Source organism: Nicotiana tomentosiformis, chromosome 7 (genome assembly GCF_000390325.3).
Source record: "Nicotiana tomentosiformis chromosome 7, ASM39032v3, whole genome shotgun sequence".
NCBI lineage: Eukaryota > Viridiplantae > Streptophyta > Magnoliopsida > Solanales > Solanaceae > Nicotiana > Nicotiana tomentosiformis.
Window position 1 is genome coordinate 75529408 of NC_090818.1, and position 144179 is coordinate 75673586.

The following is a 144179-nucleotide window of genomic DNA, read 5'->3' on the forward strand; positions in this document are numbered from 1 at the left end:
GATATTCACGATACGAGTAGTCCTTAGCCTATTATACGCCTTGGTTTGCTATCATACTTCATTGATATCATGTTTTTCTCCATTTATGTGATTATGTGGGATATTATTCATGCTAGAAATCATGCCTAGGCTACCTTTTCAATTGTTTTAGACATGATAGGGCCATTTTTGCCATGTTGAGCTATTTTCCATAGCCTTAGTCACTGTACAGTCATGATAGTTATATCTGTATGTTATATCTTGGTCTCTATGCACTTTTGATATGCTGTCTCATATGTTATAGGTGTCCTTGTGCGTGACATGAGTTTGAACTATATTTGAGCCATATTGTGTTATTTTGCATTATATAATTAGATTGTGTTTCTGTGACATGTCTGCATATTGAGACTTGAGCGGATTGTTGACTGATGTTGTCCATAGAGCCGTATTGACATGGACATTTAGATCCGGTTGTACGTCGCAACAATTATATTAATATTGAGGTGACGCGCATGCCAGGACCCACATTGGGCTAACCTGTATTGATCTAAGGCTACGCATGCACCAGGCCCCACTATTTAGGCTATGTGATAATGATTAGCGCTTGGGTAAGATCCGCCCCTCCGATGTCTGACATGCCAGTAGTGGGCGCATACACAATGTTATATACACGTGCTCGATGATGTGAAGTTATGCCAGGCACCCGTACAATGCTAAGTGTGATTGTTTTTTATGGATCAACGGTGATAAAGAAGGGCATTTAAGTCAGGCACATGGAGTGTGCTAAGATTGTGTGTACTTAATGAGTTCACTATGAAATTGAGTTCTTGACATGTATATCAGACATGTAGGCATTAAGATGCATTTTCTTCATGCTAACTGGTAAATGAAAAACTTATCTGATGTTGTAAATTAGGAAAAATACAGTTCTTTTGGTAAACTCATGTTTAACTCATTTCAGTGGTAAGATTTAGACTTTGACCGTTATAGTTGAAAAACATGTCTACTTTTCCGTATTTATGAACGAGCTGAGCATTACATCTCCTGAGTTATATACCTTTACTATCTTCACTATACTGTTATGAACTATTATTGGCCATTGATGTTGGACACTGGTCTTCTTCCGAGCTTGTCACTACTTTCAACCTGAGGTTAGGTTTGTAACTTATTGAGTACATTGGGTCGGTTGTACTCATACTACACTTCTGCACCTTATGTGCAGATCATAGAGTTGATGCTGCTGTGTATGGCGGGGGCTGGCATTGAAGATGTACCTGCTTTCCGGATACAACTACCATTTGTCCTTGGTAGCTTTAGACTTGCAAATCTGATTATATATATTTCAAATAAATAATGTATTTGTTTTGTACCAGCTTTGTAAATTCTAAATCTTAGAAGCTCATAACTTGTACTGCCAGTCCTTGGTGATTGTATAAAAATTCAGTTATTTTACTCATTTACTCTTATTTTTCTCATATGAGTGGTGTTGAATGTTACTTGGCTTACCTAGCGGGTTGGGATATGTGCCATCATGACAAGTTGGATTTTGGGTCGTGACAAGTTGGGATTAGAGCCTTAGGTTCATAGGTTCCACGAGTCATAAGCAAGTATCTAGTAGAGTCTTGTGGATCGGTATGATGATGTCCATATCTATCTTCGAGAGGCTACATGGCATCTAGGATAAACTTCCCATCTTTCTTTACTTATCGTGCGACATTGATTCAACTTGAAGTGTATGTCTTTGAATTTCTTCCACTCACTCGTAAGTTATATGAGCGCTCGGTATCAGCTGTGCATCGACAGCTTGTGAATCCATGGATGAGGTGCGAGATGTGTTTTATGTGTTTTGGTGATGGGCCAGTATGGAGGACTTGAGTCCAAGTTTGGACCGCAACTTGGGCTTGATAGTTTCAGTTGTGTAAGAATGTGCTTTTGGACTTATATGTTTGGTAATGTCCCTATGAGTGAGATTTATGGATCGGTGATTGGTTGGATGGCTATATGATGAGTCCAATGTGACTGTGGAATGTGTTCAAATGACTTAGATGTGACGACAAGAATTTTGCCTGGGTTGTCAAAGGATGATGGAAGGTTGATTTCTGTTTTGTTATGCTATACAATCTTGAGATATGAGTGTGTTAGGGATCTTTTATGTTGTTTATTTATGGAGTGAAGTGGATTCTTATGTCTTGCTAACGAATTCAGACTCGGGAGGATTTAGCGATTGCATAGTGGTTGTGACCATGAAAGGGCATACAAAGATGCTAGTTTGGGGCTAAGCAGGTGGGTTATCTCCTGTGGGATGTTCTGAGGTTGTGGGATCCTTATGACGTTATGTGAAGAGTTTTATTTCTATTAATGGGTTTTATGTGTTGCAATTCGTGTTGGGATCGCTTGAGGAAGTTGCACGACTGTCACAAGGACGGGTATGTGTTTAGCGGGTGATTTGTGGTATCTTATGATTAGGGCTACATGAGTTCATGAAGGATTTAGTTAAATTATAGTATGAGATCATGGCAATTTTGGAGTAAGGGAATTGTTGGATATCAGATGCTATGTTCTATGGCATATAACCAAGTGGGGGAGTCTGCTATCGACAATCAAGTTGTATGGTTATGTGTTACATTAACTTCGACTTGAGGAATGATTGTGTATCGGTCGTGACTTGAAAAGGTTGGTTTTGAGGATGACTTGAGCAAGGAAATTTCTGAGTGCATGATCTATTAAATTTTATGTGCATATTGGAAATCTTGGAATGAATCAGGTTTGTTGTTCGTGGTGGAGATAGTGTGCAGGGAGTAGGGATTCACTAGGTTGTTTAGAAACATAGGTTACTTTTTATGGTATTTGTGTGCTAATGGAGCACAAGTCGTTCATCCCGTTTTTATGGTACATTAGAGATCTGAGCAGAGTGGATGACTCTCGAGAAAGTTCTAATGAGTTCATGATTCATATGTGGTATTTGAGGAATTTTTGGATTGCGAAAATGTCTAGGATTTGAGATTTATATTGGATAGTGTCGAGACTCGCGGTATTTCTATATCATTATAGATCTACATATCAGCATTAGAAAGGTAAAAGAAACAATTTTAGAATCACATAAGGCCGCTATAGAGTGGGTATCTCGGATGCGTTGTTTTTGGGCGCTTAAGAGGGAATACAATGGCTTATGAGTATTAGGACGATGTTGTTTCATGATAGCACCGCTTGTGGTGAGCTTTGGTTAAGGATCGTAGTATACTAGTAGAGAGAAGTGCTAACTTGAAGGCAATTCGAAAGGAACTCGGAGAAATATGACAACTTGGTAGTAAGTTGGATCAGTATGGCAATGGATATGATCGGTTCTTATGATGTGGTGAGGCTTTATAGGTGCTTTGTGGTAGTACTCTTGGGCGTAGCGACCTACGTGAGTTGGTTGAGTTCGAGGAATTGAGTTTTGATGGCTTGGTTATATGCAAATGGGTTTCGTAGAGTTCTCGATGATTTTAACCACGGCTTGAGATGGATGTCCTCCACAGGCACAGGAGAGTTTGTTGCGTGTTGTGATTTTATCCTGGAAGGGGTCAAGTGGATTATTTCTGGTTGATTGAGTATGTAACCTGATTGTCACTCAGAGTTGATAGTGGGATTCTCATGCTTTCATATGATTATATGTTTAAGGCAGTGCGTCGTGTGAGATTGAGATTAGTATGTGCAAGTATACGGTTCAGCTTCGAAAGGAAGGTCATGAGTCCTAGATAGCATGGACAGTTTTAGATATTTCAAAGAACGCTGGCACTATCCGGTATCACCTAAGAAGAGTGCGCATTTTAGAAGATGCCTTGTGTATTGACTTGCGGATTGTTCATTGGTATTACGGTACTCGTTTGGTTGATCGACTGTTGATGTTCAGATTTTGGTATGTGGCACGAAAGAATTATAGATGTATTTGTCGTGAGATGATTGCGTAAGAGGGAGGTATCATTTATTCGAGTGCTAGAGTTGGAATCAGATATGGTGATCCTGGTATTCTAGGGATTTGGAGTGTCACAACCCAACCTAGGGCCGTGGCGGATAACCGACACTAGCTACTATTCCTGCTTATGTTTTACACCATGCTTTGTGGACACCGTTATCTGATTTTATTTGTTAATTGTATCGAATGGGGCTAAGTTAAGGATTTTTAAGATTTCAAAGGTTTCAAGTTGAATTTCTTTATTTTGAAAAGAATTGAGGGATGTTGTGATTAATTTGATAAATTATATTTAACCACGTCGCAAGTATATTCCGCGAGCGGGGTGACTTTTTCACTACTCTCATGGGAGCGGGCCGTTCGCCTCGGCAGGTTAACAAATGCATCTATGGTTCGTGCCGTTCGACCCTCGACAGAGCACATAATTATGTATATGTATATTTGGAACGGGCCATACGTCCTCGGCAGAATTTGTGCATGATAATAGAACTGGAAGTCCCTTTCATATTTGATATTAATTCATTTGTTTGAGAGATTATTGTTTTAAATGAAGGAAATGATTCGGTTTTTAAATATGGTGAAAGGATTGTTCATTTATTTCTTATTTTGAGTTTTATTGTCATCTCCACATATCATGTTTGATTAGAATTTCATATTACTATATTGTTGGCCCTTAGTAAGTGTTGGAGTCGACCCCTCGTCACTACTTCTTTAAGATTAGACCAGATACTTACTGGGTACATGTTGTTTATGTACTCACGTTACACTTCTGCACTTAAATGTGCAGGATCTGAGACAGGTTCATCTGGATATCAGTCCGGCGTGCACGCTTAACTTACACTACGAGACTTCATGGTGAGCTGCCTTTCGAGCCGTCCAGCAGCAGCTGGAGTGTCATGCCCCAAAACCGAGAAGCGCGACCGGCGCTCAACCGAGTGAACCCAACCGAGCAAGCCTGTTAGATTCCTTCTGCCCAAACTCATTCATGAATAAAGAGAATATATGTTTTCCTTAATTAAACAATAAAGTAGTCATGTCTGCAATTACCAATTTCTTACCATAAGTTTCACCATTTGTAAAGTCTCAAATGGACAAGTAATACAACTACAACATAGCATAGTTTGTCTTTCCCATCACCAATATACAACCCACACTATATCTACAGAGCCTCTATAGATAAAGAAGAGTACAATGATATTGACGGCAACAAGGCCCTAGCTATACCTCAAACCGAATACACAAAGTACAAAAGATACATGACCCTGGAATGAAGTGGGGCTCACCAAGTCAGCTGGGAAGAAGGTGTACTGCTATCACTGATCGATATCTCCTGCTGTGGAACCACCTGCATCCATTGAAACATGCAGCGACCCCGACAAAAGGGACGTTAGTATTGTCGAATAGCACTAGTATGTATAACTAAACACCCTCTCAATAGAATAATAAATAATACTAACAAGATTATCATAATATCAATGAATGCCTTAATTAACATCAAACCTCAATTTAGGATCAAGATAGTGTTCAAATTAATTTCCATATCTCACGTTGGGAGATTTTTAGTATCGATATACCATTGTCCACAATACCAGTACCATTATTCACCATACCAATACCACTATTCACAATACCACTATTCACAAAACCAGTACCACCACACTCTTAGCACGCAGTCCGATCATGACCCGATCGGCTAGGCTATATCAGTAGAGACATCAACCACAATTTCTCTCAATATCAATACCATCGTCTTTAACACGGAGTCCGATCACGACCCGATCGGCTAGGCTATCCATTAGGGACATCGACCACAATCACAATTTCAATTATAATTTCCAGCATAATCACCACCATGTGTGCGGCATGGTGTCCGATCACGACCCGACCGGCTAGGCTATCTTATTTGAGACATCAACCTTTTTATATCAATTATCGCATTTCATATTACTTTCACATCTTTTCATTTTATTGGCACTAATGGCCATAATTATAAGGTCATTCTTGGCACGTTGGCCATATTCAATATTTCATGCTCACCTTATCAATTTCAAATATCATTATCATCATCAACAACAAATACAACTAAAATCAAGTTGTGTAGTACACATGTGAGCAATTTAGAGTCTAAGGCACATAGAGATATTTCACAAAATTTGGCATAATAGCCTTCATTTGAACTTGACTTAAAGTCGAAACATTATTAATGCACAACCTGTATTTTAACACATCCTCAATTGGTAACATAACATGATTAAAGCATTTAGAATGCTTGTTGAATATATATCTTTCAACCCAATCTTACTCGGAACGGCCAGTCTCATAATGAATCACTCGGGACTTACATAATTTATATGAATATCGTGGGATTCAATTCTAAGAGAAGATTTTAGCCAACATATCTCACTTGAGCTTCCTTACACTCTAAATGTTCCGGAATTCTTAGCAACTTCAATCTATTTTAGAAATATAACAAATTGAACCAAAATTAGGAAGATGATCATGGTTCTAGCTCATTTGAGCATTTTATCAAATACTAGATGTGCATTAAGGTTTCAAGGTCCTTTCATGGAGGATTCCATCATCTCACAACCCAACCTTTACCATTTTTAGCTCAACAATCTTTCTACACCCTTTGATAACAAATGCATGTAGAATAACCAACCCTCTTGCCCAGAAATTATCTTGCTTATTATCCATTTCTACACAAAATTCGAAATTGAGGGTTAGAGTGTAGAATCTTACCTCTAGGATGACGACCTAGTGAGTTTCCCTTCTCAATCTTCCAAAACTTGGGCAAGAATTGAAGAACAATTTTTGGAGAACACCTTCTCACTTTAGGGCACCCTCTCTCACTCTCAAATGTCAGATAATAGCTCAAAAATGACCCAAAGAGTGTATTTAATGAAATAGGGTCGGGTTTTAAAAACCCAAAAATGGAGCTCCGGAACAGGTTCTGCGGTCACATATGCGGCCGCATATCGGTCGCATAATTGGTTACAAAATAGCCAAAAACACTGCCTGTGTATGCGGTCACTATGTAGTCAACATAACTGTTATGCGATCGCATAATGCACCGCATAACAGTTATGCGGTCGCATAGTCGACCACATAGCTGCTTCCAGAATAGCCCTCTCCTGCTCACTTCTGCGGCCATTATGCGGCCCGCAGAGTGATTATGTGGTCGCATAATGGACAGCATAAACGTACTTTTCTGGAAAAAATTTCATTTACTTTTTTGTGCATCGTTCAACCCAAAAGTCCGAGCCGCGGCTATAATCCTCAAATACGTAAGCCTTGTCCGGCACCATGAAACATTATTTTCTTTGCAAAATTTACCAGGCCTTACACTTAAGTACTTCAAAATTTTCTAGGGTGTTACATTCTCCCCCGCTTAGGATCATTTGTCCTCGAATGAGGGTAAAAATCCGTCATTAGCATCTTATGCAACTCAGTTTATTTCATACCACTTTTGAGCAGTCCCAAATTTGACTAACTCCCAAAATTTCCAAAGATTTCGCTTGAGTTTTCCTTATAACTAGGCCTATCCACCTGTCAGAGAGCCCCAGAAACACATCCTAACAGCATATACATATTCCAACGACGTAACATAATACAAAACAACACCAAATGTGGTCTCATAAGCAATATATATCCACATAGGAACACCCTTAATGCAATTGTTCACATGATATAAAATTCATAAAAAGTAAGTCTCATAATAATTTTTTTTTCTAGACCACAATTTTAAATACATGGTCATTCAAACAAATAAGGATACTTTTTCTTCATTTCTCCCTCGGTCTCCCAAGTAGCCTCTTCAACCTATTGGTTTCGCCACAACACTTTCACGGAGGCAATTTCTTTATTTCTCAATTTTCGGACTTGCCGATCAATAATAGAAACCGGAATCTCTTCGTAAGTCAATTTCTCGTTTACCTCAATGGTCTCAACCGGAACAATGAGTGTCGGATCTCCAACTACTTTCTTCAACATAGACACATGAAATACCGGGAGTACTAATCACGTCTCAAGTGGTTGTTCAACCTTGTACGCCACCTCACCGATCAATTTTGTACGGTCCGACATACCTCAGACTCAATTTTTCCTTTCTTACCTAATTGCATTACCCCTTTCATGGGGGAAACTTTCAAGAATACTCAATCATCTTCTTTGAACTCCAAATCCCTACGGCGAACATCCGAATAGGATTTCTGACGACTCTGAGCAATCTTTAACCGCTCCTTAATTATTTTAACTTTTTCCATGGCCTGATGCACGAGGTCTGGCCCTATCAACTCTGCTTCCCTAATTTCAAATCACCCAATGGGAGATCTACATCTCCTACCATATAAAGCCTCGAACGGTGCCATTTGAATGCTAGCATGATAGCGATTGTTGTAGGCAAATTCTATGAGTGGTAAATGATCATCCCAACTACCTTTGAAGTCTAGAATGCAAGCATGCAACATATCCTCAAGTATCTGAATAGTCCGCTCTGCCTGCCCGTCAGTCTGCGGGTGAAAGGCTATACTAAGATTCACCTGAGTACCCAAACCTTGCTGAAATTTCATTCAAAAATTAGCAGTGAATTGTGCCCCCGATCCGAAATGATGGAAACTGGGGTGCCATGCAACCTGACTATTTCTTTGATATACAGCTGAGCATACTGCTCTGCTGTGTCGGTAGACTTAACTGGCAAAAAGTGTAATGACTTTGTGAGCCGATCCACAATCACCCAAATTGAGTCAAACTTGCACGAAGTGCGCGGTAATACTACCACAAAGTCCATATTAATCATTTCCCACTTCCACATTGGAATTTCTATGTTTTGTGCCAACCCATCAGGTCTTTGGTGTTCGATCTTTACTTGCTGACAATTCGGACATCTTGCCACAAAGTCCGCCACATTCCTCTTCATATCATTCCACCAATAGACTTCCTTAAGATCATGATATATTTTTGTAGAACCTGGATGTACAGAATACCTAGAAGTGTGAGATTCAGTCATAATTCTTCCTTGGAGACCATATACATTTGGAACACAGAGTCGCCCTTGGTACCTCAGTGTACCATCATTCATGCTAAGAGAAAAGGCCATGATCTTATGTTTATGAATCCCCTCTTTTAATTTCACCAACAATGGATCGTTATATTGCTTCTCTTTGACTTCCACAACAAGCGATGATTCAGCCCTATTTTGCACAATTACCCCTCCTTCACTAGAGTTCGCAAGACGAACTCCCAAACTAGCCAATCGGTGAACTTCTTTGGCCAATGGCCGTTGATATGCCTCCAAGTGTGCTAAGCTACCCATAGATTTCTGGGTAAGAGCATCTGCCACAACATTGGCTTCCCCGGATGATATAGAATATTGATATCGTAATCATTACGTAACTCATGACATCTTCTCTACCTTAGATTCAATTTCTTCTATTTGCAAATATATTGAAGGATCTTTTGGTCCATGAATATGTCCACCTGGACCCCATACAATTAATGACGTCAAACCTTTAATGTATAAATCACAGCCGCAAGTCCTAAGTCATGTGTTGGATTCTTTTTCTCATGATTCTTGAGTTGTCTAGAGGTATAAATGATCATCTTGACATATTTCATCATTAGTGGAACATCTATATCAGATTTCTCTTTCATATGACCTCCTAGAAATTGAGTTCTGCAAAAACTTCCTTGATACTGTTACGATCTTATTAGTACTTGCAACTTATTTTTTCCAAATTTCTCAACAAAAGACATTACTAGGCCAGTTTTCTTATGGGACCATCTGTTTCAAATGAATAACACCTACTAGCTTGCGCGCACACCCTGATAACATCAACCTGCATGGCATTGCCTCAATATGTGAAGTAACATCGTGCTCAGACCTTTCTTAGCCATCCTCTTTCCTCACTATAAGTCTTATAGGATTTTAAGAAACCATTATACTTCCATAGTAAACATTCTCACGATTCCTCTTTACTGCTAAACACTTCCCAAAACACATATCGATACCCTTCATATATATTTAACCAGAACAGGGCCTTTTCTGAAACTTGAGATCCTCCTAAATTCTTCAATGACGACTTCTTGTTTTCCTTATAAGTGTAGGATTTAGTCCACCTGATTCCATCCTCGATGAGTAACTCACCTTATTCCCCGTATTGTAGTTACCAATAGTGTTTCCTGGTATTGCAGCTTAAGAGCTATCATGTTAAACATGTTTGGTTCGTAACAAGTGTTCATCCTCTCTTAATCTGTTTCAAACATTTTCCCTTTGGTCTAGACAATATATTGATACTATATTTCCTTTGTGACTAGAGCATTCACTCGCATCCCATTTTGACCTTATTTCATAGTTGACAACCTTATTGTTCCACACACTTGTTTGCCTCCCATGAACTTGTAGTATCATTGTGTATGGTTTGTTGAGTTTATCACACCACCACTTCATCACCAGTAGTCTCACTTTCCAATGTAATATGTAGACATGAAATCCCTCTATATCTTTTAGTTGATATTCGGCGTCACTCAAGTCGGCTGCATTACAGTTGATCCTTTATATCTTCCATTAACACTAGTGCTCTAGGCGAGTCGACCATTCTGATACGAACTATTTTGCAATAACCATAACCATCTCAATTTATAGATTTTATTCCAATTTTGCTCTCCTCATTCTCCCTAGTTATTGAATAGCTATGCACCCTTCCATACGTTACGTGGTCTTTTCCCTTAGTTGGGAATTCATCATGCTTGCCTCTCGACACTTGTTGGGATATCCGTGGGAAAGTGTGTTCATCCATGTATCACTTAACACTTCCTTGCTTGTAAGATTCTTAAGAGACTATCCATCAAGTACCGATGCACTCTTGGGTTATTATAACATCACATTTATCTTTCCCACTGGTTCTGTCTTTCTTAAAGCCTTAGAGGTTTAGCTAAATCGCAGATCCATGATTAACTCATCCTAAAAACTCGCAACCTTTCACATTTGACCCATATTACTTCCTTGGGTTCCATTGTTCCTGACCCCCTAGCAAGTATAGAATCCCTTTGTAAACATACTCTTAGTTTCTAGGATCGTTGACCCTGTCATTCACATTGCCATGTATGAAGAATTTACCTTCCTTAACCTTCCACCTTTTTGGGGTACTAGTGGTCTATCATTAGCATATCCTTTCAGAGAATCATGCTACCCATTATCTCTTTTCTAGACTACACCTGTCTTCAACAAAATATTCAAACATCATAGCTACATGGTCTTACTCTTGTTTTATTGTATTTAAGTGGCCTCTCTATGGACTTTCTTCCCCCACTTGGGGTGAATGATTCACACTTTGACACAGGTCTTGAATTTATCAACTTCAGGGACATATGTCTCATGTCTCTATCCCTCATATATATGTTCGACTATTAGGGAGATTTAAGTCACCATGGTATTAACCTCACACGTTCTCTACTCTTATTCAGCCACATAGGCTTGGGATCCAACTCCCTCATGTCAATATCCTTTTTGGAGTGTAACACCACTTCACACATTCCTAGGATTCTTATAACGTTCATAGTGCTAGTGTCTTCTCATCGTGGGTTCAATCAACTCTCCTTTCATAACTTCTTGTCTCCCGTGAGAGACCTACACATTTATCATTACTCTCCAGGCCATGCCTTTCATATATCACGTGCCTATGTAACATGTTTACATCTTAGAATCATATACATGGTTCCCACACTATCCACATGTACTAGTTAAGCTTATGTCTCATTTATCACGTCACTGCCTCTTTCGAGGTGGGTAATCACTTCTAGAACTCATCTCATATAAAGTAAGCTCATGGTACGATATACTTATCTCATATGTCATATTATTCATTCAACATGATACGTGTGCCATCTGTTTAATATTCAAGCCTTTACCCTTTCGTCATGACACATGACAACATTACTTGGAATAAACCAAAAGAGCATTTAAACTTACCTTGAACCTCAACGTACAAGTTGGAGGAAGAACAGTTTCACACCCAGTTTCATCGCACGATTCAGAATATCAAAGAAGGATAATATTCCTAAATGCCCATGTAGCATCCTAATTATAGATGTGGTCTACACACCGATAATAAGGACTCTACTAGACACGGCTCCGAGACATCCTAGGACACTTTAAAACCTTAGGCTCTGATACCAAGTTTGTCACGCCTCAAAATCGAGGAGTGCGACCGGCGCTCAACCGAGTGAACCCAACCGAGCAAGCCTGTTAGATTCCTTCTACCCAAACTCATTCATGAATAAAGAGAATATATGTTTTCCTTAATTAAACAATAAAGTGGTCATGTCTGCAATAACCAATTTCTTACCATAAGTTTTACCATTTTTAAAGTCTCAAATGGACAAGTAATACAACCACAACATAGCATAGTTTGTCTTTCCCATCACCAATACACAACCCATACTATATCTACGGAGCCTCTATAGATAAAAAAGAGTACAATGATAATGCCGGCAACAAGGCCCCGGCTATACCTCAAACCGAATACACAAAGAACAAAAGATACATGACCCCGGAATGAAGTGGGGCTCACCAAGTCAGCTGGGAAGAAGGTGTACTGCTATCACTGATCAATATCTCCTGCTGTGGAACCACCTGCATCCATTGAAAGATGCAGCACCCCCGGCAAAAGGGACGTTAGTACTGTCGAATAGCACTAGTATGTATAACTAAACACCCTCTCAATAGAATAACAAATAATACTAACAAGATAATCATAATATCAATGAATGCCTTAATTAACATCAAACCTCAATTTAGGATCAAGACTATTCAAATTAATTTCCATATCTCACGTTGGGAGATTTTTAGTATCGATATACCATTATCCACAATACCAGTACCATTATTCACCATACTAATACCACTATTCACAAAACCAGTACCACCGCACTCTTAGCACGGAGTCCGATCACGATCCGATCGGCTAGGCTATCTCAGTAGAGACATCAACCACAATTTCTCTCAATATCAATACCACCGTCTTTAATACGGAGTTCGATCACGACCCGATTGGCTAGGCTATCCATTAGGGACATCGACCACAATCACAATTTCAATTACAATTTCCAGCACAATCACCACCATGTGTGCGGCATGGTGTCCGATCACGACCCGACCCACTAGGCTGTCTTATTTGAGACATCAACCTTTTTATATCAATCATCGCATTTCATATTACTTTCACATCTTTTCATTTCATTGACACTAATGGCCATAATTATAAGGTCATTCTTGGCACGTTGGCCATATTCAGTTTTTCATGCTCACCTTATCAATTTCAAATATCATTATCATTATCAACAACAAATACAACTCAAATCAAGGTGTGTAGTACACATGTAAGCAATTTAGAGTCTAAAGCACATAGAGATATTTCACAAAATTTGGCATAATAGCCTTCATTTGAACTTGACTTAAAGTCGAAACATTATTAATGCACAACCCGTATTTTAACACATCCTCAATTAGTAACATAACATGATTAAAGCATTTAGAATGCTTGTTGAATATATATCTTTCAACCCAATCTTACTCGGAATGGCCAGTCTCATAATGAATCACTCGGGACTTACATAATTTACATGAATATCGTGGGATTCAATTCTAAGAGAAGAGTTTAGCCAACATACCTCACTTGAGCTTCCTTACACTCTAAATGTTCCGGAATTCTTAGCAACTTCAATCTGTTTTAGAAATATAACAAATTGAACCAAAATTAGGAAGATGATCATGGTTCTAGCTCATTTGAGCATTTTATCAAACACTAGCATTAAGGTTTCAAGGTCCTTTCATGGAGGATTCCATCATCCCACAACCCAACCTTTACCATTTTTAGCTCAACAATCTTTCTACACCCTTTGATAACACATGCATGTAAAATAACCAACCCTCTTGCCCAGAAATTATCTTGCTTATTATCCATTTCTACACAAAATTCGTAATTGAGGGTTAGGGTGTAGAATCTTACCTATAGGATGAAGACCTAGTGAGTTTCCCTTCTCAATCTTCCAAAACTTGGGCAAGAATTGAACAATTTTTGGAGAACACCTTCTCACTTTAGGGCACCCTATCTCACTCTAAAATGTCAGATAATAGCTCAAAAATGACCCAAAGAGTGTATTTAACGAAATAGGGTCGTGTTTTAAAAACCCAAAAATGGAGCTCCGGAACAGGTTCTGCGGTCGCATATCGGTCGCATAATTGGTTACAAAATAGCCAAAAGCACTGCCTGTGTATGCGGTCACTTAACTGTTATGCGATCGCATAATGCACCGCATAACAGTTATGCGGTCGCATAGTCGACCGCATAGCTGCTTCCAGAATGGCCCTCTCCAGCTCACTTCTGCGGCCATTATGCGGCCCGCAGAGTGATTATGCGGTCGTATAATGGACCGCATAAACACACTTTTCCGGCAAAAAAATTCCTTTACTTTCCTGTGCATTGTTCAACCCAAAAGTCCGAGCCACGCTATAATCCTCAAACACGTGAGCCTAGTTCGGTACCATGAAACATTATTTTCTTTGCAAATTTTACCAGGCCTTACACTTAAGTACTTCGAAACTTTCTGGGGTGTTACATGGACTCTTCCTTTTGTTATATTTTCTGTCTATTTCCTTTCAGACAGTAGACTAGTGTTCTTTTGTATATTCTACTAGAATGCTCATATACTTGTGACACCAAGTCTTGGCACACACTAGTAAAGTTATGATTTTGGATTTATTTTTATGATTACGATTTGCACTTAGTTGCTTTCGTTTAATTATTTTACATTTTTAAATTCCTAAATCTTTTAACAATGAGGAATGTTATTCACTTAGCAAACTTATTAAAAATGGGAAACCACTAGATTGATCAGCATTGGCTTGCCTAACAACGATATTGGGCGCCATCATGGCCTGTAATGGAATTGGGTCGTGACACTACCGTTCCATGTTCTCTTGTATTTGAACTTGATAGGCTTCAACATATGTAGTGTACTCTCATTATGTGTATTTTAGCTTGAATGGATTCTGCCCTTCTTAAGTGCTACTTGACTTTCATATTAACTTTGAATTTTGCATAGTTTCATCTGCTATGAGTCCCTGTATCACCTTAGATTTCTTAAACCTTCTTGAGATGATCGATGTCTGCCTAGAATTCGAATGTGTTTGTCAATTTGGTCTATGCCCACTAGCCTGCCTGCTTTTTGAGTGTCAATTAGCTGTGATCATGCTTTCCCTATGTTTCATATACAAGCTGATAACTTTCCTTAAAATTAATCCATGATCGCACGAGTTCTTGCATGCTAGATTGTTTAAGTTTTCAGACCAAGCATGACCTATGTTTATACCTTTAGTGAACCCCAACAAAGTTTTATTTGTACTTTATAATCCTGTTATTATCCTACCATGCTAGTGTTAAATTTACTTGAGTCCAATCCCTTTGGGTAATCATGGATGCATAACTGAACTTGCCATACCTGATAAGCCTTCAGAATCTCTATTTTCTTTAGAATTAATTGAATACCTGCTAGGAATTGTGTCTATGATTGGTCTGTAGGACTAGTTTCAAGCATGTCTTATTTTAAATCCTCCTGGCAACCCCCCTATATGTGAACTCCTATTGAATCAGTTCTGTACCATGTTTGTCTTAAACCCCTATCTATTGAAACCTCTTTGAGAGTTTTGTTCTATTCTTATTCATGTGCTTATTTGGGATATCATGTTTAACAAGTCCAGTTTATTCATTATCTACAACACCTAATTATTCCATCGTGTACACATCTATGTCTGAAGTTATTTGAGTAATTAATTTGCATGGATTGTTATTTGTGGCATTTGTCATTGGCTAATGGGTAAGCAAGACAATTATCTTCGCATTTGGGCCTGGTTTGACGGGCCACATGTGTTGTTGGACCTGGGTACTGGATTCAGGTGCATGTTAATCATCCTTGTGAGCTTGGGATTTGGGCCCACTAGTAGTTCAGAGAGCAAGACAGTTGAAGGCCCAGAAAGTCGGAGGATTCCTTTGTGTTGGGATTATAGATGCCCTATTGGGCTTGTGACTGTTTATTCTGTTTATACTATTTATTTGGTCTGCAATAATTTGTAATAACGAATAATGGGGAGGTTAGTAAAAGGGACTGAGGTACACTAATACCCACATGAAAGGGTAGAAAACATGTCTATAGGGTCTACGTGTTCTATCTGCTATTATGTCTAGCATGCCCTATTTGTGCACACTAATAGGAACCATGTCTATAGGAATCACGCACACACTTTACTTAACTTGTCAAAATATGTTGGCTCAAGTAATTACTACACTTGTTTCCATGTCTACTACTCAATGTTTTTAGATAGCATGCCTCTAGGATACAATAATACATGCCTTTGCTAATCTAGATATCATGACTATAAGGTTTTAAATAATTGATCAGCTGCTTTTTGTTACTTTTATACTGTCTCACTTAGATGACATACCTATAGGGATAAAGTGTTATAAAACCATGTCTAATTGTCAATTATTACAAATCCTGCCTATAGGATGTTATGATTCGCATAAGAAACTGTTTATAAGATCGACGCTGCTAATCCTGGGTTTTCAAGATGCTTCACTGCCTCATTATGCAATTACTAGAAATCCTGCCTATAGGACACTGTCACTTGCCTAAGAAGCATATCTATAAAATCAACACTGGTAATTCAGAGTTTTGGGATCGTTTCACTGCCTCATTACGTAGATAATTAGAAATCATGCCTATAAGATTCGCAACGCTTCTAATCTGCCTATGAGTTAGTCTAAAAATAACGGTACCACTTGTATAAGACTTAATGATTCTGATGCTTCTGAAATTGTCTAGTGCATAACCTGAAATGTGTTTGCTTGCCTTTGTTGCTATGTATGGAGGATATTTTGAGCCACTTAATTGTCTTTATATGAAGTCCTATCTGTTTTGAATGTCGCCTAGTTTTAACATTTTGAGCAACCTAAGCTGAGTCTAGAACCACCTAATAGTAGGTCCAAAACCTCTTGGACCATAAACATGGGACGGGTAGTGCACACATAGGATGTGGTTTAAAATTGAACTAAAGCGTCTTTAAGTAATAACTTTAACATAGTAATTGGATATCAGGAGATGATAGTCTATGTCCGCTGAATAATATGAGCGACCCCTACTCTAAGGGAGTTGCGAAGTATTATTTATGTTGCATGGGGTGATCCTTTAGGCTAAAAAACTTAGGTCCCCCTTTCTTTATATACTTGTTATTCACACTTAGTCATTTAACATAGACCAATGCAGTTGTATTCTTGTAATCTTTAAGATTTGTACCGATAATATATGTGTTATAAATAAGTCTTCGACTTTTATACCTTTCTTCGCTTGTTTGATCACCTAGCTTAATAATCTAATCCACAAATTTAAATTTCTGCCGGGAACCACCGTTGTGGACCTCGAAGAGTGCCTAACCCCTTCTCTTTGAGGTAATTTGAGCCCTTACCCGATCTTTGGTGATGTAGACTAGTTAAACAGAGTTATTTGCAAATAGGTGCGCTAATACACTTTAAAAATCATTTGGTGGCGACTCTTCTCTTTTAATACCTCCCTTAAAAGAGTTGTCACACATCGAAACTCGCTTTCGCGAGAAAATGGGGCGCGACAACATGTCGACTCTGCTGGGGATTTACACTTAGGCTCTTACCATAATGAAGTTGACTTATGTGGATTAACAGATATATTTGATGACATGTACATCCCTTCCCTTATCTTCCTTTATTTGTTTAATTTTTTATGACATGTACATCCTTTCCTTTATCTTCCTTTATTTGTTTAATTTTTAATGACATGTACATCCTTTTCCCTTATCTTCCTTTATTTGTTTAATTTGCTATAACATGTACATCCCCTCTCTTATTTCCCTTTATTTTCTATGACATGTACGTTCTCTCCCCGTTTTCCTCATCTTGTCTAAGACTGCTATATCATGACTCTCCTATCCCTATTTCCCTATCTGCTTCATTACGTTCTCGCACATTTTCATGAGTTACACTGACTTCTCTCTTTTGCCTTTCTTTTCTTTTCTCTTCTTTTCCTTCTCCTATTCATCTTTACCATATTATTTACTGTTTTATGCACTTTTATCATGCAAATACTTGACAACATGTTACTATTTCTGCATAAAACATGCTCCACATCATACTCCACTCGTGGTTATTATCAACATAGCGACGCTTGATGAGTGTCCGCGCTTTCCTGAAAACACCCTTTTAAATCGGAAAGGCTTATTTGCGGTAGACTAGTCAATCAGCGGTGTAGTCGACGGTCCCGTGCCTTTCCCTCTCAAGTTGTCCACTTGCGAGTACCAGTCTAGACCTTCCTAGAAAACCACACTCCGATTTGAAATGTACATGCATCACGCTAAACCTAGTACGGATTGAGACGTCATTGACGTAACAACCCACTTAGATAAAACCTTGTCCAAAGTCCGACGGGATTTTCACAATCCCAATGGACGCTATCATATTATTTGCATCACTTAGAGAAAATGTGCCAACATGTTGATCATTATTACGTAAGTAGTCAAATCTGGAGGGGGAAAGGGCTAACCTTTGTTTGTTTTCAGAAAATGAAGCACGAAATCCCCAGGTTCGGTATGGTCCAGAACATCCCGCCTTTGCTAATTAATTGGTGGATTGACCTTGCACCTTGTGATAGAATTCATGTGAGGAGAGTACTTGGTGACCTGCCATCTTTGCTGAACATTCGACCAAATAGGGAATTAATCGAGGCCGCTACCATGTTCTGGGACGAGAAAATAGTTGTTTTTAGATTTGGCAACATAGAAATGACTCCTCTCGTGGAAGAAATAGGGGGTTTCGCCAAGTTACCATGGGATAGTACGGGACAGCTAGTGCCAAAAAATTGCACTCCATGTGGTTTTCTGAAAATGTTGGGTTTTAAGAAGAATGGTGAACTGCGCTGTCTAAAGAAATCATACGTCCCTTTTGAGTTTCTTTACGAGCATTATGGGCATAGAAAATCATATCGTCTTCATCATGATGAACTAGCCATTACTTCTTTAGGATGGGTGCATCGTCGGGTTTATGTTTTCATAGTTTGCTTCTTGGGGTTGTTGATCTTTCAAAGGATGGCATCGAAGGAAAAACTTATGCTATCATCCCAATGATCTTTGCTGAGATGTATCGTGCTCTAGATCGGTGCAAGCATAGGTTCGGACACTTTGAGGGTTGTAATCTATTGCTACGAGTTTGGCTGCTGGAACACTTTCAAAGGGGTGAGTATCATCAACAGCTTTTGCGAAGGCCACTAAATGACTACACATCGAATCATCACCCAAAGAAAATGACATTTATTCCAAACAGGTTTGCAAAGCTTGGAAATGCTATAGGTTAGGTGCGTTTCTTCAGCAATATGACAGACGGGCAATTGCATTGGATGTTTGAATGGTTTCCTAGTAGTGAGTTCATCATCAGATCTAAAGGGACTACTTACTTGGTACTGATTGGGCTACGAGGAATCTACCCTTACGCTCCTATAAGGGTAATGAGGCAAGCTGGAAGAAAACAAGTCATACCTCGGGTTTCCAACATGGTTCAGTACAAGGCAGACTTCAAGTGAGATGTCATCCCATTCAGGTTCGAAGCGCAACACATGTGGAACAAAAAGATCATTGTGGAAAGAGAAACTATTGAGCCAGACAGATATCACGCTGGCCATATGTACTACTATCTATCATGGCTGGAAGACGACGTAGCTGGGGACGTCAAACCAGGAGTCAATCTGAAGAATATGATCATAGATGAAGGCAAAAGGATGTTCGAGTCCGAAGCTAAACATCTAGAGCAACACAAAGTAAACATGGAAGCGATAAGGTAATGGAAGGAGATCGCCACTAAGATGACGGATAGATTAAAATATTTGGAGCAAGGAATGATGGATCTAGAAGGAAAGATGAGAAAGAGACTTTGGGATTGTCAAGGCATGGATGACGATGAAGGAGGAAAGCTGGCAAAAGCTTACCTATTGCTGGACATGCGCGATCTGGGGAACATGATTGATGGGGTCAAGAGAGCCAAGCATGGAGAAGGTCCTTCAGGGGCCAAGTAGATTAGGAGATGATGTTCTCTACTGCTTTCTAGTTAGATTAGATTTAGATGTAATAAGGCTTAATGCCATTAGTGATTTTATTGTTATTAGTGTCGATTTAGTAAAAGATTGTTTTGGCTTATTTTTGCACTAATGAAATGAAGCAAACTTTGGCATCGATTTTCTCCAAGTCTATATGTCGCTTAGGCCTACCTCAGGCACAATGAGGCCCCAAATTAGGACGCGAATTATTGCATTACTTTTGTAAAACATGTTTAAATATTGCAAACACCCTTTTATTTTCACCTTGCTGACTTGGTTACCTTTTTTTTATTTCTTTATTTATTCCATTTCCCAAAGGTTGGTTCGTGCATACTGACATCATCAGCATACCACACTAGATCCAGAGGTCCTCCTCCTCCTCCTCCACCTAGCGACCCAAAAAGCAAATCAAGGGCAAAGGGAAGATGGATGATTTAAGTGGTATCCGGAAAGATAATGCTACTGTGGCGGAAAATATTGAAACTTCAAATGGTAAAAGCACCCCGGGGTAGAATGAGTTGGTCTTACGTTTGGAGCAGAAAATCCTGGAGCTACAAGGCGAGCTTGAGCAGGTCCGAAATATGGCAAACCTTTCCCTTACTCTCAATGTTCCCAGCATCAACCAGCAAAACCCAACTACCCAAAACCAAACACCAACCAGAATACACCACCCATAGTTCTGAATCCTCCTGCACCACAATAGTATCATAATCCCGCACCTCCCCAGAACCTTAACCCATCACCAGTGCAAACCCCTCAACAACATCACCATCATCCAACTCAATACCCGCAAACCACTACTTATCACACTCCCCAAAATGCACCAAAACCTACTCTCGATCCCCAAAACTCAACCAACGATCACCCATTTACCCACGTTCCAGGAAGTCATCAAAGCAATCCGATATATGTGGAAACTTTACCCCATACCCCGCAAAAAACCATATACATACCTGAGAAGGACCTGCTCATTTGAAACATGGCAGAGGAACTCAAGAAACTTATAGGGAGAGTTCAGAGTGTTGAAGGTGGGAAAGGCGTTGAAGGTCTAAACTATGAAGATTTGTGTATTCAGCCAGATGTGGAATTGCCGGGTTACAAACCTCCCAAGTTCAAAATGTTCGATGGCACTGGTGATCCGAAAGTGCATCTGAGAACCTACTGTGACAAGCTTGTAGGAGAAGGTAAGAATGAACAAATCTGCATGAAATTGTTCATGCGAAGTCTTACGGGAGATGCCTTGTCTTAGTATATCATTCAAAATCCGATGAAATTGGCAGACTAGGTAAGTATTGCATCAGATTTCATGGACAGGTTCAGGTTCAACACGGCACCAGACATTTTCTATATCCAAAATCTCAAGAAGAAGCTGACAGAAACCTTCCGCGAGTATGCCACTCGTTGGAGATTAGAGGCCGCAAAGGTAAGGCCATCACTTGAAGAAAAACAAATGAATAAGTTCTTTGTTAGAGCTCAAGATCCGCAGTATTATGAAAAGTTGATGGTCATCGAGAATCACAAGTTCTTAGACATCATCAAGTTGGGAGAGAGGATAGAAGAAGGAATCAAGAGTGGGATGGTGACTAATTTTGAGGCACTGCAAGCCACAAATAAAGCCTTGCAATTAGGAGGTATCTCAAGGAAGAAAGAAATGGATGATGTGATGGTAGCCCAGGGCCCTAAGTCTCCCCTCACATACCAAACACCTCCACCCACATATCAACCCTCACCCCAAAATACCAATATCCTTCCACCACCTACTATACCAACAACACTCAACCTGCATATTCCCATTCACCTTCACCCAGCCGACTAAATTACCCAAAGCTTCGTCCAAATTTCGACCGCAGAACTCCTATACAATACACCCAATTGCTGAACCCATAGCCCAATTGTATGAGAGACTGAAGGCCGCTGGCTACGTAACCCCTATTCATGTTGTTGTTGAGAATCCTTCCCAGTGGATCAATCCCAACAAAACATGTGCCTATCATTCACGCATGAAGGGTCATACTATTGAAGAGTGCCTCACATTGAAATACAAGATTCAGACATTGATCGACACTAAGGTTATACAAGCAAAGATAGCTGCACCAAATGTCTACAATAACCCTCTCCCAGATCACAGGGATGAGGGGGTGAACGTGATAGAAACTGATGAGGAATGGGATCAGGAATGGTCCATCGGACTCATTCAAGAGGGAGACACTCTTAAAACATCTCCGCTCACCCTCACGCCAGTTGTGGTACAAACCCAGGCACCATTTGAGGTCGAGGTAGATACGCCCTTCACTGTAATGGTAGCTCCCAGACCATCTTACAAGTCTGATGCCGTCCCATGGGATTATGTTACGGAAGCAAGAAGAAATGGAAAAGTCAAAGTGGAAGAAACAGGTGCCGCCCAAGGTATGACTAGAACTGGAAGAGTTTACACACCTGAAAATCTGGGAGGAACGAGCAAAGAAGCTGCACCTAAGCTGCCTGTTATTGAGACTGGAACTGGCGATCTTTGGAGGAAGATACAAGCAAGGGAATCCTCCGTTGTTGACCACCTGAACAAGACTCCCGCTCAAATATCCATCTTATCACAGTTGTAAAATTCAGATGCACACAAGAATGCCTTGATGAAAGTGTTATGTGAAGCTTATGTACTCGTCGGCATCACTAGTGGAGAGATGGATATCATGGTCGGATAGGTACTGGAGAGTCACAAAATTACTTTCCATGAAGATGAGTTACTGCAGAAGGGTTGTTTCATAACAAGGCGTTCACATCACAGTGCAATTTGAGGATAAGTTCATTGTCAGGGTCCTGATAGATGGAGGTTCGAGTCTGAACATATGTCCACTGACCACTCTTAAATGATTAGGTAAAGGCTTGCACGAAATATGAATGTGAAGCATGAATGTAAAGGCATTTGACGGATCTCAGAGAGCCACTATCGGGTAAATCAACCTTGATCTACAAATGGGTCCGACTTGGTTTGATATTTAGTTCCAAGTGCTAGATATATCTACTACTTACAACCTATTATTGGGACGACTATGGATACATGCAGCTGGGGTGGTGGCTTCCACTCTGCACCAGGTTGTGAAGTTCGAGTGGAATCATCAGGAGGTGATCATTCAGTAAGACGAAAGCAACCCTATTTACACCAGCCAGATCATTCCAGTCATTGATAAAGGGAGGAATTTGGGTGGAGAAACATATCACCGCATTGAGCGGGCGAATGCAATTGAAAAGGTTGATGGTGGAGCAAGAAAATAGAAAGCATATTGCTGTGGACGGGATATAAACTAGGAAAGGGTCTTGGCAAAAAGCATCAGGGGATCACTAAATCCATACAACCACAATATCATGGCACGACCTTGGACTCGGGTATGAATATACCGTACAAGAACATCAGGATTGGATACCGCCATGGTGCGCCCATTATTATCCACTGGAACAACCCATACCACCTCTGCACCAGACATTCCGTCAGGCTGATATAATATGGGGATCCAGGGAAGATAATATTTTGGCCGATATGAGGAAGCTATTTCTGGACGAAGAACACATGGACTGCAGTGAAATTGTTATAGAGGAGGAGAAAGACCTTACCATTCAGATAGTGGGAGAAGGAGCTGTTCTCAAAAACTAGACTGCTGCACCGTCCGGGCTCGCCGAGTTCCTGGGTAGCCTGGCAAATTAGCATGATTTGTTTTCAAATTGTTTTGAGCATTTAAGATATTTTCAGTATTTTATTTTGAAATAATTACTTTAGCCATCGAGTCGTACTTGTTGACAATTTTAAATTTTATTAATGCATTATTACTTTTCGTATTTATTATTATCTTTCTACATTCTTTTCGGCATAATTATTACATATTCTGATGAACCTACAACTATGACATGTAATGAGACAACGCAACATAAGGACAGTGATTCGGAAGATCTGGAAGATGATATAATACCTGAGGAAATTGTCAAAGAAGTGGAGAATTTTGAAAACAAACCAAAGTCTAATTTGGAGGAAACTGAGGCCGTTAACTTAGGGGATTCTGAAACAGTCAAGGAAACTCGTATAAGCATTCATCTATCACCGTCAAGGAAGGAAGAGTATATCAGGTTCCAAATGGAATATGAGGATATTTTCGTATGGTCCTACGACAATATGACTGGGTTAAGCACATCCATAGTAGCTCACAAGCTACCTACCAATCCCATGTGTCCACTGATAAAGCAGAAGCTCAGAAAGTTCAAGCCAGATATGAGTCTGAAGATAAAAGATGAGGTCACCAAGCAAATCAAAGCCAACATTCTTCAAGTGGTCGAATACCCGACCTGGTTAGCCAACATCGTGCCGGTTTCGAAGAAAGATGGGAAAGTTAGAGTATGTGTCGATTACCCAGATCTGAACAGCACAAGTCCTAAGGATGATTTCTCGTTGCCTAACATACACATACTGATCGACAATTGTGCCAAGCATGAACTCTAATCCTTTGTGGATTGCTTCGCAGGAAATCATCAGATTTGGATGGACGAAGAGGTTGCCAAAAAAAAACTGCCTTTATCACACTATGGGGAATATATTGTTACAAAATAATGCCGTTTGGTTTGAAGAATGCTGGGGACACCTACAAAAGGGCCATGATGACTATCTTCCATGATATGATACACAAGGAAATAGAGGTATACGTGGATGATGTTATCATTAAATCCAAAAGGAGCTCAGATCACATAGCAGACCTGCAGAAGTTTTTCGACCGACTTAGAAAATACAATTTGAAGTTGAACCCCACAAAATGTGCCTTCAGAGTCCCTGCTGGAAAGTTGCTAGGTTTCATCGTCAGCCGTCGGGGTATTGAGCTAGATCCATCAAAAATCAAGGCTATCCAAGAATTTCCACCCCCGAAGAACAAGAAGGACGAGATGAGTTTTCTAGGACGTCTCAATTATATCAGTTGCATTATAGCACAATCAATGGTGATATGTGAGCCGATCTTCAAAATGTTGAGGAAAGATGTTGCAACAAGCTGGACTGAAGAATGCCAGAATGCCTTCGACAAAATCAAGGAGTATTTATCTAAACCGCCTGTGTTGGTCCCGCTAGAACCAGGAAGACCTTTGCTACTTTACCTGTCCATGTTGGATGGAGCCTTTGGCTGCATTCTAGGACAACATGACAAAACATGGAGGAAAGAGCAAGTGATATATTATCCCAACAAAAAGTTCACGCCTTATGAGTCCTAGTACTCTTTGTTGGAACACACCTGCTGTGCTTTGACATGGATAGCCCAGAAGTTGAGACATTATTTCTGTGTATACACTACATATCTCATATCAAAGATGGACCCACTAAAATACATCTTTTAGAAACCCATGCCTACGGGTAAGTTAGCAAAGTGGCAGATATTGCTAAGTGAGTTCGACATCATCTATGTAACTTAGAAGGCAGTCAAGGGGCAAGCGTTGGATGATAACTTGGCAGAGAATCCCGTAGATGGAGAATACAAACCATTGAAGATGTATTTTCCTGACAAGGAGGTGTCGTTTGTAGGTAAAGATATTGCCGAGGCATACGACGGTTGGAGGATGTTCTTTGATGGAGCAGCAAACTTCAAGGGAGTGTGCATCAGAGCTGTCTTAGTATCAAAAACTGGTCAACATTACTTGGTATCCGCAAAACTTAGGTTCCCGTGCACCAACAACATGGCAGAATATGAGGCCCACATCTTAGGACTCAGGTTGGCCATCGACATGAACGTTCATGAGTTGCTGGTAATCGGAGATTCTGATCTATTAGTACACCAGGTACTATAAGAATATGCTACTAAGAATACCAAAATATTTCCATACTTGCATTCTATACAAGAGTTGATCAAGAGGTTTACAGGGATAGAATTCAAGCATGTTCCAAGGATCCAGAATGACTTCACTAATGCACTAGCTACCTTGTTTTTCATGATACAACATCTAGACAAGAATTTCATCGATCCTATCTCAATAGGGATTCATAAGCAGTCAACTTATTGTGCTCATGTTGAAGAAGAGTTTGACGGAAATCCATGGTTCCACGATATCAAGGAATACTTGGAAAAGGGAGAATACCCAGAGAATGCCATACATACTCAGAAGCGTGCGCTTCTATGATTGGCCAACCATTTATTTCAAAGTGGAGGAATTCTGTATAGAAGGACTCCTGATTTGGGACTGTTGTGATGTGTCGATGCCAAGGAAGCATCTAGATTGCTCGAAGAAATACATTCCGGAACTTTCGGACCTCACGTGAATGGTTTCGTTTTGGCCAAGAAGATATTAAGAGCAGGTTATTTCTGGATGACTATGGAGACAGACTGTATCAAATATGTTCAAAGTGTCACCAATGTCAGATACATGCTGATATAATACGAGTGCCTCCCAACAAACTCAATGCAACGAGTTCACCCTATCCTTTCTCTGCTTGGGGCATGGATGTCATCGGACCAATTGAAGCTGCTGCTTCAAATGGACACAGGTTCATTTTGGTGGCTATAGAATACTTCACAAAATGGTTGAAGTCGCTCCTATAAGGCTGTAACTAAGAAGGTCGGAGCTGATTTTGTCCAAGACCGCATTGTTTGTCGATTTGGGGTATCTGAGGTATCTGAGTCAATCATTACTGACGATGCTGCCAATCTCAACATTGACCTGATGAAAGCTATGTAAAACATTCAAGATCAAGCATCAAAATTCTACAGCATACAGGCCACAAATGAATGGAGCCGCGGAGGCCGCCAACAAGAACATCAAGAAGATATTAAGGAAAACGATGGACAATTATAAAAAATGGCATGAGAAGCTACCGTTTTCTTTGCTTAGGTATCACACCATCATTCGTACGTCAACTGGGGTAACCCCCTACCTATTGGTCTATGGCACCGAAGTCGTTATCCCTACCGAAGTGGATATTCCTTCCTTAAGAATCATACAAGAGGGTGAGCTCAGCGACGTGGAGCGAGTACAGAACCGGTACGAACAACTAGCTCTCACTAATGGTAAAAGAATGAACGCAGTGTGTCACGGTCAACTCTACCAGAACATAATGGCAAGGGCTTTCAATAAAAAGGTTAGATCAAGGCAATTCACACCAGGGCAATTGGTGTTGAAACGAATCTTCCCACATCAGGATAAAGCAAAGGGGAAATTCTTACCCAACTGTCAAGGCCCTTACATGGTTCACCGAGTACTGACAGGAGGAGCACTTATACATGCAGAGATGGATGGAGAGATATGGGCAAAACCTAACAATTCGGATGCAGTCAAGAGATATTATGTTTATGACTATGTTTGCACTTTCTATTTGATGTAACCTGAACTACGCTTGACTTGATTCCCGTTTAAGAGGGGATACGTAGGCAACCTTGTGGATTTCCCCTATGGTCAGAAACTGGGGCAAGATATCTAGTTTGCCCAATCTTATCGCATTTAGGATCACCAAGGAATGTATCGCCAGAAGTATGCATTTAAATTGGGGGATAAATTTGAGGAGGATCCTCAAAATTCTAAGTTAAGCACGTTGCAATGTCTCAAATTCATGTCACAATCACCGATTCGACAAAATTATTTGCTTTCATGCATTATCACATATTTTAAACAACTACATTTTATATAAATGATTTATCACAAATGCATGATTTTTGAAAATTTCATTTTTTGTAGTAGTCGGACGTTACCCAGGGTGACTCAAATAGGATTTCAAAACAGGAGCAAAGGCAAAGAAAGGAATCAAGAGCACGAACCAACCTCCCCCCTCCAAAGCTCACGATTGTTCTTTGGATACAAGCACAATGGACATAACAAGAACGTCCGCAAATGTATACATACAATAAGTTCACTATCTTCACACCGACAAAAGTTGCCAAGCACAAATGCGCCAAGGTAAGAATCACTTTTCCCCCTCATATTTAATCGTTTCTCTTCCTGCATAGGGCTAAACAGTGTCCTCACTATTGTATAAGGATAATCATTGCCTTTCCTTGCATGAGGCTAAGCACTACCTCCATTATTGCATAAGGCTAAGCAATGTCTTTCCTTACATGAGGCTAAGCACTGCCTCCATTATTTCATAAGTCTAAGCATTTTCTTTCCTTTCATGAGGCTAAGCACTACCTCTATTATTGCATAAGGCTAAGCACTACCTCTATAATTGCATAAGGCTAAGCACTACCTCCATTATTGCATAAGGCTAAGCATTGCCTTTCCTTGCATGAGACTAAGCACTGTCTCCATTCCTTGCATGAGGCTAAGGACTGCCTCCATTATTGCATAAGGCTAAGCATTGCCTTTCCTTGCATGAGGCTAAGCACTACCTCCATTATTGCATAAGGCTAAGCATTGCCTTTCCTTGCATGAGACTAAGCACTGTCTCCATTCCTTGCACGAGGCTAAGCACTGCCTCCATTATTGCATAAGGCTAAGCACTGCCTTTCTTTGCATGAGACTAAACACTGTCTCCATTCCTTGCACGAGGCTAAGCACGACCTCCATTATTGCATAAGGCTAAGCACTGCCTTTCTTTGCATGAGACTAAGAACCATCTCCATTCTCTGCATGAGGCTAAGCACTGCCTCCATACTGCGTAAGGCTAAGCACTTCCCTCATTGCATACAAGACTAAGCCTTGTCTCATTCTTGCATATGACTAAGCATTACTTGTCTCCTCTGTCAAACGATCGATATTGCCGCATCTTTGCATTTCATGGGCTGAAACATCGCCATATTATCCTAAGGCGCCATAGTCTGAGGGCATCATCCTCATAGCCCGAAGACATCATGCCATGGTCGGAGGATCTCTCGAAATTGAATATCATTATTCAAAGGCGTCATAGTCCAGAGGAACCATCCACATGTCCCGAGGACACCATTCTATGGCCTGCAAATCCCTTATCATACGCTTCATGGCCCAGAACGTCATAGTCTAGAGACATCATCCTCATCGTCCAAAGACAACTCTCATGGTCCAAAGGGAATTTGCATCATGCTTAAATTTTCGCAATAACCCCCTATATATTCGCATGCATCGTGTTTTACGTTTTGCAGGTAACTTGAGAGGTAACCGTTCTACAATCAGGAGCAATTCTCGCTCCTGTTTCCGTTCACAACATTCACATCTTTCGATCACCTCAAACGTAACCAATGATCATCAATTGATTACCCTTTGTTCTGTAACCATTCAAATATCTTCCTTATGCATCTGTAACATTCAAATTCGCATTTATAGCTCCACCTGAAATCATCCGTTACTCACGACACTACCATATCCAAAAGATCCTTTTCAAAACACACGACCACCCTTATAACAACTCCATCCGTTTCGTTAGCCGTTGGATCCAGAACTACATACTTCTTGATTCCTGTAACACCAGGGATATGTAGGCAACTCAAGAACCAGGGTTCGGCCCCCATTTTTCAAAGCACATCATTCCCCACTCACTTCAGACAAAATTGATCATCATTTTCTTTACCCGATAATGTTTTCATCATTTTCGGGTAAAGAGCGGCAGTTGGTGATACCCAATTTTGCCCTCATATTTTTATAAATGTCATATATGATTTAAAAAATATCATTCCTGCATCATCACCAATTTACAAGAGTCATACAAGTATTTTCTATAATTTCCCATAATTTTTAAAGCTTTAAAATTGATTTTCTTGCATATAAGTAACTTGAATATGTATTAATTACCCCTTTAAATTATTTTATGATGACTTAATTGTCCAAATTTATTATTTTCATCCTCATATATGTTTCATAATATTTTGCTTTACTTTTATATAATTACATTTGTATTTTTAGCAATTTACACAATTTTGCAATAGTAGCCTATATTCTATACATAATTACATTATTTACACCAAAATAGCATTTTATATTTTATAATGTTAAGCTATTATTTTCAATCATTTTTCTGCATAAGTAATATTTTTATTATTTATAAATTACTTTTTATAAAGTATTTTAAATAATTTTCGTGTATTTAATTTTATAGCCCAATATAGGGCAAATTTTCGGACCAAATCAGGCCATGTTTCGGATCTAATTGGCGGCCCAAACAGGACCTTAGCCCAATAACCCCCCAACCCAAACCAAACGACCCTCTTTAAATGACCAGGTCGCGACCCGTTAAACGACCCGCCCCCGCCTATTCTTTAATCATGATCGTTGATCTCTCAAGATCAACGCTCTATGATCACCCCACCTTTTTAATTAGCCAAGCCCCTAAAACCCTAACCCATTTCCCCTCAGAAGCTGCCTCCATACGCTCTCAAACCCTCCCCTCACTTCACAAACCCTAGCTGCCTCCCCAAATCTTCTCCGAATCCGGTCAAATCATGGATTCCTTCTGAGATTCTCTTACCTTTTACGTGTTACCTTATTGCTACTTACAAGATTATGGTGTTACTTAGTATTTGAATCACTTTTGGAAAATACCAGTCTCCAAATCAAGGAAAATCAGCTTTACCCTTCGTGATTTGGACGATATGTCATCTATATGCATTATGGCAAGGTCATATGGATCCGATTCACCAAGATCTTCAACAAATTTTTGATTCCGTTCAAACTAAGGTTTGCCTGATTTTTTCCTAATTTGTTTCTTAAACGATTTTGCATGCTCTTCCTTCCCTATTCATGTTTGATTTATTGTGTTTCCTTGTTTAGATATTTGATTTCGACTACTATATAAACCCTTCCCCAAATCCCTTAGGACATACCTCATTACTGTTATTACTTTCACTATTCTCCTCTTTCACTCACTCACTTACTCTATTACACTCAAATATTTACTGAAACTGTTGAATTCTTGGCCGGCTGAAAGCCAAGGCCATAATACCATTAAACGACCTCCTCCTGTGCAAGCGCTGCCCGGAGCCCTTCTCGAGGCTCCTGTGAACTCTGAAGCACTGGGATTTGGGGTTCCACTGTCCTCTTTCAATTGCTGCTACTTAATCACTACTGATATTTTAGGTTCCTCACTTTGTTGCTTGTTTAACTTTGCTACTAGTTAGTGTCCCTGTCTCATAAAATTTTACTATTTCCCTTTTGTTTTTCTATGGCATGTGTGTTCTGTGTACTAATATTATTTGAACTTTCATGAGTAATGTCATGGGCGACTTTCCAGCCATGCCCCATGACCCCTTGGACGTGCCCCGTGGCGTCCTAGCAAGCCTCCCAACGTCCAGCGCCATGGTCGGCCCCGTGATCTCGGCAACTCCAAGTGACAAGCGCGCATGTGCCTCTGTCGCCCCACCGATAGCCATCACCAGTGCCCAGCCACAGGAAGATGCGAATAGCGCTGCGCGGGCAGATGACGCCGTGCGCAAAGACCCTGATGCTAAAGACAAAGTTGCTGCCAACAGACTTGTTTCTACTTTGTAGAAGACTAAGTCCTTTTCATTGTAAATATAGAGTAGTTTTACTGCATTTTCTTTCAGTGTGCTTTTACATCTTATTTAGGTCAAGTAATGTAACTTTGGTTTATTTTTTTTAAGCATTATTAAGGGGGATCAAGAAATCAAACTTTCTTGAAAGCAAACAATTCTTTGTACTGGTGTCTCTCCCCCCGACACCGTGTTGCTTTTTGTAATAGCTTTCATTTAATGCAATCAAGCTTTCTTTCATTCTCAATTATCTTTTCTGCTCTCTCAGTTGCTCATGACATTGGTTTTTCCGTATAGAACTGACAATCTAGTCTAGCGTACGGAGGAGACCTCAGTTGGCGGACAACAATCGCACTGACATCGATTGCTTAGCCTTATGTCGCCCTTCCAAAGAATCTCAGGAAGGCGCCGCATAACAGTTGGTATCAGAGCCTAGGCTCGACATTGGACGAGGGATTACATTGCAATTACCACCATTTTTTACCATGGTGAATCATGGGTATTGCATCACGATCCTTGAGGAGACGGTTGACGTATTACAGCCCAACATGGAAATGGTGCCTGATCTAAAGACCAGCCTAGTGCAAACTTTGGATGACCTGGACCGCATACTACTCCAGGCCAAAGTTGACATAGAAAACATCAGTCACGACTCTGAAGGAGACCAGCAAATGGCAGCCACAGAAGCAGCCAAAAGTTTTGGTAAATTCGAGGTCCTCCAACAGGAGCGTACCGAGGATTTAGCCCATAGGGCACAAGAGGCAGACAAGGTGACTGCCATGCAACAAACTATAGACAACTGGACAGGCCAGCTCAATGTTGTCAATGCTGCTTTATAATGCCTGCTTCGAGGAGGCGGAAATCAAATCATAGCTGTTGTGAACCTCACCCTTGTGGCACAAAAACTGAAAATTCCTGATTCAAAGCCATACAGTGGAGCTCGGATTGCCAAAGAAGTGGAAAACCTCATTTTCGACATTGAACAATACTTCGATGTTGTGGGTGGCCTAGAGGAAGCTAAAAGGTAGAAACTGCTGCCATGTATCTTTAGGATGATGCCAAACTCTGGTGGCGGGTGAAATACGAAGCCATCAGGGCCGGTGAAGATGCCCTCGAGACATGGGCAGAACTGAAGGCAGCTATACGCCTACAGTTCTTCCCCGAAAATGTTGAGTACAATGCAAGGAGAAAGCTATGGGAGCTCTGCCAGACCAAATCAGTGCATGATTACGTGCGGGAATTCTCTGCGCTCATACTGAAAATCTGTGACATAGGGGGCAAAGACAAACTCTTCACATTCTTGGAAAGGTTGAAACCTTATGCCCGCATGGAGCTGCAAAGACAAAGGGTAGACACGTTACCTAAGGCGATCCAAGCAGTAGAGTGCCTTGGGGATTATTAAGTGGAAGGCCGGAAGGACAGGCCTCAATAGCCTGTCCGAGAAGGATACAAAGGGGGCCAGCCGAACACTGGTGGCCCTAGTCTGTGGAGGAGACCGGAGTGCAACCAAATCTAAGGCTCCCTCCTCAGGTAGTACTAGCACTGCATCTAACAACTACGATTAGGGGAGGAAACCCCCCTCAGGATGTCGTCATTGCGGCGGACCACATTGGAATAATGAATGCCCGCATGCACAGATAAACACCCATTAAGCTTTTGATGAGGGGACAGATGACGATGCAGATGATGCAGACCTAACTGAACCAGTAGGTGCATTCAATGCAATTGTTGGCTCTATTTCTGAGTCCTTAGCGGGAACCAGTGCTGGTATCCATAAGAAGAAGGACCCCTGCCCAATCACCAAAAAAGGGAAAAAGAAGTCAAACGAGAGGACTCCTCTTAAGGAAGAGAGGACCTTAATGTTTGTTGACATGAAGGTAAATGGCAAGCCCATTCGGGCCATGATAGACCCGGGTGCTACCCACAACTACTTAGCCTCGACTTAGTGGAGCGCCTTGGCCTTGTTGTAGGAAAGGGAAAAGGTCATGTCAAGGCTATCAACTCACCTCCTCAGCCAGTGGGTGGAATAGCCAAAGAAGTACCAGTGAAGCTTAGCCCTTATGAAGGAAAATTCAACCTGCACGTGGTGATCATAGATGACTTCGAGTTGATAGTGGGGATGGAATTCCTGAGGCAAGCCAACACCATACCCATACCATATGCAGACATCCTATTGATGATGGGAGCAAATGGGGCCAAGCCCTGCATTATCCCATGCATGCCCATGAACATGGCCGCTGAGAACATCTCGGCCTTGCAGCTGAAGAAGGGGGTTAGAAGACATGAACCTACGTTCCTGGCTACCCTTTGCATTGAAGATATAGAACGCTCCTCGGGTCCCATTCCTGCGCCCGTGAAGGAGCTGCTACTGGAATTTGAAGACATTATGCCACAAGACATGCCAAAGCATCTCCTACCTAGGCGAACTGTGGACCATGAAATTGAGTTGGTGCCGGGTGCGAAGCCACCTACCCGGGCGCCGTACAGAATGTCACAGCCCGAACATCGGAGACAATTGACGGAAATGCTAGACACAGGGATCATCGTACCCTCCAAGTCCCCATATGGGTCCCCTGTGCTATTCCAAAAGAAACATGATGGCAGTCTACGACTCTGCGTGGATTATCGGGCTCTAAACACAATCACCATGAAGAACAAGTACCCTATTACGCTAATGGAAGACTTGTTTGATAGACAGGGTGGTGCGCCGGTGTTCACCAAAATAGACCTGAGGACAGGTTATTGGGAAGTTCGGATTGCAGAGGGTGATGAACACAAGGCGACCTACGTGACAAGATATGGGTCGTACGACTTCCTGGTTATGCCATTTGGCTTGACTAAGGCGCCAGCCACATTTTGCACCCTGATGAACCAAGTCTTCCGAGAATACATTGATGAATTCGTCGTGGTCTACTTGGATGACATTGTGGTATATAGCCAGACCATGGAAGGACACCTGGAGCACTTGCAGAAGGTCCTAGCCCGATTGCGGGAACACGAATTATATGCAAAGCTATCTAAGTGCTCCTTTGCTCAGAAACAAATTGACTTCCTCAGACATGTCACTGAGGAATAACGGATCATAATGAACCAACAAAAGATTCATGCCATTGTAGATTGGCCACCACCTAAAACATTGGCACTAGAATCCTAGAAGGGATAAATATTTACCTTAGTATGACTCCCGCCCCTAGTAAAATAAAAGAGTGAAAGTTAGGCGTCCCGAAGAGCCAGTGAGATGAAGCAAGGGGAGCTAAAAGTGAAAGAACGTTTTGTTGATGTTTTCAAAATAAGGTAATAGACGGAGATATTAGCAGGAGAATAAGAAGAGAGTAAATGAAGTATTATGAGGAGGATGCGATAAATGGATGATAACGGTAAATCAAAATATGACAAGATGCGGAGTCTATAGTTAAGTGAAGGAAAAGACAAAAAGGGACAGGCCTTGAGACTATAAAAGAGTATAAGCTATAAAGTTATATCCTCATTTCGAGAAATGAGTTGGTGATTCCAACGCAATTACCAATAGGCTAAGTAGACCCTTGGAGTAATAAAAATCAGCATGGGCTAGAAAATCAGATAAATTTAGAGACCAGAGGATTCGATAATAGTTGACATCCTGAAAATTTCGTAGATAGCGTTTCGACAATAATAGATTGGACAATAAAAGAATAACCTTTTAAGTTCATTCAGAAAGACGCTTTCCTAAAGCAAGCACTGTGAGCAAAGTTAAGCTTAAAGGACTAAGTGTGCCAGTTACACTAGGTGTTACTCTTCTGTATAAAAAATTCAGTTATCCCTGATATATAAGGGTTACCGTAAGGCGAATAAGGGTCAGTGATGACGTGAAAAAATTCCATAGATGAAGAGGTAAAACATCTATAGGTAGATCATCATAGCACTAAAATTTTTACTCCCAATAAGGGGGGAACATGGTGTGATGTGGTATTAAGTCGGATTTAAGTGGTTCAAGTAACTATGGATTAGAAAAGGAAGAATTTAGTTAAAAGGAGAAAGGAATGAGATTGCATTTATTCAAACCCTACAAATATGGTACAACTCCAAAACATTATGCAAGCACGCCGGGAAGAGGCAATAAGGGTTCCCGCACCAGATATTATTGATAAATAAGTGTGAATTCACTTGATACGTAAGGAGCCAGTGCGAGAGGTAAGTTAAGACAAAGGACATATCCCAAGAGAGATTATGCAGAATATAGATATGATAATGGACTAACGAGTAGTTAGTAGCTGATTCAGGAAGAGCCTAGTTATGGCTAGACAAGAGGATACAAACAAATCAGCAGATTGTGCAAGATAAACGTAGTGAACCCCAACATAGTGAATTCAATCTCGCAGATATGACGCCGTAATCCTTGAGAAATATTTAGATAAGAGTTGGATAATGAAAGGTACTGTATAAGTGTTATGGAAATAAAAGAGAGTGCTACTGGGAAGACAGTCAAAAATTTTAGTTTAGAAGCAACCCTACGAGCACAAGGGCGCAGAGGTAAGTATCTAGTGATAATTATAGGCGAGCAAGAACATCAAAAATTCCGTCGGTTATATGATTTAATAAGCTCGCATCTTTACAAGATCCAGACGGTCTCCCCTACGTACTACAACGAAAGACTAGCTTAGGAAATAAGGAAGAAGGCTTCAACCTAAGCATAGTGACCTAAAGAGGAAATGATCTTGTAACAATAGTCTTGCTACAACATTGTGTGCACTCCATAAAAAAGTGGAACCTATCGTGGCTAATGAACGAGAAGTAAAAATCAAAAGTGATATTTGAGATCATTTGAGTTACAGGAATTTCCAGTATTTGTGGGCACTAAGATAATCCAAGCATCCATGCAGCAAGTGGTAGAATGACTAGGAAAAGTAATTGCTTATCTTTAAAGACAACTGAGAAGACATGAAAGGAAATCTATGGTGCTAGCAAGTTAAAGGAATGTTACGAGTTGTATAAACAAACATGTGTAGGTCGCAAGCTAAAGTATCATAGAGCGACAATGTTTTAGGTAGATAGGAGTAAGGATAAGAAAAGGTGAGTAAGAAGGTGACGAGAATAGGTAAGTCCTCGAGATTAAACAAGAAAGCTCGGTACATCCTGAATGAACTCAGAGGAGTCTAAAGACTAGGTGCAATTAGAAGAGATGAAATGATGCCATGGTAGAAGAATAAGGATGTAATTATGATTGATAAGAGGATGACATTTAGGCCTTTGATTGAGTAATGATTTAAAGAAAAGGGATTTCATGAATTGCACGGGATTAGAATATCCTCATAAGATGAATCACGTTGGGATGACATGAAATGCAGTTATTGAAGTATAGTATCGTCCCTAGGTGGATCTGAAAAATTACTTCAAATGTTCCTCGATGAGACATGAGCCCTAGTGTCACGCCCCGAACTCGGGGAGCTCTACCGGTGCTCAACCGAGTGAACCCGTTCAAGCAAGCATATTAGATACTTTCTACCCAAACTCACTTATGAATAAAGATAATACATATTTTCGCTAATTAGATAATAAAGAGATCATGTATACAATAACAATTCATTACTATTAGTTACTTAATTTTCAAGTCTCAAATTACACACATTTTCATGGTCTGAAGTGGAACAAGTAATTCAAACACAACATAACTTGTTTGACTTCCCCAACACTAATATACAACCCACACTATGTCTACGGAGCCTCTAATAGATACGAAAGAGTACTATGATAGTGCCGGCAATAAAGCCCTGGCTATACCGGAAACACCATACACGAGGAACAAAAGATACATGATCCCGAAATGAAGTGGGGCTCACCAACTCAGCAGGGAAGAGGGTGTACCGCTATCACTAATGAATGTCTCCTGATGTGGAACCACCTGGATCCATTGAAGATGCAGCGCCCTTGGCAAAAGGGACGTTAGTACATATGGAATAGTACTAGTATGAATGACAAAATACCCTCTCAATAGAATGATTAATAATACAAGCAAGGACAATCATAATATCAGTGGAAGTCTCAAACAACATTAAACCTCAAGTTAGGACCAAGACAGTGTTTAAATAAATTTCCATAATTTAAGTTCAGAGATCTTTAGTACCAATATGCTAACATTCATAATACCACCGTACTTTTAGCACGGAGTTTGATCACGACCCGATCGGCTAGGCCATATCATCCGAGACATCAACCACAATCACAATATCAATTATAATTTCCAGCACTATCACCACCATGTGTGCGGTATGGCATCCGATCACGACCCGATCGGCTAGGCCATCTCACCACAATGATATGTGAATCAACATCATCCTTTTCTACCAATCATCTCGTTTTATACTTCTTTCACATCTTTTCATTTTATTGGCACTAGTGGCCACAATTATAAAATCATACTTGGCACGTCGGCTGTATTTAGTATTTCATGCTCACCTTTTTTACTTTCAAACATCGTCATCATCATCAACAACAAGGCATTTCAAATCAAGGTTTTTAGTACACATGTGAGCAATTAAGATTCTTAGGCACATAGAGATTTTTAACAAAATTTGGCATAATAGCCTTCGTTTGAACTTGACTTGAAGTCGAAACATTTTTAATGCACAACCCATACTTTGAACACATTCTCAAATGATAACATAACATGATAAAAGCATTTGGGATACATATTGAACATATATCTTTCAACACAATCTTATTCGGAATAGCCAATTTTATAATGAACAACCCGAGACTTACATAAATTACATGAATACCGTGGGATTCAATTCTAAGAGAGGAGTTTAACCAACATACCTTGTTTGAGCTTCCCTTAAATTACCACAACGTCCCAACACTTCTAGCAATTCCATCCAACTAGAGATATAATAAAATTGAACCATAATTAGGGAGAGATTCATGGTTTTAGCTCATTTGAGCATTTTATCAAACACTAGATGTGCAAATTGGTTACAAGGTTCTTCCACAAGATTTCCTTCACTTCACAACCCAATATTTACCCATTAGGGTTCAACAATCTTTCCACAAACCTTATTGGTACATGCATGTATACATAATACTCTCACACCCAAGAATCATACTCCCAATCACCCATTTTTTACCCCAAACTTGAAATTAAAGACTAGGGCTAGAACCTTACTTCTTGAGTGAAGATCTTGTGAGATTTTCTTGTTGGATTTCAAAGCTTGGACAAGATCTTGATGAACAAAGCACTTGAGCTTCTTCCTCTCTCTAGAACACTCACTTCTCTCTAAATATATCAGATTTTTGCCTTCAAAACGAGCCCCAAAGGCTATTTATCAAAATGGGGTCGGGTTATAAAAATTAAAAAATAGAGCCCATCACATGTCTGCGGTCGCAAATGCGACCGCATAATGCTTATGCGGTCTGCAAAATGGGCCATATATTGGGCCTCTGGAACTGGGCAATACTGCCCCACTCTGCAATCGGTATGCGGTCTGCAGACCTGTTATGTGGTCGCATAATATGCCGCAGAACTTACCTCTGGAAAATTTTATGCAGGTTCTGCGATGGGTTATGCGGCTCGCAAAATGATTATGCAGCCGCATAATGGTCCGAAATTTTTTCCCATCTTACTGCTTCAGTCTACGACCGATATGTGATCCGCAAACCAGTTTTGCGACCGATATGCGGTCCGCAGAGCAGTTCTGCGACCGCATAATAGACCGCAGAAATGCCCTACACTTCTAAAAAATTTATTCAACTCCCCCAATGCACTTTTCAACCCAAAAGGTCCGAGCCACTTCTAAAATCCTCAACGCATAAGTCTACCTCGGCACCACGAAACCTAAAATTCCTTTGTAAAATTTTATGGGGCCTTACATTCTCCCACACGTAGGATCATTCGTCCTTGAATGAGGAGTAGAGTCCGCCCAGAACATTCAACATAATTCATTTCTCCTTTCGCACATCATGAGTCCCCAATTTGACTAAGTCCTAAACTTTTCAGAAATTTTGGCAGAGTCTCCCCTGTAATTGGGCCTATCCACCTGCCAGAGAATCCTAGAAACCAATCCTAACAACATATACATAATCCGATGACGAAATATAACATAAAAACTGTTACACCCTATATTTTCGTACGTAAAAATGCGTCGTAAGCAAACTAATGTAGGACCAAAAATGAGATAATATTTAAAAGTATATAAAGTAAGTTAATCATGTTACCTCTGAGGTTACAAATATTGAAGATCATGAACAACAAGTACAAAGAGGGTTGGACAGTTCAGAAGCTAAAGCAATTGAAGAAAATAATGTTTCGTCGAAAGTCGACAAGTTGGGAATGTTATAACATATACCTTTGGGGTGAGACTAGGGTGCTTAACATGATAAGGAGATTATGTTATGATTTATATTAGTCGTATGACATCCGTGTGTTATGTTTTGAAGTCAAGAGAGTTGTGGAACAAAAGTCGATGAAAGTCATCACAAGTTACATTCATAAGTTTTACTGAAACTTTGGGTCAAATGTAACTGCGATTTTCTCCCAATATACTTAGAGTTATGGGGTGTTCCACCCATCAAATTAAAGATCTATGAGTCTATTTTCCAATGCATTAAACCGTTTGTCAATATGACATCGGAGTAATGAGATATGGGCATTTTTGCGATACTGCGCAAGCTGCTAGGTGACAAGTAGGTGTGTCACCTACTTGCTTAAATGAAAGCCCAAAAATGGGCCATTTCGGGTCGTCCAAAGAGGCCTTTTAAGGGCCTATTTTCTTCATATATTAGACTTAAAATAGAGCATAATAACCAGACATAAGCTCTGCAAAGAATCCTCCCAAAAATTTCCCACAAACCCTAATTGATTTTCTCTCCCTTTCAAGTTCTAATTGGAGGTAAAACCTAGAGTTTGAAGAACCAAGATAGGAGCTGAGTTATCCAACAAATAAGGTGAGTTTACTGCTCTCTTTCATCCAGTTTTTCTTCTGTAAATTCATGGTAAGTCGTTCTATACTTGTAAGAACTCACGGGACGGTGATCGGAAGCCGTGAGTTCGAGTTATTCACTTGTAGCGGACTGTTTTGTGGACTGTTTTGTGTTGCTGTTGGGCTGCGTGTTTTACTACTATTTTGTGGAGTTTTGGAGGAGGAAGGGGGTTTATAAACACCATATAAATGTAGGGTGGTTGGCTGGTCGTTCGTCATAACATTTTCGGGTCGTTTGACACTACTACGGTGGTCGTTTTGTGTACGAAGAGATTGGGGTGTGTTGGGCTGTTTTGTAGTATTTGATGGTGTATATAGGGCTGGAAAATGATGTATATATGTTGTTATTGTTCTGTTCTTGTATTGTTGGTGTTATCTTGAATTTGGAGGAAGTAAGGATTATAGGGGAGATGCTGCCCGTTTTAATACAAAATAGGTTTGTCGTTCGTTGTGCGATAGTTGTACCTTTCGTAACTTAACGATAGTATTATTATCATTCTTGTAGATTAAGGTGCGAAGAGGTGAGTTCAACTTGGTGATTGGAAAGATTGTGATAAGGTATGTTAAGGCTAAGCCTTCCTTCATTTTGGCATGATCTCGTAGCTACATGTGTTAGTAATGAGACAAAAAGAGAAGTTCATATTCATGAATTTATTCACACTATTCTAGTCTCATAAGTTACAATATTATTCCTTATCGAGACTCTATATTCAATTTTAGTATTGTCTTCTTCCAATCAAGAGAGCAGCAAGCCTATATATACAGTATTACAGTATTTTCATTACCATCGAGCTATAATCGATGGGCAGGCCCCTATTGGGCAACCTCTGATCAGATGGAAAGTTATATACCGAGCCTACTGTGGCTGAGCGCCTATGAGCGAGCCCAGCATGGCCGAGACACATAGCCTAGTATGGCCGAGTGCCTATGAGCGAGCCTACTATGGCAGAGCAGTTATATATATACCGAGCCTTATAAGGCCGTACAATTATTTTACTTACTATATTGAAGGAGTTGAGTCAGTATCAGCAAGTAAGTATATCTCCAGATCATCTTTGACTCCCAGTTACTTCCAGTTATTATATTATCAGTTCAGTTTCGATTTTCAGTTATGTTATTGCCTTACATACTCGGTACATTATTTCGTACTGACGTCCCTTTTCCGGGGACGCTGCATTTCATGCATGCAGGTTCAGATAGACGGACGAGTAGATCTCCTCAGTAGGTGTTTCCCGAGTTCAGCCTGATCGGTAAGCTCCATGTCTTTCGGAGTTACCAGGTCTAGAGTGTTGTGTACATCTTATGTATATCTGTATATATGTTATGGGTAGGTCGGGGCCCTGTTCCGATCATAGTACATCTATCAGTAGAGGCTTGTAGACATATCCTGTTGGTTAGTGCAGTATGTTGGGTTTGTAGGCCTGGTATGTATATTTGATGGTTTGTCAGCTGTAGTAGCTATGACGGCCTTGTCGGCCTAGCTTTATATTGATGTTTAGTTAGCGCTAGTTTCCATTCAGTTTTATATTTTGCTTTGCAAATTGTCTTGCAAGGTGGCCCCATGGCCAAAGTATGACATTATATGTTCAGAGTCCCTTAGTCGCAATTTGGTACGCCAGGTTAGGTGAGGCACCGGGTGCTTGTCTCGCTCCTAGGTTCGGGGCGTGACAAACTTGGTATCAGAGCAGTTCTATCCTAGGGAGTCTACAAGCCGTGTCTAGTAGAGTCTTGTTTATAGATGTGTTGTGCACCACATTATATAAGCAGGGCACTACAGGGCATTTAGGAGTTGGTTACCCTTCTTTGAAATCTAAATCGTGCTATAGAACTGAGTTATAGGAAATTTGAATTAAACTTATGTGTTGGTGTTTGCATGCACAGATGACGGTGACTAGGAAGACTACGGCTAGCCAGAGGAGAGATACAGCAGTAGGTGAGGGGACCAGCAGGGTACCCCCAGTAGATGGGGCCCAGTCTGAGGCTCAAGGTGAGACCCCTACTCAGCCATTACCGGCTCCTCCACCAACTACGGAGATTCCTAGGGAAACCGCACATCCAGTTCCCCCTCCACTTCCATCAGATCAGGACTTGAGGAGTGCGGTGCATTTGTTGACACAGTTGGTAGCTACCCAGCAACAGGCTAGGGCATCAGCTAGTGCAGGAACTTTTGAGGGGTCTGGGAGTTCAAGGGTCCGAGAGTTTTTTGCTTTGAGTCCCCCAGAATTCACGGGGACAGATCAGAGGGAGGACCCGCAGGATTTCATAGATCAGCTTCACAGGATCTTTCGTGTTATGCATGCCACAGAGAAAGAGGCAGTTGAGCTAGCAGCTTTTCGACTCCGAGATATAGCCATCCTTTGGTACGAGGGATGGGAGAGGTCCAGGAGACGTGATGCACCTCCAGCTATTTGGGAGAATTTTTCAGATGCCTTCCTTGACCAGTACTTACCACGGGAGATCCGACAGGCTCGAGTCGATCAGTTTCTATCCCTCAAGCAGGGTAATATGAGTGTTCGAGAGTATAGTCTCCGTTTTGACTCATTGGCTAGATATGCACCATCCATAGTTGCTACTATGCGGGACAGGATTCACAGGTTTATAGCAGGGTTAGCCCCAGAGTTAACCGAGGCATGTGCCACCGCTGCATTGCAGGATAGTATGGATATCTCTCGGATTCAGGCATTCGCCCAGAATATAGAAAGGGGTAGGCGTCGACAGCATGGTACAAAGAGGGCTGAGCAAGGGCAACGTAAGAGGATGAGATTTCCTAGGTCTCAGGAGCAATCTCAGGGAAGTTATAGGACCCAATACTTCAGACGGCCACCTAGGCCTCCGCCACCTCGGTTACAGGGTTACAGGTATGACCGCTATACTCAGTCAGGACCAGGTGAGAGCTCACGGGCATCGGGTTTGCAGCGACAGCGAGGATCTGCGCAGACATGGTCATTTCCTCCACGGTGTGACATCTGTGGTAGAGGACACTTGGGCCAATGCCGAGCAGGTTCTGATGCTTGTTATACATGTGGGCGTCCAGGGCATATGATGCGGGATTGCCCAAATAGAGATTCGGGGGGAATGGCACAACCAGCGAGTTCAGCAACAGGATCATCTATGTCCGTGCATCCTTCAGGGCGCGAGTCTCAGTCTTCGGCTGGTAGAGGTCGGGGCAGAGGTAGAGGTTCCAGTTCAAGTGGTAATCAGAACCGTATCTATGCTTTAGCGGGTCGACAGGACCAGGAGTCTTCACCAGACGTTGTGACAGGTATATTAACCATTTGCTCTCACGATGCTTATGCTTTGATAGACCCAGGATCTACTTTATCATATATTACCCCATTTGTCGCGAGGAAGTTTGGTATAGTGCCTGAAATACTAAGTGATCCTTTTGCGGTATCTACACCGGTCGGAGAATCGATTATTGCTAGACGGGTTTACCGAGGTTGTACGGTGACAATTTGTAGTCGTCAGACCTCAGCTGACCTAGTTGAGCTAGAGATGATGGATTTTGATGCTATCATGGGCATGGACTGGTTGGCAGCTTGCTATGCCACAGTTGATTGCCGAGCAAAGGCAGCCAGATTTTATTTTCTGGGTGAGCTAGTCCTTGAATGGGTAGGTAATACACCAACACCCAGAGGTAGGTTTATTTCCTATCTGAAGGCAAGGAAAATGATCGCAAAAGGGTGCATTTATCATATTGTGCGAGTTAGAGATGCAGATGCTGAGATACCTACACTTCAGTCTATTCCCGTAGTCAAAGAGTATGCAGATGTGTTTCCAGATGAGCTTCCAGGTATTCCTCCAGAGCGAGAGATTGATTTTAGCATCGATTTGCTTCCAGGAACTCAACCAATATCCGTCCCTCCGTATAGAATGGCACCTGGCGAATTGAAGGAGTTGAAGGAGCAGTTAAAAGATTTGTTGGAGAAAGGTTACATCAGGCCCAGTACCTCACCTTGGGGTGCACCAGTACTATTTGTGCGGAAGAAAGACGGCTCGCTGAGGATGTGTATCGATTATAGGCAGCTGAACAAGGTAACTATTAAGAATAAGTATCCACTTCCAAGGATCGATGACTTGTTTGATCAGTTGCAGGGGGCTAGATGCTTTTCAAAGATAGATTTGAGGTCGGGGTACCACCAGGTCAGAGTTCGGGAAAAAGATATTCCGAAGACAGCCTTCAGGACCCGATATGGCCACTTCGAGTTCCTTGTCATGTCCTTCGGGTTGACTAATGCACCCGCTGTATTTATGGACTTGATGAATAGCCTATTCCGGCCATTTTTAGATCTGTTCGTGATAGTATTTATTGATGATATTCTGGTTTATTCCCGTTCAGAGGATGAGCATGCGGACCACCTGCGAGCGGTACTCCAAACCCTCCGTGATCGTAAGTTGTATGCTAAGTTTTCTAAATGTGAGTTCTGGTTGAAGTCTGTAGCATTCTTGGGGCATATTGTATCAGATGAAGGGATAAAGGTGGACACTCAGAAGATTGAGGCCGTGAAATCTTGGCCTAGACCTACCACTCCGACAGAGGTTCGTAGCTTTCTAGGCTTAGCAGGATACTATCGGAGGTTCGTAGAGGGTTTTTCTTCCCTTTCGGCACCATTGACGAAGTTGACACAGAAAGAAACTAAGTTTCAATGGACAGAGGCTTGCGAGCGGAGTTTCCAAGAGCTTAAGAACAGGTTGACCTCAGCTCCAGTTCTAACACTTCCAGAGGGTCTAGAGGGTTATGCCGTGTATTGTGATGCATCAGGTGTTGGGTTAGGATGTGTCCTGATGCAACATGGGAAGGTAATTGCGTATGCTTCAAGGCAGTTGAGGAAGCACGAGAGGAATTATCCGACCCATGACCTCGAGTTAGCTGCGATTGTCCATGCACTTAAGATATGGCAGCATTATTTATATGGTGTTCATGTTGATGTATTTACTGATCATAAAAGCCTACAATATATCTTCAAGCAGAAAGAGTTGAATTTGCGACAGAGGTGATGGCTTGAGTTATTGAAAGATTACGATGTTAACATTCTCTACCATCCAGGGAAAGCTAATGTTGTAGCAGATGCCTTAAGTCGCCAATCTATGGGTAGCTTAGCACATGTAGAGCCCAAGAAAAGACAATTAGCTAGAGAGATTCATCAATTGTCTTCGTTGGGGGTTCGGTTAGTAGATTCTGAGGATGGTGGAGTTGTACTCCAAAACACTACAAAATCATCCCTCATAGCGGAAGTCAAGGAAAGGCAGTACGAGGACCCAGAGTTGGTCGAGCTGAGAGAGCGAGTTCCGCAGCAGAAGAAGCCACTGTTAGAGCTAAAGGGAGATGGGGTTCTCAGATATAGGGGTCGTTTGTGTGTTCCAGATGTAGCAGGGCTACGAGACAGGATTATGTCAGAGGCACATTATTCATGGTATTCCATCCATCCTGGGTCGACGAAGATGTATCATGACATTAAGGATGTGTACTGGTGGAATGATATGAAGAAGAACATTGCTGAGTTTGTCGCCCAATGTACTAGTTGCCAGCAAGTGAAGATAGAGCACCAGAAGCCTGGAGGGCTAATGCAGACTATAGAGATCCCGACATGGAAATGGGAGGCGATAAACATGGACTTTATCACGGGTTTACCTCGTTCTAATCGTAAGTTCGATTCCATATGGGTGATAGTCGATAGGCTCACGAAATCAGCTCACTTCCTACCGGTCAAATCTACATATACAGCAGAAGATTATGCCAAGTTATATATTAAGGAGATAGTGCGGCTACACGGAGTACCAGTTTCTATTATATCTGACCGTGGGGCTCAGTTTACAGCACATTTTTGGAGGTCATTTCAGAGAGGTCTAGGGACTCAGGTGAATCTCAGCACAGCTTTTCATCCACAGACTGATGGACAAGCCGAGCGCACAATTCAGACGCTCGAGGATATGTTACGAGTATGTGTGTTGGATTTTAAAAGAAGTTGGGATGAACATCTACCTCTTGTCGAGTTTGCATATAATAACAGTTACCACTCCAGTATTCAGATGGCTCCGTACGAGGCTTTGTATGGGCGTAAGTGCAGATCTCCTATAGGGTGGTTTGATGTTGGGGAATCTGGGTTATATGGGCCAGACCTGGTTCAACAGGCCATAGAGAAAGTAAAGCTCATCCGGGAGCGACTGTTGACAGCTCAGAGTCGTCAGAAGTCATATTCTGACATGCGGCGACGAGACTTAGAGTTCAGGATTAATGACTGGGTATTCTTAAAGGTATCACCTATGAAGGGCGTGATGAGGTTTGGCAAGAAAGGCAAGCTTAGCCCACGGTATATTGGGCCTTATAGGATCATTCGGAGAGTGGGCCAAGTAGCTTATGAGTTAGAGTTGCCCTCAGAATTGGAGTCTGTCCATCCGGTTTTTCACGTATCTATGCTACGGAAGTGCATTGGCGATCCTACCCGAGTGGTGCCCACGGATGATGTACATATTACAGAGGACTTGTCATACGAGGAAATTCCAGTTGCCATCCTAGACCGACAAATCCGCAATCTACGAAATAAGGAGGTAGCTTCCGTAAAGGTTTTATGGACGAGCAAGAATGTAGAAGAGATGACGTGGGAATCCGAGGAAAAAATGAAGTCTAAATACCCCCACCTATTTCAAACTGAAGATATGGTTCGAGATGGGACGCTACAACATAGCTCTATGTAGGCTAGCAGGTCATCAGGTAAGCTTTTATTTTTCACTTTCAATATTTATGATTTACGGTCGGTGAGGCAAATTGCTGCTATTTATAAAGATTGGCCATATGTGGCATGCATAGTATGTTTCTGGCTACGTGCAGGTTGGTTTTAACCTAGTGTACGAAGGATACTTTGGCAAAATTTTCCAAAGTCTCTAAGAGTAAACATTCGAGGACGAATGTTCCCAAGGGGGGAGTGATGTTACACCCTATATTTTCGTACGTAAAAATGCGTCGTAAGCAAACTAATGTAGGACAAAAAAATGAGATAATATTTAAAAGTATATAAAGTAAGTTAATCATGTTACCTCTGAGGTTACAAATATTGAAGATCATGAACAACAAGTACAAAGAGGGTTGGACAGTTCAGAAGCTAAAGCAATTGAAGAAAATAATGTTTCGTCGAAAGTCGACAAGTTGGGAATGTTATAACATATACCTTTGGGGTGAGACTAGGGTGCTTAACATGATAAGGAGATTATGTTATGATTTATATTAGTCGTATGACATCCGTGTGTTATGTTTTGAAGTCAAGAGAGTTGTGGAACAAAAGTCGATGAAAGTCATCACAAGTTACATTCATAAGTTTTACTGAAACTTTGGGTCAAATGTAACTGCGATTTTCTCCCAATATACTTAGAGTTATGGGGTGTTCCACCCATCAAATTAAAGATCTATGAGTCTATTTTCCAATGCATTAAACCGTTTGTCAATATGACATCGGAGTAATGAGATATGGGCATTTTTGCGATACTGCGCAAGCTGCTAGGTGACAAGTAGGTGTGTCACCTACTTGCTTAAATGAAAGCCCAAAAATGGGCCATTTCGGGTCGTCCAAAGAGGCCTTTTAAGGGCCTATTTTCTTCATATATTAGACTTAAAATAGAGCATAATAACCAGACATAAGCTCTGCAAAGAATCCTCCCAAAAATTTCCCACAAACCCTAATTGATTTTCTCTCCCTTTCAAGTTCTAATTGGAGGTAAAACCTAGAGTTTGAAGAACCAAGATAGGAGCTGAGTTATCCAACAAATAAGGTGAGTTTACTGCTCTCTTTCATCCAGTTTTTCTTCCTGTAAATTCATGGTAAGTCGTTCTATACTTGTAAGAACTCACGGGACGGTGATCGGAAGCCGTGAGTTCGAGTTATTCACTTGTAGCAGACTGTTTTGTGGACTGTTTTGTGTTGCTGTTGGGCTGCGTGTTTTACTACTATTTTGTGGAGTTTTGGACGAGGAAGGGGGTTTATAAACACCATATAAATGTAGGGTGGTTGGCTGGTCGTTCGTCATAACATTTTCGGGTCGTTTGATACTACTACGGTGGTCGTTTTGTGTACGAAGAGATTGGGGTGTGTTGGGCTGTTTTGTAGTATTTGATGGTGTATATAGGGCTGGAAAATGATGTATATATGTTGTTATTGTTCTGTTCTTGTATTGTTGGTGTTATCTTGAATTTGGAGGAAGTAAGGATTATAGGGGAGATGCTGCCCGTTTTAATACAAAATAGGTTTGTCGTTCGTTGTGCGATAGTTGTACCTTTCGTAACTTAACGATAGTATTATTATCATTCTTGTAGATTAAGGTGCGAAGAGGTGAGTTCAACTTGGTGATTGGAAAGATTGTGATAAGGTATGTTAAGGCTAAGCCTTCCTTCATTTTGGCATGATCTCGTAGCTACATGTGTTAGTAATGAGACAAAAAGAGAAGTTCATATTCATGAATTTATTCACACTATTCTAGTCTCATAAGTTACAATATTATTCCTTATCGAGACTCTATATTCAATTTTAGTATTGTCTTCTTCCAGTCAAGAGAGCAGCAAGCCTATATATACAGTATTACAGTATTTTCATTACCATCGAGCTATAATCGATGGGCAGGCCCCTATTGGGCAACCTCTGATCAGATGGAAAGTTATATACCGAGCCTACTGTGGCCGAGCGCCTATGAGCGAGCCCAGCATGGCCGAGATACATAGCCTAGTATGGCCGAGCGCCTATGAGCGAGCCTACTATGGCAGAGCAGTTATATATATACCGAGCCTTATAAGGCCGTACAATTATTTTACTTACTATATTGAAGGAGTTGAGTCAGTATCAGCAGGTAAGTATATCTCCAGATCATCTTTGACTCCCAGTTACTTCCAGTTATTATATTATCAGTTCAGTTTCGATTTTCAGTTATGTTATTGCCTTACATACTCGGTACATTATTTCGTACTGACGTCCCTTTTCCGGGGACGCTGCATTTCATGCATGCAGGTTCAGATAGACGGACGAGTAGATCTTCTCAGTAGGTGTTTCCCGAGTTCAGCCTGATCGGTAAGCTCCATGTCTTTCGGAGTTACCAGGTCTAGAGTGTTGTGTACATCTTATGTATATCTGTATATATGTTATGGGTAGGTCGGGGCCCTGTTCCGATCATAGTACATCTATCAGTAGAGGCTTGTAGACATATCCTGTTGGTTAGTGCAGTATGTTGGGTTTGTAGGCCTGGTATGTATATTTGATGGTTTGTCAGCTGTAGTAGCTATGACGGCCTTGTCGGCCTAGCTTTATATTGATGTTTAGTTAGCGCTAGTTTCCATTCAGTTTTATATTTTGCTTTGCAAATTGTCTTGCAAGGTGGCCCCATGGCCAAAGTATGACATTATATGTTCAGAGTCCCTTAGTCGCAATTTGGTACGCCAGGTTAGGTGAGGCACCGGGTGCTTGTCTCGCTCCTAGGTTCGGGGCGTGACAAAAACCATACCAACCGTGGCCTCATAAGCAATATATTACCAGAAAAGGAACACCCTTACCAAAAGTTGTATAAAATGATACGTAATCCATAGGGAATAATTTCATAGAACGATTACATAGCTATTCAAACAAATAAGGGTACTTCTTCTTCATTTATTCCTCGGCCTTCCAGGTGGCCTCTTCAACCTGCTGGTTTCTGTTACGCCCCAAACTCGGGGAGCGCGACCGGCGCTCAATAGAGTGAACCCAGCCGAGCAAGCCTATTAGATTTCCTTCTACCCAAACTCATCCATGAATAAGGATAATACATATTTTGTTGATTAGACAATAAAGTGATTATGTTTACAATACCAATTCATTACCATTAGTTACTCCATTAATAAGTCTTCAAAACACACACATATACACACACACACACACACACACCCTCCCCCTTCATGGTTCAAAGTGGAACAAGTGATGTAATCACAACACAACTTGTTTAACATCCCCAACACCTATACACAACCCACACTTAGTCTATGGAGCCTCTAAAAATATCAAAGAGTACAATGATAGTGCCGGCAACAAGGCTCCGACTATACCTCAAAACACGATAACACATACGAAACAAAAGATGCACAACCCCGGAATGAGATGGGGCTCACCAAGTCAGTTGAGAAGAATGAGCAATGCTATCACTGGTCAGTATCCTCCGCTGTAGAACCACCTGCATCCATTAAAGATGGAGCGCCCCCAGCAAAAGGGATGTTAGTACATGTCGAATAGTACTAGTATAAAAACCAAACACCAACCTAAGAATTCAAAAATACAATATGAATATGATGAACCAGGACGACAATAGAATAGCATAGATAGCCGTTTAAATCAAAACAAGCTTACCAAAAGCTGTCATTAACATTTATAGAACTTAAGATGAGATCCTCGATAACCATTTTCATACAAAGCGGCTCCGCCGCCTCACCCCAATGTATGCAGGTAGAGGTGTAAACACATTACCAAAACTCTACTCAAGCGGCCCTGCCACCTCACCCCAATGTATGCGGGTGGAGGTGCAAACACAATACCAAAACTCTACTCAAGCGGCCCTGCCGCCTCACCCTTGGTATGCGGGTGGAAGTGTAAACACAATACCCATTTTCACACAAAGCGGCCCCACCGGCTCACACCATTATATGCGGGTGGAAATGCATCAATGATACCAATACCTACACAAAGCGGCCATGCCGCCTCACCCCAATATATATGTGGGTGGTGGTGCAACAGCAATACCGAAACCATACACAAAGCGGCATTGCCGCCTCACCCCAATGTATGTGGGTGGAGGTGTAATCCCAATCAGAATATCTTCACAATTTATCATAATAATTTCCACATAAATCACAACTTGGAATCATAACATGTAGATACACAATTCATAATTTGGAACACATCCTCAATTTATAATACAATATGATAAGACCATTTGAAATACGAATTGAACATATATCTTTGTCACAAAACTTATCTGGAATACTTGATTTGTAATAAATATCTTGGAACTTACAGGGATATTGGGGTTCCAATTCTTAAAGAAGAGTTTAGCCAACACATCTCAATGGAGCTTCCTTAAACTCTAAAATGTTCCGGAATTCTTAGCAACTTCAATCTATTTTAGAAATATAACAAATTGAACCAAAATTAGGAGGATGATCATAGTTCTAGCTCATTTGAGCATTTTATCAAATATTAGGTGTGCACTAAGGTTTCAAGGTCCTTTTATGGAGGATTGCATCATCCCACAACCCATTCTTTATCATTTTTAGCTCAACAATCTTCCTACACCCTTTGATAACACATGCATGTAAGATGGACAACTCCCATGCTCAAATATTATCTTACTAATTACCCAATTCTAGATAAAATTCAAAATTGAGGGTTAGGGTATAGAATCTTACCTTTAGGATGAAGACCTAGTGAGTTTTCCTTGTTAATCTTCCAAGATTCGAATAGGAATTGAAGAACAAATTGTTGAAACACTCTAGGGCACTCTCTCACTCTAAAAGTGTCAGATTTTTGGTCAAAATGGTATAAATCGTCTATTTAACGAAGTAGGTTCGGGTTATAAAAACTCAAAAATGAAGCTCCGGAATAGGATATGCGGTTGCATATGCGACCACATAATGGATATGCGGTCCGCATATCGGCCGCACAATTTGGTGCCAAAGACTGGAAAAATCTGTCTGGGTCTGCAGTCACTATGCGGCCCGCAGGCCTGTTCTGCGGTCGCATAGTCGATTCTAGAATGGCATCCAACCCAGCCCATACCTACCTCACTCTGTGGCCATTATGCGGCCTGCAGAATGGTTCTGCAGTCGAATAATTTCCTTTGCAAAATTTTACGGGGCCTTATAGTTTTGCCATAACACTTTCACGGAGGCAATTTCTTTATTTTTCAACTTTCGGACTTGCCGATCAATAATAGAAACTGGAATCTCTTCATAAGTCAATTCCTCATTAACCTAAATAGTCTCAACCAGAACAATGCATGTCGGGTCTCCAACTACTTTCTTCAACATGGACACATGAAATACCGGGTGCACTAATGACATTTGAGGTGGTAGCTCAAGCTTGTACGCCACCTCACCAATCCTCTGATTAAATCTGTACGGTCCGACATACCTTGGACTCAATCTCCCTTTCTTACCAAATCGCATTACACCCTTCATGGGGGAAACCTTCAAGAATACCCAATCATCTTCTTTTAACTACAATCCTCAAAGCATAAGTCTACCTCGGCACCACGAAACCTAAAATTCCTTTGCGAAATTTTACGGGGCCTTAAACCTAGTGACAAGGTATTACGTAAGAGGTTTCAAGTTATCAGTGGTAGATTATAGATCAATATTAAGATGAATCGGCAGTAGAGGGATAAAGGTTCCAAAGTATGAAAGCAGATTAGGATGTCATTCTTTAGAAGAACAGTAACAAGGAAGCATTAAAGGATTTTGATTTATACATATAAGATAAGTAGTTATGGTATAGTATGACCTACCTAGATGTAGTAAAGCCATAAGCATAGATAACCAAGGCTATGATACAAGATATAGCAATAGTTGTAAGTTTGACAAATTACCGAGCGAAGAACATCAGTACACCTATAGTTTCCCTGAGGGACAGCTTGTCATAGTTTTGTATATGTTCACAAAGTGAGTCCTAGAGATTGGCTAAAAGCTGGAGGAAAAAGGAGAGAAGAGTCTCATAGGCACACAAACAAGGTCAGAGTCATACATGATGCATTATAGAAGGTAGCAACAGTTACGAGATTGGAAGAGTTTCGATCAAAAGTCATGGTGTGAGAAAGAGGCCTAAAGAGGGGAATGGACTGGCCTTTGGATTTATTCACAGAACTGTTGCCTAGATGGCAAGGACAATATTAAAGTATTCATAAGAGGTATAGGTTATGAGACTCATAAGTGCATCAGTCAACATTCGAGGATGAATTTTCCAAAGGTTGGAATGATGTTACACCCCATCTTTTCGTACGTTAGAGTACGTCGTAAGTCAATTGATGTAAGCTCAGAAATGAGATCATCCTTGAAATTACATAAATGTCACACCCCAAAATCGAGGAGCGCGACCGATGCTCAATCGAGTGAACCGACCGAGCAAACCTGTTAGATTTCATCCAACCCAAACTCATCCACAAATGGAGGTAATACATATTTTCATTAATTTGACAAAAAGGTGTTCATGTCTACAATACCAATTCATTTTCAATAGTTTCATCATTTTTAAAGTATCAAATGGACAATAATACAACCACATCATAACATATTTTGTCTTTCCCAGCACCAATACACAACCTACACTATGTCTACGGAGCCTCTATAGATAAAGAAGAGTACAATGATAATGCCAGCAACAAGGCCCCGACTGTACCTCAAACAGAATACACAGAGTACAAAATATTCATGACCCCGGAATAAAGTAGGGCTCACCAAGTCAGCTGGGAAGAAGGTGCACTGCTATCACTGACCAATATCTCCTGCTGTGGAACCACCCGTATCCATTGAAAGATGCAGCGCCCCCGGCAAAAGGGACGCTAGTACTATCGAATAGCACTAGTATGTATAACTAAACACCCTCTCAATAGAATGACAAATAATACAAACAAGATTATCATAGTATCAAAGGAAGCTTTAATCAACATCAAACCTTAATTTAGGATCAAGACACTGTTCAAATAAATTTCCATATCATTGTCCACAATACCATTCTTCACAATACCATTCTTCACAATACCATTATTCACAATACCATTATTCACGAAACCAGTACCACCGTACTCTTAGCACGGAGTCCGATCACGACCCGATCGGCTACGCTATCTCATTAGAGACATCAACCACAATTTCTCTCAATATCAATACCACCGTCTTTAACACGGAGTCCGATCACGACCCGATCGGCTAGGCTATCTATTAGGGACATCAACCACAATTACCATTTCAATTACAATTTCCAGCACAATCACCACCATGTGTGCGGCATGGTGTCCGATCACGACCCGACCGGCTAGGCTGTCTTATTCGAGACATCAACCTTTTTATATCAATCATCGCATTTCATATTACTTTCACATCCTTTCATTTCATTGGCAATAATGGCAATAATTATAAGATCAATCTTGGCACGTTGGCCATATTCAGTATTTCCTACTCACCTTTTGAATTTCAAATATTATCATCATCATCAACAACAAATAAAATTCAAATCAAGGTGTGTAGTACACATGTGAGCAATTTAGAGTCTAAGGCACATAGAGATATTTCACAAAATTTGGCATAATAGCCTTCGTTTGAATTTGACTTGAAGTCGAAACATTATTAATGCACAACCATAGTTTAACACATTCTCAATTGATAACATAACATAAATAAAGCATTTGAGATACTTGTCGAATATATATATCTTTCAACCCAATCTTACTCGGAATAGCCAATTTTATAATGAACCACTCGGGACTTACATATTTTTCATGAATATCATGTGATTCAATTTTAAGAGAAGAGTTTGGCCAACATACCTCAATTGAGCTTCCTTAAACTATAAAATGTTCCGGAATTCTTAGAAACTTCAATCTATTGTAGAAATATAACAAATTGAATCAAAATTAGGAAGATGATCATGGTCCTAGCTCATTTGAGCATTTTATCAAACACTAAGTGTGCATTAAGGTTTCAAGGTCCTTTTATGGAGGATTCCATCATCCCATAACCCAATCTTTACCATGCTTAGTCTAACAATCTTCCTACACCCCTTGATATCACATGCATGTAAAACAATCAACTCTCATGCCCAAAATTTATCTTGCTAATTACCCATTTTCAGAAAATTTCGAAATTAGGGTTTAGGGTATAGAATCTTACCTCTAGGATGAAGACCTAGTGAGCTTCCCTTCTTAATCTTCCAAATCTTGAGCAAGAATTGAAGAACAATTATTGAAGAATACCTTCTCACTCTAGGGTACTCTCTCTCACTCTAAAATATCATATTATAGCTCAAAAATGACCCAGAACGTGTATTTAAGGAAATAGGGTCGGGTTTTAAAAACTCAAAAATCGAGCTCCGGAACAAGGCATGCGATCGCATAACCGATATGCGGACCGCACATCGGTCGCATAATTGGTTATAAAATAGCCAAAAGAACTGTCTATGTATACGATCACTATGTGGTCGCATAATGCACCGCATAATAGTTATGTGGTCGCATAGTCAACCGCATAGCTGCTTCCAGAATGGTCCTCTCCTGCTCACTTCTACGTCCATTATGCGGCTCGTAGAGTGATTATGCGATCGCATAATGGACCGCATAAATGCACTTTTTCGGCAAAAATTTTTCTTTACTTTCCTGTGCATTGTTCAACCAAAAATTATTTTCTTTGCAAATTTTACCGGGCTTTATACTTAAGTACTTCAAAAATTTCTGGGGTATTACATTCTCCCCGCTTAGGATCATTCGTCCTCGAATGAGGGTCAAATTCTGTAATTATCATCTTATGTAACTCAATTTTTCATACCACACACCAGCAACCCCAAATTTGACTAACTCCCTAAATTTTCAAAACTTTCGCTAGAGTTTCCTTTGTAATTAGGCCTATCCACCTATCAGAGAGCCCCCGAAACACATCTTAACAACATATACGTATTCCAACGACGTAACATAATACAAAACAACACCAAATCTCATAAGCAATATATATCCAGAAAGGAACACCCATAATGCCAATTGTTCATATGATACGAAATTCATAAAAAGTAAGTTTTAAAATTTTCCTAGATCATAATTTTATAAATACATGGTCATTCAAACAAATAAGGATACTTTTTCTTCATTTCTTCCTCGACCTTCCAAGTAGCCTCTTCAACCTGTTGGTTTCGCCACAACACCTTCATGTAGGCAATTTCATTATTTCTCAATTTTCGGACTTACCGATGAATAATAGAAACCGGAATCTCTTCGTAAGTCAATTTATCATTTACCTCAATAGTCTCCACCGGAACAATGAGTTTCGAATCTCCAACTACTTTCTTCAACATAGACACATGAAACACCGGGTGCACTAATGACATCTTAGGTGGTAGATCAAGCCTGTACGCCACCTCACCGATCTTCTGAATGATTTTGTACGGTCCGACATACCTCAGACTCAATTTCCTTTTCTTACCAAATCGCATTACACCCTTCATGGGGAAAACTTTCAATAATACCCAATCATCTTCTTTGAACTCCAAATCCCTACGACGAACATCCGAATATGATTTTTGACGACTCTGAGCAGTCTTCAACTGCTCCTTAATGATTTTAACTTTTTCCATAGACTGGTGCACGAGGTCTGGCCCTATCAACTCTGCTTCCCCAATTTCAAACCACCCAATATGAGATCTACATCTCCAACCATATAAAGCCCCGAACGGTGCCATCTGAATGCTAGCATGATAGCTATTATTGTATGCAAATTCTATAAGTGGTAAATGATCATCCCAGCTACCTTTGAAGTCTAGCACACAAGCACACAACATATCCCCAAGCATTTGAATAGTCCGCTCTGCCTGCCCGTCAGTCTGCGGGTGAAAGACTATACTAAGATTCACCTGAGTACCCAAACCTTGTTGAAATTTCTTCAAATAATTAGTAGTGAATTGTGCTCCCCGATCAGAAATGATGGAAACTAGGGTGCCATGCAACCTGACTATTTCTTTGATATACAACTGAGCATACTGCAGCCCTTGATATCACATGCAGGTAAAACAATCAACTCTCATGCCCAAAAATTATCTTGCAAATTACCTATTTTTAGAAAAATTTCGAAATTAGGGTTTAGGGTGTAGAATCTTACCTCTAGGATGAAGACCTAGTGAGCTTCCCTTTTTAATCTTCCAAATCTTGAGCAAGAATTGAAGAACAATTATTGAAGAACACCTTCTCACTCTAGGGCAGTCTCTCTCACTCTAAAATATCAGATTATAGCTCAAAAATGACCCAAAACGTGTATTTAACGAAGTAGGGTAGGGTTTTAAAAACCCAAAAATAGAGCTCTGGAACAAGGTATGCGATCTCATATGCGATCGCATAACCGATATGCGGACCGCGTATCGATCGCATAATTGGTTACAAAATAGCCAACAGAACCTTCTATGTATGGGGTGACTATGCGGTCCGCATAACTGTTATGCGGTCGCATAATTGGTTACAAAATAGCCAAAAGAACTGTCTGTGTATGCGGTCACTATGCGGTCCGCATAACTGTTATACGGTCGCATAATACACCGCATAACACTTATGTGGTTGCATAGTCGACCGCATAGCTGCTTCCAGAATGGCCCTCTCCTGATCACTTCTAATTATGCGGCCCGCAAAGTGATTATGCGGTCGCATAATGGACCGCATAAACGCACTTTTCCGGCAAAAATTTTCCTTTACTTTCCTGTGCATTGTTCAACCCAAAAAATCCGAGCCGCAGCGAGCAATCTCACCGCGAAGAATTTCTATAATCCTCAACATGTAAGCCTAGTCCGGCACCATGAAATATTATTTTCTTTGCAAAGTTTACCGGGCTTTACACTTAAGTACTTCGAAATTTTCCGGGGTGTTACATTCTTCCTCGCTTACGATCATTCGTCCTCGAATGAGGGTCAAATTCTGTTATTAGCATCTTATGTAACTCAGTTTTTCATACTACACACCAGCAGCCCCAAATTTGACTAACTCCCTAAATTTCCAAAACTTTCGCTAGAGTTTCCTTTGTAATTAGGCCTATCCACCTATCAGAGAGCCCCCGAAACACATCCTACCAACACATACATATTCCAATGACGTAACATAATACAAAACAACACCAAATGTGGTCTTATAAGCAATATATATCTAGAAAGAAACACCGTTAATGCCAATTGTTCATATGATACAAAATTCATAAAAAGTAAGTTTTAAAATTTTCCTAGATCACAATTTTATAAATACATTATCATTCAAACAAATAAGGATACTTTTTCTTCATTTCTTCCTCGGCCTCCCAAGTAGCCTCTTCAACCTGTTGGTTTCGCCACAACACTTTCACGGAGGCAATTTCTTTATTTCTCAATTTTCGGACTTGCCGTTCAATAATAGAAACCGGAATCTCTTCGTAAGTCAATTTCTTATTTACCTCAATAGTCTCCACCGGAACAATGAGTGTCGGATCTCCAACTACTTTCTTCAACATAGACATATGAAACACTGGGTGTACTAATGACATCTCAGCTGGTAGATCAAGCTTGTACGCCACCTCACCGATCTTCTGAATGATTTTGTACGGTCCGACATACCACAGACTCAATTTCTCTTTCTTACCAAATCGCATTACACCCTTCATGGGGAAAACTTTCAATAATACCCAATCATCTTCTTTGAACTCCAAATCCTTACGACGAACATCCAAATAGGATTTCTGACGACTCTGAGCAGTCTTCAACCGCTCCTTAATGATTTTAACTTTTTACATAGCCTGATGCACGAGGTCTAGCCCTATCAACTCTGCTTCCCCAATTTCTAACAACCCAATGGGAGATCTACATCTCCTACCATATAAAGCCTAGAACGGTACCATCTGAATGCTAGCATGATAGCTATTATTGTATACAAATTCTATAAGTGGTAAATGATCATCCTAGGTACCTTTGAAGTCTAGCACTCAAGCACGCAACATATTCTCAAGCGTTTGAATAGTCCGATCTGCCTGCCCGTCAGTCTGTGGGTGAAAGGCTGTACTAAGATTCACCTGAGTACCCAAACCTTGTTGAAATTTCTTCAAATAATTAGCAGTGAATTGTGTTCCCCGATCAGAAATAATGGAAATTGAGGTGCCATGCAACCTGACTATTTCTTTGATATACAACTGAGCATACTGCACCCCTTGATATCACATGCATGTAAAAAAATCAACTCTCATGCCCAAAATTTATCTTGCTAATTACCTATTTTCAGAAAAATTTCAAAATTAGGGTTTAGGGTGTAGAATCTTACCTCTAGGATGAAGACCTAGTGCGCTTCCCTTCGTAATCTTCCAAATCTTGAGCAAGAATTGAAGAACAATTATTGAAGAACACCTTCTTACTCTAGGGCACTCTTTTTCACTCTAAAATATTAGATTATAGCTCAAAAATGACCCTAAACGTGTATTTAAAGGGTCGGGTTTTAAAAACACTAAAATGGAGCTCCGGAACAAGGCATGCGATCGCATAACCGATATGCGGACCGCATATCGGTCGCATAATTGGTTACATAATAGCCAAAAGAACTGTCTGTGTATGCGGTCACTATGCGGTCCGCATAAATGTTATGCGGTCGCATAATGCACCACATAATAGTTATGCGGTAGCATAGTCGACCGCATAGCTGCTTCCAGAATGGCCCTCTCCAGCTCACTTCTGCGGCCATTATGCGGCCCGCAGAGTGATTATGCGGTCACATAATAGACCGCATAAACACACTTTTCCGGCAAAATTTTTCCTTTACTTTCCTGTGCATTGTTCAACCCAAAACGTCCGAGCCATGGCGAGCAATCTCGCCGCGAAGAATTTCTATAATCCTCAACACGTAAGCCTAGTCCGGCACCATGAAACATTATTTTCTTAGCAAATTTTACCGTGCTTTACACTTAAGTACTTTGAAATTTTCCGGGCTGTTACAATAAAGTAAGTTAATCATGTTACCGTGAAGGTTATAAATATTTATGATCATGAATACCAAGTACCAAGAGGGTTGGAAGGCTTAGAAGCTAAACAAATTGAAGAAAATATATTTCGTCGAAAGTCGACAAGTTTGGAATGATATAACATGTACTTTTGGGGTAAGACTAGGGTTATTAACATGATAATGAGGTTATGTTATGAGATATTTTAGTCGTACGATAGTCGTTTGTTACGTTTTGAAGTCAAGCGATTTATGGAGCAAAAGTTGGAAAATGTCAACACAAGTTATATTCATAAAGGTGCTGAAAATTAGGTCAAATGTAGCAGAGATTTTCTGCTAATAAACTTGGAATTACTGAATGATCGACATATCAAATAGAAGATCTATGATTTTAATTTCTAACTCATTAAACCGTTCGTCGATACGACATAGGAGTAGAGAGATATTCGTATTTTCGCGAAACTGCACAAGCAGCTCCCAATGGGACCCACTTAGGCGGTGGTCGACCTACTTCACTTTAAAAATGATTTGGACGACCTTTATTTCTCATTTTTCGACCCAAGCTCGTCCCTACACTCCTCATAACCCTCCTAAACATATATCATATGGGTTTGAAGTGATTCCAAAGTGATTACACCATATTTCAACAACAAAAGTTAGTTCTAGTGAAGAACAACACCTCTCTCAGGTTGTGTTGTCATTGAGGATAATTGTGGGATGTGTTTGGCTGAAATTTCGTGCTGTTGCTACTGGATAAGGTGAGTATAACAGCCTACTAATTGTGCTTAATCTTGATTATATGTTGGTTAAGTTAGAATGATAAACTACAAGATAATACTTGGATTAGCTTGAGATGTTGTTGTTCTTGATGGATTGATTTGAAAGTTGCTCTTATGGACTTTAAGTGGCTGGAAATTAAGGAAAATAAGTTGGCTATGATATTGTTAGTATGATTATGGTTGTTTACATGTCAATCTTGTTGAGGAAATTGGTAACTAGAAAAGAAATAGCTATGAAGCACTTGGAAGTTGTCCACAGTGATATTATTTTATGTTAGGCTATTTCAGGTAACTTTGAAATTGAGTACAAGGTTGGAAATCCTTTAATAGGTATTGGTTAATATACTGGATATTTTACTAAGTTCAAGAATGAATGATAATGGGATTGAAGGGTGCTAAAGGGATTCAATCCGAGCTTGCCGCTCGTCGTCATATGTTGATGACTTGTTAATGAAATATTTTGTACCCTATTGTTGATGTTGTTCTTATTGTAATGCTCTGGTTGTTGTTGTTTGTATATGGTATAGGAGGAGGCCCTTGTTACAGGGGAGATGCTGCCCAAATTTACATAAATGAGCTACTAGTTTAAGTTGCGGACTTAGCCTATATTCAACACTGATTTTAAATCTCCTTATGCTATGGTAGATTGAGTTGAGTTGTTTGAAGAATTGCTTGGAAGGTATTAAGGACTCAATGGAGTTAAGTTATGTTAAGGCTATCCCTTATTTCCTTTTGGCATGATCCATATGATACAAACAAAACGAGCAAACACACAACTTCCATAAATGACTCTATTCATAGAAGTACTAGGGGTGCCTATGTTCTTGATTCCCCATGTGTCCTATTATTATATCGTATGTTCATCATGTAAGTTGATAAAGTTTATTTTATGATATTAACCGAAGGCATGTTGATCTTATGACATCCCGAGAGATCATATTGACTTACTTCTTATGCATTGCATTCATTATATATGTAAATTGACCCATGACCAGATGGCATTATATATGTATATATTATATGTATATGGGGTATGGGAAAAGGTTATGATGTTATATACGCACCACCACCTGATCAGCTAGTATACGTTGATGATTTCACCCACAGAGGTCCATTATGGGATGCCCTTAGAGGCTTGATGATGTTATGTATGCATATACCTATGCATGATATGACATTTATATGCATATGCATGACATTATAAATATTTCATGATTCATAGAGCTATTCAGACTTACAGGTTGAGTTCTTTACTCCATGTTTCTTTCATGTCTTTTATATACTGCTTCCGTGCCTTACATACTCGGTACTTCATTTGTACTAACATACCTTTTGCCTGGGGATGCTGCGTTTCATGCTCGTAGGTCCCGATAGAAAGGTTGACTGTCTTCCTAGTAGGCTATCAGCTCAGCGAAAGTATTGGTGCACTCCACTTGCTCCGGAGTTGCCCATTTGGTCAGTATGATTTGGACATGTATTGATTGGTATGGTGGGGCCCTATCCCTACCTTTATGACATTTGTGTACTCTTAGAGGCTTGTAGATAGGTGTCATGTATATGGATACTTGTATGGCCTTGTCGGCCTATTGTTTGACTGTACAAATGAGCATGTCGACCTTATAGGCCCGTATGTCATATGTATAAGTTTGCATATCATGTTGGGTCATCCTATGTCGAGTATTCCCTTATGTTTTTTTCTGGTTATCTCATGATGACCTTTTTGGCTAATTTACCCATGATAGTATGACAAGAAAGATACGTTACGTTGGTACTCGGTTGAGTAAGGCACCAGGTACCCATCACGGCCCTTTAGTTTGGGTCGTGATAAACTTGGTATCAGAGTTGTTCTATCCTAGGGAGTCTATAAACCGTTTCTTTTAGAGTCTTGTTTATGGGTATGTTGTGCACCACACTTATAAGCAGGAGGCTATAGGGCATTTAGGACTATCACTTTTTCTTCTTACTCTATATCGTATGGTAGAGCTCGGTGTAAGAATTCAAACTCCTAAATTCTATTTTATTTGTAATACAACGATACCTACATCCAGAAAGAAAGTTGGTAAGAGATTGAATGTGGCTGTGGAAGATTTGAGTTAGAGAAACTCGATTTTGCATCATGCTTATGATGAGTAAATGTGAGTTTTGTAGTAGATCATGTGTGTACTATGACGTGTAAACTTTTTGATAAGTAGCCCTAAGGCATGAATATATATTCACCCATATGGTAAAAAAGCAATAAGAGAATCAGAAGGTAGATACAAGTTTCAACAAGTAAAAGAAGCATGGTGAAGAAGGGTACGAGGTACCCAGTTAGTGAAGATTATCAATATTTACAATTCAGGCAGAGAATATATAAGTATTCTGAGTTACCTTCAATAGTAACAGAGGTATATATAATTGGCCACACCCGTCTTTGTTATGCCCTATGGGATCTAACAAATATTGTTTAAGAGAAAATGGGATAATGGTGGATGGATTGTTAGCATTAGGTGACATTTTCGAAGGCTATTGCAAATGTAGTAATAGTTCTCCTTGTGAAACACCTCGGTGGTGCACTCTAGAATAGTATATTTAGATATGAAATACTAGAATGTCCGAAAAACAAATTAGAAGATTGGCACTGAAATCCTAGAAGGGATAAATATTTACCTTAATATGACTCCCGCCCCTAGTAAAAAAAAAAAGAGAGAAAGTTAGGGGCCCCGAAGAGCCAATGAGATGAAGCAAGGGGAGCTAAAAGTGAAAGAACGTATTGTTGATATTTTCAAAACAAGGTAATAGACAGAGATATTAGCAGGAGAATAAGAAGAGAGTAAATGAAGTATTATGAGTAGGATGTGATAAATGGATGATAACGGTAAATCAAAATATAACAAGATGACAGAGGCTATAGTTAAGTGAAGGAAAAGACAAAAAGGGATAGGCCTTGAGACTATAAAAGAGTATAAGCTATAAAGTTATATCCTCATTTTGAGAAATGAGTTGGTGATTCAAACGCATTTACCAAAAGGCTAAGTAGACCCTTGAAGTGATAAAAATCAGCATGGGCTAGTAAACAAGATAAATTTAGAGACCAGAGGATTTGATAATAGTCGGCATCCTGAAAATTTTAGAGATAGCGTTCCGACAATAATAGATTGGACAATAAAAGAATAACCTTTAAAGTTCATTCAGGAAGACACTTCCCTGAAGCAAGCATTGTGAGCAAAGTTAAGCTTAAAGGACTAAGTGTTCCAGCTACACTAGGTGTTACCCTTATGTATAAGGAATTCAGTTATCCCTGGTATATAAGGGTTACCGTAATGCTTTTAAGGATCGGTGATGATGTGAAAAGACGCCAAAGATGAAGAGGTAAAACATCTATAGGTAGATCGTCATAGCACTAAATTTTAGCACTACCATAAAGGGGGGAAGATGGTGTGATGTGGTATTAAGTCGGAGTTAAGTGGTTCATGTAACTATGGAATAGAAAAGGAAGAATTTGGTAAAAAGGCAAAAGGAATGAGATTGCATTTATTCATACCCTACAGATATGTTACGACAGCAGAACATTATGCAAGCAAGCCGGGGAGAGGTAGTATGGGTTTCAACACCAGATATTATTGATAAATAAGTGGGAATGAATACTTGATACGTAAGGAGCCAGTGCGAGAGGTAAGTTAAGACAAAGGATATATCCCAAGAGAGATTACACGGAATATAGATATGAGAATGGACCAATGAGTAGTTAGTAATTAATTCAGGAAGAGCCTAGTTATGACTAGACAAGAGGATGCAGACAAATGAGCAGATTGTGCAAGATAAATGTAGTGAACCCCAACATAGTGAATTCAGTCTCGCAGATATGACGTCGTAATCCTTGAGAAATACTCAGATAAGAGTTGGGGTAATTAAAGGAATTGTATAAGTGTTATGGAAATAAAATAGAGTGCTACTAGGAAGACAGTCAAAAATTTCAGTTCAGAAGCAACCCTACGAGCACAGGTACACAGAGGTAAGTAACTAGGAATAATTATAGGCGAGCAAGAACATCAAAAATTCCGTCAGGTATATGATGTAATAAACTTGTAGCTTTACAAGAGTCAGAGGGTCTCCCCTAAGTACTACAATGAAGGACTAGTAGAGAAAATAAGGAAGAAGGCTTCAACCTAAGCATAGTGACCTAAAGAGGAAATGATCTTGTAACAACAGTCTCACTACAACATTGCATGCACTCTATAAAAAAGTGGCACCTATCGTGGCTAATGAACGGGAAGTAAAAATCAAAAGTAATACTTGAGATCATATGAGTTACAAGAATTTCCAGTATTCGTGAGCACTAAGATAAGCCAAGAATCCATGCAGCACGTGGCAGAACGACCAGGAAAAGTAATTGCTTATCTTTAAAGACAACTGAGAAGGAACGAAAGGAAATTTACGGTGCTAGCAATTTAAAGGAAGGTTAGGAGTAGTATAAACATATATGTGTAGATCGCAAGCTAAAGTATCGTGGAGTGACAATGTTTTAGGTAGATAGAAGTAAGGATAAGAAAAGTTGAGTGAGAAGGTGACGAGAATAGGTAAGTCCTCGAGATTAAAGCCATCAAAACAAGAGAGCTGATTGTTTCCGTAAGTTATAGAAAGCTCGGTACAGCCTAAATGAACTCAGAGGAGTCAAAAGACTAGGAGCAATTAGAAGAGATGAAATGTTGCCTTGGTAATAGAATAAGGGTGTAATTGTGGTTGATAAGAGGATGACGCTTAAGTCTTTGATTGAGGAATTATTTAACAAAAAGGGATTTCATGAATTGCACGGGATTAGAATATGCCCATAAGATAAATCACGTTGGGATGCCATGAAATACGGTTATTGAAGTATAGTATCGTCCCTAGGTGTATCAGGTAAATCACTTCAAATGTTCCCCGATGAGACGTGAGCCCTAGTGACAAGGTTTTACATAGGAGGTTTCAAGTTATCAGTGATAGATTATAGATCAATATTAAGGTGAATGGACAATCGAGAGATAAAGTTACCAAAGTATGAGAGGATATTAGGATGTATTTCTTTAGAAGAACAGTAACAAGGAAGCATTAAAGGATTTAGATTTATACATATATGATAAGCAGTGAGAGAGTAACGTGGAGTTGGGTGGCAGACCCCGGTAATAATAAACCGAAGCAAGAGTTATAGTATAGTGTGACCTACCTAGATGTAGTAAATAAATAAGCATAGATAACCAAGGCTATGAAACAAGATATAGCAATAGTCGTAAGTTCAACAAAGTACCGAGCGAAGAATTTTCGTACACCTATAGATTAGCAGAGGGACAGCTTATCGTAGTTCTGTATATGTTCACAAAGTAAGGCTTAGAGATTGGCTAGAATCTAGAGGAAAAGGGAGAGAAGAGTCTCATAGGTGCACATACAAGGTCAGAGTAATACATGCTGCATGACAGAAGGCAGCAACAATTATGAGATTGGAGGAGTTTTCATCACAAGTCATGGTGTGAGAAAGAGGCCTAAAGGGGTGAATGCACTGGCCTTTGGATTTATTCATAGAACAGTTATCTAGATGGCAAGGACAATATTAAAGTATTCGTAAGAGGTATAGGTTATGAGACTGATAAGCGCATCAGTCAACATTTGAGGACGAATGTTCCAAAGGGGGGAATGATGTTACACCCCATATTTTCGCACGTGAGAGTACGTCATAAGTCAATTGATGTAAGCTCAGAAATGAGATCGTCTTTGAAAGTACATAAAGTAAGTTAATCATGTTACCGTGGAGGTTACAAATATTTAAGATCATGAATACCAAGTACCAAGAGGGTTGGAAGGCTTAGAAGCTAAACAAATTGAGGAAAATAAGTTTCGTCGAAAGTCGACAAGTTTGGAATGTTATAACATGTACTTTTAGGGTGAGACTAGGGTTATTAACATGATAAGGAGGTTATGTTATGAGTTATTTGAGTCGTGTGTTACGTTTTGAATTCAAGCGAGTTATGGAACAAAAGTTGGAAAAGGTCATCACAAGTTATATTTAAAAATGTACTAAATATTAGTTCAAATGTAGCAGAGCATGTCTCCTAATATGCTTGGAATTACAAAATGATCGACATATCACATTGAAGATCTACGAGTCTAGTTTCTAACGCATTAAACCTCTCATTGATATGGCATAGGAGTAGATAGATATTCGCATTTTTGCGAGACTGCGCAAGCAGCTCCCAATGGGACCCACTTAGCTGGTGGTCGACCTACTTCACTTTAAAAACGATTCTGACAACCTTTATTTCTCATTTTTTTGACACAACCTCGTCCCTACACTCCTCCTAACCCTCCTAAACAGATATCATAAGGGTTTGAAGTGATTCCAAAGTGATTACACCATATTTCAACATCAAAAGTTTGTTCTAATGAAGAACAAGACCTCTCTGAGGTTATGTTGTCATTAAGGATAGTTGTGGGTTGTGTTTGGTTGAAATTTTGGGTTATTGCTACTAGCTAAGGTGAGTATAACAACCTACTAATTGTGCTTAAGTTTGCTTGTATGTTGGTTAAGTTGTTAGGATGATAAACTGCAAGATAATACTTGGATTAGCTTGAGATATTGTTGTTCTTGATGGGTTGATTTGAAAGTTGCTCTTATGGACTTTAAGTGGCTGGAAATTATGGAAAATAAGTTGGTTATGATATTGTAAGTATCATTATGGCTGTTTACATGTCAATTTTGTACCCTATTATTGATGTTGTTCTTATTGTATTGCTCTGGTTGTTGTTGGTATATGGTATTAGAGGAAGCCCTTGTTACAGGGGAGATACTGCCCAAATTTACATAAACGAGCTACTAGTTTACGTTGCAGACTTAGCCTTTACTCAGCACTGATTTTGAATGTCTTTATGCTATGGTAGATTAAGTTGAGTTGTTTAGAGAATGGCTTGGAAGGTATTAAGGACTCAACGGAGTTAAGGTATGTTAAGGCTATCCCTTCTTTCCTTTTGGCATGATCCTTATGATACAAACGAAACGAGCAAACGCGCAACTTTCATAAATACTTTATTCATAGAAATACTAGGGGTGCCTACTTTCTTGATTCCCCATGTGTCCTATTATTATATCGTATTTGCATGGATCTCAGAAAATATGTAAGTTGATAAATTTTATTTCATGATATTAACCGAAGGCATGTTGATTTTATGACATCCCGAGAGATCATATTGACTTACTTCTTATGCATTACATTCATTTATACATGTACATTGACCCATGACCAGATGACATTATATACGTATATATTATATGTATATGGGGTATGGGGAAAGGTTATGGCGTTATATACACACCGCCACCTGATCAGCTAGTATACGTTGATGATTTCTCCCACAAAGGCCGAGATGACATGATGGGATGCCCTCAGAGGCTTGATGATGTTATGTACGCATATACCTATGCATGATATGCCATTTATATGCATATGCATGACATTATAAATGTTTCATGATTCATAGAGCTATTCAGACTTACAAGATGAGTTCTTTACTCAATGTTTCTTTCATGTCTTTTATATACTGCTTTTATACCTTACAGACCTGGTACTTTATTTGTACTGACATCTCTTTTGCCTGGGGATGTTGATTTTCATGCTCGCAGGTCTCGATAGACAGGTTGACAGTCTTCCTAGTAGGCTATCAGCTCAGCGGAAGGTATTGCTGCACTCCACTTGCTCCGGAGTTGCCTATTTGGTCAGTATAATTTGGACATGTAATAATTGGTATGGCGGGGCCCTATCACGACCTTTATGATGTTTGTGTACTCTTAGAGGCTTGTAGGCAGATATCATGTATATGGATTCTTGTATTTCCTTGTCGGCCTATGGTTTGAGTGTACAAATGATCATGTCGGCCTTATAGGCTCGTATGTCACATGTATAAGTTTGTATATCATGTTGGGTCGTCCTATGTCGAGTATTCCCTTATGTTTTATTCTAGTTATCTCATGGCGGCCTTTTTGTCTCATATACCCATGATAGTACGATAAGAAAGATAAGTTACGTTGGTACTCGATTGAGTAAGGTACTGGATGCCCGTCGTGGCCCTTCAGTTTGGGTCGTGATATCTTGGGTTATGATCATGGCTTGATACAGCTTGTTCATACTTACATAGTGTATGGATGTGAGAATCAGGACTTATAATATATTCTAGATATTGGAGATTTGATTATAAGGTTTATGGGCTAAGGTTGAAGTAAGGAATTTCAGCTAGCTTGTGTTTTCAGGCTTATATGGATATGGGTGATGTGGGATCACACATGGGTATATGTACGGGGAGGATATATGGCGAGTTGATGACTTTGGAACAACACTTGACACGTTCGAGGATGAACGTATGTTTAAGTGGGGGAGAATGTAATGACCTGACCAGTCGTTTTGGGAATTTTCATTCCGTTCGATGGTTCCAGGTCATGAGTATTTTCATATTGTGTATTATGACTTTTGTGTATCATCGGTTTTTGTTTTTGGGAGATTCAGAATTGATTTGGAAGAATGAGTCTCATTTTAGAAGCTTTAAGTTGGAAGAGTTGACCAAGTCCGACTTTTGTGTATTTGACCCCATATCGTAGTTTTGATGGTTTCGTTAGGTTCGTATGGTGATTTTGAACATGGGCGTATGCCCGGATTTGCATTTGGATGTATCTAAAAGGTTTTGGCTATAATTGGTGAAAATTGACAATTTGAAGGTTTGGAAGGTTCATAAGTTTGACCGGGAGTTGACTTTGACGATATCGGGTTCGGATTATTGTTTCGGGAGTTGGAATAGGTTCGTTATGTCATTGGAACATGTGTGCGAAATTGGAGGTTATTTCGAGTTGATTTTATATGGTTTCGCATGAGTTTTGTGTCACGTCCCAATCTCGGGGAGCGCGATCGGCGCTCAACCGAGAGAACTCGGCCGAGCAAGCCTATTAGATTTCCTTCTACCCAAACTCATCCATGAATAAAGAGGAGATGTACTCCATTAATCAAACACTGAAAAGATTTTATTAACAACTTCCTTTTCATTCTCATTAGATGCTTCATTCATAATTTCTAAAATATTACGAGTTTATAGAATTAATGAAAAAAAACATGATTTTCAAATACCAATATTTCTAATTCAATTTCCAACATCAACCACAACCCACAACTTGTCTACGGAGCCTCTAAGTACAATAGAAGAGTAATATGGAAATGTCGGTAACAAGGTCCCGGCTATACCTCAAAACACAGTACATGAGAAACAAAAGATACATGACTCCGAAATGAAGTGGGGCTAACCAAATCAGCTAAAAAGAGTGTACTTCTATCACTGATCAATGCCGCCTGCTGCAGGACCACCTGCATCCATTAAAGATGCAGCGTCCCCGGAAAAAGGGACGTTAGTACTGTCGAATAGCACTAGTATGTATAGCTAAAATTCCTCTTTCAAAATAAAATGCCCATATAAGAAAAGGTAACACATAAAAACAGCAAGTCACCATCCACAACATCCAAATGTCCAGTTAAAAACATGATAATTTTCCAAATACGAACTTCATATACAATTTTTTGTTGGGAGATCATTAGCACCGATATACCACCGTCTTTGTTAGCACAGAATCCAATCACGCCCGATCGGCTAGGCCATCTCCCCACGAACAGTGTGGTTTGACATGTGATGCGAAAGAAAGTTGTTACCAAGAATAGTATCACCATATGCACAACATGGCGTCTGATCTCCACCCGATCAGCTAGGCCGCCTTCCCACATATGCCATGTGGGTTGACTTTTTCAATACACAAAGGTTCCAACTTCATCCCAATGAAGGGGAATAATATCACAATTTCCCAAAGGTTCCAATTTCATCCCAAATAAGGGGAATAATCTCAATCCATCCCTACACCGGCACGTGTAGTTTCAGGTGTGGGCCTTATGACCCACCCTTCCTCGGTTTTGCTAATGATGCTCCCAAAAATATTTTTATTTTTTTTGATTTGATTTGCACACAGAGGTAACATAAATACAATTGTACATACCTCAACATCTTTCACATTGTCTAAATTCTCATTAGTATTTTCAGTCATTCATAACGACAATATTTCCTTGGCTCATTTGGCCATTCACCAGATTCTTTATTCCTGGCACGATGGCTGCATCTCATATTCCACACTTTTACCTCTTTCAATTTCAAAGATCACCATCAAATATCAACATATAAAATATTTCAGAAATCATATACTTCAAATCCATTTGTAATGGGAACTTTAAACACAAATGGTTTCTTCCCAAAGAATGGGTCATACCAACCAGCAATAGAAACACTCATAAAAATAAAAAACAATCAATACACCATTTATTCTTGCAATACTCTTTCCCAGAAATAATAATATACAATTTAAACACACGAGTATATAATAACTCGAATCACACTAGATATATTTATAAAGCAAAGCATTAGTTAAAGTAGCCACTTATGGGCATGAATTGAGTACAAAAGCTTTTAGGCAATTCTATTTTCGAAATCATTTTTAAAATTGTTGAGTCGAGGCTCATTTCATATTCTTTATCACATCATATCACTTCATTGGCACCACTGGCCACAAGTATAACTTTCACTCTTGGCACGTTGGCCACACTTTATATCCCCAATTCACTTATTTCACTTCCAACCATCTTTAAAGATTATCAACAACAAGACATTTCCAATCAAGACATTTAGGTACACATATGACCAATTAAGAGTCTTAAGCATATTGTGTTTTCTCACAAAATTTGGCATCATAACCCTCATTTGAAACACAACTCAAAGATATGGCATTTTAATACCCATATCATTCTTGAACACATTCCGAAAAGATAACATAATGTGATAGGAACATTTAGAACACGTTTTGATTACACAATTCTCATCACTTTGCTTATTCGGGACAATCGAATTTATTAGAAACAACTCGGAATATAGAATAAGGAACTTGAGACAACCATACTTGGAACTTACGGGAACATCATGGAATTCAATTCTAAGAGAGAAAGTTTAGCCAACATACCTTGCTTTGAGCTTTCCTTAAATTACTACAACGTTTCAGAAATTCTAGCAACCCTAATCTATTTTGAGACATAATAGAATTGAACATAAATTAGGAAGATATTCATGGTTTCAGCTCATTTGAGCATTTTATCAAATACTAGGTGTGCAAATTTGTCTACGAGGTTCTTCTACAAGATTTTCTTCATTCCATAACTCAATCTTTACTGATTTAAGTTCAACAATCTCCCCACAAACCTCATTGGTACATATATGTATGCATAATACTCTCACACCCAAGAATCATACTTCTCATGACCTACTTTTAATCAAAATCCCGAAATTTAGGGTTAGGGAGTAGAATCTTACCTATTAGATGAAGATCTTGCGAAATCTTCAAGCCTTCAGCAAGAATTGATGAACAAAATAGCTAGGTTTTCTCTTTCTCTCTCTAAGATAGCTCTCTCATCTCTCTACAAAATTACATTTTACCTTCTAAAATAACCCCCTAAGGCCTTATCTCAAAATTGGATCGGATATGAAAATTTCCAAAAATGACCCTCGAAGTCAATTATGTGGTGCAATTATGCTATAGCATAACCATTTTGTGGGCAGCAGACTTGCAGCATAATCAATTATACGACAGCATAATTGCAGCATAATAATTATGTGACAGCATAATTGCAGAAGCTGTTCATTTTGCATGCATGTGTTATCAAGGGGTGTAGGAAGATTGTTGAGCTAAAAATGGTAGATAATGGGTTGTGAGATGATGGAATCTACTATAGGAGGACCTTAAAACCTTAATGCACACCTAGTGTTTGATAAAATGCTCAAATGAGCTGGAACCATGATCATCCTCCTAATGTTTTGGTTCAATTTGTTATATTTATGAAATAGATCGAAGTTGGTAAGATTTCCAAAACATTTTAGAGTCTAAGAAAGCTCAAGCTAGGTATGAAGGCTAAACTCTTCTTCTAGTATCGGAATTCCTGAACCCTTGTAAAATGCTATCATGTGTAGTCGAACATGAAACGTTATTGATGTGAAATGTTCAATCTAGTAAATTGATTTTCAAATTTCATAACGTGTTCGAACCCTCATATGTTAAAGATTGTTTATTCTGACTTAATTATGTTATACCCTTTGTGGGATGAAGGTATGATATGAAATCAATGTGATTAAGCACTTATTTCTCATATGATGAAACCTTATGAACTTACATTGCTAAGGCCAAATGTGCCAAATGGTTGATTTGAAAGGGAATTCTTTTGTACCAACTATTATAGTTTTGGGACCCTACCTGCATATATTGGGGTGAGGAGGCGGGGGGTCTTTGTGTAGTGTTGTGGTATTGTGAGTACACCTCCTCCCGCATATATTGGGTTGAGGCGGCGGGGCCGCTTTGTGTAGTGTTATGGTATTGTGAATACACCTCCACCCGTAAACATTGGGGTGAGCAGGCGGGCCCGCTTTGTGTAGAGTTCCTGGTATGGTAATTGCACCTCCACCCGCATACATTGGGGTGAGGCGGCAGGAACGCTCTGTGTAAAGAAAGTTGTAAAGGATCCCCGAATTGAAATTTATAAATGTTATTGAAAACTCTTAATAAATTTGTTGTGGCTTTAACGGCTAGTTAAGCCTTTTTATTGTTACCATTAATTCATCATAATTCATGTTGTATTTCCAAGTCCTTTAATAGGTGTTTGGTTTTCATACTAGTTCTATTCGAAATGTACTAACGTCCCTTTTGCCGGGGGCACTGCATGTCTAATGGATGCAGGTAGTTCCATAGTGGAAGGCATTGACCAGTGATAGCGGTACACTCTTCTCTTAGCTGACTTGGTGAGCCCCAGTTCTTTCCGGGGTTGCACATCTTTTGTTCCGTGTGTGTTATGTTTTGAGGTATTGCCGAAGCCTTGTTGCCGGCACCATCATTGTACTCTTTTATATCTATTAGAGGCTCCGTAGACATAGTGTGAGATGTGTATTAGTGTAGGAAAGTTAAACTAATGATGTCGTAATCGAATCTCAGTCTTCCACTGTAAAACTATGGTACTGAAATGTATTGTTTTGGAGACTTATAAATGAAGTATCTAGAGGAGATGGAACTTGTGTTGTTCATGAACCCTCGTGGTATTAATCAATGAAGTTTATATTCTCTTTATTTTGGAGCCATTGTCATGCTCCCTGTAGTCGGGGCGTCACATAAGCGCATATTCAAAATATATAGGACTACACATAAAGATAATAAATGGCCCAAGTTAGCCTCCACACATAATCAACAAATGAACGCGGATAGATTCTTATATTAGGTAGTCGACAATTTCAAAATTAAGATGCATTAGAGTCGTTAAGTCCTATAGACATGTCTTCTATGTGATTCTGATTGCAAGCATCGCACATGCAGCGTTGTTGTTTTAGACTAACGAATTTATAGATTATAGGTATTACAAACCCTATAGGCATGATCTCTAAATTATTTTCGCAACTAGGCAGTAAAACAGTTCGAGAATTCAGAATTACCAGCGTTTGATTTTGTAGACAAGCTTCTTAGGCGAGTAACAATAACTTATAGGTTGGATTTCTAACAGTTAACATTTGAACTTAATTTTATTAGGCTTATCCCTATAGGCATGTCATCTAGGCGGGGCAGTATAATGAAAGCAACAAAAGCAGTCGATTAATTAATTGAAACCCTATAGTGATAATAAAAAAGATAAGCATCAGCGAAGGCATGTATTATTGCATCCTATAGGCATGCTGTCTAGTAATTAAACAAGTAGTTGTTGGCGTTTGATTCCTATAGACATGCTGTATAATAGCGCACAACAGTAGGCATGGAAACATGTATAGCAACTACTCAAACCAACATGCTTTGAACAGTGTACAGGTATTAGACAAGTTAAGTGAGGTGTGTGATTCTTATAGGCATGACTTCTATTAGTGTGTAGAAATAGAGCATGTCAGCTAAAATAGCAAACAAAGCATGTAGACCCTATAGGCATGTTTTCAACCCCTTTATGCAAAAAATAGAATATACTTGTTCCCCCAATTTCACTAACTCCCCAATTATTTGTTTACAAATTATTACAAGCCCAGATAATGAGTACAAATATAAATATTACACAAAGAACTACTGCAAGCCTGATGACAGGCCCAAACAAAAGTAACCCACCACTGACTGGGCCTTCAAAAACCTCACTCTTCACACAACCAGCAGACCCAAATCCTAGGCTTAGCAGAACAATAGAGTATGCCTGAATCTGGCACCCAGGTTCAACAATATATATGGCCCAATACCAAGCCCAAGATGCAAGACTTACTTAACCCAACTGATGCCAGACTTAACCATGTAAGTGATAACTACTCATGGAATTAATTAAACAGCTTTTCGCACTTAATTCTTAAAGTTGTATCTAACAGCAGTTCCAACAAATCACATAGAAAAAATCCCATGAAATATTGGCAAGTTTGCAGTGCAAGTTCATGCTTCTATTCTCATAAACAAAGTTAGAATGACAGGATTGACCATCATAGGCAAGTTAATTATTCCAACAAGAGTTTCAAAAGTAAATTGATCTAGAGCTAGCCTAAAAGAACTTTAGATAAGAGACTTAAACATGAGAATTTGGTAGAGTTATAGAAAAGAACAAGTGGGATACAATTGTAAGGCCCCGAGAAATTTCGCAAGGGAATTTAAGGATTGGTGGTGCCGAGGTCGGCTAATGTGTATAGGCCCCGTGAATTCCTATAGCTAATTCAAGCAATTTCGAGCTTAGGAATATAATTTAATGTAGACCCAAACTACATGAGAAATGTTTGCAGTGGATAAAGTTATTTGGATACTTGGGGATAATTATTTTATTAATCTTGAGTGTTGTAATAATGGGGAATAATTGGATGTTAATTTCAAATCAATAAGACTAAAGAAAATACAGTGAGGTATCTCCCCATAGTGTAGCTATAGCACCATAGGGAAGTAGAAAATTTTAGCAAACCAGTGAGCTAAAGCCTTATAGCACAGGTATAATAACAGTGGAAAATACTGTACTTGATTTTAGCAAACTAGTGAGCTAAAGCCTTATAGCACTGGGATAGCACCAGTGGAAAAATACTGGACCTGGGCCAATTAATACCTGAGCGGAGAGAGAGAAATATAAAAGGATTTCAAGACAAGGGCTTTTCTCTCCATCACCCATCCGGCCAAGGCTTTCAATAGACACTTAAGGTGAGTTTTTATGGTGATTTCACTTCTCAATCACTAGTGGATTCCATAGGATTTCTTCAAAATCTCAAGAACACCCCAAAAGTTGACTTTCAAGATTTGGTCTGCAAGAGATAATCTTTCACACTTAAACCTACATGCATGGATTGTTTGTGAATATATGAGCAAGAAATAAGTGATAGCAATTATGGGATAGTGATTGGAAGCCATAAGTTCTTAACCTAGATTATTGGGTGTTGTAGAGATTTTATAATGAGTTAATTAGTAAAATTTGGTGGATGTGAGTTCATTGATGATTATAGTGGTGCTAAGAAGGTCGTTAGTGCACAATGGATGTTGTAGTATCTCTTGTTGGTGGTAAGGATGGATTGTTGGATGAAGAAACACCATTACTAGAGGTAGTTGAATGCTATGCACTCTAGATGTTTGATAAAATGCCAAAATGACCAAACACCTGGAAATATATACTAATATTGGTCCAATTGAATTATGTTGATGTAGATTGAAGTTGTAAGAGTAGTAGGAGGTTTTAGTATCACTAAAGAGCTCCATCAAGGTATGTTAGCTAAACTTCTCTCTTAGAATTGAATCCCACGATGTTCTTGTAAGTCCCGAGTTGTTCATTATAAATTAAATATTCCGAATAAGCTTTGTGCCAAAAGATATATGTTCAATATGTGTTCCAAATGATCTTATCATGTTATGTTATCCTTTTGGAATGTTTTCAAAGTATGAATTGCGTATTAAAATGTTATGACTTCGAGTCGTGTTTCAAATGAAAGCAATTATGCCAAATTGTGTAAGAAATCTCGAGGTGCTTAAGACTCTTAATTACTCATGCGTGTAATGAAAACTGTGATTAAAGATGCTTGAAAGTGAAAGGAGTGAGTTGGGGATATAAAGTGTGGCTACCGTGCCAATAATGAAAGTTATATTTGTGGCCAATGGTGCCAATGAAATGAAATATTGCGAGAAAGGTTATGAAATGAGCCTTGATTCAACTGTTCCAAATTGAATTTTAAAATAGATTTGCCTAAAAGATTATGTACTCAAGTCGTTCCCAAATGTGGTTGTTTCAACTAATGCTATGCTTTGTAAGTATTTCCAACGCGTTTTGAGCTCTCATATATTCATGAGTTTAAATTGTGTATTGCCCTTTGGGGGAAAAGTATTTTAAGAATAAATGATGTGTTACTCATTTATGATTTTTGCTTGTGCTTCAATTGCCAATCACTTTACTCCATTTGTTGGAAAGAAATCTATTATGTTTGAAGTCTTCATTATTAATGAACCCAAAGTTGTGATTTCCGAAATAATCAATATGTTGATATGTATGAAGATGATCCATGAAAGGAAAGATATGAAAGTGTGGAATATGAAATACGGCCATTGTTCCATTAAAGAAGAATCATATGTATGGCCAAGAGATCCAATGAAATAATGATGTTATAAGTGGTTGAAAGTATGAATAAAGTGATATATGGTGTGAAAGTTTATGAGGTAAACGTATTTGTAATTTTGTTTCCAATATGTTATAAGCTCCAATGTTCTCATGAGTAAAGGCTATGATGTTCTTAAATGTTTTAAATGCTCTTAATGTTCTATGATAACCCATGGCAAGTACAAGTAAGTGATAGTATGAACATGAAATGCGACCGTTTGCCAAAATCAGAATAATGAGGCGTTGTATGTCCCAATGGTTTCAATTATAGTATGTATGCTTTAAAAATAATAATGCAAATGACTTCGATGTTAAGTCCCCAAGAATCATGAACTTAGCTAATGACCTCATGATGTCAAGTGAGTGAATAACGAGATGAAAAGGAGATGCCCTATGCTAAATGATGATGAACCTTAAGAAAAGATATTGGGCTCATGTGCCATTGAAATAGACTTATTGATTCACCATGCATGTGCTAATGTAATGAGTTGTGTTTCTCCATGATGAGCATGAGCATGAAGTATTCCAATGATACGAGAAATTACGACCTTAAATGTAATGTTAATCATGTCTCTTTGAGTTTATATATGGTTATGTGCATAACTGATGTGTTATGAACCCTATGGATGGGCTATGAAACGCATAGGTGTATTGTATATGTGACCCTATGGACGGTCTATGAAATGCATAGGTGTATTGTGTATGGAACCCTATGGACGGTCAATGAAATGCATAGGTGTATTGTGTATGGAATCCTATGGACGGTTTACGAAACACATAGGTATATTGTGTATGGAACCCTATGGACGGTCTATGAAACGCATAGATGTATTTGTGTATGGAATCCTATGAACGGTCTATGAAAAGCATATGTGTATAATATAATATGAATGAATCCTATGGACGGTCTATGAAACGCAAGGTGTATTGTGTATGGAATCCTATGGACTGTCTATGAAATGCATAGGTATATTGTATATGGAATCCTATGGACTGTCTATGAGACACATAGGTGAATAATATGATATGTGAATACTATGGATGGTCTATGAGATGCATAGGTGTATAATATGATATGTAAACACTATGGACGGTCAATGAGACACATATGTGTATAATATGATATGTGAACACTATGGACGGTCTATGAGACGCATAGGTGTATAATATGATATGTGAACACGAAGGACGGTCTATGAAATGTATATGTGTAAAATAAGACAGGGATATGGATGGTCTAGTGAGACGCGTTGTTAACGCAGACAATAGGTTCCACTTTCATTGGCCTTGTTTGTACATGTTGTTTCAATTATATTATATTATGTATTCCACGTATAGTTCATATGGCTCAGTTGATCCTAAAAGAAGTTTAGTATGATGCAAGTATAATAAGACTTGAAACAAGATTCTATGGGATGTTCGTAGTTTCTTGATATACTTTATTTGCCTCTTATTTGAGTTACCGTATTTTCATATGTTGTTTTGTCTGCCTTACATACGAGTACTATTCCACATGTACTCACGTCCCTTTTGTCGGGGGCACTGCATCTTTTAATGTATGCAGGTATACTTCTACATGATGATATGGATCTTTGATAGGGATCTTCTTCACTACTCAGCTTATGGTGAGCCCGCTACAGTTCTAGTGGGTGTTTGGGTCTAGTTCGTTTTGTGTATTTAGGTATCTATTGTCATAGAAGCTCCATGTACACTGTGGGTTATGTAATTAAAGTTTAGAGTTTTGTCATGTATTTATGTTCATAGTATTTATAGCTATTTATAAAGCTGTGTACTCATCATGAGTAAGGGGTTTAGGCCATTGAGCCAAATGTATTCAATTTAAAAGTCAAGATCTAATTATGTTATGGTAAATCATGCATGAGTAATGATGAGAGGTCAATGTAATGTAGGCTTTCTCGACCGGGTTTACTCGGTTAAGCGTCGGTCGCGCTCCCTGATTCAGGGTGTGACAACAATAGAATGTCTAACATGAGAGCCTAGCGAAAGTAACATAGCCGAACAGGTTCATGAGCAAATACTTAGTTGAACATGAGACAATTTTAACATGTTGAGTATCGGTCAATACCAAAAGAACTTATGGTAAACAAAACAACATGTCGACTTTCAGATCAATATGATAGGCAGGCATCAAACCTTGTGCTAGTTGGCCACATACAAGAGAAAGGGCTAGATATGAGATTTATCCTAAGGTCTCCAGTAATACTGAAGAGAACATGATTGCACAAGTCAAAAAGCATACACTAGAACTACAAATAGCATGGAAACATGTCCTAGCTAACAATACAACCCCATAAATGTAGCAGGTTGGGCATGAATGACTCAACAAGGTCTAGAACACATGAGTTGGTTATCATAATAATCTAGAACGAAGTAGAGAGACAAACTCAGGGGAAGCATTAGGTATCAACATAGACACGGTAGGCTAAACAGGTTTAAGAGAACCAGAAGTCGTTTATGCTAAACACATGTGATAGGCATACACCATAATTAGAACCTAGGAAAGTTCAAAAGCCAAGAGTATAGAGTGACAAGAATACTTTAGAGCAAAAAAGTCAACAAACAAGATGGAATAGAAGGAAATTGATTCATAGAAGTTTCAGTGACACAAAGCATAAATATGAACGAAAGAGAATGAAATTTCTAAGGGAAAGAGACTTACCAGTTGCAAATTAACAAACAAGCAAAATAAGAAGAACAATATCAGCAGTACTCTAATCGTCAATAGCAAAAAGAGCAGCAGAATCCCAAAATCCTAGTACGTCAGAGTTCCCAAGGGTTTCAAGTGAACCCTGGGTAGTGCTCGCACTGAGAAGAGAGTAACAATCGAATTCTGGTGGCCTTGGCTTTCAGCCGGCCAAGGTCTCAAGTTTAGAATAGTATAATGAGTGAGTGAGAGAGAGTAATAACAGTAGTTCAGTAATAATCGTTAAGCCTTAGAAGGGGAACGTGGAAGGGGTTTTATATAGTAGAAAGCTTGGACGAACAAACAAGGAAATATAATCAATCAACACAAAAAAAGGAAAGAATATATGCCATGTATGCTGAAAATAACAGAGGAAGTAAGAACTCCGAACCTTAGTTGGAATCAGATTTAGGGCAAATCATTCACAAGCCCCAATCACGACAGAATCACCAGAGACATACCATATACAAGAGAGATTTTCTCTTCTTAAGTGTGTAGAACCACAATCACACCCAGAACCATAGAATTTAAGCCAAATATGTGAGAATCAAACTTGACATAAGTATAATGGCAACAAAAGTTACCATAAATAAGTGATTATAGCAGAAAAGGTAAGTAGAATCCGCGTATGAACGCGTACAAGGAAGGGATAAGAGAGAATCTCCATGGTCGACTATGGTTTGGTGTGAGAGTGGAGAGATGAGAGAATACAGAGGCGGCTGGGCAGGGGAAATGTATCTCTATGGTTTGGGCGAGGGTTATAAAGAGAGGGGAAGGGCTGTTGTGTGCCGTTGATCATTCAAGATCAACGGCCAGGATCGGAAGAGAAGCGAGGAGGGTTATGAGACGAGTCGCGACCGGGTTAAATGAAAAGGTTGTATGATTTGGGTTGCTGAAGGGTTAAATTGAATGGGCTAAGTGCTTTGGGCCTATCTTTGGTCTGAAATTAACCCTATATTGGGCTATAAATTAAAGACATGAAATTTGTTAAAATAATTTATAAGAAGTAATTAATAAATAATAAAAATATTACTTATGCAGTAAAATGATTGAAAATAATATCTTAACATTATAAATATATAAAAAAAACTATTTTAGCATAAATAATGTAATAAATATAACTATATATAGAATGTAGGCTATTATTGCAAAAATTGTGTAAATGCTTGAAAATACAAATGTAATTATATAAAATGAAGTAAAATGTTATAAAACATACATGTGGGTGTAAATAATAAATTTGGGTGATTAAATCATCCCAAAATAATTTGAGGGGATAACTAATAAATATTTGAACAATTTAAATGCAAGAAAATCAGTTTTAAAGCTTTAAAAATTATAGAAAATTATAGAAAACACTAATATGATTCTAGTAAATTGGGTAATAATGTAAAATAATATTTTGAAAGTATATGGAATACTTTATTAAATACGAGGAAAATATTGGGTATCAACAAGCCTAATAGATGACTCGGTCGTACGTGGCCTCATGAGTTCTCGACAGTACCTGACCTCCGCAGAACTCGGCGTAACCGGTCTCTAGAGGACTCGGTAATCTCATATCACACCTCATCATACTCGGCAACACAAGGGCTCGGTAACATTTTATATCATGTCTTATCATACCCAACTGATCAGTTATTGCACAATAGGTGCCGTACCCGTCCGACTATAGCGTGGATCGGTAAAGTAAAATAGATACATATATATGTAAGTACAAATGCAGATTTGATTTCAGTGAGATATCAATATTAAACTAAGAAGGAATCTTATCTCTTTTCTGAACTCAGGGCAATATCTAGAAAACACCTTAAATTTAAAGGAATGCCACCAGTAAGAACTATGTACAAGAACAGAAACAACATTGTGGGGATGATCTTAGGACAACCCATTTTTACAACACAGAAATCCTTGAAGGAGAGAGAGAGAGAGACGCTCATACCAATTCATGCCAAGAAAGAGAGTTGTCCTACATACCTTGTTGAAGATTTAGCTACACTTATATGATGGTTAAATCTGCCTCCACTGAATTTCCGAAATCAATACAACGAGATAATATATTAGAAATTATTCCAAGCTCCTTCACGATAGATGCTACTAGATGCACCTCCGTCCTTGGCTTAGACAATTTTGGGGGGTTCTAAAGGAGGCTTGAGAGCATTGTGGATAAACTAAAATGGGTGATATCTTCTAGAATGAGCGAGGAAGAACTATACTGCTTTCTTATACTATACTAGGTCCTAGGAAATTTCACCGCTCCACATAAAAAATGGGTCGCCCCGGATCGGCTATCGTGCTCGGTGGGACAAATGGTAAAATCCCAATAACGTGCCGCCATCTGGTTGGTCGTACTTGAGCCTCATAAATCTTCCAACTTTGTGTGTGGGGTGTAACATATATCTTGAGCTGCTTTGGTTTTTTACTCCGGAGGCAAGGAAACAAGTGTATGTTAATGGTAAACCATTCCTTCATTTATACATGATCATGTAACTAAATGCGTTTGATAACGAGACATAAAGAGAAGTTTGTACTCCTGAATTTATAGTAATAGAATTCTCCGTTATTGAGACTTTACATTCAGTTAAGTATTGTCTTCTTTTAGTCAAGAGAGCTGAGGGTCCATATATATATATATATATATATATATATATATATATATATATATATATATATATATATATATATACGGTATTACAGTATTTTGACCACCACCAATCTATAATCGTTGGGAGGTGTCCCTATTGGGTAACCTCTGATCAGATTGTAAGTTATATACCGAGCCTATTATGGCCGAGTACCTATGAGCGTGCCCAGAATGAATGAGTAGTGATTTAGATACCGAGCATAGGTAGTCAATATTATCAGTATTTACAACTCAGGTAGAGAAATATAAGCATTATGAGTTACTTTCCACAGTAACAGAGGTATGTACAATTGGCCACACCCATATCAGTTATACCCTATGGGAGCTAACAAATATAGTTTAAAAGAAGGATGGATATCAGGATCCAACTGGGTTAGAGTAACCCAAAATGGTGGATGGATTGTTAGCATTAGCTGACATATTCAAAGGATATTACAAACGTGATAATAGTTCTCCTTGAGAGACACAGGTGGAGCACTCTAGAATAGTACAGTCAGTATGAATACTAGAATGTTTAGAAAATTCAGAAGATACGCACTGAAATCCTAGAAAGGATAAATATTTACCTTAGTGTGACTCTCGTCCCAAGTAAAGAGAATGGTAGGCAACATGAAGAGCTAGTGAGCTGGAGCAAAGGGAGATAAAAGTGCAAGAATATTTTGTTGAATTATTCGGAATAAGGTAATAGACAGAATCATTAGCAAGAGAATAAGAAAAGAGTAAACAAAGAATTATGAGTAAGATGTTATAAATGGGTGATAACGGTAAATAAAAATATTACTGGATGAAATATGAGACAGGCCTTGAGACTGTAAAAGAATATAAGCCATAAAGCGATATCCTCATTTCAAAAACTGAGTTGGTGACTCCAACGTGATTACCAGAAGGCTAAGTTAGACCCCCCCCCGGAGTAATGGAAATTAATGTGTGCTAGTAAACAAGATAAACCGAACATGAATTAGGGACCGGAGGATTTGATAATAGTCAACATTGTGAGAATTTTAGAGACCGCATTCTGGCATTAATAGAATGAATAACAGAAGAATATCATGAAATGGTCATTCAAGAAGACGCTTCCCTTTAGCAAGCGCTATGAGCAGAGTTAAACTTAAGGGACTAAGTGTGCCAGTTGCACTAGGTGTCACCCTCATGTCTAAGAAATTTAGTTATCCCTGGTACAGAAGGGTTACCGTGAGATGAGTAGGGGTCATTGAAGATGTGAAAAGACGTTGAGGATGAAGAGGTCGAACATCTACAGGTAAAACTTCAAAGTATTAAATGTTAGTACTCCACCAAAAGGGGGAAGATGGTGTGATATGGTATTATGTCGGAGTTAAGTGGTTCAAGTAAATATAGAATGGAGATGGAAGAATGCAGTAAAAAGGCAAAAGGAATGAAATTGTATTTATTTAAATCACACATATATGTTACGACTCCAGAACGTTATGGAAGCACGACGTTAGGAATAGGCAGTAAGGGTTCTCGACCAGGATGTTAATTGATAAATAAGTGTGAATGGACACTTCATACATAAAGAGTCAGTGCAAGAGGTAAGTTAAGACAAAAGACATAACCCAAGCGAGGTTACGTAGAATATAGATATGAAAATGGACAAATGAGTAGTTAGTAGTTGATTCGGGAAGAGCCTAGTTATGGCTAGAGAAGAGGTCACAGATAAAGCAGCAGATCATGAAAGATAAACGTAGTAAAATCCAACATAAGGAATTCAGTCTTGCCAATACCAAATCGTAATCCTTGAGAAATATCCAAATAAGAGTTGGGGTAGTTAAAGGTACCGTATATGTGTTACGGGAATAAAAAAGAGTGCCACTGGGGAGACAATAAAAATTTGAGTTCAGAAGTAACCCTACGAGTACAAGAGCACAGAGGTATGTAACTAAGGATATTTATAGGCGAGTAAGAGTCGGAGGGTCTACCCTAAGTACTACAACGAAAGACTAGCTGAGGAAATAAGGAAGAAGGCTTCAGCCTAAGCATAGCAACCTGGATTCGATATTGTAGGAGGAATGATATTTTAACAAAAGTTTCATTAGAACATCTTTTGCCCTCCATAAGAAAGTGGAACGTATTGTGACTAATGAACGAGAAGTAAAATCAAAAGTAATATTCGAGATCATATTAGTTGCACAAAATTACATCATGCATGGGTACTAAGATAAGCCAAGTATTCATGCAACAAGTGGCAGAACGACAAGGAAAAGTAATTACTTACGTTTAAAGACAATTGAGAGGGCACAAAAGGAATTATTCAATCTATAACAAGAGTTAGTTACATTATGAATGCAGTTTAGATTTCACAGTATTATCTATGCAGCATATATGTTGACATTATTACAGTTATAGGAGGCTTCCGTATATCATTAAGATAAAGAATTGAGTCCACGTCACAAACAAAGGATTGAGTTGCTAAAGGATTAAAAACATGGATATTCCATAGCGTCCATGAAAAGTTAATGTAATAACTAATACCCTGAGCCGCAGATTAGAAGATAGCTTAATCCTACTTAAAGGCTGAGAAAGAAGAGGAAACTCGAGAGTTATATCAGCTAAGTATATCAAGAGTCTTCTTTTTAGACCTAGATGATTATAGAAATCGTGACTTAGAACATTGCAGAATGACTCTTAATAACAGAACTACAAGAGAGATAGTACATCGGCCATATTCCATAATAGCTCTAAAATAAAGCAGTTAGAAAAGTACCAAACTTAGAGATAACAAAAGATGAATTGGAGATGAAATGCTAAATATGTGCCCCCATTGTTGCAGGACTCCGAAACATTTTCAGGGCGAGGGAGCATCATTTTTACCATTCGAGTAAAGAACACAAATGACATCAATGTCGTAATCTAGAATACTGCAGATATAAAAATATATGATCTGAGACTAGCGACATCATGTGGTAGGAACTTAAAAGATTTTTGTGGACTATAAAGTATAACATGGATGAACAACTCTCCAGATCGACCGTTCAGTTCAAAAGTGTCCGTTAGGACACGTTATGATAAAATTAGAAATGTGTTAGCTTTACCAAAAGTACCACAATTTAGAAGATCATGAATGTGAGTGAGTTAGATGACAAGTCAAATATAAATTTATATGAGACCCATATAATTTAGGAGATTGGAATATAAGGTTGAGAAGTTGAAGCCTATTCTAAATCACTCAGACCTCAAGCGGAGCAGAAATATATGTATATCTTTATACAAGGTGCGACAGAAGGGTTGAATAGAAATGTTACAAGTACCAAGCTAATAACTATGCTTAAGAAAATTAAAGCGGGAACAATGAGAGCCAAGGTAAGGATTGTATTTGGTTCTAGGAGCATCAGAATAAAAAGTATACGATGGCCAAGGTCGTATAATAAAAATTCCTAAAGTATGAACGTATGAAAAGTCATATACGACTGAGTATTCCTATGAAAGGCATCATGAGATCCGGTAAGAAGAAAATCTTTGTCCAAGATATATGGGGATTCACAGGGTCATTCGACGGATAGGCAAAGTCACTTATGAGCTTGAATTGCCTCCAGAGTTAGAGGCAGTTCATTATCCATGCTACGTAAGTGAATTGTTGACCATTCTCGGGTTTTTCCCAGTAGATATCATTCAGATTATAGAGGATCTATCCTACAAGGAGATTCTAGTGGCTATCTTAGATCGACAGATCTTTAGGTTGAGGACCAAAAAGGTAGCCTCTCCGAAGGTATTATGAAAAAATAAGACCGTCGAAGAAATGACGTGGAAGGCTGCAGAGGAGAAGAAATCTGAGTACCCCCCACCTATTTCAAACTAAAGATATAGCTCGATATGGGATATTACAGCACAAACCGGTTCAAACCAGTAGGTCGTGGGGTGAGCTCTTTTTTTTTACTTCATTATTTATGATTCACGGCAGTGTAAGGCCAAGTTTTACTATTTATAGACAGTGGCCCTGGGTGGCATGTATAGTATGTTTTCTGGTTGTGTGCAGGTTGGTTTTAGTCCCATGTGCAGAGGAGACTCTGGAAAAATTTACACGTCTCTAAGAGGTAACATTTGAGGATGAATGTTCCTAAGGGAAAGAAGATGTTACACTACGGACATTCATGTTGGAATGCGTCTTAAGTGAATCAATATAAACCGGAGAGTTTAAGGACCTTTATGAAGATAATGATGATTTAAATCTAGCAGTTCTTAATATGCCTTGTAGGTGTGAAACGAGTTTTGAAGTCACAAGAGTTGTAAAACAAAAGTTGACAAAAGTTATCGCAAGATACGTTCATAATCTAACTGAAATTTGGGTCTAATGTCACTGAGCGTTTCTTCCGATATACTTGGATTTACGGGATACTCCACCCATAAAATCAAAGATCCATGAGTTTAATTTCCAACACATTAAACCGTTCATCGGTATGACATTATAGTAGGGAGATATTCGCATTTTTGCGAGACTGTGGAGGCAGCCCCTATGGGACCTACCTAGGCGGTGGAAGCTTATCCTTTTGTTATAAAAATGGGGGAAGCCCTTCTTTCTCTCATTTATCGACCAGAGCACCCCCCCCCCATATCTCTCCAAAGGCTGTCTAAGAGCTCGCAAAGGTTTAAGGGTGATTTCTAAGGTAAACAACCTAAATCTAACATCAAGAACCCCGTAAAGGTAGCGGAAAGCGCTTCTATCATGTTGTTGTCGTAATAAGGGTTTTAAATTACTTTTTGAGGCGGATCATTGGTCATTGTTTGAACATAACTCACCCCCACACTATCTAAAGGTTCCCAAAAAGTTTAATAAGGGTTTGAAGGCGAATCCAAGTGATTACATATAATTTTGGCCATTGAAATTTAGTTATAGTGAAGAACAACACCTCTTTGAGGTTGCGTTGTCATTGAGGATTGTTGTGAGCTTTGTTTGGTTGAAATTTCAAGTGGTTGCTATTGGGTTAGGTATATATATTACTATACTACCTGTGCTTGAAGTGTTTTATATGTTGGTTGCATTATTTGAGCAAGATACTACAAGAGGATACTTGCAATAGTTTGAGATGTTATTGTTCTCAATGGACTGTTTTGGAAAGGTTGTTCGCATGGACTGTATATGGTTGGAAACCTTGGAAAATGACTTGTTTATGATGTTTTTATCATGAATATATTGTCTGCATGTCGAACTTTCTGTTGGTACTGTGAATAAGAAGAGAAAGGACAACATAACAATGGAAAGTTATACTTGATGTTGTTGTTGGATTGTTGGGCTATTTGAGGGTGAATTAGGAGATGAATAGGAGGTTAGAAGTCCTAAAATTGTACTTAATATCATGCTGGACTTTTTGTTAAGTCAATGAATGAATGACTTTGGAGTTAAAGGGTTCAAAAGGGATTCAATCCGAGCTTGTCGCTCGTCGTGTTAATTAGTAGTTTCGTTAGTGATGTATTGTGCACTTGTCATTGTGCTGATTGAAGCATGCATTATTCTATTTGGGTTTTACTTTGGAGTAAGTGAAACAAAGGTATGTTAAATCTAAACCTTTCCTTCATTTTGGCATGATCTCGCACCTAAATGGGTTTGATAACGAGACGTAAAGAGAAGTTCGTATTCCTGAATTTATGTACATTATCCTAGTCTCATAATTTATAGCATTCTCCCTTATCAAAACTTATATTTAATTAAGTATTATTTTCTTTTGGTCAAGAGAGTAGAGGGTCTATATATATATATATATATATATATATATATATATATATATATATATATATATAGTATTTTTATCACCACCGGGCTATAATCGGTGGACAGGTCCTTATTGGTCAACCTCTGATTAGATAGTGAGTTATATACCGAGCCTATTCTGTTTGAGCGCCTATGAGAGAGCCCAGAATTGATGAGTAGTTATTTATATATCGAACCTAGTATGGGCGAGCGCCTATGAGCGAGCCTACTACGGCCGAGCAGTTACCCGTACCGAGCCTTATAGGGTCGGGTAGCTATTTTACTTACTATATTAAGAGAGTTGAGTATGTATCAACAGGTAAGCATATCTTCAGATCATGTTTGACTCCTAGTTACTCTTAATTATTATATTATCAGTTCAATTTCAGCTTTTAGTTGTTTTATTTCCTTACATACTCGGTACATTATTTCGTATTGACATCCATTTTACCGAGGACGCTGCATTTCATACCTGCAGGTCCTGATAGACACCCGGATAGGCCTTCCCAATAGACGAAGCTAGACATCAACTTGATTGGTAAGCTCTACTCCCCCGGAGTTACCAGGTCTATGCTTTGGTGTCCATTTTGTATGTACAGGTTTGATGGTTAGGTCGAGACTCTGTCCCGACCATGATACAGTTCTGTTATCTCTAGAGACTTGTAGACGAGTCTTTTACATTTTGTATGTCAGTATTGTGGCCTTGCCAACCTTTTATTCATGTTCAGTTTGGTATTGCTGGTTGTAGATGTTTATGGCAGCCTCGTCATCCTGCACAGTTATGTATATGAACCTTTGGGTATGTTTACCTATCATATGAGAGAGCCATTATTTTCAGATGATTCAGAATATGCCCTCGTCATCCTTGGTTGGTATTATGTATTTGGAACCTCCAAGGTAACATGACTAGCTTACTTTATGTACTTTCAAAGATGATGTCATTTTCGAGGTTACATCAATTGACTTACGACATACTTTTACGTACAAAAACATGGGATGTAACATGTTTGAGACTTGATACGGCTATTCCTGATATATTGAGCTGTTTGCCTTAACTGTAGGCATATTCTCAGTCATAATATTATACCCGTGTATTATATATCTAACTCCATGCATTTCTTATATGTTACCTCACATGTTGATGATGCCCTTATATGTGTGACACGGTTTGAGCCGAGTATTGTGAGATGTGAATATTTAAGACTTGAGTGGTTGATGACTGAGTTTGGGCCATAGAGCCGATTTGGTATTAATTATGAGGTGATGCGTACGCTAGGACCCATATGGGCTCAATGGTATTGATTGTGAGGTGACGCGTACACCAGGACCCATATTGGGCTAAGTGATATTGATTGTTGATTAAGATCCGATCAGAACCTGGGCAAAAACTCGCCGATCCGGAATCAGGTAATAACTATGGGCGCATGCACACTGGCATATATGTGATTGGTGAAGGACTTGGGTTAGGCACCCGTGAAGTGCTGAGTGTTGTTGTGTGTGTTGAATGAAGGGAAATTGTGCCAGGCACTATATATGTGCTGAGATTTGATATAATTGATTAGACTGTGATGATATTTGTTGATGTCCAATTTTGATCCTCCCTTTTAAAATTGATTTATTTATACTTAAATATTTGCAATGAATGTTTTGAAAATATTTTCTATCAATAATTACCTATTTTTATAAAATATTTAGCTTTGAAATTAATAACCTAGAATTAGTATTATGTATACTTATTATTTTAATACTATTAAAGTAATTTTTCAAAATACATCATAGAGGTTTTATAATTATTTCACAAATTACTTCTCAAATTTTGATTAATTAGATTACTATGTTGATAATTCAAAACTAGCGTTGTAATTTAGGAAACAAAGTATTCTATAGATAAATAATTACAATAGTTAGTAGTGTATTTGATAATCATAATTTTACTAAATTTTCTTGGAAATTAATTAAGTTTAATTACATTAATTTTAAAGGGATTAAAAACTAAAAGGCTACAATTGTAATTTTTTAATTAAATACGAAGTGGCTATACCTTAAATCAATTCTAGCCCAATACACAAGCCAAAAACAAATCTTACCCAGATCCAATTCCTTTCTCTCCACCATGGCAATCCCCATCTCCTCTTCTCGTCAAATAAAATTTTGCCACGTTACCCGTCCTATCCACTAACAAAACAAACACATCCGATCCAAACCGTCCATCCGTTTGATAAATGGTCTACATTTTAACTCCTATTTTCCTCTTAAATTTAAACACCCAAAAGATATAATCCTAACCGTTGGATCACAGGGATCCAACGGACACCAAAATCCCCTTTAAAAATTGTTAAATCCCTAAAAATCAAGACTGTTGATCATCAGATCTAACATCCCAGATCGTTTCCTCCCACTTTAACCCAGAGACCGTTTGGTCTCTCCCCCTAAACCTAAAATCATTTCCCCCCAAGCCCTGCCGCCTCTCTTTCCTCTTCCTCTCTCTTTTCTCTCAACCTCACAACCCAAATCAATAAAAAGACCTTGCACAAATTCATGCAAGGTCATGAATTCACCCAAAGATTCATCCTTCCTGTCTCTCACATCCGTCATTCTCGCTGAATCTTTCCTCTTTCATCGATCGAGTTTGAAAACCCCAAATCTGAACCTCAAATTCATGGTTATCCATTTTGTTGCTATACTTCAGATCTTATTTATCTTTCCATTTTCACCATTTAATTTCAAAATCCCTAATCAAGGGGTCACAGACCAAAATGTGAAATTTCAACTCGTCTAATTCCAGCCTTCTTTTTTTCAAATCGAAGAAAGCATGAAGACATCAGCTGGCTTCCTCGTTGATATTCGATATCCAGAGGTCAAATACAATGACCTTTGGGTATTAGGGTTTTGATCGATGGTCTCTCATGCTTCAATAGTCGGTCTCTCATTTCCCCTATGTTCACGTAAAATCGCTACTGATTTCCCTCTATTTTTCTATGACTTTAACTCGATTATGCTTGCATTACCACTCCTCCATCACTCTCCACTATCAATTTGAATCTGGAACCCTAATGCTTCACAACCGCTATAAATAGGGGCTTTTAATGTTCTCACCTAACAGACCTAACACAAAACAAATACAACAAAGACAATACGAAATCACTTAACAAATATCAATTTTAGTCTTGGGTAGTACAAATCCAGCTAGGGTTCTAACTAGCTTCTGATTTCTTTCTGATTCTGAGTCTTACACTGGTTGGGGTCTGAGTTCTTGATTCTATACGGCTAAGAAAGAGTATTTGCTTGGTTTACTACTCAAAAGAAGGTCAATATACCCCCATCCTTTCTATTTTAATTGCTTCATTCGAAAATCATGAACATGCTATTGTTTTCCTTTTAACTGTTTCATCTATAATGTTCGCTATTAGTTTGTAATTGTCTATTTTAGTTCACCATGACTTTGTTGTTGATCCATGGTCAGCTATTATATTTCATTAGTATTGATGAAGTAGCTATGTGACTTTATGATTTATGTTTTGTATCAAATAGCCTATGTGGTTAGGCTGCTTAACATGCTTTAATGATTTCTCATATCTACCTAGACTTCTGACTACCCTCTACTGATCAGGTTATAATCTTCATGCTTATCATGCCATACTCTTTTAAGTTCTGTTATTCTATACTTGGGGTTGCTGTTAGATGACTCTAGCTAGAACATAGATGAAAGTGCATATTGTAACCTGTATCACTTGGATAAGGTATATGAAGCTTAAGTGTTCAAAATGCTCTCCTTCTTTATGTAAGTGCTTGTTAACTGTGCAGTATAATTTGAGTCATCACTATGAAAGCTTTATATCCATGGCCAATTTCTAACTGTAAATAGTCTCACTGGGATGAACTTTCTATGAACATTAGTACTCATTCTACATATATTTTGTTATGATCAACCTTCCTCTTATGAATTACATTGTAGTTGTGTCTATTATAGTTGAATACTAACTATTTATGAAACTTGAATATAACTCCACAATGCCTAGCTAACCTTAGTCTGAACAGATGAGTTAATCTTGTCTATTATGATGTTTTCCATGTTCTTAAACCCTTAATTGTACTCACAATCTGATTTTGTAATGTTTGAGACTCATCTTATCTTGTGAGGTCATAACTTTGGATGAAATCTCAGTATCTGTGGAAGTTTGGCATGAATCTTTGTTTATCCCTCATGACTTCATACTTTTGAACACTATTTTGAAATTGTACTCATTCCTCCCTTTCCTCTGTTAATATGGATTAAATCTGGTATTAGAGAAACCTTTTATTGTTACTGATTGAGTACAATAACTTGTTTATATTATTGTCTGAATCTTTACTGAGGATTTCAAAGGTTCCAAGTAGTGCTATTAAACTTTGTGTATGCTCATGATAATATCTGGTGTTAAATTAATTTTTGATCAATCCATTAGGACAATAACATATGTTGTTGCAGTTCTAAACTATGTGCTCTATCTGTCGGTGAGGTGTATGAATCCAGTTGTTTGGTTCTTTAGCAACAATAGTGTTCTTGTCTCCATATGTGCTTAGGAACTTGACTTTTAAACCTGTTCAATATGTGTTTCATTCACTTAATACTGAAAGTATAGTCATGAAGAACAAACTATTTCTATGTGTTTCCTATGTCATTCTCTCCAAAAAGGGTATGCTTCTGTTGTAGGAAAAGTCACAGTAGTTGGTTTGCATAAAGAGCCTCATTGACATTCAAACCTATAGGGAAAAATGAGTTGTTAGTGGTTAGGGGTATTTGGGAGTAGATTTTAACTCTAGGTTGGGCAACTCTCCCCGGCACAAGCATTTCCCTGGGCCTTGAGAGGCTTAGGAACATTGAATTGTCGGGAGATTCAAAAGGGGCATCGATCTTGAGTGGAATTCTTTTCTTAGCCCTTGATACATTGAAACTATGTCATTATTCTTTACTGAGTTCATGTTGTTTTATCTCACATGTATATGACAATTATATATTTGATTGAATGCTTTATTTTACCTTTTAACTCACATAAAATAGCTTAGGCAAGCCTTAAAGAACCTAGGATTAAAAGAAGTCTTAGTTAGTAATTAATTATATATCCGATAATCATGAATTGTAGTTAATTCATTATGCCCTGCTAACTTTTTCTTAAAGATTTTGAAGCCCAAAGGCTTAACAAAGGCAGAAGTCCCTCTCTCAAAAGGAAAAACAAGAACTGAATCACGAGTTAAACTATTTTTCAAAAAAGGGAATCGACTTCTCTCTATAATAAAAGTGTTGGTGCCCCAAAACAAAGACTTTCATACAGTTTAATTCAAGACTATCACTTAAAACCAAGGTATATCTTATGTTCATTTTCACCTCATTAGAATAATATGAACATCCATATTTTAGAAAACAAAGTACTTTAACTTAGATTCTCTTTTATACATTTTTTCATACAAACATCCTATCTTTCAAAGTTCTTTTCAAGCATATATATACTAACATTAGTTTCCTAAAGATCTTCTTTAAATCCATCCTCTTTAAACTACACTCCTCCCTTATAGATATTATGCCCTAATATATTGTAAGCTGCATTCTTTAAACACTAGTTAAAGCATAGTACAAATAATTAGTCCTAAATCTAGTCTAAGTCCTATGGAGCTACCTCATGTAGATTTTTAAGGGGGGCCTAACACCTTCCCATTAGAAGAAAAAGAACCCTTACCCATAATCTCACCGGTTCGCAGACTAATAAAGAATATGACCCTTAGTAATTAAATAGGTACCCTAGTATACCTTTAAATATTAGGTGGCGACTCTCTTTCATAAACAACAGAGAAACCACAAGTTGAATTTTGTTTTGACTAGTTCAAAATAGGGTGTAACAATATGGCGACTCTGTTGTTCGATAACAATCGAGGTCTGAGAAATCTCGAGGACGGATGGGTGATCCTAGATCAGTTGTTCAATAGGTTCGAACATCGTGCAAGCTATGAGAGGTATTAGGGGGAATTTCAATGTGATCAAGCAATATGGGAGAGTCTCAGGCCCATCACTTTCTCATTGGCACTGCTGAGATTGTTGGTCTTCTCGTAGAGAAGGGGTCGGATCAACAGCAACTTATTACCCGTGGTTCTGGCGACCTTCCATGGTAACCTTCAAGCTACTCTGGTGCAGATTATGCTAACAAAGATTCGAAGTGCTTTGTCTGCATGTGCACGAGGGTATGATTTCTTTAAGGGTTGTAACTTGCTACTTCAGATCTGGGCTAAAGAATATTTCTTCCAGCGAGAGGCCACCATTGACTACTTTGTGGGAGTCAGCAACATGATCCGTAGCCACAACGAGAGGATGAGACATTGGGTCTCCCCACATGGACCAGAAGAGTGGAGATAAATGCTGACTAATATAAGTGGAGAATGGATCAATTGGAAGCTGTCATGATTAAGCAGGAGGGCAATCTTAAGGACTCTTCAGAAATACTTCATTGATATGATAGGACTTGAGGGCATTCAACCATACTCACCCTTGTGGGTTCTCAGACAGTTGAGGATGATTCAGGATGTGCCTCTGTGGACGAGGACAACGTTGTTTGAGGATGCGTATAACGAACATATTCAAATCCCAAGGATACAAAGGCTGCAAGAAGAGTGGAACAATCTAGTCACAATGTTGATGGGTCAAAGCTCGTGGTGCACTCCACAATATTATGTCTGGATCAATGAGGAAGACGAGCTACCCTGACCAAGCAGAGAGGGTATAGCCTAGCTAGAGGACGCACTGGCTACTTTGCCAATTCACCATGAGATTCTTCCACATTACCTTGTGAATACCTCGATGCACCGTCAAGTGGTCCGATGATCCATCGATCACATGCTTCCACCTGCTGAAGACGATGACCGGGTAGTGGAGTGCATCTAGATAGAGTCAGAGACAGAGCCGGAAGGAGATCAATGAGAGGAATTTGAGTTCAACGATAACGAAGAGGAGTTTGAAAAAAATCCGGAATAAGAGCCAGAAGAAGAAAGGGAGATGGGGAATGATTCTGGGGAAGGTCGCTAGAAGCTGGTTGATTTTCCCATATTTCCCACCTTGTATCCTTATCCCCAGTTTTCTTATTTTCGTAAAGGGCGAGTTGCTTAAGCCCATGCAGTTCTATGAATATCAGAAATAGTGATGTAACCTTTGTTCCCACTTATCTCAATACAAACATTATCAATAAAAACAAAACTTGCTTCAGATCTAAATGTGTCAAGTCTAATTGTTTGTCAAACATTCGCGATTTAGGCCTACCTCCGGCAATGAGAGGTTCCATGAATTCTAGGAAAACACGCTTGCCTGAATGCGTGAATTAATTGCTCTGTGTAATCTTCTACTTATATAAATGAAGAAACTAACTTCTGCTTCTTTTTTCTTTTTCTTTCTTTTTTGTTTCTTACTTTATTATTACTCCCCAAAAGAAATGTTGGTTTTTGTCGACCCGAAACTGGCAGAACCACCATACAATCTAAGATCAAAGGGAAAGATATATGCTATAGATAACTCGACTGAACATGCTCTGGTCATAGCTTATAGCCCGGGACGATCGGGAGAGAAGGACGATACAAGGAATGATGAACACGTGGCCAGTATAGCTGAGGAGATGAAGTCTTTAAGGGAGGAAGTGTATCATATACGGGAACTAGCACATCTGGTCGTGACAAAGCTCCCTCACCAACCTCGCTTTCCTTCTTTGGATTCAATCCCCGACCATTTTCCTTCCACATCATGCCAAACCAACAACACCAAAACTTCAATCCCCACCACTTAAGTCATACCTCCAGTAACCCCCGCATATAGACCAAATCCCCCTATCCACACTCCCTACGTACCGAAGCACGTTCAAACACCATAAAAACCGCCTATTACCACTAACACAACTCACACCCCTCCTCGTGATAGAGTCACTTTTAGCACTCACCCAAATCAGCACATACCCATGGCACATAGCGCCTCCCATGAGCGGTATGTTCCTCATGTATATGCCATTTCTGGACCTACCTTTACAGTACCTGTCATGGTCAAGGTGGCTTATGAGATTGGCTAATACGCTGAGATAGAAATGGAAGCTATGCATAAGGAAGAGGAGTTAGTGTCTGAGCAGCTATAGATCTTGAGAAAACAAATGAAGAACCTCAAAGTCCCTCGGGGATGTGAAAGTTTGGACTACAAGGATCTGTGTATCCATCCGGATGTGGATATGCCAGTGGGGTATAAGCCTCCAAAGTTCGATATCTTCGACGGGATGGGTGATCCCCACACACATTTGATGGCATATTATGACAAGTTAGTCGGAGTGGGATGGAACGAGAAGCTGAGAATGAAGTTGTTCATAAAGAGCCTGACCGGAGAAACACTTACCTGGTATACTCAACAAGATCTGCAAAACTGGAGAACCTGGCAAGATATGGCGGAAGATTTAGTGAATCGCTTTTGATTCAACACAGTGATCACTCCCGATAGGTTCGTACTGGTTAAGATACAGAAAAAGCCATTAGAGTCATTCCAAGAATATGCATGTCGGTAGAGGTCAGAAGCCGCCTGAGCACAACCTCCATTGGACGATAGTGAATTAACCAAGTATTTTATCAAGGCCCAGGAAAGGATATACTTTGAAAAAATGATGGGAATGACGGGGCATAAATTCTATGAACTGGTCATGATGGGAGATTTCTTAGAAGAAGGTATAAAATCTGGCAAAGTACAATCCATGGTTGTACTGCAAGCGTCCAACAATACAATCCAATCAGAGTCAATCGGTAGCAGAAAGAAGAAAAAAGAAGAAGTCTCAGCATTCGTCCCTTAATATCAACCCAACCCACATCATGGAAACACTTCCTATTCCCAAACAACTATTCACCACCACCCTCTTACGCTCTAATCTATAACACCCAGCCATACTACCACCCCCAACCTCAATATAACCCCGCTCGAGCCCACAACAACCCAAACCCACAATGACCATATGTTCAGTCCAAATCACTACCCACAAAAACCGACCCACTTATGCACTATGCCCTCGTCCCAATTTTGAAGAGATAGGTCCCAGAAACTATACCCCGATTGCTGAGCTGTTGGCCGAATTGTTTGAGAGATTGAGGAAAGCAGGATTGATACATACTGTGGAAGGAAGGGTTCCTGAGTATCCCACTAAGTATTTCGATGCAACTAAGAGGGGCGTGTACCATTCAAAGGTGCCTGGGCATGATACTGAAGATTATTTTAAACTAAAAAATAAAATTGAAACACGGAACAAGAGCGGAGCCATTCAGTGCACTCCGGCTCAGCCCAATGTGAATCGCAATCTACTGCCAAATCACTGAAACCAATGGGTCAACATGAACATATTGGACGAAGAATATGATTTGAAAGGAACGATTGTCACAATAGGAAATGCAGAGGCCGCAAGGATCCCACCTCAAAGGACTCCAATGATCACAGTGCAAGTGAGACCTATAGTGAGAGTTCACACTTATCAGCGACAAGCTACCATTGCTACAGGGGATGAAGAGAGTCAGGAATACAAAACTATCCTATGGACGTACCAGCAAAAGGGGAAGGCCAAGATGACAGACTTTGCAGCAGCCCACGGTATGACTAGGTCAGGGAGATGCTGCGCTCCTTAAGATGCAAATTGAGGGAATAGAGCAGATTCAAAGGAGGAACATAACAGACCCAGAAGCCACAAAATTCTGGAAGATAATGTTGACAAAAGAGTACTCTGTGGAGGAGCAGATGAAGAAGACTTCGGCACAAATATCAATCATGGACTTGCTAATGAGTTTTGACAGTCATAAGGATGCCCTGATGAAAATACTAAGTGAGGTAAGTGTGCCAAACAACACCACCAATGAGGCACTGGACGCAACAATTGGGAAATTTGTTGGAGCAAATATGATCACTTTTAGAAGAGACGAACTTCCTACCGAAGGGGTAAGTCACATCAAAGCTCTTCATATCACTGTCAAATATGGGGACAAGGTGGCGTCCCGAGTGTTGGTTGGATGAGGGTCCGGAGTCAACATCTGTCCACTCTCTACTCCGCGAGAGTTGGGAATCCATCTGAGGGAAGTCAAGGAATGCCATATAAGGGTAAGGGCTTTTGATGGTTCGCATAACGATGTTATTGGAGAAATTTATTTGTCTTTGCAGATCGGGTCGGTCGACTTTCCCACATTATTCAAGTAATGGATATTTCTTCTTCATACAACTTGCTGCTAGGAAGGCCCTAAATACACATGGCAGGGGTTGTCCTATTCACTTTACACCAATGCATGAAATTTGAAAGGGGGTGTCAGGAGATCGTGGTTCATGGGGAATGGGGTCAATCAACCTATTTGGAGCATGCTGTCCCATTCATTGGACGGACTTGCTTTCTATGTAGTGGATATCATGCAGACCACCGAAACAGAAGAGACGGAACAAAACTTGAGAATGTAGTTGCCCTATAGATCCAAGATGGCTGTGAGGGAGATGATGAAATATGTATACATATCAGGAACCGGGTTGGGAGCCATGTCAGATGGGATCACAGAGCCAATTGAACCTAATGGTTAGAAAGGAAGGGCCAGCATAAGATATCAGCCTCCGATGGGGAAAGCTCATACCAGTAGCTTCGAGAAAAAGGTTTTTGTGATAGAGCATGTTTTGGGTATAGGCTAGAGTTTAGCACCAGAAGATGATATCATCGATTGGATGAGAAGGCTGTTTGTGAATATGATTGAAGAATACTGTGAAGGAACCAACATGAAGACACCGACCATCAGGGATGCTGAACCAGGAGAAGAGGTGCAGAATTGGACTGCCAGTCCATCTTTGGTTCACCGGGAGTCTCGGTAGTGTGGAACTGTAAAAGTTTTCTTTTGAAAAATGCACGGTCAATTGAGGCCTGCACCGTGTCTGTAGCTTTTTGTCATTTGCCTCTTTTGAACACTTTGATATTCCTCTTTGATGAAATAAAAAGAATCATTTTCTTAAAACATTGCAACTTTATTTACCACTTTATTTATACTTAGTTTTTCTTTTCAGTAATCAAAATGATAAAATTCGCATTCCGCGATTGTGACATGTAATGAAACCGTCGATCGCAATTATCCAGATTACGAGGAGTATGATGAGAGTATGATGCCAGACAATCTCCCACAAGAGATCGAACAGTTGGAGAGTCAGATCAAAGAAAGGGAAGTGGTCAACCTTGGAAGTTACGAAGACGTGAAAGAAACCAGAATCAGCATTAACCTAGAAGCCGAGAAGAAGGAAAAATTAGTTGAGCTCCTCCGGCAATACATCGATGTATTTGCATGGTCATATGATGACATGCCGGGATTAGGTACTGACATTGTCTCACATAGACTGCCTACCGATCCTACCAGACCGCTGCTCAAGCAAAAACCCAGAAAATTCAAGTCCGATTTGAGTCTGAGGATAAAGGAGGAAGTGACTAAGCAGATATAGGCAAATGTGGTAAGGGCCACCAATTATCCCACCTGGTTGGAAAATATCGTCCCGGTACCCAAGAAATACGGGAAAATCAAGATGTGTGTGGTTTACCAAGATCTCAAAAAAGTTAGTCCAAAGGACGACTTCCCTTTTACAAAATATCCACATCCTCATCGACAATCGCACGAAGCATGAACTACAGTCATTCGTGGATTGTTTCACTGGGTAACGCCAGATCTTGATGCACGAGGAAGATGAAGAAAAGACAACATTCACCACACCTTGGGTTGTTTACTGCTATAGAGTCATGTCGTTCGGTCTCAAGAACGCCGGTGCCACCTACAAGAGGGCCATGACGACCCTTTTTCACGATATGATTCATAAGGAGATCGAAGTATATGTGGATGACATCATCATCGAGTCTCGAAAGAGTTCGGAGAACTTGGACAATTTGAGGAAATTTTTCGAGCGCCTGCGGAGGTTTAGTATGAAATTGAATCCGGCAAAATGCGCGTTCGGAGTCCCTACTGGAAATTTATTGGGTTTCATCGTAAGTAAGAAAGGGATAGACTGGACTCATAAATATTCAAGGCCATTCAGGAATTTCCACCACCCAAGAGTAAGAAAGATGTGATGATTTTTCTAGGTAGACTGAATTACATCAGTCGCTTCATAGCCCATCCACTGTAATCTGTAAACCTATTTTTATGTTTCTGAAAAAGGATACAGCCACAAAATAGACAGGAGAGTGACAGAAAGCCTTCGACAGATTAAGGAGTATCTGTTAAGTCTACCAGTGCTGATTCCCCCGATCTCGAGAAGCCATTGTTACTATATCTGTCAGTTTTGGATAAGGCCTTCGGATGTGTATTGAGACAACATGACAAAACTGGGAGAAAGGAGCAGGCCATCTACTACTTAAGTAAGTGGTTTACGCCATGGGAAGCTAAATACACTATGATAGAGAGTACTCATTGTGCTCTGACTTGTATCGCCCAGAAACTAAGGCATTACATTTCAACATACACTACACATCTGATATCTCGGCTCGACCCGCTCAAGTACATCTTTCATAAGCCGATGCCTACCGAAAATCTAGCTAAATGGAAAATTCTCCTAAGCGAATTTGACATAGTGTACATAACCGAGAAGGCTATCAAGTGGAAAGCTTTAGCCGAATACCTTGCAGAGAATCCAGTAGATGGGGATTACAAGCCACTCACTACGTATTTTCCCAATGAAGAGGTATTATTTGCCGGAGAAGATATTGCAGAGTCATACCCTGGATGAAGAATATTTTTCGATGGAGCAGCAAACTTTAAAGGAGTCAGAATTGGGGCAGTCCTAATTTTAGAATCTGGAAAACACTATCCAGCATCGGCAAAGATAAGATTCTCTTGTACCAATAATATGGTTGAATACAAATCGTGCATCTTTGGGATCAGAATGGCAGTCGACATAAACGTTAAAGAACTTTTGGTCATAGGGGATTCTGATCTATTGATACACCAAGTCCAAGGGGAGTGGTCCACCAAAAATGTCAAGATCCTTCCGTACCTACACTGCATAAAAGAGCGATGCCAGAAGTTCACGAAGATTGAGTTCAAGCACATTCCCACGATTCAGAACGAGTTCGCCGGCGCCCTTGTAACTCTATCATCTATGATTTAGCATCCAGATAAGAACTACATCGACCCTATCGAGGTAAAGATCAGGGATCAACATGCCTATTGCTTCCATGTAGATAAAGATCCAGATGGTAAGCTGTGGTACACGACATCAGGAGATTCCTTGCAACCAGAGAGTACCCGGAGGATGCTACTAATAGTCAGAAGTGAGCCCTCAAGAGGTTGGCGAATCACTTTTTCCTTAACGGGGAAGTCATGTACAGGAGGAGCCCAGACTTGGGTTTGTGCCAGCCATATTAGCTCATCAACTCGCCTTAACGCACCCTCGGACCACCAAGGCCTCCCAAAAGATTTTGATAGAAGAAGATTCCAACAAACAAACCTTTGTATAAGCCGGTTATCATCTACGTTACCACAAACTTGCTTTCTTCAAGGAGAGTGAAGAAAAGTCCCTTTTCGAAAGGAAAGAGGGACGAGTGGAAAGGCTTCGGTATCGGTAAGCATTCCCCCACCGGGCTCAGTTTGAGCTTTCCAGTCTCGTTCCATTGATATGTGTAGATGCCACCGAGATGACCATGTTATTGGAAGAAATATATGCAAGAACATGCAGAACCTACATGAACGAGTTCACATTAGCTAAGAAGATCTTGAGAGCGGGATAAATTTTGATATTTATGGAAAGTGATAGTATCCGCTATGTACAGAAGTGTCAACGGTGCCATATTCACGAGGATTTCATACGGGTTCCGCCGAATGAGTGAAATGTGATGGGTTCACTCTGGCCGTTCGTCGCTTGGGGCATAGACGTGATTGGACCTATAAAACATGTTGCGTCAAATGGGCACCTCTTAATCTTGGTATCCATCAACATGTACCTACAAAGATGTCACAAAGAAGGTAGTGGTGTATTTCGTCTGAAACAACATCGTCTGCCGATTTGGGATACTTGAGTCGATCATCACTAACAATGCCGCTAACCTCAATAGCCACCTCATGAGAGAAATCTGCGAGAAATTCGAAATCATCCACCGTAACTCCACAGCCTACATACCACAAATGAATGGGGTAGTCGAGGCAGCCAAGAAGAATATCACGAGGATTCTGCGGAAGATAGTGGACAATCACAGGCAGTGGCACGAGAAACTATCCTTCACATTACTGGGTTGTCGGACCACAATGAGAACATCCATTGGGGAAACACTGTAAATGTTAGTATTCGACACCAAAGCTACGATACTCACAGAGGTCAAGATACCATCTTTAAGGGTCATTCAAGAGGCCAAGTTGGACGATGCAAAATGGATACGGTTCTGACAGGAGAAACTCATGCTTATCGACGAAAAGAGAATGGATGTAGTATGTCATGGACAGCTATACCAGAACAGGATGGCTAGTGCATTTAACAAAAGGGTGAACCCTCGCCAGTTCACACCGGGGCAGTTGGTCCTGAAGAAAATCTATCCCCACCAGGAGGAAGCCCAAGGAAAGTTTGCACCAAATTTGCAAGGTCCTTACGTGGTTCACCGAAAGTTGTCGGGCGGAGCTCTAATATTGGCAGAAATGGATGGAAGAATCAACACGAAGCCCATTAACTTAGACACAATCAAGAGATACTATGTTTGAAGACAAATAGAGTTTGGCTTTTTACTGTAACAGAACTATGTTCAACCTGACTTCCGACGGAGGGAATACGTAGGAAACCCACATAGGGCTCGGTTTCTCTCCCTCCTTTATTTTGTAATAGAAAATCCAAACATCATTTTTGTATGTTGCTCTGGAACTACGCTGGCTTAATTTCCTCATGAAGGAATACGTAGGCAATCCTCAGCGGATTGAGTCGTCTTTTGTAATTGAACTACGTTCTGGCCTGATTCTATTTTGATACGTAGGCAGTCTGAGTCAGACTCGGGCATTTCATTCTTAATCTCATCATTTTGCATCTATTGTAATTGAACTACGTGTTGACTTGATTCCATTTGGATATGTAGGGTGACTGAGTCAGGCTCGGTCATCTTCATCATATTTTATCATCATTCACGGACTATGTTTAAACCTGATTCTAATGTGGATATGTAGACAACATGAAAGGGTTCGATCATAACCTTAGGATAAACCTTTGTAATGCATTAGTTCGAATTTGGAAGTAGTTGCAACGGCAAGCAGCCACATTGTCAAAGCATCATGGAGGATCGACATCAACATGATAGAGTTTTCAAGAATCAATGCTCACGTTTGGAGAACCTTCCGTAGCATGTCATAATTTGGAACAACGACATTTGTCTTAAAACAAAGCTTTTCAATTTTTTTTTCTAGAAATACAGTAATTTGTTCCACCTATCGAACTTCGTGGCGTAGCCATATCCAGGGCCGGGGCAAAACCAACACTGTGGTCAATACAAACCAAACCCCCGCCCCCACTAAAATTATTTCTTTGAGTGCAGGATCAACAGGAAGCAAGGAAACACTGGGACCACACTAGGGCAAATAGCGGATCCACCACTTTCCCATGATTATCACCCTTTCTCTTTCACTTAAATTTTTCTAGTACAACTAAAGCTAACCGTTGAATCCTTTGCAAGTACCTCAAAGTCCGACCACTGATACGGAAAAAGCACATATATATAGCAAACTGTATGCTAAACCAATCGGAGCACCTTGTAAAAAATGAGTCGTCGGCTTCACCAGTTGAAGACCTGTATATAGCAAACCATCTCCTCAATCAATCAGAGCACCTTGTACAAAATAAGCCATCGGCTTCACCAATTGAAGTCATGTACATAGCAAATTGTTAGCTCAATCGATCAGAGCACCCTGTACAAATCAAACGCCGGCTTCGCCATTCGAAGCATTGTATATAGCAAACTGTTCATTCCACAAACGGAACAATCCGCACCGCCACTCCGTCGCAACGGAGGCCAGAATAGCCAGTCGCAAACCTCATCGCCGACGTGTTGGGCATGCTTTTCTTTTCCTTTTGCTATTACCTTGAATGTTTTGACGTTTTGCTCATGCATGATTACAGTTTAAGTCAGTCGCTCCCAAGCGGAGATTACTTTACATTTTAGTGCAAAGCTCTCCCAACAAGCGGAGACACACTCTACAAATCATGATCTCCCGACAAGCGGAGACGCACTCTACAAGTCAAGCTCTCCCAACAAGCGGAGACGCACTCTACAAGTCAAGATCTCCCAACAAGCGGAGACACTATTCAATACTCCGACATCTGTGGAATGGTATATAGCCCGGCTAATAGATCGAATCAAGTTCATGTATCCCATCATCCCAATCCAAATAACGGCTCGCCATCAGCCAAACATCATCATTCATGCATCATTTACATCACATCATAATATATACTGCATTGCAATATACGGGTATGTGTGTATTTCATTTTTTCAGGAACAAATATCGCAAGGTGGAAATCTTTCTAAGCAGCAAACCAAGCTAAAATACTATGACGGACAACAAACTCATTTGCGGGCCAAGGATCCAAGTTCAGGCACAAAACGATAAGTGGAACTCCAAATCTTCAAATCCTTCAGGTCAAGCTGCAAAATTCAAGCTATCGTGAGTGCCCAATCCTCCGTCTCGCCATATTGTCATAATACGATACCAGGGCAGTTCCTGCGAGTATCACTTCCTCAAAATCCTCATGCCAGAAATACATTATGCTTGATCCTCGTGAAGCCCGAGGTATGCAAGCAATTCAAAGCTGGAATTCGGCCCCAACTACCCATAATCCTCCAGGAATCTTCCTTACCTCCCAATCATGCAGCTCATAATCTTAATGTCATTCCTACAATGTATGCCGAAAGTCGAGATAAAATTGGCTTTGGTTCAATTTCTTTTGCCGAAAACTCTTTCATCGTAATGTCACCAATTGAAGTCATGTACATAGCAAATTGTCAGCTCAATCGATCGGAGCACCCTGTTCAAATCAAATGCCAGCTTCGCCATTTGAAGCATTGTATATAGCAAACTGTTCATTCCACCAACGAAACAATCCGCACCGCCACTCCGTCGCAATGGAGGCCAGAATAGCCAGTTGCAAACCTCATCGCCGACGTCTTGGTCATGCTTTTCTTTTCCTTTTGCTATTACCTTGAATGTTTTGACGTTTTGCTCATGCATGATTACAGTTTAAGTCATTCTCTCACAAGCAGAGATTACTTTACATTTTAGTGCAAAGCTCTCCCAACAAGTGGAGACGCACTCTACAAATCATGATCTCCCGACAAGCGGAGACGCACTCTACAAGTCAAGCTCTCCCAACAAGCGGAGACGCACTCTACAAGTCAAGATCTCCCAACAAGCAGAGACACTATTCAATGCTCCGACATCTGTGGAATGGTATATAGCCCGGCTAACAGATCGAATCAAGTTCACGTATCCCATCATCCCAATCCAAATAACGGCTCGCCGTCAGCGAAACATCATCATTCCTGCATCATTTACATCACATCATAATATATACTGCATTGCAATATATGGGTATGTGTGTATTTCATTTTTGCAGGAACAAATATCGCAACGTGGAAATCTTTCTAAGCAGCAAACTAAACTAAAATTCTATGAGGGACAACAAACTCATTTGCGGGCCAAGGATCCAAGTTCAGGCACAAAACGATCAGTGGAACTCCAAATCTTCAAATTCTTCAGGTCAAGCTGCAAAATTCAAGCTATCGTGAGTGCCCAATCCTCCGTCTCGCCATATTGTCATAATACGATACCGGGGCAGTTCCTGCGAGTATCGCTTCCTCAAAATCCTCACGCCAGAAATACATTATGCCTGATCCTCGTGAAGCCCGAGGTATGCAAGCAATTCAAAGCTGGAATTCGGCCCCAACTTCCCATAATCTCCCCATAATCCTCCAGGAATCTTCCTTAACTCCCAATCATGCAGCTCATAATCTTAATGTCATTCCTACAATGTATGCCGAAAGTCGGGATAAAATTGGCTTTGGTTCAATTTCTTTTGCCGAAAACTCTTTCATCGTCTTCGGTCAAAGAGGGACAGCTGTTGACGACCAATTTTGACCCCTCCTTTTAAAATGGAATTATTTATACTTAAATATTTACAATGAATGTTTTGAAAGTATTTTCTATCAATAATTACCTATTTTTACAAATTAATTAGCTTTGTAATTAATAACCTAGTATTCGTATTATGTAATTAAAAATATACTTATTATTTTAATACTATTAAAATAATGTTTTAAAATATACCATAGAGGTTTTATACCTAATTCACGAATTACTTCTCAAATTCTGATTAATTAGGTTACTATGTTGATAATTCAAAGTAGTGTTATAATTTAGAAAACAAAGTGTTTTATAGATACATAACTACAATAGTTAGTAGTGTATTTAATAATTATAATTTTACTACGTTTTATTGGAAATTAATTAAGTTTAATTAAATTAATTTTAAAGGGGTTAAAAACTAAAAGGCTACAATTGCAATTCTTTAATTAAATACAATGTGGCTAATCATTAAATTAATTCCAACCCAATACACAAGCTGACGAGAGCAAAACACACACTTAAATTCTACTCGCTAGTCAAATATAATATAGTATAATATCGTATCCACATGGATTTGATTTAAACAATATTCTGGTAGTTGCTAGCTTGATTACTATCCAAGATGACCAACAATTGAGATTTATATGATTTCTAACTAAAATTAACTAAGAGTCTAAAGCTATTGACTAATGACAATCGAAATAAAGAAGGTTATCAGTGGAAAAAAATAGGGATTGATAGGATAGGTACAAGATAATTGTTTGGGATCTAACTCTAAATAATTGACTTCTAATGTTCAAGTGAGTCTTTCAAATTCACTCAATTATTAGTTCAAATGTTCAGCTAAACTCCTCTCTCGATTAAGTCTTAACCTCTCTATATGAACCAATTTAAGCTTCTAAAGATATGCAAGAATGCGTAGTGGATTGGTCTTTAGGAAAACTTCTTTTGATTATTCTCCTAATTAGGTTTAATCACTAATTCAACTAGACTCTTTCGATTACTAAGAAGAATTAATGAATTCAACTAACAATATAATGTAATGATATCACAAGTTATGCATCTCTCGATTACATGAACAAGTGAATATAGATGCAACAGTTAAATCATCAAAAAATGCTTCAATACATAAAACTAGAGTTATATTACACAAACAATCATTAATACATCAAATCCATCAACCCTAAAGAGAACTACTCCATAGATATGGAGAAATTCATCACAAATAACTTTAAAGTAGAGGAAAACATAAATTTAATCCATACTCGGGTCTTGAGTGAGGAAAGAATGATGAAATCCTTGTGAAAGCTCTTCCCACTCCAATAGGGATTGATACGATATCTGTCAAAAGTCAAGAAACTGTTGTTTTTCCATGTATTTATACCAAGTAGGGTTGGGACCAGACGAAATCACCTTTTCCTAGCCGAAATTGGTTTTTCACTCCGTAAACAATGCACAGGCGCGCCGCATAGGGAGACGCTCCATGCAGGGCATTAGTGGAGAAATCCAGAGAGCTAAGTTCTGACAAAAAGCAGGATTTTGGGCAGCCGCGATGACCCATGCGCTGCGGCTGTGGATGTTGCTCAGAGTATAGATTTTTCGTGCGTTTTGACATCCAGACTTGGTCCTCTACCCTCGAAAACGACCCCGACATAATCCCTTGGGCTTTTACTTTTACTTCAAAGCTCAAAATCACTCGAATTCATTGCATAACATCTACATAGCTCGGAATCACTCCTACAAGGCATAAAACACAAAATAAGTGCAGAACACTACCAATTAAAGCTTAAAATGAATAAAGTGCAGTAATTTAGAGTGCAATAAGTGACTAAAACACAAGATTATATCCTACCATAAACACCCCACACTTAAACCATTGCTCGACCTCGAGCAATCAAACTACACATCATATAGACACGATCTTTTTAAACAACTCTCATAACTCATCACACCAAGAATATTTAACACAGATTAAGCACAATACCGTAACATCCTAGCCTCAAGATTTGACTCAAAAGCACCATGCATTTTTTTATAACCCACTCACTTATTCTAATACAAAGGTCAAGCATTACCTTTCCTTCGTGAATCAAGTTCCCTCACACAACAATAGAGAGTAGTTCCACACAATATAATTTAAGAATAATTAAGAACTCAAGATAGTAGGAATTCACTCACTCTCAGAAACAACATTAATATGCCACAAAAGATGTACCATAGGCTTGCCCGTAGTGTACTACTCTACTAATCGAGCTCATTCAGCCAAGGATCAAGTAGGACTTTAACTGGTTGTAATGTAGGCTACGGGATGGGTATGATATATTTAATATAAGAGTGACTACACCTCCCTAAGCACTTTAATACATATATTTCATTGTTCAAAACCCCACGATTATGTCAAACCATAACTCCACTTTTACACCAATATACATTAACTCCCTACTCCTTTAAGCATAATTACATCAAACTACCACTAACAAGGAACATTTATTTTCTTTTCTCTTTCAATTCAAGCGGCTCTTACTTTTTCAATACAATGTACCTTTCTCCTTATTTCATTAGTTCCACTCAAAAGCCACACCAACCACCCCACACTTCAACTTTTACAAAGTTCATAACAAATTCAAGTGCTCACGAGAGCTAAATGGTTCAAAAAGATGGTCAATTCAAACAAATGGGTAAGGCTTGTAATGTGGTTGACAAAGAAACATGATTACAGGATCAACGGGGTTAACTAAGATACATTACAATTAGGTGGCTAAACATATATCTGGCTCAACAAAAAAAATGCTTATATCACTTCCAAGACTGAATAAAACTACTATTTTGTTTTGCAAACACACGAGGCATGTTCTAGGCATCAAATGCAGTGCACAAAATAACACAAGACCCCACACACACATGGCACATAACTCACTCAGGATTAGACTATCGAGACACTCTAGTCAAAGCATTTAAGCAACGTTAAGATCATATAATTTAAGGTACTTATACAAGAGTCAAAAATTGAGCCTAAGCGTCACAACTAAAGTACTTACTATTCTCAAGGTATAAAAAAGTTAAGAGATATTGCTTTCAATTCAAATTACAACATAAGGTTTCCTACTACTCTACATAACAAAAACCAACTACACCCGGTTCAAATAAAACCCTTGAAAAAGAACCGCGACACAAAGAAAAACCAAGGGGGAATTATCACACTACCTAACAAAAGAAAATCTATTTGCCTTTTTCTTTCGACTTTAATCCCTCAAGAAACACATCGGATGATATCCATCATCGGGAAAAATTGAAAATTTTCAAATTTTTATTGTTTTTTCAATTTTCCAAACTACTAAACCTAACACAACTAACACATATACATAAAACATTCAACTATCCCTCACCCCACTCTTTAAGTTGTGGCATGTCCCTATGACACACAATTAAAAAGCATAAGGTAAAGAAAACTTCCCTGAATATTTAGTCGGGGTCTGAGTCGAAGTCGGGCTCCATTCCCCGCCTTCGAACTAATGCGCACATCCATGCAGACAACTTCTTCTCAGCTTTTTTGTGGTACACCCCACACTTTTCTTTATCAGGCAGCGCAGCCTTCTCCTTTGAGCCCTTCACTTTCCACTCAACACTTGCAGCTGGTTTATCTTTTTGTACCCCCTTTGCTACATTCATCTCAAAAGTCACAGTCTCCTCACCCACTTTAAGCATGAGTTGTCTCTCGTGTATATCCAATATTGCTCTACCCGTTGCTAAGAATGGTCTTCCTAGGATAAAGGGGACCTCCTTGTTTTCCTCCCTATTCACCATTATAAAATCCACAGGAAATACGAACTTATCCACCCGAACTAACATATCTTCTACTATCCCCTCGGGTATTATAGTCGTTTGGTCAGCCAGCTGCAAAAATATTGGAACTGACCTTATCTCTCCAATCTCTTTCTCCAGTTTCCTGTAAATAGAGAGAGGCATTAAGTTAATTGAGGCACCAGAATCACATAAAGACTTATCAAAATTAATAGTTCCTAATGAGCAATGTATAGTAAAACTCCCTGGATCTCCACACTTTTGTGGGAGTTTGTTTTACAATATCGCACTGCAATGCTCTGTAAGCTTGACCACTGAAGTCTTTTCTATCTTCCTCTTCTTTGTAAGGATCTCCTTAAACAATTTGGCATAAACAAGCATTTGTGAGAGCAATTCTGTGAATGGTAAGTTTATATTAACCCGTTTCAGCACATCTAGAAATCTTCCAAACTGCTTGTCCAACTTTTCTCTACTTTTTTTATTGAGGAAAAGCTAGAGTAGGCATATACTTGCTCTCCTCAAGTTCCTCCCTTATTGAAGTTTCTCCCTTCTTCTTTTTCTCAGCTTTTATCCGGCCCTTCTTCTTTTTCTCAACACTATTCTTCAGTTAATCCCCACTTTATTTTTCAAGTTGCGCATCAATTTGGATCGGGGTGGGGTCTTTCAACACTTTCCCACATCTCAAGGTTACAACATTCACTGTTTCTTTGGGATTTCTCTCACCATTATCGGGGGAGAGTTCCTGGAATCCCCTCAGACAATATAGTGGCTAGCTGCCCAACCTGTCTTTCCAAGTTTCGAAACCCTATGCCCAGTTCTTTGATAGCTGCTCCATGTTTCCGTATAGTTAGGCTATGAGTTTCAAGCCTCTCATTAGTTTTCAGAATAAAGGACTTCATGAGATCTTCTATGCCATACTGAATGGGCTATTGAGGTTGAAATTGCTGCCTATGCTGATTCATAAAGCCAGGAGCTCCTTGTCCCTAGGGTCTGGGGTTGTTTTGTTTCCATGCATTCGCACTACCCCCAGGTGAACTCCATAAAACGCCGGGGTGCCTCTGACCCATTACATTATAATTTCCCACATCATTCACTTCCTCAGTTGAGGCTTGACACTCATGAGTAGGGTGTCCTCTTCCGCATATATCACAAGCTGCGTGAGGCTCATTTTGTATCGAGGTTAAGGTCTGCTTTCGTATTTCTTTAGCCATAGCATAATGTTGTACCTGCACAGATGTATTAGCATCAACTTGGTGAACACCAGTAGATCTTCTTCTTTCAACACTCTCAGAGGGTCACTGATTTGCATCTTCAGATAACTCATCAAGAATTATAAGTATCCTCTCTAGAGTCTTTTTCATCAAAGGGCCTCCAACTGCATTGCTCAATGTTCTATGTGAGGCCGGTGTCAATCCTTACCAAAAATCTTGGAGTTGCATCCAGAGTTCAATTTTGCTATGTTGACACTTTCTAACTATCTCCTTAAACCTCTCACGTGCTCCAAAGACAGTTTTGGACTATTTCTGGCAGAAGTTATGGATTTCTCTTCTAATCTTGCCTGTCTTAGCTGAGGAGAAATATTTATCAAGGAATTTTCTGGTCATCTCCTCCCAAGTTCTGATTGATCCACTGGGCAAACTCTGAAGCCACTCCTTTTCATCATCTTTAAGTGAAAGGGGGAATGCCCTTAAGTACACAGCATCTTATGACACCCCATTGAATTGAAATGTGTTCATAATCTCCTCGAAGTCCATTAGATGAGTGTTTTGATTTTCCTTTGGCTTCCTTCTAAAGACAAAACAATTCTGAAGGGTTTGAAGCAACCCTTGTTTCAACTCGAAATTGTTAGCTGCAATTGGAGGTGGTCTAACACTTGATAAGCCTTGATTGTAGATCGGTCTAGCATAATCTCCAAGTGGTCTCCTAGGCAAGGGTTGATGTTTATTAAGTATGAGACCCTTCTCTTCTTCAAAGATATTATGTGCATCTCTAACAGCTGCTTCCTTATCATCCCGTGCAGCTTTTTCTCATTGTTGGACTGCCTCACTTGCATCCAAATCTACATTATCATCACCGTTTCCAGCCATAGTTTCTTTGGTTAAGGATTGCCCAACCGTTTCTGATGTTTCGGTTAGATTTATTTACTTCCTCAACTGTCGTAGTTGTTTTTCTATCTCTAACTCGTATGCTAGCATTTCTTTCACAAAAGTTCCAGTCATGCACCACTCTAAACCTGGCACCTGTGCACAGTCAAAGAACACCAAACGTAAAAAGAGAAAAAAGAAAGAAAAATTCTTGAATTAGCACTACAATCTATTTCAAACACTATTGATTGCCAATCCCCGACAACGATACCAAAATTTGACAAGCGTAAAACACACACTTAAATTTTGCTCGCTAGTCAAATATAGTACAGTATAATATCGTATCCACGGGGATTGGATTTAAGCAATATTCTCATAGTTTCTAGCTTGATTGCTATCCAAGATGATCAACAATTGTGATTTATATGATTTCTAACTAAAATTAACTAAGAGTCTAAAGTTATTGACTAATGACAATTGAAACAAAGAAGGTTATCATTGGGGGAAAATAGGGATTGATAGGATAGGTGCAAGATAAATGCTTGGGATCTAACTCTAGATAATTCACTTCTAATGTTCAAGTGAGTTTTTCGAATTCACTCAATTATTAGTTCAAATATTCAGCTAAAACTCCTCTCTCGATTAAGTCTTAACCCTTCTAGATGAACCAATTTAAGCACGTGAAGATATGCAAGAATGCGTAGTGCATTGGTCTTTAGGAAAACCTCTTTCGATTATTCTCCTAACTAGGTTTAATCACTAATTCAACTAGCCTTTTTCGATTACTAAGACGAATTAATGAACTCAACCAACAATATAATGCAAAAATATCACAAGCTATGCCTCTATCGATTACATGAACAAGTGAATATAGATGCAACAGTTAAATTATCCAAAAATGCTTCAATACATAAAACTAGAGTTATAATCAACAAACAATCATCAATACACCAAATCCATCAACACTAAAGAGAACTACTCCATAGATATGGAGAAATTCATCACAAATAAAGTTAATGTAGATAAAAACATAAATTCAATCCAAACTCGGGTCTTAGGTCAGGAAAGAATGATGAAATCCTTGTGCTTTTGCTCTTCCCACTCCTCCGTAGCCTCCTTAGGTCGAATATGTGTCAAAAGACCAGAAAATAACGTTTTTCCATGTATTTATACGAAGTAGGGTCGGGGCCAGACAAAATCAACTTTTCCTAGCCGAAATTGGATTTTCATTCTGTAAACATTGCACAGGCGCGCCGCATCCATTCACAAAACAAACAAACACATTGATCAAGACAAATAAAAGACATAAGATTATATTATACCAACAAAAGCCCAAGCCAAATCTGACCCAGATCCAATTCCCTTCTCTCCACTGTGGCAATACCTCTCTTATTTTCTCATCCTATGAAATTGTGCCACGTCACCCGCCCTATCCAGTCACAAAACAAACACATTTGATCCAAACCTTCCATCCGCTTGATCAACAGTCTAAATTTTAACTCCTATTTTCCTCTTCATTTTAAACACCCATAAGATCTAATCCTAACCGTTGGATCACATAGATCTAACACACACCAAAATCCCCCGTAAAAATTATTGAATCCCTAAAAATCAGTACCGTTGATCATCTGATCCAACGGCCCAGATATTTTCCTCCCACTTTAACCCAGAGACCGTTTGGGCTCACCCCCTAACCCTAAAATCATTTCCACCAAGCTTTGACGCCTCTCTTTCACCTTCCTTTCTCTTTTCCCTCAACCTTAAAGCCCAATCAATCAAAATACCTTGCACAAATTCGTCCAAGGTCATGAATTCACCCAGAGATTCATCCTCCCTATCTCCCATATCGGTGATTCTCGTTGGATCTCTCTTCTTTCATCGATCGAGTCTGAAACTCCCAAATACGAGCCCCTAAACCTAGAGATGATACTTCAAATCGCCTTTGATCTTTCAAATCCATGGCATGCATAGTTATCCATTTTGCTCCTGTACTTAAGATCTTGTTGCTCTTTCTGTTTTCATCATTTGATTTCAAAAGCCCTAATCTAGGGGTCATAGACCAAAACATGAAACTTCAACTCCCCTGACTTCTTCCTTCGTTCTTTCAAATCGAAGCAAGTATGAAGACATTAATTGGCTTCCTTATTGATATTCGATATAAGTATTAGGGTTCTTACCGATGGTCTCTTATGCTTCAACGGTCGGTCTCTCATTTCCTCTATGCTCAGGTAAAATTGCTACTGATTTCCTTATGTTTTTCTATGATTTTCACTCAATTGTGCTTGCATCACCACTCCTCCATCACTCTCCACTATCAATATGAATCTGGAACCCTAATATATAGTCTTTTGTTTGGTTTGCTTCTCAAGAGGAGGTTAGTATACCTCCATCCTTTCTCTTTTAATTGCTTAATTCGAAAATCATGAATGTGCTACTGTTTTCCTGTTAACAGTTTCATTTATAATGTTTGCTATAGTCTTTGAATATCTATTTTAGTTCAGCATGACTTTGTTGTTGATCTGTGGTCAGCTATTGTATTTCATTAGTATTGATTAAGTAGCTATGTGGCCTTATGATTTCTGATCTTTATTAAATAGCCTATGTGGTTAAGCTTCCTAACATGCTTTAGTGATTTCTCATATCTACCTAGACTTCAGACTTCCCTCTAATGATCCTGTTATAATCTTCATGCTTATCATGCCTTACTTCTTTGAGTTCTGTTATTCTATACTTGGGGTTGCTGTTAAATGATTCTAGCTAGAACATACATGAAATTGCATAGTGTAACCTGTATCACTTGGTTAAGGTTTATGAAGCTTAAGCATTCAAAATGCTCTCCTTCTTTGTGTAAGTGCTTGTTAACCTTTAAGTATTATTTGAGTCAGCACTATGAAAGCTTTATATCCATATCCAATTGCTAATTGTAAACAGTCTCACTAGGATAAAATTTTTGTGAACATTAGTGATTATTCTGCATTTATTTTGTTATGATCAGCCTACCTCCTATGAATTAGATTGTAGTTTTGTCTGTTATAGTTGAATACTAACTATTTCTGAAAAGTGAATATAATTCCACCATGCCTAGCTATTAACCTTAGTATGAACACATATGAGTTAAGCCTGTCTAGTATGATGTTTCCCCTGTTCTTAAACCTTTAATGGTACTGACAATCTGATTTTGTAAAGTTTGGGACTCATCTTATCTTGTGTGGTTATAACATTGGTTGAAATCTCAGTATGTGTGGAAGTTTGGCATGAATATTTGTTTATCCCTCATGACTTCATCCTTTGAACACTATTTTGATATTGCACTCATTCTTCCCTTTCCCCTGTTAATCTGGAATTGGAGAAACCTTATGTTGTTACTGATTGAGTACAATAACTTGTCTATGTCATTGTCTGAATCTTTACTGATGATTTCAAAGGTTCCATGTCGTGTTATTAACCTATGTGTATGCTCATGATAATATCTAGTGGTAAACTAATCTGTGATCAATCAATTAGGACAATTGCATCTGTTGTTACAGTTCTAAACTATGTGCTCTATATGTCTGTGAGGTGTATGACTATAGTTGTTTGGTTCCTTATCAACAATAGTATAAGTGTTATTGTCTCCATATGTGCTTAGGAACTTGACTTTTAAACCTGTTCAATATGTGTTTCATTCACTTAATACTTGAAGTATAGTCATGAAGAACGAATTGTTTCTATGTGTTTTTGTCATGACCCAAATACCTAACCTGTCGTGATGACGCCTATCGTAGAACTAGGCAAGCGACTCATTTCCAAAACAAACCGATGTTTTCATTTGAAAGATAATTTCAATGCTATTTAACATAAAAACCTTCGTAAAAGAGTTCAAATCAAAACAAAAGTGCGGAAAAAAAAAGCCCGACATCGAGGTGTCACTAGTCATGAGCAGTTACTATCATTTGTCTGAAAGTATCAAGACAAACATAATCTGGAAAATAGCTAAATACAACGAAAGGAAGATAAGAGGGAGACGAGCAGGGGCTGCGATCGCCAAGCAGCTACCTTGCTATCCCCGAGAAAATCTACAACCAGAATAATCAACAACCGATACCGTGCCCAGCTACACCTGGATCTGCACACTAGGTGCAGGGAGTAAAGTGAGTACGCCAACTCAGTAAGTAACAACAATAAATAAAGACTGAGCGTAGTGATGAGCAATAAAGCATATCAAGTTCATATCACAAAAATTCAGTAAAGGACAACATGCTTTAAAAATATGTGTTTGACTCAAATCATCTCGTTTAAACCCGGTTCCAGTAAAAAATCATTTAAATATATTTTTCAAAGGTTTTTCAAACAAAGGCTCAATGCAAAGGTGAGCAAAAATGATAAAATCATAAACAACCCCTCGGGCAAAACATCACTCATATACAGCCCCTCGGGCAAACGTCACAGTCACTCATGCCTCTCGGGCATATCTCACAATCACTCTTACCACTCGGGCATTCATCACAATCACTCTTGCCACTCGGGCATACCTCACAATCACTCATGCCTCTTAGTCACTCAGAACTTGGCACTCGGCACTCGGCACTCGCACTCAGTAGGTACCTGTGCTCACTGGGGGTGTGTACAGACTCCGGAGGGGCTCCTTCAGCCCAAGCGCTATATCAAGCCAAATCATGTCATAAATCAGTCAGGCCCTCGGCCTATATCAAATATGCTGAGGCATGGAGCCCGATACCATAAATATCCTTACAAATCAGGCCCTCAGCCTCACTCAGTCATAAACCTCTCATGTCACTCGGGCATTTCAGTAAAAATGGGGCATTCAGCCCAAAACAACATTTATATGCATCAAAATAGAGTCATAAAACTAAGTTATGCAGTAAACAAGTATAACCATGACTGAGTATAGATTTTCAATCGAAAACAATGAGCGGATAGAAAGAAAAGGCCGCTAAGGGTCTAAACAGCACTGGCACAAGGCTCGAACATGGCATTAAGCCTAATTTACAGAAACTCTTTCTAAAACATATAAGTATCATATAATTTCAACAAAATATGCAGCTTTACAGTTGCTATGGGACAAACCAAGTCACAATCCCCAATAGTGCACATCCACATGCCCGTCACCTAGCATGTGCGTCACCTCAAAATAGTAGAATGATACAAAATTCGGGGTTTCATACCCTCAGGACAAGATTTACAATCGTTACTTACCTCAAACCGGTCAAATCACTACCCCGCAATGCTCTTGCCTCTCGACTCGGCCTCCAAATGCTCCGAATCTATTCACAATAAGTACAATACCATCAATATATGCTAATGGAATGAATTCCACAAGAAAAACTATCAAATTAGCCCAAAACCCGAAATTGGCTCAAACCCGCCCCCCGGGCCTACGTCTTGAAATCCGACAAATTTTACAAAACATGAAAGCCCATTCACTCACAAGTCTAGTCATATCAAAATTACCAAAATCCGACAACAAAATCCTCTTCAAAACCTCAAAATTCCATCGCAAGAACTCTTCCACTTTTTTCCAAATTTTTCACCCCAAATAACAATTTAGATGATAAAAATCAAGATATAATTATGGAATTTAACCAAAACCAAGTGAGAAACATGTACCCCAATCAACTTTACTGAAAATCCCTTCACAAATTGCCTAAATTAGTGGTCTCTAGCTCAAAATATGAAAAATGAGTCCAAACCCTCGATTTTGGAATTTAGCACTACTGCCTAGATTTTTTTTAATCGCTATGGCGGGAATATCCTCACGATCGCGAAGCACAAACAGGCTGCTCCACATATTTACTCTATGCGAACATAGAATCTCCCACGCAAACGCGTATAACTGCTTCCCAAACCTACGCGATCGCGTAGAGCAATCACGTCTCCTCTTCACCAGCTCGATACCTTTACGCGAACGCGGCACTGTCCATGCATTCGCGAAGCAAAACTTCACACACGCATGCGATCGCGTCCCAAAACCCTGCGATCGCATAGAAAAACTCGCCTCTTCCCCCAAATAAGCCTACGCGATCGCGGACCTACCCACGCGATCGCGTATAGGGAAACCAGAAAGTTCATACCAGCAGATCAACCATTTTGCAAAGTCCAAAAACTATCCTTTAACCATCCGAAACTCACCCGAGGCCCGCGAGACCTCAACCAAACATACCAACCAATCCTTAAACCTCATACGAACTTAATCTAACCTTCGAATCACTTAAAACAACATCAAAATACCAAATTACCCTCGGATTCAAGCCTAAGAACTTCTAAATTTCCAAATTCGGAAGCCGATGCCGAAACCAACCAAACCACGTCCGAAAGACCTCAAATTTTACACACACGTCACAAATTACACTATAAACCTACTCCAACTTCCGAAATTCCATTACGACGTCGATATCAAATTTTCACTGCCGACCAAAAATCGCCAAATTTTCAATTTTGCCAATTCCAGCCTAATTCTACCACGGACCTCCAAATCATATTCCGAACGCACTCCTAAGTCCAAAATCACCTAACTGAACCATCAGAATTCAAATCCGAGATCGTTGAAACATAGGTCAACATCCAGTTGGCTTTTCCAACCTAAGGTTCTAAATAAGAGACTAAGTGTCTTATTCCATTCTGAAACCACTCCAAACCCGAACTAACTAACCTGATATATCATAATATAGCTTAAGAGCTTAAAGGAAATAGAAATGGGGGATACGGGGCTATAACTACAAAAATGACCGGCCGGGTCGTTACATCATTCCCTTCTTAAAAAACCGTTCTTCCTCGAACGGGTCTAGAAACATACTTGGAGTCTCGAATAGGCATGGATATCTGCTCTGCATCTCCAGCTCGATCTCCTAGGTGGCCTCCTCCACAGGCTAACCTCTCCACTGCACCTTCACTGAAGTTATGTCCTTTGACCTCAACCTTCGAACCTGCCGATCCAAAATGGCCACCGGCTCCACATCATAAGTCATGTCACCCTCCAACTGAACCGTGCTGAAATCTAAAACATGAGACGGATCTCCAATATACTACCGGAGCATGGAAACATGAAACACTGGGTGCACACTCGACAAGCTGGGTGGCAAGACAACCTTATAAGTGACCTCCCCTATCCTCTGAAGCGCCTAAAAAGGCCCACTGAACCGGGGGCTCAACTTTCCCCTCTTCCCAAACCTCATAACACCCTTCATAGCTGATACCTTCAGCAAAACCTTCTCCCCAACCATGAAAGATACATCACGGACCTTCCTATCCGCATAACTCTTCTGCTTAGACTGCGCCGTGCGAAGCCGCTCCTGAATCAATTTCACCTTATCTAATGCATCCTGGACAAAGTCTGGACCCAAGAGCCTAGCCTCACCCGGCTCAAACCATCCAACTCGAGATCTACACCTACTCCCATATAAAGCCTCGTACGGAGCCATCTAAATACTCGATTGATAACTGTTGTTTTATGCAAACTCCGCGAGTGGAAGAAACTGGTCCCATGAACCACCAAAGTCAATGACACAAGCACGCAACATGTCTTCCAATATCTGAATAGTGTGCTCGGACTGCCCGTTCGTCTGAGGGTGAAAAGTCGTGCTCAACTCAACCTGAGTACCCAACTCTCGCTGAACTGCCCTCCAAAACTGCGATGTAAACTGAGTGCCCTAATTGAAAACTGGGACACCATGCAGGCGAACAATCTCTCGGATGTAAATCTCAGCCAACCGCTCTGAAGCGTAAGTAGTACCAACTGGAATGAAGTGCGCAGACTTGGTCAGCTGATCCATAATAACCCAAATAGCATCAAACTTCCTGGAAGTCCGTGGGAGCCCAACTACAAGGTCCATGGTGATCTGCTCCCACTTCCACTCCGGAATGTCTAATCTATGAATCAAGCCACCCGGTCTCTGATGCTCATACTTAACCTGCTGACAGTTGAGACACCGAGCTACAAACCCAACTATATCCTTCTTCATCTGCCTCCACCAATAGTGCAGTCTCATCCTGGTACATCTTCGCGGCACCGGATGGTTGGAATACCTCGAGCTGTGGGCCTCCCCGAGAATCAACTCCCGAAGCCCATCTACATTAGGAACACATATCCGGCCCTGCATCCTCAACACGCCGTCATAACCAATAATCACATCCCTAGCATCACCTTTCTGAACCCTGTCCTGAAGAACGAGCAAGTGGGGGTCATCATACTGACGCTCTCTGATACGGTCATAAAGAGAAGACCTGGAGACCACACAAGCCAATATCCGACTAGGCTCCGAAATATCCAATCTGACAAGCTGGCCCGCTAAGGCCTAAACATCCAATGCCAAAGGTCTCTCTGCTGCTGGAAGATATGCTAAACTCCCCAAACTCTCTGCCCGGCGACTCAAAGCATCGGCTTCCACATCGGCCTTCCCCGGATGGTACAAAATAGAGATATCATAGTCCTTAAGAAGCTCCAACCATCTCCGCTGACGCAAATTAAGATCCTTCTGCTTGAGCAGATGTTGCAGACTCCGCAGATCAGTATAGATCTCACAATGAACCCCATACAAATAATGACGCCAAATCTTCAAGGCGTGAACAATGGCTGCCAACTCAAGATCATGGTCAGGATAGTTCTTCTCATGGGTCTTTAACTGGCGCGAGGCATAGGCAATCACCCTACCCTCCTACATCAAAACACAACCAATGCCTATCCTTGAGGCATCACAATACACGGTGTAAGAACTTGAAGCTGATGACAGAACTAACACTGGAGTTGTGACCAAAGCAGTTTTGAGCTTCTAAAAGCTCTCCTCACACTCATCCGACCACCTGAATGGAGCACCCTTTTGGGTCAATTTGGTCAAGGTCGATGCAATAGATGAAAATTCTTCCACAAAGTGACGGTAATAACCCGCCAAACCAAGGAAGCTCCTAATCTTCGTGGCTAAGGACGGTCTAGGACAGCTCTGCACTGCCTCTATCTTCTTCGGATCCACCTAAATACCCTCACTGGACAACATGTGCCCCAAGAATGCTACTTAACCGAACCAAAACTCACATTTGGAGAACTTTGCATAAAGCTTCTCCTCCCTCAATCTCTGTAATACAATCTTCAAATGCTGAGCGTGCTCCTCCTGGCTACGAGAGTACACCAGGATGTCATCAATGAATACAACAACGAATGAGTCCAGATAGGGCTGAAATACATTGTTCATCAAATGCATGAACGCTGTTGGGTCATTGGTCAGCCCAAAGGACATCACTAAGAACCTATAATGGCCATATCGGGTCCTGAAAGTTGTCTTAAGAATATGTGAATCCCGAATCTTCAACTGGTGATAACCGGACCTCAAATCAATCTTGGAGAACACCCTCGCTCCCTGAAGCTGGTCAAATAAATAATCAATACGAGGCAAAGGATACTTGTTCTTGACTGTGACCTTGTTCAACTGCCTATAATCAATGCACATCCTCATGGAACCATCCTTCTTCTTCACAAATAGAACCGGTGCACCCCAAGGTGACATACTAGGCCGAATAAACCCCTTATCATGGAGTTCCTGAAGCTGTTCTTTCAATTCATTCAACTCTGCCGGTGCCATACGATACGGTGAAATAGAAATGGGCCGAGTGACCGGCATAAAATCAATACCGAAGTCAATATCCCTGTCAAGCGCCATGCCCGACAAGTCTACAGGAAACACATCTAGAAACTCACATACCACCGGAACAGAATCAATGACAGGAGTCTCAGCACTAACATCCCTCACAAAAGACAAATAAGACAGGAAACCCTTCTCAACCATATGCCGAGCCTTCAAATACGAAATCGCCCTACTTGGTACATAATCTACAGAACCGCTCCACTCAACCCTAGGAATTCTCGGCATAGCCAACGTCACCATCTTAGCATGACAATCTAGAACAGCATAACATGGAGATAACCAATCCATACCCAATATCACATCATAGTCAACCATACTGAGCAGCAAAAGGTCAACTTAGGTCTCCAAACCCCCAATAGTCACCACACATGACAGATATATGCGGTCCACAACAATCGTATCGCCCACGAGAGTAGATACATGAACAGATGAAACTAAAGACTCACGAGGCATATCCTGAAAATGGGCAAAATATGAGGAAACATATGAATACGTAGAACCAGGGTCAAATAATACTGAGGTGTCTCTATGAAAAACTGAGACAATACCTGTAACCAATGCATCTGAAACAAAAGCATCTGGTCTGGCAGGGAGGGCATAGAAATGGGCTTGGCCACCCCCTGATCTGCCTCCCCCTCTAGGGCGACCCCTAGCTGACTGACCTCCACCCCGAACTTGCTGGGCGGGTGGTGAAGTATCTGGTGCTGAAGTCGAAGGCTGACTCCTCTGTTGAGATAGACCTCCATGACGACGAGGACACTGCCTCCACATATGCCCAAACTCCCCACACTCAAAACAACTCCCTGGTGCTGGTGTCGGGAACTGAAGGGAGCCCCGAGCACCGGGATAATCAGTAGAAGAACCTACCATAGAGGAGCCTGAACTGGTGGAGCACGGGACGAACTCTGAGATGGAAGGTCACTAAGTGATAAGTGTCCCTGATGAGAACTGTGAGAACCATGGCTAGATGATGCACCACGGTGAAATGGCCGAGGTCACTGAGCCTGTCTGAAATGATGACCTCTGCTGTGCTGGAACTGACCCCTAAAAGGAGCACCACTGAATCCACCCTAACCACGAGGTCTCTTGGCCTCCCTCTCAACCCTCTCCTGATTGTGAACCATATCAAAGGTAGCACCAGACACACTCTCTCTGGTCATGAGCAACTGTAGCTGACAAGTGAGACCATCAATAAACCTCATGATCCTCTCTCTGTCCGTGGGAACCAACCAGATAGCATGATGGGCCAACTCGGAGAACCGCATCTCATACTGTGTCACAGACATATCACCATGGTGGAGCCACTCAAACTGTCTGCGCAGCTCCTCTTTGCGGGATCAAGGCACGAACTTCTCCAAAAAGACCACGGAGAACTGCTGCCAAGTAAGGGGTGCTGCGCCAACAGGCCTATGCCTCTCGTAAGTCTCCCACCATCTAATTGCACCCCCGGAGAACTGAAAGGTAGTGAATGAGACCCCACAAGTCTCCAGAATACCAGCAGTACGGAGTATCCTATGACACCTGTCCAAGAAGTCTTGAGCATCCTCTCTCTCTGTGCCACTGAAAGGTGGTGGATAGAGTCTCCCAAACCTCTCCAACCTACGCGGATCATCCTCAGGCATAGCAGTAACCACATAATCCTATGCAACTACAACCGGCTGGGCTGGTGGTGCCTCCGGTGTCTGAAATCCCTGAACAACCTGCTCGGGTGTGCGAGCAACAGGAGTCTAAGTGCCTCCCCCGACCTGAGAAGTGGCTACGGCCGTCGAGATAGAGACTGCCTGAGCAAGGCCGGTACATGCTGTCAGAATCTGAGCTAGGGCCTCCTGAAGGCATGGAATCACAATAGGCACAGGTGGTGCTTGAGCTGGTGCATCAATAACTGGAACCTGGTCCTGACCTGGGACAACTGGTGGATCTGCAGGTACTGCCCCAGCTGCTGTACGGGCTGCACCTCTGCCCCTACCACGGCCTCTACCGCGGCCTCGGCCTCTCGCAGCCCTAGCTGGTGGTACTGGTAGCTCGCCCTCCTGACCGGTAGCACGAGTCCTCACCATCTGTGAGAGAATGAAACAACAATGTTTAGTTACTAGAATCAACAGATTCGCACGACAAGAATTCAAGAATGTGGAGTTTCCTAAAGGTTCTGCAGCCTCTCGAAGATAAGTACAGACGTCTCCGTACCGATCCGCAAGACTCTACTAAACCCGCTCATGACTCGTGAGACCTATGTAACCTAGGCTCTGATACAAATTTGTCACGACCAAAATACCTAACCTGTCGTGATGGCGCCTATCGTAGAACTAGGCAAGCCGACTTATTTCCAAAACAAACCGATATTTTCATTTCAAAGATAATTTCAATGCTATTTAACATAAAAACCTTCGTAAAGGAGTTCAAATCAAAACAAAAGTGCGGAAAAGAAAATCCCATCATCGGGGTGTCACTAGTCATGAGCAGCTACTACCATTTGACTGACAATATCAAGACTAACATAGTCTGGAAAATATCTAAATACAACTAAAGGAAGATAAGAGGGAGAAGAGCAGGGGCTGCGATTGCCAAGCAGCTACCTTGCTATCCTCGAGTAAATCTGCAACCAGAATAATCAACAACCGCTACCGTGCAAAGCTACACCTAGATCTGCACACAAGGTGCAGGGAGTAACGTGAGTACGCCAACTCAATAAGTAACAACAATAAATAAAGTCTGAGCAGTAGTGACAAGAAATAAAGCATATCAAGTTCATATCACAAAAATTCAGTGAAGTACAACATTCTTTAAAAATCAATGTTTGAATCAAATCATCTCGTTTAAACCCGGTTCGAGTAAAAAATCATTTAAAGATATTTTCCAATAGTTTTTCAAACAAAGGCTCAATGCAAAGGTGAGCAAAAATGATGAAATTATAAACAGCCCCTCGGGAAAAACATCACTCATATACAACCCCTCAGGCAAAACATCATTCATATACAACCCTTCGGGCAAACCTCACAGTGACTCATGCCTCTCAGGCATACCTCACAATCACTCTTGCCACTCGGGCATACCTCACAATCACTCTTGCCTCTCGGGCATACCTCACAATCACTCATGCCTCTCAGTCACTCAGCACTCGGCACTCGCACTCAGTAGGTACCTACGCTTATTGGGGGTGTGTACAGACTCCGGAGGGGCTCCTTCAACCCAAGCGCTATATCAAGCCAAATCATGGCATAAATCACTTAGGCCCTCGGCCTATATCAAACATGCTACGGCGTGCAGCCCGATCCCATAAATATCCTCACAAATCAGGCCCTTGGCCTCACTCACTCATAAACCTCTCAAGCCACTCGGGCATTTAAGTAAAAACAGGGCATTCAACCCAAAACAACATTTATATGCATCAAAATAGAGTCATAAAACTTAGTTATGCAGTAAACAAGTATAACCATGACTGAGTATAGAATTTCAATCGAAAACAAGTCTCTACCCCGCAATGCTCTTGCCTCTCGACTCGGCCTCCAAATGCTCCAAATCTATTCACAATTAGTACAATACCATCAATATATGCTAATGGAATGAATTCCACAAGAAAAACTATCAAATTAGCCCAAAACCCGAAATTAACTCAAACCCGGCCCCCGGGCCCGCATCTTGAAATCCGACAAAATTTACAAACCTTGAAAGTCCATTCACTCACGAGTCTAGTCATACCAAATTTACCAAAATATGACAACAAAATCCCCTTCAAAACCTCAAAATTCCATCGCAAGAACTTTTCCACTTTATCCCAAATTTTTCACCCCAAATAACAATTTAGACGATAAAAATCAAGATATAATTATGGAATTTAACCAAAACGAAGTGAGAAACACGTACCCCAATCAACTTTACTGAAAATCCCTTCACAAATTGCCTAAATTAGTGGTCTCTAGCTCAAAATATGAAAAATGAGTCCAAACCCTCGATTTTGGAATTTAGCACTGCTGCCCAGATTTTCCTTAATCGCGATCGCGGAAATATCCTCACGATCGCGAAACACAAACAGGCTGCTCCACATATTTACTCTATGCGAACGCAGAATCTCCCACACAAACGCGTATAACTGCTTCCCAAACCTACGCGATCGCATCCTAGCTCATGCGATCGCGTAGAGCAATCACCTCGCCTCTTCACCAGCTCGATACCTCTACGCGAACGCGGCACTGTCCACACGTTCACGAAGCACAACTTCACACACCCATGTGATCGCATCCCAAACCATGCGATCGCAAAGAAAATCTAGCCTCTTCCCCCAAATAAGCCTACGCGATCGCGGACCTACCCACGCGATCGCATATAGGGAAACCAGAAAGTTCATACAAGTAGATCAACCATTTTGCAAAGTCCAAAAACTATCCGTTAACCATTCAAAACTCGCCAGAGCCCCCCGGGACCTTAACCAAACATACCAACCAATCCTAAAACCTCATACGAACTTATTCGAACCTTCGAATCACTCAAAACAATATCAAAACACAAAATTACCCTCAGATTCAAGCCTAATAACTTCTAAATTTCTAAATTCGGCAACCGATGCCAAAACCAACCAAACCACATCCGAATGACCTCAAATTTTTCACACACGTCACAAATGACACTACGAACCTACTCCAACTTCATGAATTCCATTCCGACCCCGATATCAAATTTTCCACTACCAACCGAAAATTGCCAAATTTCCAATTTTACCAATTCAAGCCTAATTCTGCTACGAACCTCCAAATCACATGTTATTCTATCGTAAAGCGTAATATTATAAAGGAAACAGAAATGGGAGAAATGGGGCTATAACTCCCGAAACTACCGGCCGGGTCGTTACAGTTTCCTATGTTATTCTATCCAAAAAGGGTATGCTTCTATGGTAGGAAATGTCATAGTAGTTGGTTTGTATTAAAAGAGCCTTATTGCCACTCAAACCTATAGGAAAAAAATGAGTTGTTGGTGGTTAGGGGTTTTGGGAGTAGAGTTTAACTCTAGGTATGGTTGCTCTCCTCGACACAAGCATTGCCCTAGGCCTTGAGACCCTTGGGAACATTGAAGTGTCGGGGGATTTAAAAGAGGCATCGACATTGAGTGGAATTCTCTCCTTATCCCTTGATTCATTGACACTCGTTATTCTTTTTGGGTTTGGTGTCTAATGACAACGAAAGGTGTTCAATGTGGATCATTTACCATACATAACCTCCACATTAGTATTAATTTCTTAGTGTTTAAATACTGTCATTGATCTTTTCCTTTATTCTTTGCTTGCAAATTTCATATATGGGCATGTATATAGTATTGTTTTTCTAATGCCTTTCTTTCTCTTTGGAACATGTACAATGGCTTGGGCCTGCTGAGTTCTCAAAGAACTCAGGCCCAAAATCCAGCGTTATTATATCCTGGTAGTTCAGAGTCAGCTGCCGTCCCTATTACTGCTGGGCCTACCCATTTGAGGCCCAAATATCAGAGTCTTTTCTTTCCCTTCGCTTCTTTATTTACTGTTTTCGTTATCCTTTGGTTTCACTATGTCGTTATTCTTTACTGAGTTCATATTGTTTTATCTCACATGTAAATGATAATTATATATTGGATTCAATGCTTTATTTTACCTTTTAACTCACATAAAATAACTTAAGCAAGCCTTAAAGAACCTAGGATTAAAAGAAGCCTTAGTTAGCAATTAATTCTATATCCGCTAGTCATGAGCTGTTGTTAATTCATTATGCCCTGCTAACTTTTTTCTTAAATATTTTGAAGCCCAAAGGCTTAACAAAGGCGACAGTCCCTCTCTAAAAAAAACCATAATTGAATCACGAGTTTAACTTTTTTTAAGAAAAGGGAATCGACTCCTCTCTAAAATCAAAGTGTTGCTACCCCAAAACAATAACTTACAAACAGTTTTCTTCAAGCCTACTACTTAAAACCAAGGGAAATCTTAGGTTCATTTTCACCTCATTAGAATAATATGAACTTCCATGTTTTAGGAAACACAATGCTTTAACTTAGATTCTCTTTTACACTTTTTTCATATGAACATCCTATCTTTCAAAGTTCTTTTCAAGCATATATATACTAATAATATTTTCCTAAAGCTCTTATTTAAATCCATCCTCTTTAAACTACACTCCTCCCTTATAGATATTATGCCCTAATGTATGGTAAGCTGCATTCTTTAAACATTAGTTAAAGCATAGTACAAATAATTAGTCCTAAATATAGTCTAAGTCCTATGGAGCTATATCAGGTATTTAAGGGATGCTTAACATCTTCCCCTTAGAAGAACAAGAAAGCCTTACCCATAATCTCACTGGCTATCAGACTAATAAAGAATATGACCCTTAGTAATTAAATAAGTACCCTAGTTTACCTTTTAATATTAGGTGGCGACTCTCTTTCATCAACAACAGAGAATCCACAAGTTGAATCTTGTTTTGACTAGTGTAAAATAGGGTGCAACAATATTGATTCTGGCATTTATACTTGTCATACAGGTACCAGATTGTGTTTCTTCACACACTTATTGGTACTTGATGTCAATATTTGATGTGTTGAACTTGGAATCAAATTTAATTGATAAAACCAAGTTTAGATGACTTATGTGGAAGAATTTACGTCTTAACTAATATTCTTGAAAACCATACATATTTCTTCTCTCCTTGTGAAAAAGTTTGAACTTGATATTACTTGAGCTATCTTTCCTTTCACTATTATTATGCTATTATTATTGTTATTGGCTATTGGTATTAAATATTGGACCTTGCCAATCTCATCACTGCTTTTAGCCCGAGGTTAGGCTTGTTACTTATTGATTATATGGAGTTGGTTGTACTCATACTATACTCTGCACTTTATGTGTATATCCTGGTACTGTTGAGAGAGGTGATTGCTGGTAAGCCGCACCACGACCAGTTTCTTGGAAATTTGGAGGTAGTTGTTGTTTCCATTCGCAGGCCTTAAAGTCCTTTTTTCTTTAAGTTTAACTTATTATTGTTCTATCTTTTAGACAAATTTGTATTTTGGGATTAAACTCTATATTTAAATTCTATAGCGCTCATGCATACGTTGACACCAGATCATGGGATGGTTTTAGTTGTGTTACTGCTATTGACTTCAGTCATTTATGATTATTCTGCTGAGACTATTAATTTTTGTAATTTATATTTGGTCCTACTTATTGAATGTTGGCTTTCTTTGCAAGCATTGTTAGGCGTCGTCACAAGTTGGTATCAAAGCACCAGGTGCTTAGGTCTCGCGAGTCTTGAGCAAGTCTAGTAGAGTCTTATGGATCGTTATGGAGACGTTTGTACTTATCTTCGAGAGGCTATAAGGATGTTAGGAAACTTCACTTTCTTTCATTATCTGTCATGGGGATTTGTTTATCCCTAAGTTTGAATCGTTGATTCTCTACTCTTTCAAAGATGGTGTGGACACGATCATATGGTGCAGTTGAGCAGGCGCCGGTAACCCAGGCTAGAAGCGTGAGAGGCCGGGGTCGAGGTAGAGGTAGGGGCAGATCATTCTCCGCAGCTAGATCCCCTGCTCGCACAACTGCTCTTGAGACACCGGTAGATCCTGTTGAAGAGCAGGTTCATGATAATGTGGAGCCTAAGGTACTAGCTCAGGTTTCCAAGTACTTATTTGTTTTGCCTGTTGTTCAGGATTCCTCAATCTATATGGTTTGTTCGTTCTAGAGTTTGGCTTAGGTAGGGGCATTTCCTATTATACTAGCTACTTCCTAGGTAGAGGGCGGAGCACAGAATCCAACTACTCAACCCTGGAGCAGGTGGCCCATTGTTATCAAACTTATGCAGTGTTGACACTTGGGGGAGTTCAGCCTACTACTGTCGCACCGCCTGAGGATAGGCCCACAATGTCAGTTGATGAGCTAAAGAGGTTATATAAGTTCACGAAATTGCTTCCTCCTCACTTCAATGGTACACCTTCGGAGGATGCACAGTGATTCTTGGATCATTGTCATGAGATTCAGCGCAATTTAGGACTAGTTGAGTCCAATGGAGTTGACTTCATCGCCTTCCAGATGTAGTGTCTGGAAAAGAGATGGTCGTATGCTTATGAGATGGGTTGACCAGTAGGATCACCTCCTCTTACATGGGCTTAGTTCTTTAAAGTCTTTTGGAGTAATTTGTGCCATGCACCAGGAGAGAGGAGCTGAGGAGGCAGTTTAAGTACCTATGAAAGGGTCATATATTAGTTACTGAGTGTGATATGAGGTTTATAGAGCTGTCTCATCATGGTACTGCCTTGATTCCCACTAAGGAGGAGAGAGTGAAGAGATTCGTTGAGGCTCTTCACAATAGTATTCTCCTTGCTATGGCTAGAGAGACCGAGAACTGAATTTCTTTTCACCAGGTTGTGGAGATAGCGTGTCGTATTGAGCGCATCCATAGTGAGGATAGGGAGATTATGCAGGGTAGCGACAAGGGTTCCGACATTTAGGTAGCTTTGGTGGTGCATCGTCAGGTGGCCGAGGTCGATTTGGGAGAGGCCATACTAGCAGGCCAATTTATCATCCACCATCACTCAGTCGAGGAGCATCAGTACAATCTTCATTTAGTGCACTTCCCGCTCAGAGATCTTACCGTGCTCTATCTATTCTGGGTTCGTTGATACCTAGTTCTTCTAGTGGTTGTTCTAGTTCACGGGGTCCGACTCAGGATCCACAGTTATTTTCGATCAGTGATTGCTATGAGTGTGAAGAGTTGGGGCATATCAGGAAATATTTCTTGTCATTGTAGAGGTCCAGTGCTGTAAGGGGTGAGAATATAATTACCGCACTGGTTGCTACACCACCCGCTCATCCCGCTCGAGTTGGAGGTCATCCGAGACATGGTTGTCCTAGATGGCGATCTCAGTCTAGTGGAGGTTAGACCATATGTTATGCATTCCCAGGGAGGACCAAGGCTCTTGCTTCTGGTACAGTGATTACAGGTATTATTTCTAAGTGCCAAAGGATGCTTCAGTATTGTTTGATCCTTGTTCTACTTATCGATATGTTTCATCATACTTTTCTTCTTGTCTGGATATACCTCGTGGTTATCTTGATGCTCATGTATATGTGTTTACACCTGTTGATGATTCTATTATGTTGGATCGAGTTTATCGATCATGTGTGGTCACAATTGTGGTTTTGAGACGAGGATGGACTTCATATAGTTAGATATGGTGGTTTTTGATATTATCTTGGGTATGGATTGGCTATCCCCGTACCATGTTATTCTTTATTAATACACTAAGACTGTGACGTTGGCAATGCTAGGGTTGCCTAGGTTGGAGTGGATGGGTTCTCTTAGTTGCACTCCTAGAAGAGTGATTTAATTCTTGAAGGGGCAACGGATGGTTGAGAAGGGGTGTTTGGCATATCTAGATTTTGTCAGAGATGTTAGTGTTGATATTCCTAGTATTGAGTCAGTTCCATTGGTGATGGAGTTTCCAGATATTTTTCCACTAACCTACCGGGCATGCCACCCCGATAGTGATATTAATTTGGCACCAGGGACGTAGCCTATCTCTATTCCTCCGTATTACATGGGTCTAGCAGAGTTGAAGGAATTGAAGAAATAGTTTCAAAAGTTGCTAGAGAAGGGGTTCATCAGGCGTTGTGTTTCACCTTGGGGTGCACAAGTGTTGTTTGTTAAGAAGAAGGGTGTATCTCTGAGGATGTGTATTGACTATCTGTAGTCGAACAAGCTGGCCATTAAGAACAAGTATCCACTTTTGCGCCTTGATTATTTGTTTGATCGACTTCAGGGTGTTCTCGAAGATTGACTTGAGGTCGGGGTATCACTAGTTGAAGATCAGGGCTTCGGACATTCCTAAGACTGCTTTTCAGACTCGTTATGGGCATTATGAGTTCTTGGTGATGTCTTTTGGGTTGACTAATGCCCCAACAACTTTCATGCATTTGATGAACAATGTGTTTCATCCCTATTTGAATTCTTTTGTCATTGCGTTCGTTAACGATATATTGGTGTATTTCCACAGTATGGAGGAGCATGAGCAACATTTGAGGATCGTGCTTCAGACTCTGAGGGAGAAGAAGTTGTATGCTATGTTGTCTAAGTGCGGATTTTGGTTAGAATCGGTGGAATTATTGGGTCATGTGGTATCTAGTGATGGGATCAAGGTGGACCCAAAGAAGATTGAGGAAGCCTAGAGTTGGCCCAAACTATCTACTACTATTGAGATTTGGAGCTTTCTAGGTTTGGCTGGTTATTATCATCCCTTTGTTGAGGGAGTTTCATCTATCACAGCCCCATTGACGAAGTTGACTCAGAATGGCTCTCTGTTACGGTGGTCGGATGAGTGTGAGGAGAGCTTTTAGAAGCTCAAGACAGCCTTGACTACAACTTCAATGTTGGTTTTGACTTCGGTATCGGGGTAATAGTTTATTTTGATGATTCACAGGTTGGAATTTGGTGTGTGTTGATGCAGGATAGTAGGGTGATTGACTATGCATAGTGCCAGTAGAATCCCCATGAGAAGAACTATCCAGTGCATGATTTGGAGTTAGCAACTGTTATACGTGCGCTCAAGATCTGGAGGCATTACTTATAAGGCATAACTTGTGAGGTGTATACATATCATTAGAGTCTCAAGCATTTGTTTAAACAGAAAGATTTGAATTTGCGGCTACGGAGATGGTTGGAGCTATTTAAGGATTATGATATCACCATTCTTTATCATCTAGGGATGACCAATGTGGTAGAAGATGACTTGAGTAGAAAATCAAAAAGTATGGGGAGTTTAGCTTATATTTTTGCTAGGTGAGGCCTTTGGCTATCGATGTTCAAGCTCTAGCCAATAGATTCGTGAGATTGGACATACCAGAGCCCAGCAGAGTCCTTGCTTGTATTGTATCTCAGTCGTCCTTGTTTGAGCGTATCAAGGCTCGTCAGTATGATGATACCAATTTGCTTGTCATTAAGGACATGGTGCAGTGAGGTGGTGCTAAGGAGATGACTATTGGTGATGATGGTGTGTTGCGGCTTCAAGGTTGGATTTGGTTTCCAATGTGGATAGGTTGAGAGAGTTCATCCTTGAGGAGGCTCATACTTTGCGGTATTCCATTCATCCGAGTGGTGCGAAGATGTATTGTGATTTGAAGCAGCATTATTAGTGGCGGAGGATGAAGAAATACATTACTAGATATGTTTCTTGGTGTTTAAATTGTCAACATGTCAAGTGTGAGCATCAGAGACCTGATGGTTTGCTTCAAAAGATTGAGGTACTTGAGTGGAAGTGGAAGCATATCTCTATGAACTTTGTGATAGGTTTGCCACGGACACTAAAAATATTTAACACAGTTGTGTATAGACTAGCCAAGATTTATATCCGGGAAATTGTTCGCTTGCATCGTGTACCTATTTCTATTATCTCAAATCGCGGCACAATGTTTACGTTATATTTTTGGAGAGTGGTTCAGCATGAGTTGGGCACACTGTTTGAGTTGAGAATCGCATTTTTCCCTCAGACAGACAGGCACTACGAGCGGACCATTCAGATTTTGGAGGATATGTTGAGGGCTTGTTTCATATACATCAAAGTCTAGTAGGATCAGTTTCTACCTATTACAGAGTTCTCCTATAACAACAGTTATCATTCGAGCATCTACATGGATCTGTATGATTCATAATATGGGAGGCAGTATCATTCTCTAGTTGGTTGGTTTGAGTCGGGTAAGGCTAGACTATTAAGCACACATTTGGTTTGTGATGCTTCGAAGAAGGCAAAATTGAGTCAAAAGTGGCTTCATATAGCACAATCTAGGCAAAAGAGTTATGTTGATAGGAGGGTTCGGGATGTGACATTCATAAAGTGTGAGAAGGTTCTTCTTCGAGTTTTGCCTATATAAGGCGTGATGCGATTTAGGAAGAGGGGAAAGTTGAGCCCTCGATATATTGGTCCTTTTGAGGTGTTAGAGAGAGTGGGTGAGGTGGCCTACAGACTTGCTATGCCACATAGTTTATCAAGAGTTCATCCAATGTTTTATATTTTCATGCTTCAGAAGTACAATTAGGACCCGTCATATGTGTTGGATTGCAACTCGGTGCAGTTGGACAAGGATATGAATTATAAAGAGGAGCCGGTGGCCATTTTTGATAGGTAGGTCCGAAAGCTGAGGTCGAAGAATATCGCATCGGTAAAGGATTAGTGGATAGGTCAACCAGCTGAGGAGGCAATTTGGAAGACTGAGTATGATATGCAGAGAAGATATCTTCACCTTTTTGATATCCCAACTATAATTCTAAACTCGTTTGAGGAAAACGTTTGCTTGAGAGAGGGAGAATGTACCGACTGGGTCGGTCATTTTGTGTATTTCAGCCCCGTTTCCCTATTTAATGCTCCATGTATGTGTATTTTTTTTATTTGACTTGCAGGGATTGTTGGTTTGGTTTTGGGAAGGGTTTAGAATGAATTGGAACACTTAGTTTCAGGGTTAGAATCCTAAGTTATAAGAGTTTACCAGGGTTTGACTATTGTGTAAACGACCTCGGATTGGTGATTTCACTGTTCCAATAGGTTTGTATGGTGATTCTTTACTTAGGCATATGTCCTAATTTTGATTTGGAGGTTCATAGGTTCATTTGGATCTAATTCGCGAAAGTTGGAAAATTGAAGCTTTGGAAGGTTCATAGGTTTGACCGAGAGTTGACTTTAAGGCTATTAGGGGTTGATTGTTGCCCTAGGACCTGAAGTCGGCTCGTTATGCCATTTGGGACTTGTGTGCAAAATTTGGGGTTATTCCGAGTTGGTTAGACGTGGTTTAGCATGAGTTTTGAAAGGTGAAAGTTGAATAGTTCGTTAAGCTTGAATTGATGTGTGATTTATAGTTTTGATGTTATTTTGTGTGATTTGAGGCCTCGAGTAAGTCTGTGTCATGTTTTTGCACTGGTTGGTATGTTTGGATGTGCTCCCAAGGAGCTCAGGATTATTTCGGATGGATTTCAGATCATTTGAGCTTGGTTGAATTGCTAAAGATTTGCTAATTGTGGTGTGTTTCGCGATCATGGAGCATGTATTGAGATCGTGAAGGCTTATTTTGGGGAAGTGGCATTTTGTTATTTGCGTTCGTGATAGGTGAGCCATGTTCGCAAAGATCTGTGAGCAGTGGCCTTCGCGTATGCGACAAAAGGCATCGGGTTCGTGTAAAAGGACGACACGCTAGGGAAGGCTGGAGCTAAGCCTTCACGTTTGCGTGGGTCAGACCATGTTCACGTAGACTTGGGGTTGGCAGTGCATCACATTAGCGTGAGATGGACCGCGTTCGCGATGGGTAATTTCAGGGCCGGAGCTTGTTGTGCTTCGCGAACGCGAGGCTTGGGCCGCATTAGTGAAAGCTTTCACTGGGTAGAATTATAAGTTGTCTAATTTCGGGACGTAGACCCATTATTTCATATCTTAAGCCCTAGATTTTGAAAGAGTCACAATTTTTGAAAGGGGATTTTCACACAAGGAAAGAGGGTAAGTGATTTCTAATTGATTTTAACATTATATCTTGTTTACCCCATGGATTATTATATATAGATTATGGGATTTAAGGAGAAATTTGGGGATTTTGAATATGATTATAGAGAGATAAAAATGGAGATTTGAACCCCGATTTGAAGTCGGATTTGGATGAAACTTATATATTTAGACGCGTATTCGAATGGATAGTCGGCATTTGTAACTTTTGATGGGTTCCGGGAAGTGGGCCTGGGTTGACTTTTTTTAATTTCTTAAACATTGGAGCTTTATTACTTGGAATCGGTTCCTATAACCGTGTTTGATGATATTGCGTATTTTTTGACTAGTTTCGTGCCATTTGTAGGTCGATTCGCATGGGAAAGGCATTTTGGAGCATTGATTCACGCATTTTGAGGTAAGTACTTTGTCTAAACTTAGCTTGAGGATAATTTCCCTATTGGCTGTGATATTTGAGAAATGGTGGGAGTGAATCACATGCTAGGCGACGAGCGCATGTATGTACATCGGGGTTGTTCATGATCCGGGTAGACCTTAAACTATTATTTACCTTGTTTTGCTATCATGCCCCGTTATTTCCAATTTTTTCTATTATTCATGCTAGAAATCATGTCTAGGCTATGTTCTTATCTGTTTGAGACATGATAGGGTTGTTCTGCCATATTGAGTTGTTTTCTTTAATTGTAGTCATATTCTCATTCATGATATTTCACCCCCATATTATATCTATGTCCCTATGCATTCCTTATATGTTATCTCACATGTTGTTGATGCCCTTATGTGCGTGACATGCCCTTATGTGCGTGACACGATTTAAGCTGAGTACTAGGAGATGTGAATATATAAGACCTGAGCAATTGATTACTGAACTTAGGCCATAGAGCCGATTTGGTATTAATTATGAAGTGACGCGTATGCCAGACCCCACATTGGGCTGATGTTACTTATTGTGAGGTGACGAATGCATCAGGCCTTGTATTGGGATTAGTGATATTGATCGTTGACTAAGATCCGATCAGCACTTGGGCAACGACCCACCCTCCAGGAGACAGGTAATAGCTATGGCACATGCACATAGGTCATATATGTGCTTGGTGAGGGACTTGTGTCAGGCATTCGTTGTCACGCCCCGACCTCGGGGAGCGCAACCGGTGCTCAACCAAGATAATCCAGTCAAGCAAGCCTGCTAGATACTTTCTACCTAACCTTTCCTCTGAATAGAGTGGAGATTTATTTCATTATTTAAACATTACGAGGATTTCATAATAAACACCAATTCCATTACCATTAGTAGCATCATTTATAATTCCCAAAATATGTTACCTGTAATGACCCAGCCGGTCGTTTTGAGAATTACAGCCCCGATCCCCTAATATCTACTTTCCCCATATTTGTTTCTGCTTTTGGGATTTGCCGGAGTGTTTGGTTATGAAATTCGGGGAGTTTTGGGACACTTAGAACCTAGTTGTGAATTTAAGCCTTAGAGTTTGGACCGTAGTCGGAACTATGTGAAGACAGATCCGAAATGGAATTACGTCGACTCCGTTAGCTTGGTTGAGTGATTTTGGGGCTAGGAGCTCGTCCGAAATGTGTTTTGGAGGTCTGTAGTAGATTTAGGCTTGAATTGGCGAAAGTTAGTTTTTTGGCGATTTCAGCCGATAGTGGAAATTTTGATATCAAGCTCGGAATGGAATTCCAAAAGTGGTTGTAGGTTCGTAGTGTCATTTGTGACCTGTGTATAAAATTTGAGGTCATTCGGACTAGATTTGATTTGGTTCGGCGTCGTTTGTAGAATTTGGAAAATTTTAAATTCGTAGGCTTTAATCCGTGCTTAATTAAGGATTTTGTTGTTGTTCGATGTGGTTTGAAGGCTTGACTAAGTTTGTATGGTATTTTAGGATTGGTTGGTATGTGTGGTTGAGGTCCCGAGGGCCTCGAGTGTGTTTCGGATGCTTAACGGAATGAATTTGGACTTAAGAAATATCTTGTGCCTTTGCTGGTTCTGGTGTTTTGCACCTGCGGAAGGGAGGCCGCAGGTGCGAGAGCTGCAGGTGCGGAGGGTGTGCACAGATGCGAAACTGGTGGGGATGTTGATGGAGCGCAGGTGCGCAAGTTTGACCGCACCTGCGAGCCCGCAGGTGCAAAGCATGGGCGCAGGTGCGGAGCCTGGCTGCCTTAGTGAAATGCGCATATGCGAGGAATTGCCCGCAGATGCGGCCCCAGCCCGGATATGACCATCGCACTTGCGATGATTTTTTCCAGGTGCATGACCGCAGATGCGGCCCCATGAGCGCAGGTGCGGAAATCGCTGGGTTGAAAAGGCAGCTTCGAGGGTTCATCCCTCATTTTTAACCAATTCGATTTAGCGCTCGGTGGGAGAAGATTCCTCGAGGGATTTTGAAGGAGAACTATTGGGTAACTAATTCTAACTCTATTTTGATCATAATACATTAATCTATTGTTGTTTTCCTCGTCTAATTAAGGAAATTGAGGGTAGAAGTTTGGAAATGGGGGAAGAGGTTCCCCAATTGAAAATCTGAGATGGGAATTTGACGTCGGATTTAGATGATTTTTGTTCGACTGAACTCGTGAGTGAATGGGTATTCATAATTTATAATTTTTACCCGATTCCGAGACATGGGCCCGGGGAGACCTTTTGGGCGTTTTTCCTAATTTCACGCGTTAGCTTCGAATTAATTATCTAAATTAGTTACTTGTAGTTATATTTATATTATGCAATTAATTTGAATAGATTCGGGCCATTTGGAGTCGGATACTCGTGGCAAGAACGCGATATCGAGTTGATTTGAGCGGTTCGAGGTAAGTGGCTTGCCTAATCTTGTGTTGGAGACTTTCCTTTAAGTTGTTTGATATTAAATGATGTGTCACGTACACGGGCTATTATCGCAAAAATCTTGTTTTTCCTTTCTAAATCATAATCTGTTTTTCCTTATTAAATTGCACTAATACGTTTAATTGTTAAACTTAGACTAGAGAAGCATGCTTACGTGTTTTAACTGCCTATTTGACATTCTGTGCGCCATGCTTAGTTAAGTCCCTACTTTCCTTATATGTGTTCAGTATAAACTGTATAACTCGATGCCATACCTATCATTTCATCTTGCGTTGCATATTTAAATTGGGACTACGGACGTATTCCGGGAGATCCCCCAGCACTGCATATTTACTTTGGGACTACGGACGTATTCCGGGAGATCCCCTAACACTGCATATTTACTTTGGGACTACGGATGTATTCCGGGAGATCCCCTTGTACTATATATTCATTTGGAACTACGGGACGGTATCCCATGAGATTCCCCACTGTGTTTACCTTGTTCTGAGCCGAGGACTCCCTTAACTGTTAAATTTTCGAGAATTTCTTTAACTGTGTTACCGTAAATTTTACCGAGGTTAGGCTTGGCAATTACTGTGTACCATTGTAGTGTACTCATGCCCTTCCCTGCACATGTTTTCATGTGCATATCCAGGTGCCAGCCATCAGCCTCGAGGTTAGTGAGTGTTGCTGACTCTAGGAGACTTCAAGGTACTACGGCTTGCGTCCGCAGATTTTCGGAGTCCCCTTCTACTCCCTCGCCTAGAGACTTTCTTTATTATCTCCAGACTTTTGTATAGAGCTACATAGATTATAACAGCTTGTGACTTAGTGATATTCCGGGTCTTGGGAAATTATTTTGTATATTCCGAGTGGTACTATTCTTGGCTATTCAAAATATGCTATTTATCTTTAAAAATGTTGTGTTTTCTTTATATTTTTCGTAATATTAGTCTTACCTATTCGTAAAGACTATGTGCCATCACGACACCTTACGGAGGGCTAATTTGGGCCGTGACAATATTCATAGTTTGAAGTAGAACATGTGGTACAAATACAACATTTCTAGTTTTGACTTTACCAACACCAATGTACAACCCACAACATGTCAACGGAGCCTCTAAGTACAACAGAAGAGTAGTATGGAAGTGCCGACGATAAGGCCCCCGCTATACTTCCAAACACAAAGTACAACATCAAGTAACATCGGGCCCGGAATATAGTAGGGCTTAGCAAAACCTGCTGAATAGAGAGTAACTGCTAACGAGGGTCAAAGCTACCCCCTGAAGAACCACCGGTGAACGGGATGTTAGTACATGTGGAATAACACTAGTATGTGAAGCTAAATGTCCTCTTTAGGAATAGAATGCCAATATAAGAAGGGGAAAATCGTGGAAGCAACAAGTAACAATCAATGATATCCAAACGTCAAGTTATAATAGAAAAATTTTCAAAGTACGAAAATAATAATACTTTTGGTTGGGAGACCATTAGTACCGATATACCACCGTGATTTTAGCACGGAGTCCGATCACGGCCCAATCGGCTAGGACGTCTCACCCAAAGACATCCAATCACAGTCACAATCTGTACACAAAGTAGTCCCACTGCCTCACCCCAATATATGCGGGTGGAGGTGTAGTAACAATCACAATTACCACCATGTGTGCGTCATGGCGTCCGATCACCACCCGATCAGCTAGGCCGTCTCACCACAATGCCGTGTGAATTGACATCACCCTTTGCTAGCATTCATCTCATCCTAATTAAGGGGAATATTCTCATCACATCACTCCTACACCGGCACGTGTAGTTTTGGGGTTAGGTTATTTCAACCTACCCTTCCTCGGTGACTAACGATACTCCCAAAGTCATTTTTTTTTGTTTTGTACACAAATGAAACATAAATACAAATACATTTACCTCGTAACCTTCCACACCATATATAGCCTCATTAGTACTTTTAGCCACTGATAACATCATTATTTCATTGGCTCTCTTTGCCATATATATAATTCTTCATTTATGGAACGTTGACTGTATTTCATATTTCACACTTTCATTTCTTGACTTTCCATGATCATCATCACAAACATCAACATATAGAATATTTCGGAAATCATAACTTTAAGTTCGTCAGTAGTGAATGCTTTAAACACAATAGATTCCTTTCCAAGGTATGGAGCACAATGACTTGTAATCGCAACACAAGTAAAAAATCATAAATGAGTAATACACCGTATCTTTTGGAAATACTTCTTCCCAAAAGGCAATATACAATTTCAACTCATGAGTATGTAAGAACTCAAATCATATTGGAAATATTTACAAAGGAGAGCATGGTGATTTAAGATTTAAACACGACTTCAAATCAAATGCACTAGTTACAACAACCATGGCCACGTTTTATATCTCACTATCATTTCTTTCACTTTAAAGAATATTTATAGATCATCATCCATAAGAGCATTTGGAATCAAGGCCTTAAGCATAAATATGAACAATAGGGGTCTTAGGCGCATTGAGATTTCTTTCACAATTGGGCATAACAACTTGTAATTTAAACATGATTTGAAATCATACTATCTCGACATATTGGTCACACTGGGATACATTCCCGACGGAGAACATAAGATCATAGGTGAATTCGGTGCACATTTTTAGTATATATCTTTCAACACAAGCTTATTCGGAATAGTCAAATTTATAAGGAATAACTCGGAACATGCGAATTAGGAACTTGGGCCAACCATACTTTAAACTTACGGGAACATCATGGAATTCGATTCCAATAGAGAAGTTTAGCCAACATACCTTGCTTGAGCATTCCTTAGGTTACTACAACGTCCCAATACTTCTAGCAATATCAATCTATAGGAAGATAGCGAAAATCAGATAATAATTAGAATGATTCTCATGATATAACTCTCTTGGCAATTTTGTCAAACACCTATTATGCAAATCAACTACAAAGCTCTACAATGGTAATCCCTTCCTCCCTCAACCAATTTCAACAAGAAACTACCCCGAATAATTCAATAATCCCATATACTACTACCTATTAGAACATGCATGGCCTATCTCCAACCCACAACATACTTAAACCCATAACAACTTGAATGAAAGCTTAGGAGAAGGACAAACCCGGATAGATGATGGTCTAATGAGTGGCGTCCATGATTCTTGAAGATTGGGGTAAGGATGAATGATTAGAATGGCTAGGCCTTCTCCCTCTCTTTCTAAAATACTCTCATTTCTCTCTAAAATCGTTAGTTTTTTGCTCCAAAATGAGCCTCGAGGGCTTTTAATCAAATTGGTGTCGGGTAAGAAAATTTCCAAAAATGACCCCCGAAATCAATTACGTGGTGCAATTATGTGGCCAGTAGAATAGATATGTGGCCAGCAAAATGGTTATGCGGCCAACGGAATGGCCACAAAATGATTTTCAAATTCTTGGTTGGGTCTGGTCCATTCCGCGATGCAATTTTGCGGCAGCATAATCATTATGCGGCTAGAAGAATCATTATGTGGCCAGCAAAAATAGTTTTCGAAATTTGCCCCTTTTCTGTTCCATTTTGCGGCGGATCTGTGGTCGCATAATGGACCGCAGAAATGCCATGTTCTGCAACAATTTTCCCCCAACTCCCCAATGCATCATACAACTAAAAAAGTGCGTATCGTGACTCGTTTTCTACAATCTTCAAATACATTAGCCTACCTCGGCACCACGAAACCTTAAATTCCTTGGCGAAATATTACGGGGCCTTACATCCTCCCCCACTTAGGATCATTCATCCTCGAATGAGGAGTATAGTCTGCCCCAAACACCTAACATAGCTGAACTCCTATTTCAAACATCTCAAGCCCCCAAATTTGACTAACTCCCAAATTTTTCAAAAATTTTGGCAGAGTGTCCCCTTTAATTTGGCCTATCCACCTGCCGGAGTAACACCAAAACCACCCTAACAACACCTCCATAACTCAACAAAGCATCAAAATATATATACCAATAATACCAACCTCGACGTTACATGCACTACATTAACAAAAGTGGTACCTTGACATGAACTGTAAATATTTAAGTCATAATACATAGAAAGTACCTTTCGAATCACAACCATTTAGCTGTACAAACAATTGAGAATATCTTCTTTACTTTGACGGACTTTCAGACTTATCCAACAAGGATGAAAATTAGGTGCCTCTCATAAGCCAATTATCCCTTAACTTTACCTTTACTAACCATTCACATAATATCTTCATGGAGAAAATCTGGAGAATAACCTGTTCACTTTCTTCAACTCTAAATCTCTACGTCAAACAGCCAAATTAAACTTTCGGCAACCTTCAACAATTATTCTATGATGTGTTAATATGAATATGACTATAGAGTTTCCTACCCACCATGTTTGATCATGGAACGGTGCTTCTTTTTTTGATATGTTTGAACCTACAACTCTTGATAGATTTACTACAAATGGGAAAAAAGAGGTTCGAGATTGGGCTGGAATTATTCAAGAATCCATCAGGAGGTTATATCCTAAGAGACATGAAGGTTACTACCCATAGAGCTAACATGGTTAATTATTGTGATGACATCCTTGATTCGACAAATGAGGCATAAAGTTAACTAGTACACATGGATAATGTGGGAACCATGTACATGATCCTAAGATGTAAAAGAAGTGAGTCATTTTAAACATGTGTTATATGGGATGCCGGATCAGGAGGACAAAGACGTTAGCATCAGTTATTCTTTGGAAGACTATGAGTTATGAAAGGGACAATAACAATTATTTTATTTCATATATGCCGTGTTCGGCAATTGTAAGCTTTAAGGAGAAATAGCCAAGTACGTTACACCAGTTGCCTTCTTGAGTGTAGGGAAAATTTGTTTAGCTCAAAATGAGAAAATTCTTTCACCAAGAATGTGATAGGGGTTTCAAAATACATGAAGTTGCATTACGCTCATAACAGTATTTTACACAAGGAATCTATGCCACAAGCCCACGAGGTTGAACATTGGGAGATTATTATCATTTTGACAGCTTAACCCTTCCCGATAGTTGATCCTATATGAGAGGACTAGAGATACGACAAACTTATCTTTCACATCAATACGCTCATGATATGTGCCAGAATCTAAATATCCACCTGAAGTGGGGAAGGAAAGGTCGCGGTAAGGCTACTTAACTTCAACCATACATGAGTGAAACCATGTAGCTAGGACATCCTAATATTGGGATTAAGTCATGCATTGGTTAGAGAGGTGCTAATTGTTAATATGATGCTCCGAGGAGAAAGGAAAATGATTGACCCTTATCCACTTAGGGAGGTGGATAAGGACATCCTAATGATTGAAACCATGTAGCTAGGACATCCTAATATTGGGATTAAGTCATGCATTGGTTAGAGAGGTGGTAATGGTTAATATGATGCTCCGGGGAGAAAGAAAAATGATTGACCCTTATCCACCTAGGGAGGTGGAACTGTTAAGGACAGTAAACTCTCCACACATGACAATGACATAGTAAATGATTATAGAAGCCGAGTGTTTAAAGA

The 144179-nt window shown here is 39.9% G+C and overlaps 3 protein-coding genes across 3 annotated transcripts; all 3 read left to right on the forward strand.

The window, feature by feature from the left end:
- The first annotated feature begins 24254 nt into the window (after nucleotides 1–24254).
- On the forward strand, nucleotides 24255–24578 carry LOC138895829 (uncharacterized). The gene has a single exon (XM_070180566.1). The coding sequence runs from the start codon at nucleotides 24255–24257 to the stop codon at nucleotides 24576–24578; it is 324 nt and encodes a 107-aa protein (XP_070036667.1).
- A 2313-nt stretch (nucleotides 24579–26891) lies between these two features.
- LOC138895830 (uncharacterized) lies at nucleotides 26892–27431 on the forward strand. The gene has a single exon (XM_070180567.1). The coding sequence runs from the start codon at nucleotides 26892–26894 to the stop codon at nucleotides 27429–27431; it is 540 nt and encodes a 179-aa protein (XP_070036668.1).
- A 15678-nt stretch (nucleotides 27432–43109) lies between these two features.
- LOC138895831 (uncharacterized) lies at nucleotides 43110–95386 on the forward strand. The gene is made up of 7 exons (XM_070180568.1): nucleotides 43110–43338; nucleotides 43990–44063; nucleotides 44475–45177; nucleotides 45499–45607; nucleotides 46418–46746; nucleotides 94739–94793; nucleotides 95095–95386. Exons 1-7 carry the CDS (start codon nucleotides 43110–43112, stop codon nucleotides 95384–95386), a joined length of 1791 nt encoding a protein of 596 aa, XP_070036669.1.
- The last annotated feature ends 48793 nt before the right edge of the window (nucleotides 95387–144179 follow it).

Excerpts from the sequence above, each read along its gene's own strand:
- LOC138895829 (XM_070180566.1), top strand. The coding sequence starts at position 24,255 with ATGACTGGGTTAAGCACATCCATAGTAGCTCACAAGCTACCTACCAAT.
- LOC138895830 (XM_070180567.1), top strand. The coding sequence starts at position 26,892 with ATGGACAATTATAAAAAATGGCATGAGAAGCTACCGTTTTCTTTGCTT.
- LOC138895831 (XM_070180568.1), top strand. The coding sequence starts at position 43,110 with ATGGATATCTCTCGGATTCAGGCATTCGCCCAGAATATAGAAAGGGGT. Across the intron at positions 45,178-45,498 it reads AGTTCTAACACTTCCAGAGG|GGAAAGCTAATGTTGTAGCA; the intron begins GTCTAGAGGGTT and ends TCTACCATCCAG. Across the intron at positions 45,608-46,417 it reads GAGATTCATCAATTGTCTTC|TTGGGATGAACATCTACCTC; the intron begins GTTGGGGGTTCG and ends TTTTAAAAGAAG.